Source organism: Dipteris shenzhenensis, chromosome 20 (assembly GCF_047967505.1).
Source record: "Dipteris shenzhenensis isolate YYH24624 ecotype China chromosome 20, Dip_SZ_1.0, whole genome shotgun sequence".
In the NCBI taxonomy this organism is placed as follows: domain Eukaryota; kingdom Viridiplantae; phylum Streptophyta; class Polypodiopsida; order Gleicheniales; family Dipteridaceae; genus Dipteris; species Dipteris shenzhenensis.
The window spans coordinates 3,176,103-3,320,281 of record NC_141615.1 but is presented as its reverse complement, the minus strand read 5'-3'; the positions used below and the strand labels follow the sequence as shown (position 1 = coordinate 3,320,281).

Here is a 144,179-nt window from a genome sequence, read left to right as displayed (position 1 = left end):
TAAGACATCAACGTGGAGTCGTGGACAAATCTAAGGGCCGAGGATTGGCAATTACTTCCACCATGAGCTCGATATCACCACATGACAGGAATAAAGTCACGAATTACAGGATGGGGGATGACCTGATTTGGGATTTTGCTAGCCAGAAAAGCATTGCGCTTACGAAGGAAGTGAAGCGTACAAAAGGATCAAATGTGCGTTTGCACGTTTCCTGGAGTGAATGAGAAGTGGGCAATTTGATCCTCACTCTCACATTCAGGCCTATTTTTCAGAAATTTCCTAGAATCAGAATGTCAATTGGCCACTCATCTCTATTGTTGTTATTGTATTGGTAAATAGATTTGAAAGTCCCCTAATCTCCCCCTTCTGTCCCTTGCAGTTTTATATCTTAGTTAAGGCACTCAGTTTAACGAAGAGATTCTATAGAGCATCTTGATGGCAACTTCCACTTGAAAGCTGAGAACATGTATGTTCATTTTTGTATGGAGTCGTTCTTTTGTCAGGTTAAGTTTCGTTTGATGCCCTCTCTCTCTTCTTGTCCCTTAGCTTGATGTGAGCAACAGGCTCTGCAATGCTAGTCACTGGCCTTCGAACGAGTGCTCCAACAGGCTGGAGTATCGGCCTCAAAATCCACTCATTCAGAAGTTGTAACACAGGCTTCTAGTCATCCAAGGCCTTGTTTGTCACCCCTCATCATCTCCATGTTCGACGTATTGAATTGGAACGCACATGGGTCCGCAACGCCAAGACCTTACGACAGGATTTGAGCGAGCCTTGCCTTGTTGGACGATCAATAGAGGTTTGGATGCTACGTGAGCGTATGTTCGCGGGAAGTAATCAACTGTTCCTTGGGAGGAGCATGGAGACGTGTCCCTGGTTATGGAATAGAGTACGAGAGTATGCATCTGTCCCTTGGTCAACAAATTATTCTGAATTTGTACGATTGGATTTACAAAGCTATATCTATGTGCATCTGTCCCTTGCTTGGGAGGTTCTTGACCAGCAAGAGCTCATTGTGGGTCAGGCAATATGGTTAGGATTACGGATTGGGGATGCGTTTATGTGCATGCATACCGGCAGTAGAGAGCACCCTTTTGGCAACATCTTATAGAGGATTTACCAGATTTGGTCCCTTGGATTATTGAAGACTTAAACAATTTGGAGTTTGTAGAGGCCTAGCTTGGTGTCGTCTTCTTCTTCTGAACGGGCCACGTGGGAGTAGTTCATTTTGTCCATTAGGGGTTGAGATCCTTGGTGAGAAGGTAGAGTTTACTAGGGTTTAGGGCACCGGTACTCTTTTGGCCAGCGTCGAACTCCTAGGAAGAGTGGATAGATTTTGCATTGGTGACCACTGACTATGCCAGGCATATGTATTGATAGGCACGATGATGTGCAACTATTCCCCCAATTGTTTTATATTTGGAAGAGCCACAAGGGGGTTCTCGTGAATTTCAAATGTGCTTTATGGGAGGAGGAGACGATGGTACAGGTATGGACAGTGGAGGAAGCTCCCCACAGGATGGGTGGTCTCGGTGGACAGAAGCTGCTATTCAGAGGAGCAGTGTACAGCTCCAAGTTTCATGGGGTAGGCAGACCCTCCAAGAGAGAGAATATGTTGTGAGACTGGATTTGGGCTCCATGAGGCGGCTCAGAGAGCAGCAGCTAGGCTCCCAGTCTTTTGCAGGCAGCAGAGATTTGAGACGGGACTACTATTTTCACTTCTCTAGGAGGTTCCAGATCAGTATCGGGAAGGGAATGAAACCCTTTCAGAGCCCTTTAGTGGGAGGAGTCATAGATTTCAGACGATTTTCAAAAACCTTTTTGGAAAAGGCTCTAGATGTTTCTCAGGAATGAAGGCGGCAGTCCTTGATTTGGGCATCGAGAGGTGTAAGATCAAGAGGGTCCTATGCTGGGGCAACATACTCACATCAGATTATGACATCAATGGGGAACTATGCTTCTGACCAGATGTACAAAATTGTGTACTATTATTTGTGAGACTTATTTCCTGAGTGAGTACATCTCAAGAGAGTCAATTGATTATCTTAGAAATGAGCAGAAGCGTATGATCAAGACGAGGAAAATAGGATTCAAGTAGAAATGGCAAGGTCAATGATGCATGAATTCCTAGGGGTCATCATTCAAGTACGAGGGAGAGGCGAGAATACTTCAGAAATGGCAAGGTCGACATCTGCCATGCTACAGATTTCTCGTTAGCATATATAGAGCAGGGCGGGGCGGGAAAGTAAGAGGCTACTTAGGGTCTTAGCACAGGAGGATGGGAATGGATCCATCCGTTTCCTCTCCTAAACTTGGTTTCTTTAAACCGTAGGATAAAAATAGCCACTTTTCATCCCATATTCATAAAGTTCTGGAACCCTGGTTAGGGATGGGAAGAATCGTGGCTTATCCCAATCTATTCCCGTTCTAGCCATCTTGCAAACCCATCCTAAAAAATCAGTCCATGTCCTAGGGCCCTTAGACTCTGAGTGGGCAGACGGTCAGGACAATATAAGATCAATGGGTGGGTTTGCATATCTTGTCAATGGGATTAGTGTGAGCTTGGGGAGCTGGCATAATGGACTGAGAAACATTTGATAGTCAGTTCTGCTCGGCTTAGAAACTCCTTTCGTCTCCATTTCACTGAATGCATTATTCAAATCCATTTCTGTCACAGCAGTATTAATGCAGGTATGTTACATTCTCTTCGGGACCATAGGTGGTTGCAGAAAGCAATGTCAGCACCTCAACATGTGTCTCCAAGAGTGGAACGGACCTGATTATAACCAGAGCTGCTGCAAAAAGATAAGGACTGGTGTGAGAGTAGATTGTTTGGACCTCGTTAGCTCCGTTCAGTGAAGTCTTAGATATTAGAATTGTTTAGGTGGGCAATTAGAATTTAAGCTTTGTCCTCTTGTGGAGCCCTGCGAATCGACAGGGTGAGATATTATAAATCTACAGTGCGTGTCCTTTGCATGCGTTCCTGTGTTGCAAAAACTCTTGGATGCTGTCGGGCTCTTTCATTTTCTCCGGTGAGAACAGATCAATAATGTGACTAACAAACAGCTATCATGTCGGTTATTTGCAGGCTGGCTGCTGCAGTCCTCCTATACGTTGCGGTTACGGGTACGTTAGTCCAACCTACTGGACCAATCCTACGGACTTACTCGCGGATCCAGACTGCGGCCTATGGAACGACAACCAGTCACAGCTATGTTACGATTGCCAGTCGTGCAAAGCAGGGGTGCTGGCGAACGTGAAGCAAGAATGGAGGAAGGTGGCAGTGCTGAGTGTGGTGGTGTTGATTGCATTGGTAATTGTGTACATTATCGGGTGTTGCGCGTTCCGCAACGCTCAAACGGAGAGCTTGTTCAAGCACCATGAGGAACAGTACAGATCTAGGAGTTGGAGGCGGAGGAACTGGTTCTCCAGCTCCTAGCTCCTAGCTGGGGCTGCTCTCAACTTTCACCCCATCTGTACTTAACCATTTTGTATGGGTTTTTTCAGTTGATATAATACGGTATTGGTACATATGAATTTTCTAACACATTTTGTGGAAATATGATGTGGACGAGAGTGAGACTTTAGAAATTGGTGGTTGCAAAGCGAAATGTACGTGGTCTCGTGTTGTCCATATTTCGTGAAGTTCACTGTATTGTACTTGTTGAAGTGACGCCTAATATCTCTCATGGACTCGAGCACCGGTCGGTTAATGGAGTTCAGGGTGGTGCCTATGAATGCATGGGTTGGTCGTTCAGGACCCCGTGTCTTCTCTACTCATATAATAGTGATTGGATTGGAGGTGGCACTGAATGCTTACAATGGCTCTCAATGAGATGTCCGTGGTCGCTTACATACAAACTCTCAAAACAAGACAAAACAAGGAGTATCGAATATCCACAAGTCTACATAGAAATGTTAAAATAGTATGATGTTTGAGGCAATCCAAACTAACATCCATGATAAAATAGTATGACGTTTGAGGCAATCGAAACTAACATCCTAAAAACTAAAAAAAGGAACCATGGAGAAGGATGGAGGGAGGTGGGGGAGCCTAGTACTCTAAAGAGCTACATCAGCAAATCAATTTTAAGAGACTCTTAATGAAAATCCATTTTGAAATTGAAATCATATACAAGCAAACTTGTTTACCTTCAAAAAGAAAGATAGAAGCAAGTACTTTTGTGATCAAGTACTTTTGTGATCTACATGCATGTTTCTCAAGGATGGATTGAAGATCTTTTCGCAAATAGGGATGGAGCTCACTAAGTATTTATCAAAGGTGGAATAGGACAATGATGTTGATTGGAGTCTAAATGTCATATAGAAAAGGTTCGACTTGGTCATTAAATGTAACAAAAGAAAGTTAGAAGCTTTTTCTTTCATTAATTCTTGTTTTATCAATATGTTGGGCTAGCTTGTGCACTAGTCCTAGAATCTTGTTGTCGTGTTTCCAAAAAAAAAAAACTTAGATAACTTCCTAGCTTTGTAGCCCGCTGCTCTAAAATATTTTTTAGGTTGCCTCTATTGTTATCATACCTTTCTCTGATGTGTGCATATGCCTGACATCTTAGGAGTACATGGGGACGACCATTTTTCAGGCAAAATATTCCAAGCGTTCGAGCAAAGGGAAGAAAAAGCTTCCAACTATGTAAGAATATGGCAAAAATAGATCGGAAGAAAACATAGTTTCACTTAGAAATATGGAAAATATTATAGCAATGCCTATTTTATACACAAATATTTATATGAATCTTTGGGAATGGTGAGTAATATAATGGGATGGATTTTGAAGAAACTGACATGTAGAGTAGACTTCTCTATGAAAATTCCCTTATGATCCTTCTTACAACTTTCATTTAATAGGGGGTGAAATTCAAAACCCTCTCTCAACCTATCTTCATGAAAGGGTTTCTCCAAAGAAACCTCATTCAAGCAAGCCATCAAGGTAGTTTTGCTAGCGAAACCCCTTTGAAGTATGTCTTTAAAGGGATGTCTATGTCTTTAAAAATTTATTTTATGTGGTGTGATATCAATCAAATAGAAGAAGTTGCAAGAAAAATTCAATCAAAAGTTCACATGGAGAGATTGTCCAGTTGAGTGTGCAGTAATATTCCATGTCAAAATATAGCAATTCTTATCAAGATATATTATATCTGACAAAGAACTACTAGGTAGAGCCAAGCATCACATAGTGAGATATGAGATCTAGGATCATGGATCAATGCATGCTCATTGTTTACGAGTTCACAAAAACTCCCAAAACTAATACATATACAATGAAGGACAGGAATCTCACAACAAAAAGCCAATTTCATCGATTTAACTTTGAGTGAGGCTTTGATGAATTCACTATGACATTTTGTTGACTTACCCGACTACTGACTTGTCACCAATTCATCTACCACCTCCATTTTCCAAAGTTACATCTTTTTACTTCCTTGTCATCAACAATACAATGTGTGGTTAACAATCTCCAAAGCTTGCTCTAAAAGAGTGTTTACATATTCATCATAACAAAAAAAAAAAATGCATTGTATTCATAAAATATCTTAGATACAGTCATCTCTTGTCACATGAACAAGATGCTTACAACTCTCTCTTCCTCAACCGTAATACCAAAACATAATCCAACTGCAATACGAGTTGAGGTGTGAAGAGATGCACCCGACAAGTGGGGTCTCTTCGTATCTAAATACTTACTAAAGTATAAATCCAAACTATATACTAAATATATGATGTGGATTTTATCTATGCATCACTGGCACATCCACTGGATAGGAATTTTGAAAAAAATCATGACCTGAATTCTCCATTGATTGCTAACAGTTAATTTCTAATGCTTCACAAGCAAACCCGTTTCATGAGGCAACATCTCCTCAATCCAAGACCATGGGGTTAACAAAGTGAAGAGCTTGGTGCAACACCAAGATTCAAACTACTTCCATAGTACAACTATTTACTATTCCCCAATAGAAATTAATGTATCCATTACTTATTTAGCTATAGTATTTTTGAAAATAGGAAAATATATCAAAAGGAAAATGAGTAGCAGTTTGTGTTTAAAAACACAGATGTAGATGGGAAACATGATAAACTTTTCACTCGTCCACATAGGGCTAAAAGTATTTTAAACAACTTCGTCATGATATTTTTTAAGGTTGCAAATCAAGACCTGCAACAACAATGTGGGTATCTGTAGGAGTAGATGTACCAAAAAAAACTATGTTTTTCTTCAACATGGCTACGACAAATGTCTCCAAAGGCACATCTCCCTCTGCTTCTTCCTAATAGAGGACTTGAGGTTCTCTACTGTGCATAAACCCACTAAGAACCCGGATGAGATGATTCGTATACCCTTCCTAGATATTAAGGAATTAGATGATGCAAAAAGGATGCCATAAGTGCTTTGGAAGTGTACAAAGCTCAGCTTAACTCTTCTTTTTCCACATTGTAACAGTTTTATATGCAACAGAAAAGGAAATTATAGCATGAGGAGGAGTTGGTGGATGAGTTGAACATTAAGCAAGCATGTATGAGACTTTCAGGGCTGGCCATAAGAAATTTAAAAATCATATGCATAACAAGGTGACCAGGCTGCAGTCAGAGATACAGACCCTAAGAAAAAGCAAAATGGCTATAGGAAATGGAGGCTCTAATCAAGGAGATAGAGGATGTTAAAAAAGAATCCTAGAAAAAAATTGAGTAGGCCCAGTCCTCAGTGGAAGCCCCGTTGGTTTGAATGGGCCCATAAAATCCAAACTACACTTTTGAAATAGTTCCAATGGAAGTACTGCATTCATCATCATCCAATCAGAATTCTTCGACCGTCCCATTGGCAATACCAACAATGTGTGTCAAAACCATGTGCATCTTTGTTCACAGTCAGCCACCATAACCTTGCCTGAAAAATCTTCTTTGTCATAATCTCTTGAGAAATAACCATCGAATGCTCCCCGATGGCCTTTTGCTCCTGATCCAGTACACAACGCCGTACCACTTGGTCGATACCACGTTGATAGAGCTTTCTTGCAATGAACAAAAAATACTTGCTTCTCAAAGTGATTCGCTTCCTCTGATCCATAGGCATCTCTTTTGGTAACACTCCATCCATAAGGAATTGTACCGTCCAGCCATACTAATATGTGTTGCAGATAAGTTCTATCTCAAACAAAGATGCATCCGGCAAATAATCAAGGATGCCTTCCATGGGAATCTCATCTTGCTCTAGCCTTTCAAATAAGCTACCACCAAATGCTGGCTTCCCAATGTATGGATTATGGTCACATGTTTTTATCGAAGCCATGCTCATTTTTTAAGTTTCACAATATTGATAGAATGAAGTACACTATTATATATTTTCTTTTGGATTTTCAAGAAAAAAATGTAAATCCTGGCAAAACTTTAAATTTTTGTGCATAAAAGTTTCAAATCCTAGGGAATCTATTTTTTAGGGCATACAAACTTTCGAAAACAATATAAAATTTTAGCTTCTTGATGAAACTAATTTGAAAAAATCATCCATGATTATGGTCTCAAATTCTTGCAACAACAATATCCATCTGGCCAACCTGTCCGACAGTTGTACCTTGTTCACTTAAAACAACAATGCCTGGTGATCCATATGGAAGACAATCTTGTTTCCTAACAGATAATGGCGAAACTTTCCCAAGGAAAAGATCATACCGAGACATTCCCCTTCTATGACAGAGTAAGTCCTCTCTACACTAGTCAATGTGCAACTGGCATATTACACAGGTTGATACCAGCCTTTTTCTCTCTTTTGTATCAACATGCTCCAATGGCTATCTCAAAAGCATTCACAAATACATGGAGCTCCAAACTCCAATTTGGAGGTTGCAGCATCGGGATGCTCTTTCCTACTCGACCCCCCAAACAAATGGAACAACCTACCTCATCAACCAAGTGAGTGGCTAGTAGATATGTATGACAGATATCACAAAAACGGAATGAGCCATTTGACTTAACCTACAAAACGTTGTAACTCCTTGATATTCCGAAGAACCTTGGCATTTTGCACAAGTTCTACTTTTTGGGGATCAATGGCCATTTCTTCTTCTAAAAGGATGTTCCCTAATAATACCCCTCGTTTCACCACAAGTGCACACTTGGCCGGATTCAAGCTTAGCCAAGTTGATCGACACTTGTCAAAACATAACAATAACTTATCCAAATGCTCACTCTTTTTTTCAAACACATTGAAATCATCCAAGAACTCCCACATGAAACTAGTGAGGTGTCGTGCAAATACCTTCTGAATCCATGATTAAAAAGTTGGCAATGCATTCTGTTGGGATATGTGTGATCAAGGTTTTGCTAGGTGCATGTGTGCATCCACTAGCAGTCACATGGTTGTGTGTGTGTGTGTGTGTGTGTGTGTGTGTGTATAGAAGAGGCACACTTAGTGCCATAGGCCATGACACAGGTGGTGATGCAGTGCAAGGCCCCCCACATGGGGGTGGTACCTATGATTGTGGAGTTCCTATGATTTAGGAGTTACCTCCTTTGATGTAGGAGAGGTGCCATTGATTTAGGCCACCCTCTCTCCCATTCTATAAAAGAGAGGACTTCCTCTCAACTCAATGGAACATTTTGCCATCTGGTTCCCACACTCTCTTCCATGGTGTCCTCCTTCTCTCGCACCCCCCAACATGTGGTATTAGAGTCTCCTTGAGCCCCTAGCCCATTCAACATGCCACCTCATCTCCACCCTCCACCTTCTTCATTTCTACCCTCTTTTCCATCAAATTTTGCTTAGCTTTGTTCTCTCCATCTGCTATGCCATTGCCAGAGCCCTTTAAACTAAAGTTTCCTCCACCTAGGGGGGACCTATGGCTCCAAGCATTTCTCGACATTTTGCCTCGTTCGCTCGTGCCGACACGTTCTCTCCTCATCGATCTATCACACAATTTTGCCCACAGATGCGACCATTCATCAATTCCTCTAAGCCACTAGTGGGTGACACTATGAGCTTGCTCTTGATTAAATATGAGCTCAAATGCTTGCCGGAGTGAGGAGAAACAAGCAAAAGACCAATCGGAGAAGGCGTTGTTCTCATGAGCGATTCTGCACGTTTTTTGGGCAATCCTCTTAGGTGGACAATCTCTGGTATAAGATCTTCAAATGCACATTAAAAACCCTCTCAGTTATGCTTCATAGAGCTTGAATCAAGCCCTCCAAATTACTCTATTTTTTACTCTACAATTTTGGGCATTTTTTGTTGTTGAATGCTTGATGCAAGCTTAGGGATGATTCATTGACAACATATTCTCAGTTAATGCTGGATTTTTGGTTCAAATAATCTCTTATGGTATTTTATTCCATTGTGAGTATCTTCTTTGATTTGAAGATGATTCATATGCACTATGATTATTGATGAGCATTTGAGTTGTAACCATGACTAGCTCTTGTGGTTCTTCCAATGAGAACTATGTCAAAAAGGCCAAGTCAACAAGAAGGAAAAATATCAAGGTAAAGAAAACTTCTTCCGAGAGACTTTGAGAAAATCCAATTGGATATTTCAGTGCCAAGAATTTGGGATTTTCTGAGTACATAGCAAATAACTTGCATTTGTATGGTGAGGGAGAGTTCTTTGTTTAGAAAGATTGACCATCTGTAAGAGAGTAGATACTGCCTGATTATAAAGGTAAGACCCTCTCAATGGCCACCTTTAAGATAGATAAGTTCACTGGCCAAGGTTTTCACACTTGGCAAATGAAAATCAAATTTGTGCTTATGAAAGGGAAATTGTGGGACTTGGTCAATCCAAGGAACCAATCATCTCAAGAAGGAGAATCCACCACAACCAAAGGTAAAGGGAAGGCAAGCGACTCTTCTTCCACTACACCTGCAGATGCTAAAAGGCTAGAAAAGGCTTATGCACTCATTGCTTTAGGATTGGGAGATGATTATGTGCATCACATTTCTGATTTGGAATCCCCTTTTGAAGCCTAGCATAAGTTAGATGTGTTATTTGGTGCTATCTCTCATACTTCTAAGTTGAATTTGAAAATTAAGATGGATGGAGAAAATGTTGCAGCTCATGTTAATAATTTGAGGAGTCTTATGACACAATTGGCCTCAATCAACTCTCCAGTTACTGAAGATGATCTATGGCTATGCTCTTGAAGAGTATGCCTCAAGACTATGATTATGTTGCGACTACCTTGAAGAATCTTTCCCAACCCACACTGGAGGGCATCATCAGTGCTCTACAAGAGAGAAAGAACACTTCAAGAATGGGTGAAGTGCACACACAAGCACTTGCAGTAAAGTTTACATCAAAGAGAAAGTACAAGGAATACAAGCATTGTGGAAACACCAATCATCTTGAAAAAGATTGCTACAAGATCAATCCTTGCAGTTATTGTGACAAGAACAATCATTCAGAGAAGTTTTGCAATGAGAAGAAGAAAAACATGGCAAATCTGGTTGAAGAGAGAACTCCATCAACAAATGAAGAATCAAACTTTGTGGTAGAAGATAAAGACTTTGCCTTTTGAGCACTTTGTCTTTTGAGCATTATTTATGATCACTTGGTCAAATTTTTGAGGTTCTCTACCTGGAATAGTACTCCAAAAAGAATGTTATGTGTTTTGTCTTTTGTAAATCACCTCTGGTCACCATATGATGTAGGCCATGTGATATGTGCATTGTGTTTGCCCCCATGGTACCTCTTGCAAACATGAGAAACTAGGTCCACACAAAGGCCTAAGATTAATCCTTGTACATGCAAGGGAGATAACCATTTGGGGGAAGTCTATCCCATTTTTGTAAACCTTAACCCTTGGCAACCTTTGCTAGCATGAGATCTTAGCCATAGACTTATCCTTGACCACCATGAGATGGCTCGTGAAACTATGTGCCTAGATGAATCCTTGACATAGCAAGAGAGGCAAACCCTTGAGGGGGTATGTTGGGATATGTGTGATCAAGGGCTTGCTAGGTGCATGTGTGCATCCACTAAGAGTCACATGGTTGTGTGTGTGTGTGTGTGTGTGTGTGTAGAAGAGGCACACTGAGTGCCATAGGCCATGACACAGGTGATGATGTAGTGCAAGGCCCCCCACATGGGGTGGTACCTATGATTGTGGAGTTACCTCCTTTGATGTAGGAGAGGTGCCATTGATTTAGGCCACCCTCTCTCCCATTCTATAAAAGAGAGGACTTCCTCGGAACATTTTTCCATCTGGTTCCCACTTTCTTCCATGGTGTCTTCCTCTCCCACTCCCCAACACATTCTTCAATCCAAAGGTCATCACATTACGGCCAAAAATACCCCGCTGTGTCACAAACATGGTCTTATATTTATCATATTTGGCCATCTGTATGTTGTTGTAGCGGTTGAACCCATCTAGGAAACTATACACCTCATGACTTGCCATAACATCTAGCAAGGTGTCACAAAATGGGAGAGGAAATGGTTTTGTAATTGTTGCGGCATTAAGCTTATGATAATCCACATAGATCTTGAGCTTACCATTGTTTTTAGAAACAATAATAATAGGGGACAAACAGGTTACCTTATCAGTTCGGTAAATGAATGCCATCAACTTATCAATCTCCTTTTTTACCAACTTGGCCTAATTTGGATTCATTCGGTAACGCTGCCGTATTACCGGCTTGGCGTCCTTTAAATTGATCCGATGCACACAGAGATTTGGATTGACTCCTCTCAAATCGATAGAGTCCCATGTGAGGATATCTCGGCACTCCCACAATAGAGCCACCAATTCTTCCTATGCTGCATGGACACTAATCTTCATTGGCTTTGGTCTTCCTCCGTTCCAAGGTTCAATTACTCAAGGTCATCTTCTTTAACTAGAGATATTATTTGCATCTACTTATAAGCCGATTCTGCTTTGATGACCATCTCTTCTCCATATTTTTGATACAGGGAGACTTCCCTATCGTCTACTTTTGGGAGTAGCCCAACAATCTGTAAATTCCAGCAAATTCTTCTGCTCCTCAAGCGTCACATTCTCGACAATCACCCCGCATACAATTGGTGTCACTAGATTGGGCCACTCATACTGTTTGGATAGCTCTGAAACATCCACCTCAAAGATCCGAATCATAGATGGATTGGCATCAAAAAACTTTTGTTTTTTATCGTCATCTAATTCTGTCCCCATGTGTTGATTCCCTGCGCCATCAATGGTTGCTCTTTTTTCTTCAAAGTCATCGTGGGGATCATCTACATCTTCAGCTTCTACTTCCCGCTTCTTACAGTTATTGTTGCAGACCCCTAATCCTATTTGACTCTTGCTGGGGCTATCCAACAGCATTGGGTATCTGGCATTGTCCATAGGTTTTTGCTCTTTAAAATGACGCATACTCATTTTCCCACCTCCCTTGTGGGGTAGATTTTACATATTTTTTCTTCTCTTGGGACCCTAGGTTTTTCCCACCTTCCCTTCTCCACCTTTAGATCATGTGAGATGGTTCTCATTTTGCATATAAGATTCCTTTTAAACATTGATATGTCTCTCCCAAGATATATCCCATAGTTGTCCATTGGATTAATTTCATGTTTGTAAAACTGCATTTTTGCATCTAGGTCTTGCCATAATTTTTCCAACATCTTCTGTGTCACTAACTTTTTGATCTCACATTCGTCCTCTAATATATCAGTAGTTGTTATACCCCATTATTCCATCCACTTCATCCCATCTCGGTGCCATCCAGTGGTTTGTGTAGCTTTCAGTGCCCTGTGTGCCCTGGAAGATATCCTACTGGCATTTATCTTCTCAACTTTGTTGAGGTAAGCCATGTATTGGCTTAATGCCTCCCCTTTAAAAGGTATCATACCCATCTCAACCAATAGGATGGGGTAGCGTGTATGACCCTCTACCTCCAATTCCCCTATGAGATCTTTTATGTAAAGTTTCTATTCTTTTCTTTATGTCCTAGAGAGCCAGGGCGCCCATGTTGGACACCCCTAAAGGATCACTGCTTGTATACGCATAGTGTATAGTAACTTTGCCATTTCTCAATTTGATAGGTGTGCCTTCTTGCTTTTATTTTGGAAGCTATACAAAGCTTTCAAACCCCCTAATATTCTTCTTTTTACACACGCACGCGTGCTTGACGAACCCTATGTCACTACTTATGACATCTTTCCCTTTGGATCATGACCCATCCACAAGTGGTTATGCTAGCTCAACTAATACTTTCCCATATAGATGGTATGTAGCCTCTATGATTGTGAGGGACTTGAAGTGTTTCCAGTCTTTCCATAGTTTCATGCGTGGGAAAATTTCAAAGTCTTTCTTGAGGTCTACAAAGCAACAAAATGCAACCTCTTTTTAATGCTTAGATCCTTTCGATGAAGCCCTTATGGCAACCAAATGGTGTACTATTGAGTGTTTGGGGTGAAACCCTGCCTTGATCGCTTGTGCAGTTTCTTGCCACCATGTTATCTCCTCCCTTGTGGATTGGTACAATTTGATTGAGTTGCCATTCTCAAGGAAACCCTTTCTCTAGGGCCATATTCATAATCCCGGTGAGCGTTTTCTTTGTCTTCTCTCCTCCACATGTGCCATCTTCGCTACTAGCCCTTGTGTGTCTTGAGCCTTCTCATTTGCTAGCTTTTTTAGCCCTTTCCCTATGTTCTCTTCCTTTGTGATAAGGTTTGCTACTTTGATGAAGTCTTGATTTACTTTCTCTTCCCCTTCCCCCCCTCTCTCTCTCTTTCTCTCTACACACACACACATACACACACGTGCGTGCACGCACACGCACACATATATGCACACGCACACGCACATGCACATGCACATGCACACACACACAATCGGTCTTTACTAGTTACCAGGTCTTATATTCGGTCAGTTATAAAAGTTATTATTTGAACGCAAGTCTCATGTGCCCATAGAGGAGTGCACTCACTTACTCTCCCTTGTCCCATCTTACATGTGCTTTTGCGAAATCTACATGAGATTGTTTGTGGCCTATCACCATTATTAAGTCTAATGCAACCAAGTATAGTTAAACTTTCTCATTATTTCACCATGATCTCACCTTGGTTATAGTGTAACTCCTGAGATGTTCCCTCTATCAACATTGGTACGATTTACTATCTATCCAAAAGAAAGACATGTCGTACCTTAGTAATTACATATTCTTCAATAGGAGTAATTGCGGTTGAAGCGATTCGTTGGTAGCCATTTGCATAGTAAATCCCATGGTTATCCATATTCTGGTAGTTTCTTTGAAAGGATGATGTCAAAGAACTTTAACTAGCGATCTTTAAGATGGAATAGTTGGAGTAGTCTCTAAGGCAATTTTAATTTGGGGGTTAGGTCACACGCTAGAGGCCAAAGTTCCTTCCCCACCCTAAAACTCAAGTCGAACGTATGCAGCCCTCTAAGCCTCTAGCAAAATAGTCTGAAATCGTCTCAAGTTTCTCTTCCTCTTGTATACCGTTCACCTCTACCTTCCCTCGCATCTCTTCTCTTTACCCTGATACTCTATCAAGATATCTCATCCCTATTCCTTATTACGAGAATGCTAAGGTCTCAAATAATGTTGTCTGTGGAGCTTTCCCCCGTCGAAGCAACTGAGCAATATAGCGCAGCTGGCAGCGTTCCTTCCTCCTCTTCTCATGTCCGCTCCCTCGATCTCTCTACGCATGCAGATCGCCATAGTCACTATTGATTCATGGTGGTTGCACTGTGGTCTGATTGTGACGTCGTGCTTGAGTCCGTGACTATGCACTGCAATCCTGCTGTGAAACGTTACTTATAGTGTATGACTTCTGTTGGTCGATGCGCTGTGACACCCATAATCGCTAATTTCTCTCTATTAGCTCAAGTGCGTTAGACGAGTTTTCTCTTGAATCAGTCCACGAAGGTGATTTCAAGCGCTTCACATATCAGTAGTAAAAGTTATTTCTTATCGTGAACGCTAGACAAATCTGGTCTTTTAACGTTATAGGCATGGTTGAATGTGATAATTTCCGTCGGTTTAATCATTCAAAGAGAGCCCAAACAGAGGGAAAATCCTCTCTCGATTGATAAGTGCAGCTGATTTTAACGCAATATAATCTAGGTAGACGATGGATACCAATTTTTCTTAAAATGTCCCTTTATTAAAGGAGACCAGCCCCAAGAAAGTTATGGTTGGTGAAGTCCTGGGTTTTCGACCCTGTGTCGTTGTAGATGTAGTCCCACGATTCCCTTTGTATTATGATGCTCGGAATGCATGTGATGGAGCGGTTAGCAATAATTAACCATCTTGTAAATCGAGACCCGCCTGGTTCTTTTGTAGTGTTCTCTTGGCTGCAGATTTGTTTGATCTCATAAACAACCGAAGTAATGGGCTAGTTTGTGAATGATGATTGAATGAATGCTTGTCCAAAAGCGTCCTATGGGGAATAACATCTAAACCTCATGCTTGCAGCTTGAAAGCCTTTCATGTGTGATACGTATGATGACTATGGCTAAAGATTTAATGGGAATGCATTAGTCACCACACTGTGTTTGGTTCTTAACCATGTTGTCTGCTCATTCAAACCCATAATGATGGTTTGTAATGGGCATCTCCTTGGCTTCTTTGGGCTTGGGGTCTTGAGTGTTTGAAGATGTGTTTACTTTGTATTTTCATACTTACCAGAGTCCTAAATAATGGGCTAAGTCCTGGTCTAAGTCTTTGCATTGTAGGAATCCATAGCCAAGTCAAGCTTGCTGTCTCTTTTGATAATGTTTTTAGCTACTCTGATACATGCTTGTAGAAGGTTGTGTCATGCGTACCACTAATTAATGGTGGCTATATGTACCCAACCCTAGCCCAACAATCCACACACATATACTCCACTGTTATCCACAGTTTTTCTCGTTATACTTGTGTTTACCAAGGCAGCTAGTGACTGACTTTAGCTGGTTACTAACGCCTTCTAACATGTCTCATCCTACAAGTCACATAATATATTCTGGGATAAGTTTGATTGGCCAGCTCGGGATGCAGTATGAAAGCAGAGACCTATGTGGTGAAAGTAGATCACAGTCCACTACACTGTGACTTCCCCTAGAGTGACTTGTATATCTGTCTAATCCTAGTTATGCTTGCAAACTTGATACCACTTTGTAGGACATATGTCTAATAAGTTTCTCCCATTCTCTATAACTGGTCCCCTGTGTCTTCCCAATGTGTCTAAAATCCCCTACTACAGTTGGTTTCTTTTGAAGCATGCTGAAAAATCTGGGATCTGTGTCTTACTAGTCCTTGATTTTGGCATTGAAGTCCTTACGTAATAAGACCTCTCCTTGCCATGCGACTTCTCCATGCCATGCATTTCTATGGGTAGCACTGTGCTTGAAATGGTGATATCTGTTCACTTCTTGTAGAAGTCTTGACATATTTATGAATTGCAAGGGAAAGAAACATTTTTCTTTCCTTTGTTCTTACGCATTAGACTTCTCTTTTATATTTCAGATTTTAGCTCTCAATTTGGTTCATGTCTTCAAGATGTTGCATCTCTGAGTGGACTGTGGATGGGTGTTCTTGAAGACTGCTGCGAGAACAAGCAGTCGAGGGTTATGACACCTGCAATCCCAAGATGAAGAAGTTTTGTCTTCACTAACATTTCCTCTCTTGGATGGATGCAAGCAATAGACCTTGACGCTGGAATTCTTCTCATCCCAGTCGTTATGAGATCCATCGTTTTAGAAATATATTTTTTGTATTAATAAAGATTATGTTTCAAATAAATTGCAAATTCAGCTCTCTATTGACCAGGACAGAACCACTACTTGTGTTTCTAGGAGTGCATTCCTAGTGCTAGCATGCGCGCACGCACACACACACACACACATGCAACACTTTGTGAGTATGCAAGAGGTGGCAAGGTGAGGGGGAAGGACTACTACATATTAAAGCCAACATGAACACATCAACTTTATGAGACTTTAAACAAAAATCCATTTTGAAAGGAATAAAAATCAAACTTGTCCCCTATCAAAAGTAAAACTAGTACAAGTAGGTGTTTTGCTTTATTCATCCATTGCTTCAAACTAGATTGAAACTTTTCTTAAGAAGAGAGGATCAACTCCCATTTATGAAAACTTATGTAAGAGATAGCAATATAGGCCCTTCTATCTAAAGCTTTTCTCTAAAATCATAGCCTTAATTTATTGCATGCATGAAGTGCTTAAGCTTGTGGGTCTATGAAAGAAATATGAATCAATCTCTAGTTTGGTAAGTTATAAGGAAAAATGCAAATTTGAATATGTTAGTTGTTGAGAGCCTTCTTTAAGTTGAAGACATGACATCACTCATAATGGTAAGTGTAGGGAGCTTAGAAAGATAAGAAAACCCATCTCATACATTAAAACCCAGATTAAATTGGGCGTCATTTGTAATGATGCGATGTAGTCAAAACATTTGTACAATTGTGAACTCTAAAAGTAGTAAAGTAAACTTATGAGCTCTATAGTATTAAAATAGTTAAGGATTAGGCCATGATAGAATGCTACATTATGCAATGTTGTTTATGTTAGCAGTGAGCTTTCTCTTGGGAGATAGTAGTCTTAATATTAGTCTAAATATCTAAGCACCCCATCTTGCATTCTATTAAAATGGTTGTCTTTATCCTCAACTTGCTTAATATAGGCAATAATAGGATATTAGAAACTCATTAATTATTGCTTTCTTTATAAGTTTCCTTAAGATTCCTCATCTTCCCTAAATGAAGGTTTCTCTTCTACCTTCCTTTTTGAAATTCCTTAAGCTTGTTCTTCACCTATAGGTCACCATTGCCCGTGTCCTCTTTGTTGTAGCTTCCTCTCATTAGGGCACACTTGCACCCCGGAGGAAGTTTGAATGTAGAGCTTCTATAGCACGTGCCGCCATCTTCAATCCATGTCATTTTTTCAAATTTTGCTTGTTGGAGCCATGCCCAGACTAATGCTTTGAGCTATTGTTAGGTGATCTTATGAGCCAATTGTTGGTAAATTTTGAAGGCAAATGGTTAAGTAAGTGAGGTGTATCGATGGAAAAACCAATCAGCTTTGAAGCTTTTGGTAATGGTGACCTAACGCGTTTTTTAGCTCAAGCTTGGTACTGGCTATTGTCCATCAGTAGATCTTTCATTGCGTATTAAATGTCCTCAAAGAGTTGCTCTCATCTAGTTGAAATTCATCCTCCAAGGTTGCTCTATTTTTTGCAAGCATTTTTTACAGTTCTTGAAGTTTAATGCTAAAGAAAATGCTAAGTTGATGCTTGAGATATGAAGTGAGATTAAAGTACAGATCAACGAATACTTTTTCAGTCTAAACTTCAGGTTGCATTGATTGCTTGTTAAAGTGCCAAGTTCTCAATGCTCTTCCAATGTTATGCACTTGAAGAAGACTACAAGAAGGCTAAAGTACAAGGTAAAGAAGACCTCAGTTAAGAGTGATGACAATTTTAACAAGGGTGATGACCCATATGTTTTCTAAGTTATTTGTGTGTGAGGTCAATAATGGTTCTCTGCCATGGATAGTCCATCCTTAAATGATTGTTAGTCTTTTGTTTGAGGTTTTTCCTTGTTGGACTCATGGGGATTTTCATACAGTGTCATTGTCTATCTCCCAGTTGTAAACCAAGAGTCCTAGGAGTCCCATGTACTACTACCGAGGAATGAGGTCATCAATTTGTGGAGGGAATGAAGGAAAATTTGATGTATGTGTGTGCCTATGGGCTAGGAGTGTGTGAGTGTAGGTGTGTTGGTTCTAGTGTGATTGAGAGAATTAGGGAGTGATTATAGGATCTAAGGATTCTATCTTGAGATCATTGATGATGTCATTGTATGCTCTCTTGCCTATATATTGGGCTTTCTCCATGAATAAAGTGTTGAGTTTATTGTTTAAGTTTCATTGATGCTCCAACATTGCATTCTTATGTAAGCAACTCTCTCATATGTTTCACTTTGCTATGTCTTTTAGATAAAGAGTCCATTCATGAATATACTTAAGGAGATACTTTGAAAAGTTCTACAAATGCCTAATGAAATGTCTTGAGAAGAAGAATTGGAGACAAGGAGAATAAGAAGTGGGATCTCTACATCCCAAACAAGGGAGTATCAATACCATGTGAGAAGTTGAGAACATTTCATTTGTGTGAAGTAATTAATAGCTATCTGTTGGTTACCTATAGGGGGGCTACTCCCTTCTTCCAATAGATCATACAAATACATAAGTCCAACCTATTGATCAAATCCACATTTGACAACTAGTCATAGCTATGTTCACTCTACAAGGTATTGGGTTTTTTCAGCTCGAATTTTGACAAAATTTGTGAGGAAGCAAATTGTTTTCTAAGTCTTGAAGTATGGTATAGCCATGATCCAACAGTATATGCATGAGGTATGAGACAAATATCAACGGGATATCAATGTTATGTAATCTTTAAAAAATTTTGTGGGGCAAAATGGGGCTTCAATTCCCCCATTCTACACCACCTTTAGTCAACATAAAAGATTAATTAGATGTGTACAAAAAAAGAACCCTCAAGGGGCATGAATATATATATTGCAAGATGTCTTACAAAATTTTTGTTGAAGGGACATGAATATATAATGTGAGATGCATTACAAAAATTCCCTCAAAGGTGCAGGAATGTGTAAAATTGCAAGATCAATTACAAGAAACCCCAAAAGGATTCATACTTTATTTAAAAAGAGAAACTAGATACAATATATGACCTCGTTGATTTCCTCAATTTGCACCACCCTCTAAGGAAGCATGTCTAGATCCCTAGTCAATTCCTCCTCAATTTGCACTACTTGGGGAGGAAGCGATCTTGTCACTTCTTGCTCCTTTGCCTCCACCCACTCTCGATCTCTCATCCACTCTAGAGCTACTAGATGGGGTAGGCTACAAGCAACATGAATGGAAATTTTTATATTGTATATCAACATAGTATATCAACATAATATAACCTAAAAGAGCTAGTTATCAAAGCAAGAGGTCAAAGAATTTATTCTATACTCACTTGTACTCAAGCTTGTCAAAGAGAGCCTGAATGGTATGCTTATAGGCATAGTTATACTTTTCCTTGGTTGGCATACCACCAACCACAGGTATTTGTAAAATCAAGGCTTGTCCATGAGAAAAGAGAAGGGCAAGAATAGCTATGGAAAGGAACATATATCAAACAAAATGCAATTATTGATAAGATACTTACAAAATATGCTTTGAAGTGACCCTTGTCCCTGTCGCTCCCAAGGTGATAAAAAATTAAACAATACTACGAGTAAAAGAATATTGACATCAGTCAAAAGAGATAATGACACGAGATGAGAATATGCACTTGTCAAAAGAGAGAATATGAAGGGATTTCTTGAAGGGTGACAAGTGAGAAAGAGATTGAGGTACCTCTTCAAAACTAACACAACAATGTCCTTAGGTTGCTATTATACAAAGAAGAAGAAAGAAGGAGAATAGAAGAAAGGTGAGTAAGCAAGACACCATTGAAAGGAAAAAGGTAAGAAATCTCTCTCTTCCACTCCTCTTTCTTAATCTCCTTCTTTTGTTCTCTCTCTTTCTTTCACTCTTGCATGAAAAGAGAAGAGGAGAGGACCTCCAAATGACAAGAGAAGAGGAGATTGAAGATAAGCAAGCTCTCCTTTGTCAAGCTCCAAGCTGCAAGATCCATGCTCCTCCCTTCTCTTTTGTGAACTCACTAGCAAAGGGAAGCGGAAGAGAGTAAGAAAGAGTGCTAGGTGTGAGGGAAGGAAGGCATTTAAAGGTTGGGGAGAGTTGAAGAAATCAAGGGAGGGAGGAGAAATATCAAAGAGCAAAAGAACAACTAAAATGTAGGTTCTCGGCTTGCTCGATTTTGCACCAAATTTCATCACTATGTGCTTCAGTGTTTCCATCGCAGATTGTCAGAATAGCAAAATAAGAATATCGATAAATTTTAAATAACCCATATACTATACTATTGGGTATATCGATACATATTTTGATGGTATCTGGGGAACCAACGCACCACTATTTTTGTCAATGAAACACCTTATTTTCATTTTAAAAAAAATCAATGAATTTAAATGCATTGCAAATAAATGTCAGAAATAGCCTCTTGTGTAGTAGTGGTTACAACTACAATTCCTACAAATCAAGCATGCTTGCAAACATGAAGCAAGAAAATGTGGCAATGTTAAGTGTTGTAGTATTGATTATGTTCATAATCATGAAACTAATCTATGGTTGTACATTTCACAACACCCATATAGAGAGCTTGTTTGAGTGTGTTATGAAGATGATTACATATTTAATGGTGGGTAGAGGTCGTCCTCAACCTCCTACATGATATCTCTCAGCTCCTAAACTCGTCATATTTAGGAAATAGAGGAGGTAGAGTTGGTCCTCAACCTCTTAAGTGGTTCCTCTCAAGTTGTAGGGGGTAGACATAATAATGGACAAGCCATATTTAACTATTCTTGTATCCCACAAACTTTCTCATGATTATCTCTTCATCTTCTTTTCATCAAAATCTCTTCATCAATAAGGTTCTACCAATGTGATGGGGACATGGAATCCTAGAGGCAAATTTGACATTGAGAGAGTAGGTTACTAGAACAATGCTCCAAAGAGAAGTGCTAGAAGTTGCAATCATTGAATTGTAGGTCATTGAAAACTTAAATGCAAAAAGAATCACATAGAAAGATAGTTGGGAGGGGTTCTTGAACAAAGTTAAAGGAAAGATATATAAGTGGACAAGATACTAAGTAGATTTGGTAGGGAGATGGATGATTTTGAACCACTGTATTTTCCTTATGGCCATTTTAAACCTATCCTATTGGTGTCCTTCCAAAGCAAGATTGGGGAAATCCACTAGAATTTGTAGGTCCTTCCTTTAGGGTGGGGACAACACTATTAAAGTTAGATGGGATTTTTGTACAAGGCCCAATGAATGAGGGCTGGGAGTAGTTAACATTCAACAATCAACTTACAAACTATTAGCTACATGGATTGTAAAATCAATTCTAAACCCTAACATTGGATGAGATCAACTCCTTTTTAAGAATTTCTCTTAAGGTGGACTTGTAAGGGCCCCAAAATGGAAGAATTATCCTAGAATCTCTCCTCTTTGCAATCTTGACCCTTATCTTGTTGCCAAAGGAAACCAACTCTAGAAGTCCTTGTGGAATGCCTATGAAGCTCTTAAAAGAAATATTATTTATTGGAAAAGGTGCTTTCATGAGAGTATTGATTCTATTTGGGTGTCTGTAATCTTGAAGGAGAACCCCCTCAATGATAGTGACTTACTCAAAGCTAGCCTGCTATTCAAAAAAGGCCTCCAATGCTAGGGATAGCTCTAGGTAAGAGAAGACTTTAAGTAGACAATTTTTCATGACATCAAAAGATATTTTAGGCTCTATAACCAAGAGTAGGCTCTAATTTGGGGTAACCTATAATGTGTCAGCACGTAATGGAAATGGGAAACCTCATTATGCTATAGAAAAGAGTTTAGTTGGGTGGGAGCTACTCATTTGTACCCCATCCTCTACCCACAAATGATATTGAGGAGGTATACAAGGTCTTGAAGACAAGCTGGAGAATCTCAGACAATTAACTTAAATGGGAAAAAATATTTACTCAAATATGGGACCAAGTAACACCAAAAAAGTTGTCCACTTTGTTATGGTAATCGTACATGAAGTTGTTTGGGCTAATTACAAAGGAGAGGCTATTGGCAAAGGGGATAAAATGTGCAAGAGATGCCTAGGACAAAAGGAGCATAGTTTCCATCTTTTCTTTCTTGTTTCATTGCAAGACATTTTTGGAAAATAATTCATATTCAAATAGGAGAACCTCTAAGTTGGAAGGCTATTCTATTAGGTAATGCAATTGGCTCAAACATCGAGTGTGGTCACAACTTAGAGCACATGCTTTATGGTTTATATATGGTGTGTAGAGACATGTAGTTCAATGGTGTCATCAATAATTTAGAGGATGCATTTTTTATCAGGTTCAATAGAAACAACTCAGCTTTCAATTTACCTTAAAAAGTGATCAGAAGTTTATTAAGCAAACTTTTCTTTGGTTGATCTACCATAGGCACAAAAGCAGTTGGACTAGGATATATTTAATTTTAAAATGCTCACGATCAACTTCAAAAAGAAATGGAAGAACATGATAAGCTATTCGGCTTATGTAACACTATTCAGACATCAACATGAGTAAGACTTAATGCAACAATACGTGATGCTTGATGAATAGTAGGATGCTAATCTTTTGGGATAAGACATGGAGAGAAAAATCCCAAAAAGGATCTATTGGCAATAGATCACAAAAAAAAAGAATAAGGGACTACCCCAAAATTCTTTACATCTAAAGGCAAATCTTTACAAAAATGACAACATGAGTAAGACTTGATATAGAGTCCTGAAGTGCAATAAAAAGACAATGGAGGAAAGACATGGAGATACAGCTCCCAGAAAAGTGGCAAATCTAGTAGCAATAGAACACCATTCTTATATCTTATATGTAGCAAGGGCAATATTATATCAAACAATGATAGAAACTACGAGTGGCAAATCTAGTAGAAATAGATGTTAGAACCATTCTTATATCTTATATGTAGCAAGGGAAAAAGATCCTAAGGAATGACCATAGTTTTGTTAAGGCAATTGCATAGCAACAAGTTCTTTTCAAAGATATTTTGGGTGTAGTAATTATGAATTTATGTTTACAATATCCCTATCTATAGCAAGAGTATGTGTGCCTTAGATGGCATAAATTATTCTTTCCTTTTAACAACAAAATATGGAGTAGATGATGCATCATGTTGGCCTTACATTGGGCTATCTCTTTAGGCAAGAGAAGATTTCACTTGGAACTTTGACAAGTAGGCTAACTAATGAGCAAGAGAAACAATTACAAGAAAAAGCACACCTCTATGCACCTAGTAGTTGGATGATCAAGCTATGTACCTAGTAATTAGATGATCAAGCTATGTGCATAGTAGTTGGATGATCAAGCTGTGTACCTAGAAATTACACGATCAATCTTGGGGCATTAACAAGCTACTATGATTGCCTCTTTTGAGGAAAGGAAAGACTTCTCTTACAATTTTGACTAGCAAGCTATGTAGTCAACTAGAGTAACACAATAGTAGCATAGTTTTTCCAAGAACATGCCTCTATGTATCTAACAACAACTGGATATATTAGTAGCTCTATTTAGCAACAAATTTGACATTAACCAATTTATACATGCATGTGTTGTGTGTACATGTCTTCATTCTATACAAAGGGTCCTCTACACAATTTAAGGTGACTAAAAAATCGTCCCATTGATAGATTCGATTAATATCCTTAAAAAAGGAAGTAATAGAACTTGCAAAAAATATGATATATTTCACAAGCCTTTCAAAATCCCATGTAGCTCTAAGGAGAGTGTTTGCTACCTACATCCATCCAAAACATAAGCCACATTCAACCCTTGGACATGGGTTTATAGGTGTTAATGTACCCTTCCATGCATTATAGCTTTGGGCAAAAAATGTTTTTTCTTTTCTCATCTGGTCATCCTCGTAAAAAGTGATGTGACCAGTAGGCTTAAGGATCCTTTTCATAAATTGGATTTCTTTGTCATCCACCCCAAGAAAGAGATCTGAGTTTTGGTCTCGACAAATATTTTTCAGTCCTTGTTTTATGAAATCTCAGAAGTGCGCAACGACTATCGATGCCTTGATTATTGGTGGAGCATCATTCGCAAACAACATGATTAGCCTTAGCATTTGATTTTTAAGGACTCACACTTCATTAAGGAATCTATGTTATTCAACAAGAACCACGCTACATGGTCAAACCATAGAATGTATGATTTGCATCTCGTTGTTTTTGGGCAAAGGCACTTTATATCTGGACGTAGATAGTTCCAAGTTTGATCCAAATGTTTATTTTCTTTTTGCCCACTTTCTATCTTGCAAGTTTTGACTCGTGATAACACACCATATGGACATTCACATCAATCAACATAGAAATGGCTTAGATTGAGCCTGATGTGAGCTTGTAGTTCTTGTTGATCACATATTCTTGTGCCTTTGCTAAATCTTTCCAGTGCTCTTTAAATTCTTTCCCTTCTTTTTTGCCCATCATTTCCCACATGTTAATAGAAATTGGTGCTAAGTGTGAGTAGTCACTAAATTTCCATGCTTTGTTATTAACCAATGCTAAATCTATTTCCATATGTCTCTTAGGAATATAAGGATTTGCATATGGAATTTTGCTGGACTTTAATGGTGAGCTATCGAGAGGTGGTACAGTATGGTATAATCTCTCTTTCTTCTTGAGTGAGATCATCCACAGCTACTATTAGGCTATGAGTGCCCACTAGGCAAGGAGATGTGTCTCCAAATAATCTGACTTTCCTTGAATATGTAGAAGACACATCCTTTACTCCATGGATTTCAAAAAACCTTTCCATTAATTCTGGAGTTGTAATCATAAAATGTTCTTGTTGTTTCTCATCTTGGATTATAAACTCTTTAAGTTGATTTTGAATTTGCACCAACTTTATGAGTGAAGCTTTTTTATCTATGCGATTCAAGTGCCATAGTTTACACTAATCTTATGCTAGCTAAGCAACAGCAGAGGAGATTTGGGGTCATTTTTAAAAGTATATAAATCAAGTTCTTGGACTTTCTTATGAAACTCTAGGTTTGATATGATGATTAAGAATGCTTGGGCAACTTGGGACAAAAATAGAGACACTGTAAGTTCAGCTGAAATGTCTTGAGAACCAATCTCATGTTTTCCATGTTCTTGTCCTATGCCAAATCCATGGTGCTATTCTATGAAACTCATAGTTCATTATAAATATAGTTCCAAATTCACCCTCTTTCCTAGAAATGCTTCTTTTTCTATTAAGAAAGAATTTAACTTATAAAGCATACATTTTCGTTCCTAAGCTCATGTTAACAATAATTAATCATTTTGCATGAATTTCATCATCAATTTTGATTGTCACTTATGAGGATAATATGTGTATTCATGTTACAAGTTCAATATGTGAATTTCACAATCAATATGATAAAGCAGGTATCCTTCCTACAATATTTCACTTTGTTCATGAGAAGAAGGCTTTGATTCATAAGAAAATACAAAAAGACAACACTTTTTATAATAGCATTTTGAAATTTTAAAAAATACAATGTGCAATGTGTGAAATACAAAATGCAATATCCCAAGGAAGGGCACATTCCTTGGCTTATTATTTTTGGAGAGGAGTGTGGCAACTCTCCCCCCACATGAACATGTGGTTATGTGTACTACCAACTTTCTACCCACCTGAACATATAGTTACATGAACATGCGGTTATTGATATTGCCAACTTTCTATCCACATGAATGTGTGGTTATGTACAAGAGTTGGACTACTATTTGCTAAGCTATTCAATTATAAAGGACAATAAAATTAAGAGTTCTTTTGTAAATTAAATTTAATTCCACTTCATTGTAATTACAACTTCATAAGAAGTCTTCACATTCATATTGTAGGTTCAATATGTGGATTGTGAGCAATTAATATAGCTTGTCATCGACGAGGAAATAATGCAAATAACAAGTGATTGCTATGGCTTGTCATCTACAAAGACATTTTAAAACCAAGTAAATTTTTATAATATTTGAATTTATTTACAAAAATGAAGAGAACACTTATTGAAAAGTGAGTGATTGTTATCACAATACTATTTGGAAAAAGAAAAGATGATTGTACCCTAGTGTTCCATCATCGCTATTCATGAATACATATTTAGAAGCATGGTAAACAATGTGTTTTGAATGTGTTGCAAAATTGCAATATTGTGTGTACTATGGTAGAGTTGAATTTGGCATTAATTGTTTCACAAAGTTACAATCATCAACATTGATACTAGAATCTGAGGTCCTACCATATGACCTATCAAATATTATTCTTAGTGTATTAGAAAAAACTCAACATGATGACTAGTGAGGCTGGTTTAAAGGCTCCCTTTCAAAAACTGTACTCGGTCCCATATGATTAAGACTATATACAAAATATGTTATCTACAGACATATTTAAAATGCAAATGTTGTTGATCCTTGATATATCTTTAAGTATTCCAAAAGCAATTGCATCCTTTGTAACAGGAACATTGCAAAGAAGGTTGATATTAGACAATCCATTGACTCTATTTGGATCAACAATGATGAATTTGTAAAAATCTAATGAAGGTAATGTCAACAACAGAACATTTATTAGCCTTCAACTCAACAACAAACCCTATCTTGAATATATACTTATTGATGTATGAGAGATAAGATCCAAAACTTGGAATCAGTGTACTTTCCTCAAAAGCTATTGTTGATATCCTAGAAAGACAAGATGCAAATTCTCCCTTTGATCTTATGAGGATTGCACATGAGGATAATTACTTGTTGCTACTAGAGCAAGTAGATATGTTGCCTACAACTCATCCATTTTTGAAAGACATGAGTCACATGAGGTTGACACAATAGTACCACGCAATTCATTAAGAATTGTTGAGCACCAATTTGTTACATCCATGGAAGGTTTCTCTGATATCTCATGGATTGACAAGCAAGATTGCATTACTCCCATTCCTCTACCCTTTTGGACTTAGTGCCCATGATGTCTTAATGTATACTTGAAAATGAGAATAGGTTTGTTGTTCTCAATATTCACACTTTTCAAGCCGTACTTTCTACTAATGTAGCGAATTCAATAAGCTATCATCATTGCAAACTCTACTCAAAAAACGATTCTACAAAGAGGCATTGACCAACAAAGATGCCAAGACCCATGAGTATCTGAACATGAGATACTGAAACGAGTGATCAAGTTTCAAATACCAGGGTCGATGCTTGGATCCCCTTCATGGCATCATAGAAACTTGAAAGATCCAATAGAAATGGTTAACGCATGGGCGCTTCCTAACATATTTCTTACACTCACTATAGATGAGGTATCAAACACAAGGCCATCCGAACTTGAAATGACACAGACTCCAAACTAGATAATTCCAATCTTTTGACCATATATTAAGGCAAAATATTGACTCTGAATCCTCCATCGAGCAATACGCCAATCAAACTTTGAGCCTAATACTGAACCTTCAATACGGACACCCTAGAGTCCACATCCTCCGATTCCGCACTTGCTTATCTTTCTTGGACCATGCTTCTACTACTCAGGCACTGACTCGCCCCTTTGATCTTGTGACTACTAGAACGCCAACCTTGTCTGGTTCCTTGCACTGTATCTCTTTTCCATTATAAGATGACCAATCACACTACTGCACCTCATACAGATCTATAGTTGGATGAGTATGACACATCGATGTATCCACCAATTCCTCAATCAACAACACATTCTCATGTGGACGGTTGATGATCCTGAATGGGAGGTTCCCGTCCGTGGATAGTGTATAATCTCCAATCCTCATTTTGTTCAATGCCTACACCATAGTGCACTATCTGATCTTGGTCGCTGTCCATTTTCCTGACAACAGTTAGTCTTATCGACTCCACTATTCTGGCCCTAGGCATTTTGCTACTAGTTCCAATTGCCTCTTTGAATCCATTTTGCTACTAGTTCCAATTGCCTCTTTAAATCCATTTTGCTACTAGCTCCTGTGGTGGCTGGAGATGCCTACTATGTAAGATTCATTCTTGCATTTAAACTGCACCAAGAAACTTCTGTTGGGTGACAAATTTCACAACCAACTTTTGTGGTTTCTTTAGCCACACCCATGCTCTTCATTTTTTCTTCAATTGGTTTCTTCATTTCACTGAACTTATTCTTAGACTTATTTTTGTCCTTGCTCTTTTTTTAAAAAAATCCTTCTTAATGTGCTTTTACTGTCATTTATTCTTTTTGGATTTGTTATTGTCTTCATCCAAGTCATTGTCGAATGTGTCACTATCTAATTCCTCATCCACATTGAATTCCTTCAATTCCACCAATTCCTCCGTATCACAGTCAAATGCACTGTTTGAATCATATTTGTATGTTTTGGATCGACTTCCCACATCTTCTTTTTACTCTTTCAACAGCATCACTTAATTCATTAAACCCATTTGAATCCGAAATCTCTAGTCCACTCACAGCATTACGGATCGCAAGCCGAAGTCCCTTACAAAAATACTCAACAAGTGTCTCGGTTATCAACATGCCAAACTTTTCGATATAGGGATAGAAGTTTAGATTTCTAAAAATTAACATGCAAATCAACAACCAAACCATAAAGGGATAGAGCTCGCATAAGACATAAGAGATCCCTTTCAATTGTAGTGTCAAATCACATGACAAAGACAAAAAACAAAGCAGATGTATACTACACGTAATATCGATAAATTGTGAATTTTATTTTATTTTATTGACATGAATAACAACTAGGGAGATGCGTTCTAAACCTTCTTCCCAATGCAACATATATTGTTCTAACAAAATGTTATGTGGAATGATGGTAGGTTGGTATCTCTCCTTCAATTAATATGACAAATTTTAGTATTTTGGAGTAAGAAAAGAAAATCGTCTGCATATGCCTATGCAATCAAGGATCTGCTACCTGTGTTTGTAGACCATGCAAAGCACCCAAATCTACCAAATAATCCATGTAACGTAGCATGGGATGAGTAGCTATGGCATAGAACAAGACACTAAGAGGAGAACCTTATCTCACCGAACAAAAAATATTCAATTATGAGTAATATCCCCTATAAGACTGGCTACAACTTCACTATCGTTGTAAAGCCAATAAATAAGGTGCTGCATTTTAGCCCCGAAACCCAAAACCTGCATAGTTTGGGAGATAAAATCCCATGTACCGTGTCAAAGGCTTTAGCAATGTCCACCTGTAACAACAATACATTCCTGCTCAATACACTGTGCACATTCTATACCCACATAAGCATTCCAATATTGTCGATAATATGCCTACGAGAAGTAAAATCATATTAGGTAGAATGTAACCAATCATGCAAAAAACCCTTTATTCTTGCCTCGATCCTCTTAGCAATCAACTTATAGAAGACAAGCATAAGAGTAATGGTCTCCAATCCATAAAGGACTCACATAAGTTCTTTTTTGGGATTAAATCCTTTTTTCCAACTGGCTAGCATCTTGCGACATAAGGAAGGAGATTCTACTAAGCTAAAATCACATCTTGTGATGGAGGATCAGCCTGCCCAAAATGTCAAGTGAAACGAGAAACACAAGCATCAAGTACCATCCATATTCTTTACCCGTGAAATTGCCACTTAATCCGAGTTACATAAGAAAGGAGATTCTACTAAGCTAAAATCACATCTTGTGATGGAGGATTCCAATATTGTCGATAATATGCCTACGAGAAGTAAAATCATATTAGGTAGAATGTAACCAATCATGCAAAAAACCCCTTTATTCTTGCCACGATCCTCTTAGCAATCAACTTATAGATGACAAGCATAAGAGTAATGGTCTCCAATCTGTAAAGGACTCATGTAAGTTATTTTTTGGGATTAAATCCTTTTTTCCAACTGGCTAGCATCTTGTGACATAAGGAAGGAGATTCTACTAAGCTAAAATCACGTCTTGTAATGGAGGATCAGCCTGCCCAAAATGTCAAGTGAAACGAGAAACACAAGCATCAAGTACCATCCATATTCTTTACCCGTGAAATTGCCACTTATAATCCGAATTACATAAGAAAGGAGATTCTACTGAGCTAAAATCACATCTTGTGATGGAGGATCAGCCTGCCCAAAATGTTTAGTGAAATGAGAAACACAAGCATCAAGTACCATCCAAATTCTTTACCCACGAAATTGCCACTTATAATAGAGATTTTCGACAAACATGCGCACGCGTGCACACACACAAAATACAATATGTTCAGCGAAATGAATCGAATAGGCTATTATGTTTCCAAGTGCAGACTTTTGCTTTCTATACATTGTTTTTTGAGTATCTAAAACTTAGGTGTGACACAACATGTAGAAGTAGATCTTAGGTATGACTCAACATGTAGAAGTAAGCTTTGACATTTTACTTCTTTCACTTCTTTATTTAGCATTCATTTGTTTATGTTATATCAAGTATCTTTCCTTGACGTAATCCGATGGACTGGCGCTAACATTGGTCCTTTAACTCTAACACACAATACATGTGCCAAGTAAAGTCGGGTTAATGCTTAAAGTATGATTGTCAAAGAAAAAGGAATGCAGACTAAAGTTCGGAGTATGTACCACATGAATCAGTTGAATATAGATTCAAGCAACAACATTTCCAATAGACTAGAGGATCCTCAAGATCCCGTCCTCTAGGAAGAGTTAAGCTGAACAAATAGAGGCAGAGTTCAGCTGAACAAATGAAGCCAACAAACATAAGCACTTTTGCTTTTATTGCCAGGTATGACCTCCACCCCTTATAACTCTAGCCTTAACGATGCTTTCATATACTTGAAGTTTGTCTATTTAAGTTTGCTTCCATAACACCATAGCAATTATGACGCTGCTGTTAGTTTGTCCTTGTGACATAAAGAGTAAAAGACATCAGCTCTATTTATATAAAAGATGGACATATATTCCAAGTATTTAAATCTTAATTTCCAGCCTAGATTTACATTGATAGGAAGCCACCCGGAAATGAAATACATTTGCAGTCTTTAAAAAGCTGCGTCTGCGACCATTCATGTGAATTTAAACATAAGAGGCCACAAGACATGGCCTCAGCATTTGTGCTTTGTAAGAGGCCACAAAACAGAAATAGATATTTCAGGTTTTCAATCATGATATCTGTATTCATGCTGCCTCTTTATGTACATACAACCAAATTTGATGCATGTCACGTTTTGACCGCAAGTCTTTCTAATAAAGGTACAGCTGAAATAGGAAAAGGAAACCCAAAGATCCATCATCTCCTTTTCCCAAAATAATAAATCCTCCAATCTACAGTGTCCATAAAGGTTGCAATATGTACGAAACTTTACAATAAACTTCAACAACACAAAATGAGTATTACCTAGCTCATTTGAACCCAAGCCTACATCTCTGCCACTAATGGAAGTTTATAATGTCTCCACGACTATTACATCAAGATTTCTTCTGTTTGAAACTCGTGTACACTGATGGATTTTCTACTCTAGTACTCCTGGCTTTTTCTTAAAGGGGTACTTTTATGGGATAAGCCTGGTATATATCTTTTTTTGCAACATCATATGCAGAAGTCAGGATGAGTTTACCTTTTTCAATCCACTTTTAGCAAGCTGTGTAAATTGACAACAAGGTACTGTATCATATGCAATGAAGGCTAAAAAAAAAAAGATGCCAACCACCATGGGTTGAACCAAATTTATGAGGATACTGGACCACTTCAATGGTGTTACTTGAGCCAATAGCACGTTTTCTGCTTCTTGTCTATCCTATTATGCAAAAACTGACCTCAAATTTGCACACACAATGGCTGTCATTTAGTCTGCCAGAAAGACAAACATAATCGATCCTTGTGAGATGTTACATAGATAGATGACAACTATAAGGCGTCCAATTGTCAGCGAAGAACATCATACAAACAAATTGTACAATTAATGTCTTACAAACACAAAGTTCAAATCTGAGAGATTTATCATTAAAGCATTAATAGACATGATGTCTGCTCAGATAAAAAAATAATCCAGTTTGTAACGCCAATACAGAAGGCTACCATTCATAAGGAAACAAATCATGAAAGCCATAACCCACTTGAAAGCCTTTTTTAAAGAACCTGCAACCGCTTGATATATTAAATACAATTCCATTGCCTTGTTTGCTATGCAATTTACAATAAGAGTAAGGCATTTCCAGAATGAACGTAATTAAAAGAGGATATCAAGATTTCCACATCATTGTAAAAGTATAGTAGCCGAAGGGGGTAGAATCCCTACAGATAGACAGACTCCCAAATCTAACTCCCTCCATAGATAAATCCAGAATTAGAGCACAAACTGGAGGTCACGAATATGGAACTCCCTGGCAAGCTCATCTGTACATTGCTCTGTTTACAGAAGACATGGTCGGTACCATTTATCCTCTTGAAGTTACGTACTCAATAATCCATTCATAAGATAAGAAAGTACAATGAGACAATCCTCAGGAAGGTTGTGTAGTTGCATGTCATCATTTTTTCTGCAATTGAGTCAGAAACATTTCTCTTGATTTCAAGGCCTTAGCTCTTTTGAGACAACACGCCCGAGCAAGACAAATTCAATTGAAAACACACTTCTAGTGTAATTCCTCAACACGACAGTTGAGTCACAAGAATTCCTGTACTCCGTGTACTGTTTTAGAATTTTCATGGCTCAGTAAATGCAAGGCTTGATAAAATCAGAGAACTAATTGCTCTCTGTGCAATGCATTAGCAAACCATTCAGTCTTTTTTACCTTTTTCCCATTGAAAGCTAAGAGCACACATGCTCAGCATCACAAGTTTTGTGCTGCATGCTGAATTTCCCACAAAATGAAGAAAAAAGAGCAGAGACCTTTCCAATAGAGAAAAATTCAATGGATTACTATGAATGGAGCATCTGCACAAATCTTCTCATTCTTTTATAATGAGCATTACAAACAAGAGAAATACCTCTTCTTGACCTTCCTCCATTTCCATTATGGAGCAAACCTACATGGCAGGCTTTCATGACTGGCAACTCCAGAGAATGATTAGCTGCAAAGTTTCTTCCTTATGATACAGATACGGCTTTCCTTGGGAAAAGCCAACAAATGAGCAGCATCAACTGGCCTCCCAGGAATAATGTGACTACTGAAATCAAAACCTAGCTCCCTTGATATAATGTGTGGTTTTCCAAAAATCATGCAAGTATTTGTTCACAATAGTTTACTTGTCCGCCGCTTTGATGAGCCACTTGGAAAAAGCCTCATGATCCATCCAAGCACGCGCTCCACAACCTGTAAAAGAAAGCAGCAATTTGGTCAAAATTCATGAGCATTTACGAGGTGAGGAGAAGAACAGGGGAAAACTCCTTTCAATTCTTTACATTTCTAGCAGTAAATGAAGCTCAACCCCAAATAAGAATATCATGGAATAGAATAATGACGAACCTCAACATATAGAAAAGGTACTCAACATTACAGGATGACAATAAGTTTAATTTTCCATTGATACTAATCATAAAGCAATATCATGCATAGCTACTTCATTTAACATTATCAAGGTCAATCCTAGAGACGAGGAGTCTGACTTCTGATTTTCTATGAATGGCTTGCCATCTATTCTATTCCATACTTGTCCAAAGGTTATGATGCAAGGAAAAGTCCCATTTGCCAAGATCCTAGGATAACCAAACCTGATCTCAAAAGAGAATCTCAATTGAGCCCAAAATAGATGCAGCACCTGTCACTCCCTTGATGCAGGTGCACCCATCATTGCGTATGGCAGTCTAGGGGCTACAGAGATAAGTAAAAAGACTGAAAGGCACCAAATATCATCAGGATTCACTTTCTGCATGAAGTGGGTCCAGTTTAATGGATTGATGCCACAGTTCTGTACACATTTTACATGTCACCTAAACTAATAAAGCTCACCATCATGATATCCCAAATTACTTGCCATATATAGCGCATTCTAGAACCTCCATTTCTGCAAGCGCTCTCATTTTCTCTCTCTACAAATACACTAGGGCCCAGGACAAACAGTAGGGCTGGACCCCCCTTAAGGTCTTTATTCATTCAAGAAAATCTGAGAACAAAGAGACTTCAGCGTAGAGCTGTTCTTACAAAAATCAAAATGTGAATGAATTTACAAAGAGCTCAAGGCTCATTCATTTGGCAACATGCCACTCGTCAATTCAACAAACTAAAATCTAGTTACATGCCACAAAGAGCAAAGCTCTAGGGTCTTCGTATCCCTTGGTCACATGGACACCTTCTGGCTGCGCATGAGCTTCACAGCACTTGGGTTTTCACCCCCGCTTGGTACTTGCAATAATTAACTAAAGCGCGCAACCATGACACCGTTAATGGTTAGCACTTCGCATGCAAATAAGAATCTGTGGACTAATCCTAGCCACTGTGGGCATCCCCACCAAGCAAACATGTGCACATAACATAGAACAAATTGTTTCGTCGCCCGAGGTCAACCCTCTTAGTCGTAATTAAGGGGCTTGACCATTAATCAAAGCGCCTTAATTATGGCCAAGTATCTCCAACCGAGGATGGCACATATTGGTTAACCAAAGTTAACCCTCTTGGCATAAGCCAAGTCTTGTTGACCGAAATCAACACTCTCTGACTGAAGTCAACGCTTTGGTTCTTTGGTTAACCGTGGTTAACCATCTTGGCCGAAGCCAAAACTTCCTAACCGGGGTTAGACGTACTTAATCGAGGTTAAATATCTTTGACAAAAGTCAATACTTTGACCAAATAAAAATAACTCTTTGAATATAATTAAATAAATGAATAACTCAATGATTATGATCAATAAATGATCAACTAGAACTTTGACTTTGAAGTATTTATAGCTTGGTGACATCCCCTCGGCTTCTATTCAATTGACCTCAACTCTTGTAGATTTCCAAGAGTTGTGGATGATTAGACAGATGATTAGACAACATGTCTTCATCCATCCACTTGGCTCCAATATTGAATAATTCTTGAATTTTACAAGGTACCTATAAAATTTCTTGCCCTGAGGGCCTTTGCCTATAGTAAGATACACAAACTATTATGGCTGAAGAACCTCATCCAGCTCATCCATTTCTAGTGGATCCTCTCTTACTAGCTTTGTAGGCTCCCGTCCTTGAAATTTCTTTAGAAGATTCACATGAAAGGCATTGTGAATCTTGCAATGCTTTGGCGATGCCAACCTGTATGCAACCTCATTAATCTCTTCTGTAACCCTGAAAGAGCCATAGTATTAGGGAGATAATTTTGCATACACTTTTTGCTTGCCCTTTAGCTTGCGGATCCTAGCTTTCTCGAACTTCCAAAGCACCCAATCCCCTTCCTTGAGATCTAACTGTCTCCTATGCTTATCTGGAACTCTATTATGCATTTCTTGAGACCTTTCAATTGCTGTCCAGACTTGGCTGAAAGCTGTCTAGAGGTCTCTGACAAACCGATCAGCTGCAAATATTTCATCTTTCCCTGAGGATAGGTGGTAGAATATCCTTCCCATAGATGACCTTAGAGGGGGCTTTCCCTATGGAGCTGTGGACTGTATTATTATAGGCAAACTCCAACAGTGGTAGGTACTTTTCCTAGTCTAACTTTGGTCAACCACGTAGCATTTCAGCAAATCCAACACTGTAGAATTCACTACCTCACTTGGACCATCTGTTTGGGGATGGAAAGAAGAAGAGAATTTCAGATTCGTCCCCATATTATCAAATAGAGCTCTCCAGAATAGACCGGTCATTCTGGGATCTTGGTCACTGACAATGGACTTGGACATACCATGGTGCTTAAAAATTAGTGCTATGTAAAGCTTAGCCATATGATATGCCTTAGTTTTGCGAACTTAAATGAAATAAGCTTGCTTGCTAAATCTATCAATGATAGTCTAAATGCCATCATTTCCTGACTTTGATCTTGGCAAATCAAAAATGAAGTCCATTGCGATACTTTCCCATGGTGCCTGAGGCACGGGAAGAGGCATAAGTAGGCCAGGTGCCTTCCGTCCGTCATATTTGACCTTCTGACAAGTTAGGCATTCGGTGACAAACTGATGTATATCTTTCCACATCGCTGGCCAAAAGAAATACATCTCTAGCGCTTGAGTTGTTGTTGTAATTCCTCTATGCCCAGCATAGGGAGGTACATGGCATTCCTCCAAAATCTTTTCCCTCATCTCTTGGGTGATGCATAGGCAGTCATCTTTCATTAGATACCCATCTTTCAAGGAATGGTGACTGATGGACTGCCCCTCTTGCACTTGCTGTAAAATCTCACCAAAATCTACATCATTAGCATATTGCTCCCTCATGTCTTCCAGATCCCTATGATAAGCAATAGTCACATTGTTCACATGGGGTCTTCGAGACAAGGCATCTACCACTCTGTTCTGAGCTCCCGGAGTATGGACAATCTGAAAATGATACATTGACAGCATGTTTGCCCATTTCATATGCTTCTCGGAGAGCTTAGTCTGATTCAAAAAATATCTCATACTTTGGTGACCTGTCTTAACTGTAAAGTCTGCACCCAAAAGATAATGCTTCCATGTATGGACGGCATGAATTATAGCCAACAACTCTTTCTCATAGATTCCCAGATATCTCTCTGCATCCCAGAGTATCTTGCTCTTGTAGGCCACTACATGACCATTCTGATGCAATGTAACCCCAACACACTCTTGGTCAACATAACTTTGTAAACATGAAGACGGAGCTTCCCTATCAAGGGAGTGATTGGCACAGGGTTCCCACAAAACATCTAGTCAGCATCCAAAACCCTGTCCAACTCCTCCGTCTTTATTCCCAGCCTCAGGGCTAAATCCTCGGATATAAAGTTATCTGTAGCCCCGGGATCAAACAAAATCAGCACCTGCTGGCCTTTGATCTTACCCCATGATAGTAACAACTCTCTTTCCTCAGGATTTGTCACTCCGCCCAAAATGTCCGGAATTCCTCCTGTCATCGGATTTTGCTGTCCTGGTGGCTTTCTTTTCTCCCTAGAACCCCGAAGGCTTCTCGGGGCATTGGGCAGCCACATGCCCTTCCTTTCCACACCTAAAGCATTTCCCCTCTTTGCGAATCATGGCTATCTGCTCAACGGAAACTAGGGTTTTTCCTTGAAAGATTTTGGCACTTGGTTTCCCCTCGGCTTCTAAGGCTGAAATTCCCTCTTCAGGGCCTTGGGAAACTCCTTTTTCTATACCTGAGGTGTGGCTGGCTTTTACTTGTCTGTCCCAGCATAAAGAGAAGGCACTGTGGTGGGATCCTGGATATTCATTAAACTCGCCACAGTGGCTGCATGGATGATATCTTGTATGCCCTTAAGCTGCTGGGTACTAACCACAGCCAGTATCTTTGGCGTCAGACCAAACCTGTATTCTCTTACCTGGGTCTTCTTCACGGCCTTTTCGAAGGGAGTGATTTGCAAAAATGCATGCCAAAATTTCTGGTTGTAGGTCTCCACTGTATCTCCTGCATCCATATGCAAGCTGTCCCAGGCAATAAGAACATGGTCTTTGAACCGCTGGGGCATAAACTACTTGTAGAAGGCTTTCTTGAAGCCCTTTCACTTTCTTGGAGCAATGCCAGCTGTAGTCTGCGCCCTCCACCATGCACTAGCCGTAGCTGTTAGTTGTAAACTAACCATGTGCAGCTTCAAAGACTCTGAAAATCTCTCCTTGCCAAAAGCTGCATCAAATTGTTTGATGAACTGCATGGCTTTTTTTGTCTGGCCATACTGGCCATTAAAAGTTGCAAACTGGCCATACTGGCTTTCCTCTTTTTGATGTCCTCTTTTCGAGGTCTCTTGCTGTTCCTGGAAACATCATCTACAGGAAAAACAGGAACTGCATCCAAGGATCTCTTTCTAGCTGTCACCCTCTGGGTTGCCCCAAAAGAAACTCTCTGCTGCTCTTCCTCTGCAAGATGATTTACGAGCCTGCGAAATAATGGATCCCTTCTGGCTTCCATGACATGTGCCAGTAAATGTCTGTAACTTGCCTCCGTCTTTTGACTCTGCTCTTGCATAGCTTGATCATTCCTGGCACTCTCCTCATGGGAGGGTATGGCATCCTGCTGCGAAGCCATCACTGCAACTCATCTGAGACTTGCAAATTCTCACACACAGTGTGCATGTAGCTGATGCACTCAGCCTTTGCTTTCAAGAAAGAAATACCTCAACAAGAGGTGTATTGCATTCACTCTTGTGCCAGTAATAGGCTGTCAACTCAAAGCATAAACCAAAAGTATAAACCCCTTTTCTGGCTGCTGCAAGAAGCACTCAGAATGCATCTGTTTCCCTTTTTGTAAGCACAAAGGCATGCATCTCTATACTCGTGAAGAACTTTGATTTTTCTCTGTTTTCTGACAGGAAAATAATTGTAGCTGAAAGACAAAAACTGACATTTGATACCCCCCTTTTTTTTTCCAGGGATAATTGGATAAGTAACTTTCTGGTTACACTAGCCAGAGTGGCTTTCTCTGGTCTGGTTAGGTGAACAGGCCAGTAAGATCTGGACAACTGAACCAGCCTGGTCTGATTAGCTGCATCTGACTAGTTAGACTAAACAAATTGGTTGACTATAAATGTATCCTTAACCAGAGTTAACCAACTATGGTCAAATTACCCAACCAAGCATGGATTAACTGCAGGTTTGCCATCTCAACATGTGATCTCAACATGTGTGTTGGCTCCCACATCAGCTGTGTCAGGTCACCACGTCATCCCACACGTCAGCTGATAAAATATTATTACAGGCCATTGCAGACAATCAAACACATCTTCAACCCATATCCGGGGGCAGTTTTCACAAGGCCAGTTTTCACAATGACTCATGCGGCCAAGGCACACGTTGGGACAGGGTGCTTTGGCTGGGCTAGAGAGGCAATGCTTCCATGCACACTTCCAGGATCTAGCGACAAAGAGCTGACTTTTCGACACCCTAGTGAGGCTGATTGCCATGTATGCAGCACATTTATGGGGAGTGATCTCTCAGCGACAGAGGACGAGATTTGAGCGCGACTCTCCCTCTCTCTCTCTCTCTCTCTTTCTCTCTCTCTCTCTCTCTCAGTTCCTCACCAGATCATATAGGTTGAGTTCACTATGACACCATTGCAGATTGATGCCATCTTCCAGACAATGACATATCTACACATGGCTTCGACCTTACACCGATGGAGATTACCAAGGCTAGCACGAGTGTCATCCAAACGGCTAGCTGAGAACGGGATCAGAACAGCTTGGTATGCACGTATCTCCAAATGGTTTCGGTCTCAGAGTAATCAAATGGACCGTCTCCCCCCCTTGCAATATAGTCTAGACTCCCCATCCCTCCAAATCACACGAGATGAAATCAACCACATCATACGTTCGGATTTACTTCTGCTCTATACATCACGGACTTGGGGAGGGGACCAAGAGTTTCCTACCAAGATCCAATTTACCCGGACCACTTCCTACAGTATCAGATGGACTGATCCTCAGGCCCTAGTATCTGGAGGACAGGCAAGTTACCCATGCGCTGAGGATTGCCATAGGGCAGATGCGAGTCTCGTCTCACCAGTTGAGGATCGAGGCAGGGAGGGCCACAGGCACACCTAGAGAGCAATGGATTTGCTGGTTATGCACACTAGCGGTAATGGAGACATAGGAGCACTTCTTATGCATTTGCCTTGCTCATTATGAGATTTAAGGACGCTACCACTACTTCTACCAGGAGGGGCCCGGATTCGGACCACTCCAGCAATTAATCCACTTCCATGATCAGTGTTGGCCTCTTTCTGATGGAGATGCGGCCGTTCAGGGAGACTCTGCTACACCAGATCAGACAGCAAGGGGAGAAAACAACACGTTACACTGATTGATCACAGAGACACGTCATTGAATTTTATGACTTTGAGTCAACTCCGAGACACATCTAAGTAGAGGATGAGGAGATAGCCGACATGAGGGTAGTTTGGATCAGTGGGGCAGAGATGACACGTGGCAGATGATAGGGCGCAACAGAGGAGGACCAGAGCACGCACGATAGAGGTTCAGCCCATCGCCACTTTACTCAAAGAAGACCGACTGACCCGAGGTGTCACCCTTGATACCACGACCCCAACACGACAAGAGACAGCTCAACAGCTACAGATACGTGACATCTTTGCTTTCTATCACAGAGAGACCACGACTCCTAGATATGTCCTTGGAGCTTTTGCACTACCTACTGGAGTCTCCAAAGAACTCTAAGAGTGTGTTTCAGAGTTTTCGAGATCATTAGCTTAGCTTAGCACTCAGCAAGGTCTTAACAAGCCCTTTGCTTCAGCCCATGGCGGCTTGTATGAGCTATTATGTTGATTGTACTTCGTCTCATATGCCTGTGAGGCCTCCCGAAGACGTTAATATAAGTCTCTCTCTCTCTCTCTCTCTCTCTCTCTCTCTCTCTCTCTCTCTCTCTCTCTCTCTCACGCATCACTCAAGGCGGATACATGAGAGAGGCCATGCATACACATTCAAGGTGTGTTTTCATTTTTTGTTTCAATATAGATTAGACCTTCAGGGATGTGCTAGACACCTCTAGTTCTCATGAGAATGTGTGTGTGAATCTCTCTCTCTCTCTCTCTCTCGCCCGCTAGCCCCTCCGCTCAGCCTCCCTCACCCGCTCAGCCTCCCCGCCTCAGCCTCTCTCTCCCACTAGCCCCTCCACTCAGCCTCTCCGCCTCAGCCTCCCTCACCCGCTCAGCCACCAGCAGCAGCACCGCCACAACAGCAGCCAGCAGTCGCCGCCACCAGAAGTCACCGTCCACCTCAGCAAGGGAAACGTAACCCCAAGGTTTGGATTGAGCCCCAAAACCCAACCCTGGGGGTTAGCAGCAAGGGGCACCTGAATATATGCAGGCCACTATGGATGGGGATGCCAAGACACCTGTGGCCTTCCCCAAGATCAAGACACTTGTCTCAACCCCGACAAAAGCACTATATTCCTCTGTTGCAGCTCTCCCCTCGTCTCCCCCCTATGTGTTTGCAAAGACGCCGTCCCCATATGCAAAGAACTATCTACAGCAGAAGAGAATGGTAAGCATGATAGACCCACAAGAGCATATTTATTACTTACAGCAGGAAATCCGTGAGCTCAAGCTCAGACTTGCAGCTTTTTTTGAGAGGAAAACAGATGTATGGGAAGCAGAAGGAAAACAGGAAATTATTCGTGAGGTACTGCAGATACACGATACAGCAGCACCCACACCAAAGATGGTGACTTAAGTCCGGGACCTGGTCACAAGTCAGCTCCAATCAGTAAAACAGGAAATTACAGCAACACTGGACACTAAAGTTAACACATCGGATGTGTATAAGAAGTAAAAGAACAGGAAAAGAGGGTGGCTAATACACGACTCGTATGCATAGGGGGGCTACCAGAGGGCTGGTTTGAAGGAGCTCAAAAGGAAAAACTGGAAAATATCATGGAAAGAACCCCACAACTAGAATGGGATGCTGAAGACGTAATAGTTGTCTTACAGGAGGGGACACAGCCCAAAGTATGCTTCCAGAACAAAATGAAAAGAAGCAATATTCTTAAGCAAACCAATAAGCTGAAAGGCACTAAAACATGGATAGCGGAGGAGCTCACCCCAACTCAGCTCAAAATGAAGGCCACTGAATTGGCTAAAGTGAAGGATGCTCGAAAGGAAGGAAAATGGGCTGTTTACAGAGATGGAAAAGCACTTATAAGAGACTTCACATCCAAGCCTAAACACTCTCAGTCTTAAACTGATGTAATGCAGGCCGATTATCGTTGGTAGTAGACTGTAGTAGACTGTTGTTAACCTATAATAACTTTGTGAGTGCTATATACACTCACAAGAGACTCTCAGTCTATAACTGATGTTTTGGTGTGTGTTTGTCCCATAGGCCTGTGAGGTCTCCCGAGGATGTTAATATTTCTTTCTTTCTTTCTTTCTCCTATCATAGACATTTTTGGCCTTCTAAAAAGGAAGTGATTTCACTGATCCTCTTTGGGCTCTATATCGATGAGATCACTTCCTTTGTAGACCACCTAGGTGGAGAGGGTTCACTCCTGGCTGACTTAATGGTGCAGATACTGTTGTACGGAGATGACATGGTCCTCATATCATCCTCAGTAGAGCGATTGCAGAGACATTTAGAGGCTCTGGAGATGTTCTACACAGAGAGAGACTTGATAGTTAACCTTGGGAAAACCAAGGTTATGATCTTCAACACCTCCCAAGCAGTAGCCCGTGGCCATAGTTTCACATACCGAGATGAGCCAGTTGAGATAGTGCAGTCTTACAAATACTTGGGGGTTGTATTCACTGGACCAAGTTTCACGATGACCCATGCAGGTACGGCACAACTCACACGAGGGCGAGATGCTCTGGCCCGGACTAGAGAGGCAATGCTTCCAGGCACACTTTCAAAACCCTCAGACGAAGGGTTGGCTTTTCGACATCTTGGTGAGACCGACTGCCATGTATGCAGCACCTTACTGTGGGAGTGATATTTCAGCGACAGAGTGGAAGAGATTTGAGAAGCTACATGTGATTATGGGATCCACAATGATTCGTAGCAAGCCCTAGGTCCCCCTTCAGATCATACACACAGAGTTTGCCATGACCCATGCTATCTTCCAGACAGTGACTTTCTTCCACCCCAGTGGAGATTACCAAGATTAGCATTAGAGTCTTCCAAGCGGCTAGCAGGGAGCGGTGTTGATACAGCATGGTATGCACGGGTATCTACATGGTTTGGTAGTCACGACATTCAGATGGACAGACTTCCCCCCTTTCAGTACATCACAGATGCACCACCCGAGATGATCCCACGAGATGAGATCAACTGTATCATACGATTGGACCTCCTCCAGCTACATACATCTAGGGCTTGGGGGGGGGGGGGGGGGGGAGTTCCCCACCAAGATCCAGTTCTACCATGACCACTTCTTGAGGATTTCGGAGCATGGTCTTGTCATCATACCTCAGTACCTGAAGGATAGGAGAGTCTCACATGCATTGAGGATCGCCATCGGTCAGTTGCAAGTCTCGTCACATCAACTGCGGATCGATGCAGGGAGAGCTGCAGGCATACCCAGAGAGTAGAGGATCTGCACACTGTGCCGAATGGGGGGAGATCGAGACAGAGGAGCACTTTCTCTCTGTCTGCCCAGTCTACTATGAGATCCAGAGCGATATCACTGCCTCTTTCAGAAGGGGCATGGCTTTGGTCCACTTACGCGACTGATTTTTCCTGATCAGGTTTCTATCTGATTGAGACGCGACGATAGAGAGATATACTAATGCAATAGACCCGAGAGCAGCAGGGATTGATGCCACAGGCCAACGAGATTGACAAAGCACAGGCACATGTTACAGATTTCTATGCATCTGAGTCAGCTGCCAATGAGGTTGAGGGAGAGGAGCTTGATGAGACGAGAGCATCATGGACTAGCAGTAGGAGTCCCCGCCACGATGCTACCAAACAAGAGGCACGCACCCCACGTGCAACACGCGGAGAGGGACCAGAGCACACACGATCGTAGTTCGGCCTATTTCAGCCCTCTTCAGAGGTGACCACCAGAGAAGAGGCATCACCCTTGACGTAGCCCACCGGATCTCGAGATCGAGGAGACCATGCCCTCCACCGCATCGAGAGACAACTCGACAGACACAGATATGAGAGCTCCTCGCATCTCATCAGAGAACCACTAGGTTACCTGAATATATGGAACCTGGGCATGTACTAGGGCTGTGAGCATCTGATACTCTTCTAAGATATTTTGCTTTTGCTACTCTACTACTTTACTAGCTTAGCAATTTAGCACTCAGCAAGGGCCTTAGTGAGCCCTTTGCTTCAGCCCCTAGTGGCTTGTATGAGTTACCTTTTTTGTTTTGCACTTTGTCTCATAGGCCCGCGAGGCCTCCTGCAAACGTTAATCTCTCTCTCTCTCTCTCTCTCTCCCCCCCCCCTCCCCAACACAACCAACATGCCCCACTCACTCTTTTATACATAGACCACTTTGTACAAAGAAAAGACAGCCTTGTATAAAGCCTACACAGCTTCTCATGTCATTGCACATGTGCTTCTGCCTAGGATAGTCTACCTTGGTTTCTGTTGATGGCACAGTGACTGACGCCATGATCAATCAAGAGTTTCAATACAGCAAAAAGGTTAATATGTGTATTTATCGGACGCTGCAATGATTTTGCATTTTTTTGGATTTGGCAATAAGCAAGCCCTACACTTGCCAAATTGATGCCTAGAGAAGATAATTAATATTTAAGAGAGCTTTAAAACAAAAATGTCCATAATATAGAGGCATTAAGGAGCCACCTACAACATCCAGCAGGAAAGTAATATACGGGGAAGGAAAAGGGGTGTCTTTCTTGTTGAAGCGCCAGCAGAAAGAAGGGGCAACAGAAATTTCAGAGCACAGCAGGTTGAAGATTTAGTTTATGCACTTCAAAGCTAAAAGGATATCTATACCTCATCCCCTTCATCGACAAATTCATTGTCTTGATGCTCATCATTGGGATTTGTAACCATAGCAACTCTTCCATTAGCCATATTCTGAGCAAAGACAAGCTCAAGTCGCTGTGTTTGCACTTCAAGTTTCTTCGACAGGTCTGCATTGAATGCCTGAACAAAACAACCATGGAGATTTTAGACCCACAAAAAAACATCCCAACTGAGGTCGTTTTTATAAATCTCCATTCCATACACATCTGGAAATAGATCAATGAAAGGCATGGGTCTGGAAATTAGATCAATGAATGGCATGGATTTACTCCCAAACTTAGCATTATGAAAGAACCAGACACGTATGGACTTCAGTTCAAGAGACTAAACTCACAAAGCTTATAATCAGCACTTCACTATCAACTACAACCTCTGACACACCGACTCATGTCATCAGCGACCAAAAGCAGTCATGAGTCACACACACATCCACCTTTGTATACCTTACACTCGTGCCAAGATGCTGAGTTTGAATCCATTCTCTAGAGGGGACCTACTCAGCCATGACAAAGGCTACCAATTGCAGTTAGGGCTTACCATTGTAACCTATCCAATCACACCACTGTAGGGATTACCATATGCAGTCCGTGTAATGTCTCCAATACAAACATTTCAGAGAGAAGTAATTTCAGGACCTGCATATGCTGACTACAAGAAATTTGCCGCCAAAAAAAAAAGGGGGGGGGGATTTGTTTGAGAGAAAGCATTACTGAGCATTCAGAAGATAGCATAACCAGTGTCTGCAAGATGTAGAGGAATATCAAAAAAGTGTGTCAACTACCATGGACGAAGACAGACCCATGATCATTTTTAAAAAGAATGCCATTATGATTTCCATAGGCAAAGAGAAACTCAGCTATGACGAAAGCTAGCACTAGAAAGAAGAGCTAATCAGAACCAGACAAATAAACAAACACGCACTCACACAAAGAATTGTTGGTCAGAATTTTTTCTTAATGGTTAATCAAACATTCACCTCCAAGTCAGCAGCTTTGGAGGACTCTTTTTTGAGTGCTTTCAGCAAATTCTGCTTCTCAGTTACCAGCTGCACAGTAAGAAAAAGTGTGGAAATAATTTAACACAATGATGAGAATATGCCAAGCAACATAAATCACAAAGACAAATGACAATCGATCTTCTAGACTACAACAGATAAAAAGCAGACTGGAGGGTGCACCATGGTCCATAATGAAATAAATGTCCACAATGTATTCCCAGGAGAAGTGGCAAGTAACACAAACTCATATCAGAAGCAGAGACAGAAAGAGATTGACCAGTTTTCTAATAACAGCCATAGACTGTTCACTCCTTAAAAGATCAAGGAAATCAAAAAATCGAGCAAACTGGACCCAGCGATAATACCTCTGTAATCAAAAAATCAATGTTGTTGACTGTTCGGAAGTGGTCTGCAGGTAATGTTGCATGTGCAGGCAACATATTCAAGCCTGTTAGATTCAATGGCAGGGTTGTCTTGTTTAACAAGGTTGAGGTTGATGATGAAGCAGCTTCAAATCTGTTATCCATTCTCTCTGAAAATAGATCACTACTTTGCTTCCTTTCCAATGAAAGCTGTTCGTTCTGGCCAATGAAGGTTGTAGCCTGCAAGTCTTCTGGCCAAACGGTGAAAGCAACAGGTTTTGAGCGATAAAAAAGTAGTTATCTGATGATCCAGCATGTCAAGAGAAAATATTGTGCTTGATATGCTTACAACAGTTTCTGTCATGAAGCATGTTGCCACTAGCTCAATTGACTCAACCAAATGTATATGATGGCAAATACCCAGCAAGGACAGAAATACGTTACAAATGCTGTCAAGAAGCATCTTTTGTTTTACAGTTTAAAGATGCCTAAACATTCTCAATAATCGCTCTAACTGCCAAGATAAGTTGATTACCAAGATCATCTGTGGACGTAGACACGTCTCTTGATTCCTTCACCACTGCCTTTGTATTTGTTATTGAGCTACCATTAACAAGCTTTTTCTGAAACTGTCCTTGCAAAAGCTTCTTCTCTATACAGCAACATTTCAGAAAATGAGTACATCATATAACTCTCTCTCTCTCTCTCTCTCTCTCTCTCTCTCTCTCTCTCTCTCTGTGTGTCCCATGGGTCATTTTTTGGCCCCCCGAGGACGCTAATAAATTCTACTTCTACTTCTACTTCTCTGTCTCTCTCTCTCAACATGGCAAACCAAGGAAAATAGGAAATAATACAAGAAGTATTGCAGATACAAATGAAGCAGCACCTGCGCCACAGTTGGTAACCAAGGCCCAGGACATGGTCACCAATCAGCTCAAGTCAGTGAAACATGAAATTACAGCAACAATGGACAATAAAATTAACACATGGGATGTGTATCGAAGAGTACAAGAACAAGAAAAAAGGGCTGCTAATATCCGAAGTCTACGCATAGGAGGACTACCTGACGGCTGGCATGATGGGAGCATGAAAGAAAAGATTGATCATATTACAGGAGCAAGGCACATGGGCACATAACCCACAACCAAACACTCGAGCAACACTAGGCTTGTGAACATTCCAAGCAAAGAGGTGGCATATTTCTTATTGCCTTGTGGGATTCCCACTGATGATTTAAGCTTTTGTACTTACTGCTTATGCCCAAAACCTGTTTTTCTTTCAGCATGCACCTTGCCATCTCAAGTCCTATCGTTGCTTTCAGCTGTACCATTAAATTGAGGAGAGTAATTTTTTAGGGGTTAGAAACTGCTGTATGCCATACTTGTTACAAAAGCTTCTTACTCTCCCAACATATATGTTAGAATTATAGATATAATTCAGCAGTGACCAATGTAATCTAATAAGCTAGTTAGGGGCACTTTTCCCTCTTTAAGAGGTTTTTCCCCCTAACCGCAGTTAGTCCACTAACTATGGTTAGTGACTACTAAGGTTTTGTCACTAGGACAAAACCTTATCTCACTCCTTCAGTTGTATCTCTTACACTCTTCTATTGCAACTAAGCTTTCAAGCTTTCAAGCTCTCAGCTCACTCTCTTGCTCTCTCTCCACTCACACTCACATTTGGTATCAGAGTAGATCGTGCTCTTGGACCTGCTCCCTGCTCCCGGACTCTAGCTCCCACAAGCTCCCTTTACTGGCCGTACCTTCTGCCTGCTGCAGTCTCGTCATCCCGTACAGTGCCGTACATTCCGTACAGGTCCGTACGGCCCTGCTACTCCAGCACGTACTACACCTGCGTTGATCGTCCGTACCTACCGTACCTGCTGCTTCCGTACATGCCGTACCTGCTCGTACATGCAAACTCGTCTTCCGTACCTTCCGTGCGCCCCTCGTCGACAGCGCCCGTCCGTACAATCCGTACGATTCGTCATCGCCAGCCGTACAGCTCATGCGTCATTTCGTCCGTACTGATCTTTGGTTGCTACCCGTACAAGTACCTGCGAATTCTTCCGTACAGCTCGTTGGCTGTTCTTTGCGTTGCCTTCCGTACAAGACGTACGGACTGTTCCGTACAGTCTTCGTACTTGCTGTACATTCCATACTATTTTGCCGTACAGTCTGCAGCACATAGCTCATCCGTACAGTACGGCCCTTTGTATTCGCGGGCAGACATTGCAAACACTTTGCAGGTGTTGATGAAATTTGGAGCTGCACTTGGAGCAAGCATTGCAGACAGATCCACAGATCTGGTCTGAAATTTGGGGCTTTTGCTCAGAAATTGCAGATTTGGGGTTTTTAGTAAATTTGCCCCTTTCTAGTTCCAATTTCAAGCTCGAAATTTGGGGCTTTCAGTTTTGCAGTACAATTTCTTGCAGAAATTTGGGGATTTTGTGATTACACTGCAATTTCGCAGTGAAATTTGGGGCTTTTGCAGACAGAGCGCAATTTTTACAACATTTGGGGCTTTTGGTCAATTTGCCCCTTTCTGGTTGCAATTTCAAGCCTATTTTGGGGCTTTTGTGTTGGGAGAGCAATTTTGGAGATTTCAGTTCACACTGCCTTTCTGTAAGTGTTTTGCAGCACTTTTGGCAGATTGTGGGAGAGTTTTGATGCTTTGACAGATTTCTGACATAGAAATTGCAGAAATCTGAGTTGCATTTTCAGCCAGTGCTTGGCTGTGTTTTTTGGGAGTTGTGCATTTCATTCCCGGTAAGGGAATTCAGTTGTGTATCTGCTGTAATCTCTATCTCAGACATGGCCCAGCAAAATCAGAATGATTTCCAGTTCGGTGGTCTTTCACAGGAAGACAAGTTGGATGGTACCAACTACTCCCTCTGGAGTTTTATGGTATGCAATATTCTGATTTCTCTGTGGGATTATGTGAATGGGGATGAGATCCGACTAGCAGGTATGGCACCTAATACCCCTCCCCAACAAGGAGGAGGAAGAGGTCGTTCACACGGTGCAACTGCAGGACAGGTTGTTGGTGCAGCTGTAGCCACCACTCCAGAGCAGAAGAGATGGGATTCACCGGATGCCTCAGCTTTGTCATGCATCTCTCTTTCAGTGAAAAGATTTATCATTCCGCATATCCGGTCATGTAAGACCTCGAAGGCAGTGTCTGATATCTTAGAAAGCATGTATGCAGCCCGGAATGATGCAAGGGTATCTTTCTTGAAAAGAGAGTTAAGTGATACACATATGGAAGAGGGTGACTCCATGTCAGTCCACCTCACAAAGCTACAGGATCTCAGAGAGCAATTATTGAACATTGATGAGATTATTCCTGATTCAGAGATGATTACCACCACTCTGAATTCTCTTCCTAAGACTTATCTCAGTTTTCATACCTCGTTGAACTTATCATTGAGGGGGGGGTGCAAATCCTCTCACTTTTCATGAGTTGATAGGACTTTTGCTTCAGGAAGAGCAAACCAGGAAAAACATGGCTTCACGTGCAGGTGAACAAGCTATGCTCTCAAAGTTCAAGTCAAAAACAAAGGGACAGCTAAAGACATCAGTAAATCAACCTTCCAGTGGGTCAGGACAGCCTTCACAAAAGGCTAAGAATGATGCAAGTAAGCCCAAGAAGAAGAGTTTTTGTCATTACTGCAAAAAGCCAGGTCATCACATTGCAGAATGCAGGAAAAGGCTTGCAAAAGAGAAGAAAAACAGCTCCGGTATGGCTGTTTCAGATTCAGCTCCTCATGCATCTGACAGTGGGGATGCTACAGCCAACTTTGTTGGACAAGATTATGCCTTTTTATCTTGCATTTCAGATTCTAGGCTGGCTGCTCCAGATGCTCGGGATAGTACAGCCACTTGTAATGATGATACATATGCCTTTTTGACTTGCAGTTATGATCCTTCCACGGATGCATCAGCTTTCAGTGTCAATGAAACGCTGAATACTTGGTATTTTGACAGCGGTGCCTCCAAGCATATCACTTCTAGGAAGTGTCTCTTCACTTCCTTACATCCACCTCCCGTTGGTAAGAAAGTCACTTGTGCCAACAACTCGTCATATTCAGTACGTGGTACAGGAGAAGTTGAGCTTACCGCCATTGATGGCTCAGTTTTCAGACTTTCAGATGTCTTGTATGTGCCTGGTATCACCAAGAATCTCCTTTCAGTGTCCACTCTTAACAGGGCTGGATTTCGGGTCATCTTTGAGGATGACAAATGTGCTGTCCGAGACAGAGAAAATGATATGCCTTGAGATTATCTGGTACTCTGCTGCGTGGGCTTTTTCAGCTTGATCTTTTTGAGAAAAGAGCAGCCCATGCTCTTGCAGTTTCTACTCCTACTACTAGAATGCAGAGTTATGGCATGCCAGATATGGCCACATGCATTACAACAGCTTGATGACACTTCAGAAGCACTCTATGGTTGATGCATTGCCACCTCTTAAGATACCTCCTCCACATGCCTGTGAAGGGTGCATTTTAGGCAAGATGCATAGATTCCCCTTCAAAAAGGATGGTTGAGTTAAAGCTGTCCGAAGATTACAGCTTATACACAATGATGTCTGTGGTCCCATGAGGACTCCATCATTGGGTGGTCATCTCTACTTTGTTACTTTTATTGATAATTACTCCAATTTCACTTGGGTCTTTGGGCTGAAGCGCAAATCAGAAGTGTTCATGGTGTTTAAACACTTTTCAGCCATGGTTGAAAATGAATCTGGACTCAAGATACAGACATTGCGCACAAATAGAGGCGGGGAATACTTGTCTGCAGATTTTGATGCTTTTTTGAAAGGCAAGGGTATTGTGCATCAGCTTACAGTGAGGCTGACCCCTTAGCAAAATGGCAAAGCTCAGAGGAAAAATAGAACTCTTATGGAGATGGACAGATGTATGCTGAAAAGCAAACACATGCCTCACAAATTCTGGCTTGAAGGTCTAATGTGTGCCAACTACATCTTAAATCGGTCTCCCACTAAGGCTTTGAAAACAAAAACTCCCTATGAAGTTTGGAATAAGAGAAAGCCTTCAGTGGATCATTTCCGTGTCTTTGGATGCCTTGCATATGCTCATGTGCCAGTTGAATTTCGGCATAAGTTGTCAGATAAGGCAATTAAGTGCATATTTGTTGGGTACAGTGCAAAAAGCAAGGGGTACCGTCTCTACAATCTTGCTACACGCAAGATCATTGTCAGTAGAGATGTGATATTTGCAGAAAATTCAGCTCACACTCAGGCTGAATTTCATATGCCTTCTTCTTCAGAGGATGTTTTTGAAGGGTTGCTACCCATTGCCTTGGGTTCCCCTGCTGATATTTCTGATGCAAATCAGAATTTACAGCCATCTCCCAATGCTCCAGTTCAGCCACAGGATGTCTTGCCACCTCCACAGGCAGTGGAATGAATTTACAGCCATCTCCCAATGCTCCAGTTCAGCCACAGGATGTCTTGCCACCTCCACAGGCAGTGGAACAGGTGGTTCAGCAAGAAATTGCAGACATACATGCAGCAAAAACAGTCCCAAACTAGCTGTTACAGACTCTCAGGGAGAGTAAGATTGATGCTCCATTACCTAGCAGGACTCGCAGTGCAGTAAGGCACATGGAAGGTGCTAATTCAGTGGAATCAGCATATGCAGGTACTCTTCTCGATGAGGAGGAGCCTACAACATTCGAAGAAGCAAAGGACAATGTGCATTGGATGAATGCCATGCACAATGAATTGCAGTCCATTAAGAAAAATCAGACTTGGGATGTCGTAGACTTGCCACCAGGTAAACACGCAATTGGTACACGATGGGTTTTCAAGGTGAAACGGAAGCCAGATGGCTCCATTGACAGATACAAGGCAAGGCTGGTTGCCAAAGGCTATGCTTAGAAAAAGGGCATAGATTATGAGGAGACTTTTGCTCCTACATCCCGGATGACCACCATCCGATCTGTTATTGCAATGGCTGCACATTTTGAGTGGAATGTTCATCAGTTGGACATTAAAACAGCCTTCCTAAATGGAGACTTGTTGTAAGAGGTTTATGTCAAACAACCTCCAGGCTTTGAAATTTCAGAAAATGCACTTCAGGTATGCAAGCTAAATAAAGCTTTGTATGGGCTGAAACAAGGCCCTCGTGCATGGTATGCCAAGATTCATGCCTTTTTGACCAGCAAGGGGCTGCACAATAGTCCTACTGAGAGCACCCTCTACATCAAGAAGGATGGGGGGGAAATTTTAGTCATCATTCTTTATGTTGATGACTTACTGCTCGTAGGGTCCAATGAAGATAATATTGCAGATTTCAAAGCTGATTTGCAGACCAACTTTGGCATGTCACATTTGGGGCTGCTTCACTTTTATTTGGGGATCCAGTTCTCTCAAGAGAGACGTGGCACTGTTATGTCTCAGTCCAAGTATGTGCAGAAACTCTTGGACAGATTTAACATGCATGATTGTAAGCCCATAGCCACTCCCATGGAGCTGGGGCTGAAACTCACAATGCATGATGCAGGAGAATCAGTTGATGCCACATTTTACAGTCAGGCTGTTGGATGCCTCATTTATCTCTGCAACACTAGACCTGATATTCAGTTTGCAGTATCTCAGGTATATGCACAGCCCAAAAACTATGCATTGGCAGGCAATTAAGCGCATCTTCTGTTATTTGCAGGGCACGAAGTCTTTTGGCTTGTTATTTCCCAGGGGGGTGACTTGCAGATGCATGCCTACAGTGATTCAGATTGGGCTGGTGATTATGACACTAGGCAGTCCACTAGTGGCAATTGTTTCTTTTTGGGTAAAGCTTGCATTTCCTGGCTGAGCAAGAAACAATCTACAGTGGCTACCTCATCATGTGAAGCTGAGTATAGGGCAGCTTTCACAGCAACAGTTGAATGTGTCTGGCTGTGTCGTCTATTTGCTGATCTTCATCTGTCATTGGAGGGTCCTTCTCCAATTCTCACTGATAGTCAGAGTGCCATTGCAGTGGCAAAGAATCCAGTGTTTCATGCTCGCACGAAGCACATTGAGGTTCACTATCACTACGTCAGAGAGAAGTTGCATGCAGGAGAGATCAGTATGATCTTTGTGTCCACACATGACAATGTTGCAGATATTTTCACCAAAGCACTTCCACGTGAAAAGTTTGAGGCATTTCGCAGTGCCTTGAACTTATATCCGTTTGGTGATTAATCATCCTTGTACATGACATTGGCACTGCAGGGGGGTGTTAGAATTATAGATATAATTCAGCAGTGACCAATGTAATTTAATAAGCTAGTTAGGGGCCCTTTTCTCTCTTTAAGAGGTTTTTCCCCCTAACCGCAGTTAGTCCACTAACTATGGTTAGTGACTACTAAGGTTTTGTCACTAGGACAAAACCTCATCTCACTCCTTCAGTTGTATCTCTTACACTCTTCTATTGCAACTAAGCTTTCAAGCTTTCAAGCTCTCAGCTCACTCTCTTGCTCTCTCTCCATCTTTATCAGTCCTAAGGTTCTTTTTTGTACATCCTGATTGTCTTTTAGCATTACTTTTTAAGTCTCTTGGTAGTCCTTGCAAAGGGTTTTCTGTGCAGCATTGCAAGCTTCATACATATACTAATGTATGCTGCCAATACACTCAGCTGGTCTATGATAACTATGCTAGCATTATTTTTCACCATTCCCTTCAAGGTGAAAAGGTCATCAAGGCACTCATGCTCTTTAAATACAACTCTGCATTACTGCCTCAGACCCTTTCTAACTGAAATTAGATTTTTGCCTAAGCCTGGAACATAGAATACATCTGACATGGAGCTCATAGAACGTTTGAGGCTTATTATTCCAACATTATTAACATCAGATTATGTGCTATAGGCTATTTCCAAAGTTCCATACGGCCTCTGGTGCAACTTGGAAAACCAATCTTTTCTCCCTGCCATGCGATTAGAAGCACCTGAATCAAAACACCAAGAATTCAAGGAAGCCATCATACCTTGCTGTCTTTTTTAATTCGTGGCAACATATAAGCTCTGCTTTGTGCTTGTATAGGCATATCTGATATGTCCACTAGCATATCCATGCCCTTAACAGACATTGTGTCCTTAAGTATAGGCATCATTGTAGGTATAGCTGCAATTACATCATCACTTTCTTGCACCACAAAAGATCTTTGTGCTCATAACCACGAATGAGATGGGCCTCCTTTACAAGAAGAAGAGGTTTGCGAGGATGATTTTCCTCTACCAAATCATCTTTGCTGGCCTTCGCTGCTTCATTCTTAAGGTATAGAACAACTTATACAAGTCTTTGCAAAAGTATTTGTTGTCACAAAACTGTGTACTTCTCTCAAAAAATAACGAGAAATCTTTCAATATTGGCTTCGGTCAAAGAAAGTTGACTTTGGTTAACTAAAGCAAGTTTTGTTTTGCATTGTTAGTGATCACCGTGGGGATGCCCACAAAGGACTAGGATTATTCCAAGAAAAAGAATGCATGCATTCGTGTTGGACCTTGGAGAGTGCAAAAAGGCCCACGTTTTAAGGGGAAAAGTGCATCAAGGTGGAGGACCAGCTTTTGGAAGGGCCCACTTGGAGAAATTCACCAATTTCTGCTGATGGGAAGAAAAAGCCTTTCAGTCAGCTTTTCCTGGCTGAAAGCTCTAGCTTTCTGGGGCAGGGGGGCTTATTTCTGGCCCCTAATGCTGTGTTTTTCTCTCCCCACCTCTCTCTCACTCTCTCCCTCAATTGTGACTTCAGTTCCAGCCCCCTTGCTTAAGTTTCTTTGCGGTTCTGAATTTCCGGCCACAAATCAGAGTTGTTTTGAAGAGTGAATTGCCTAGAACTGCTGGAAACTAAAGTGTGGAGCTACCAAATGATTAGCAAAGAAGGTTTCCGTGGTGTCAAGCCAGCATCTTCACTTCCCTTGGTGAAGACGACCCAAGATTTCAGAGAAAGTGGAAGCCTGATTGTGATTTGAAGGGAATGTCATCAACAAAACAAGAGGAGCTTCCGATTGCCAACGATCAAATCCAGGAGCTGCCCAAATCGATCGAAATTTACAGGCGCAGCTTGCTCAGCCCATAGAGTTTGTTCCAGTTCAGGATTTCAGCCTGGAGATCAAGTGCTATTCAACCGGCAATCAGTCCCAAAGCTTCACAAATTGATTCAGCCCTGTTTGATGCCCCCTAACAGGGAATTTCCAGGCCAGATCAGTCCTAAATCTTGAAAATTTGATTCATCTCTGTTTGCTGTCACAAAACAGCAAATCGTTTTGCTGATTTAACTGCACGAAAAGTTGATCTTTGTTCAAGTTCTTGGCGCCGTCCAAAGTGCAATCCAGAATTGGTTGCTTCTATCTCCATGATCCAATGTTTTTGGATGAATCTAGCTTTGAAACAGTCCAGCCTTGATCTATCTCAACACTCATGGCTTCAGAGAACGGAAGCTCCGCTACTAGATGACCAAGCAAGAGCGGACCTATAGAGGAGATGATGACCTTGATTAAGAATTGTAGATGCCCTAATCTAAGACTTCTATTTTCTGAAGAAGATCCCTTGATTTCAGCATCTCTTTGAAGTCGATTCCATGGAGCACGTATCCAAACACACAACCGTTTCTTCTCCCAAGGAAGTGAGTCAAAGGCGCTTTGCTATTCCTCCATCGATTGCTTCAAAAGAATCCCCACAAAAGCGCCAAAGTTTGAGAAGGCGTTCTCCTAGTCCATTGCCAGCAATTCTTCCAGGACGAGTTCATTGTTCTCTTCCACAACTCAAGGAGAAGACATCGAGGAAAGCACTCAAAGACCAAGGAGAGAAAGTTCAAAGAGGAGGCAAGTCTGTTTGTTTCGTCCCTTATGATGGAGCCTATGGACGATCGGAGAAACCTATGAAGATGATACGTGGCTTTTGGTACCGAGAAGTATCAAGAATCCTCCAAGCTTCGGATGGTGAGTCTACATCTCAAAGACACGGCCAGAGCCTGGTAGAGTGCACTCCTAAAATATGGGCAGAATTTAAGAAAGTATTCTATCGGGAGTTTCTTCCATAGACGAATAGTACATAATGCATGGGAGGGCATCCACATAGATGAAGACGAGCCTATCGAAGCATACAAACAAGAGATTTTAGGATGCATATTGCAGGTCTCTTCTCTTCAAGAAATCCCAAATGATATTTGCAAAACTCTCCTCTTCAAGAAATCCCAAAAAATGAGCTACAACTTTGAAAGTATCGTGCAAGATTATCACCCAAAGTATGAGCTTTCATAAATCTCTACCAAGTATTGGGATTCAGAACCTCAAACACTCAACTTCAATTGCTCTCATGATGTCCTCCTCCCTTTGAGGAGGGAAGGAAGGGGGATCAAAAAAGAAGAACATTGTACAAGGAGAAATGGGAAAGAAGCCCTCTATGCCACCATGATTTGAAAACAAAGAGTCCCACCAACAGAAGCCAAGGGGCGACGAACCTAAGTCCTGCATAGGAAAGTCCAAGTTCACTCTACAACAAATAAGATCTTCCGAAAGGAAGGCAAGTGTTTCAGATGCGGGGCAACAAGGCACTTGGTTGCCGACTGCCCCTAAAAGCCCAAGGTCTCAAAGTAGTAAAAAAAGCCCAAAGAACCGCCAAAGACTTTGGCTGGAGGAGTCCCTCGTACTCAAGAGAATGGCCAATCCAGAGGCCAAAGAACTTTGTCTAACATGGGGCAAACTAAGAGACCAGAACATATTGATTTTGTTCAACCCCGGAGCGACAGATAACTTCATCTCACATAACCTAGTCTTGACAGAACACTTAGGGCAATCTCTTGATGCTCGGCAGATATTCCAACGACAGTTGGTCACTCCATTGTGTTGGAACCCCCAACTATTGCATCAGTTTAGCATTCAAGAAATTTACCAAAGACACCTCTAATTAGCCAGGATCCATATCCAGGATTATGGGGATCACGAGGACTTTTTTCTCTCACCATTGGATCAGTTCGATGTAGTTTTGGAGATGCCTTGGTGACATAGGAAAGGAGTGCACCTCATGATGCCCGAGAGAACACTGGTTTTACGACAGAGAAACAGAGAGCATTGGATTATTTCTGAACGAAGAAGAGAAACTATTCCAGCTGTATCTATTTCTGTGGAAAAGTCATAAAGTCTTCGATTTCTGCTCACATGACTTTTGTTGGGGAAAAGAGAATGAACCAAAAACTGAATCGGATCCTCAAGATAAAGAAACATTTATGTTTTTAGATGCTTTTAAAGACTGTTTTTCGCATTCACTGCAAGAGAGTTACTGAACCCCTGTTGGGACTTCAAACTCAGCTTCAAAAATCAAATCGTACAGCTTCTAGTTAACTCTCACTTTAATAATCACAACAACAGATGGCTGGAAATCCGATCGCAGCATCGCAGCACTTAGGAGCGCACATCAATATCTAATTCATCTAGTAGCTGGAAACTTCAAGACAGCAGTAGGGAACTTCAACAAGAGTCTGGAAACTTCAAGACAACAGTAGGGAACTTCAACAAGAGTCACACAAGGAGTCAGAGGCCCTGAAGAGCAAGACACCACACTAGGGGCCCCTTAAGAGGAGTGAGAGGCCCTGAAGAGCAAGACACCGCATGTAAAAGGAAGGCAAGTGTTTCGGATGCGGGGCAGCAAGGCACTCGGTGATTGTCTTGACCATGAAATCAGTCCCCAAAGATAGTCAAAGAATGAATGGCAGCCAGCATCTCTTTCTCATCTGTCCCCATATGCAGCTCTGCATCTCGCAATCTCCGACTTCATAGGCCACCACATGACCATCTTGATGAAAAGCATCTCTTACACACCCTCCACATGCATCGCAGTCCACATCAAAGGGCTTGTGTAAGTTAGGAACAACAAGAATTGGATCTACGGAGAACTTTTCCTTGAGTGTTGTCCTTTGTCACCCCCCCCCCCCCCGTCTAAAAGCAGCAAACTTCTTGGTCAACGGGGCTGCAATATCAGCAAAATGTCAGATGAATCTCTTGTAGTAGGATCAAGCTGCAGTTCCTGGATGACTCTGATCTTTACGGGATCCATCCATACTACATCTTTGCGAATAATATGACAAGATAATGGATTCATCCAAGAAGAATTCCCTTTTCTTTCTGTTGATATACAGCTTGTTGTCTCGTATTTCTTCGAGCACGATGGCTAGATGTCTCTTATGCTCCTCTTCTGGCCTTGAAAACACAAGATGTCATCAAAGAAGGTAACTGTGAAATGTATGTAGGGTCTGACCAGCCCATCATCCTGTTAAGGTGGTGGGAGCACTTGTTAAGCCAAAAGGCATGACCAAGAACTCGTATAATCCAACAAGCCGTCTTATGGATATCCTAGGGATGGATCCTTATTTGATGATAACCAATCTTTTAAATCAATCCTGTTGAAAATAATGGCTCCTTTCAATCTATCCAACACATCATCTATGCATGGAATCGAAAGCATGTTCTTGATAGTCATATTGTTGAGGGCTCCATAGTCAACACACATACGATAAGACACATCCTTCTTTTGAATTAACGATACGAGTGAACAAAAAGGGGAGGAATGCTCCTTGTTCCTATGAGTGAAAACAAGTGTACTCTCGGGAATGATGAGATGTACACCTTTCCTATGGAACCAAGGCATCCCCAAAACTACATCAAATTGATCAAATGGCAAGACGAAGAAGTCCTCGTGATCCACATAATCCTGAATATGGATTCTAACCTTGCCAATAAGAGGCATCACTAGTCATGACTGTCCTTCGAAAATCTGCCCAACATCAAGAGATTGCCCTAACTCTTTTATTTTGATCCCTAGCTGCAAACCTAGGTCATGTGGAATGAAATTTTCCGTCGCTCCTGGATCAAATCAACACGTTCTGATCTCTTACTTTGTCCCATAGGCAATTCTTTGTCCTCTAGATTGCCCACTCTCCCTCGTACGTCAAGGACTCATCCCACCAATGTCTTTGGCAATTCTTTAGGTTTTTTCTAATCCTTCAAATTCTTGATCCTTTCATGTCAGCAAGCAAGTGCGCCTCAGTCCTGCATCTAAAACATTTGCCTTCCTTTCAAAAGGTCTTGATCTACTCTCGAGTGAACTTGGATTTTCTTTTGTAGGGCTTTGATTCAACCCTCAGCTTCTGAGACTGAGACTATTTCTTTTCAAATCGCGGTGGCATATAGGTCTTCTTTCCCGTTCCTCTGGATTGCCCTCTCTCCCTCGTACGTCAAGGACTCATCCCACCAATGTCTTTGGCAGTTCTTTAGGCTTTTTCTAATCCTTCAAATTCTTGATCCTTTCATGTCAGCAAGCAAGTGCGCCTCAGTCCTGCATCTGAAACATTTGCCTTCCTTTCAGAAGGTCTCGATCTACTCTCGAGTGAGCTTGGATTTTCTTTTGTAGGGCTTTGATTCACCCCTCAGCTTCTGAGACCGAGACTATTTCTTTTCAAATCGCGGTGGCGTATAGGTCTTCTTTCCCGTTCCTCTTGGTACAATCTTCCCCCCCCCCCCCCCCCCTTTCTTTACTTTCTTGAAGGAAGGATGATCCTATGTGTGCATGAGAACTCCGAGTTAAGCTGAATGCAAAAGACCCTGAATCTCTTTGTTAGGTAGGATGTTCACAAAAGCTCGTACTTTGGGTGGTAAGCATGTCGAGTACTTCCAAAGCTGAACGCCATCCGAGATTTCTTGAAAGGAATAAACTTGCAAATATGCATCCCAAAACGTCTTTTGTAGGCTTCGATAGGCTCATCCTCGTCCATATGGCGGCCCTTCCATGCGATATGTACTTCGTCCACAAACTGCTTTGCAAGAAACTGCCAATAGAAGGCTTTCTTGAATTCTTCCCATGTTTTCGAAGCTATCCCAGCAACTAACTAGGCACTCCACCAAGCATTGGTCATGTCAGTAAGATGTAAATTTACCATCCGAATCTTGGAAGGGTACCAAAAGCCACATCAAATTGGTGTATAAACTTCATAGCTTTCTCTGTGCATCCATAAGCTCCATCATAAGTGTCGATGCGAACAGACTTGCCCCCCTCTTTTAACTTGTTCTCTTTGGTCTCTGAATGCTTTCCCCGATGTCTTTTGTGTGAAGTGGCCAAGGAGCTTGTACTGCAAGACGTTACGAAACTAGATGACTCTCTCTTGAGCTTCTTGGTTTGAGGGTAGGCAATTGCCTTCGCTTTCCACTTGGGTGAGGACTCCTTCCCGTGAGGATGTTGATGGTCTAGCTTCCTTAGAGACCTCCAGCTTGCTTCCTTAGAGACCGAACCTTGCTTTGACATGTACTTGGTCCTGAAAAGATGCTGAAAATCGAGGTATCTTCTTCAAAGTGTCCAACTCTTGAATTCTAGCTCTTACAAAATCTCCGTCAAGATCCCTCTAGGTCCTCTCTGTCTAGGTCGTCTAGTGGCTGAACTGCCATGTTCTGAAACCAACAGTTAATAGAGATAAAAACAGAGCTGCTTGCAAGCTTAATTGATCCAAAAACAATTGGATCGTTGGAAAAGGAATAATAAAATGTAGATCACATTTTGGGTAGCTAAAAAACTTGATCAGGGTCAACTTTCTGGCAGTGACTGAGCAAAACGATTTGCTGTTTCCGGACACCAAACAGGGCTGAATCAAGTCGTCAAGAATTAGGACTGATCTCGGGTTAAAATACCTTGTTATGAGACAGCAATCAAGGCTGAATTTCCCATACCAAATTTTGCCAAAAGTATGGGGCTGCTTGCAGGTCAAATCACACGTGCTTTGTTCACAAATTTGAGGCGAACTGATCGAGCTGAGCAGGCTGAACTGGATCCCAATCAAACTCGAAGCTTCTTGCTTGGACTTTGCACTAAAATCTCTCTTTCTGACTGGGTAACTGTAGTTTTCTCCAATTCGTTGGTATCCCTCCTCAATCTACTAGTACTATGGATCGTTGTCAACAAGGAAAGTGACAAGGCTAAGCTCTGATACCACTGAAACCTTGTGTTTGGACTTTAAACTCGACTTCAACAATCAAATCATAGACCTTGTAGTTAATTTGCACTTCAATAATCACAACAGATGGCTGGAAATCAGATCGCAGCATTTAAGACCAAATCGCAGCGTGAGATCAACAAATCACAGCCCGTAGGGGCAAATCGCACTTCAGTATCTACTTCATCTAGTGGCTGGAAACTTTGGCACAACAATAGGGAACTTCAACACGGAGCTGCAATTGAATCGCAAGAGTGAGGGGGCCAGAAGAGCAAGACACCACACTAGGGGCCAAAAATAAGGGCTACCCCCCCCCCTCCCAAAGGTCTTTATTGCAATAGAACAAACGAGTCAGCTGAGTACAAATCTCAACATCCTTGACAACAAGGGGACTCTTAGTTTTTAGACTAGGCGAAGTAGCCAAAAAGCATACACTTTCTAAAAGCTGGGGGCTGCTTTCTTAGCCTAGAATAGGCAGCTTCCCCAAAAAGCTGGGCTTTATACTTTCTCGAAAAAGTCAGTTTCTCCAAAAGTAGGCACTGGATTTTGCTTTTGGCTCTAATGGGCCCTCTGATCTTGCTTCTTTTCCCCTTTAAAAGTGGGGAATTTAGCATTATCCCTGGCCCTACACATTCAACCGACAATATCCAACCTTTTTTTTTTGGGGGGGGCAAAAAAGAGACTTCTATTAAGTATTAAAGAAAACCGTTAGAGCATGAAAAGCTCAAGAGCCAAAAAGAAAGGATTGGGGCTGATAGTGCCATCTCAATCCGGTAGCAACCTCCGAGAAAAAAGGAGAACCCCTCCAAACTCGAAGAAATACAATCCTCCTAGAAGAGGCTTCCTGTGAAGGGCCCTGCATGCTAGCCCATATGGCTATCAAAGTGTGAACCGTGTCACTTCCAAATACCCGTGAACACATGTGATGGGTGTATCTGGGTGTCATCCAAGGCCTCTGTGCATCTGGCTCTCCAAATGTGCCAAAAGGAAATGCTAGCCAAAATCTCCCAAGAGGTGTCCACTGAAACATGTGAAGCTCTGAAAGGAATATGTGGTACATCCTAAAGAGAGCAGGGCTCTATCACCTGTCGGCAGCTCGAGAGTGCCCAAGAAGAAGGCTCACCCTCATAAAACACCTGGGGCCCAGTAAGGGATAACCATGCGACCGAGCCCAAAGTCATGAAGAAAGGGTTAGTATGAAAAATGCTGAGTATCCGAGCAACTCCTTTCCAAACAATTATCGGTTGATTGCAGTCCCAAAGGCAATGTCGCACTGACTCCTTTGCAGAATGACAGCGAGGGCAAGTGGGATCAGCCCCAAATCGTGATCTCCACAGGTTCACTGCAATCCCTCCATGAATAGAAAGCCAAAAGAAAATAGTGATCTTTCTATTTCTGAGGGATTTCTAGAGCCTCCTCCAGAAATTCCTACGCAAATCTGTGGTGATGAAGAAGCTATCCCAATGGGGGACTCTAGAGGGAATCCAACCTCTATTGCTCAGCTGAAATCTCCTGGCATTACCAACCGTGAAGTGAAAGAAGGGAATCCCCCTCTCTCGGTGCCCATGATCTATCCACTCCCGCTCTCCTGAGTCCCACTACAAGCACCTGATAGGTGCACCTCCATATAACCACAACCTCCAGGATCCCAGGGCCAAGAGCAGAGGGTCGGGGTCTAAGTACCACTACAAGCCCACTCCATGGTCCACAAAACAAGTAATCCTGACAGGCTGAAAGGCAACCTCTAGAAGAATATCATCCATATAACCACAACCTCCATCCCCAACGTCAAAGACCAGAGCATCTTCATCGGGACCTTGAAGAGCGATCACCTGTAGAGGAACTGCTGTCCTAAAAAAAGCTTACATCCAAGTGGTGGAAGTAATAGGCATCTCAACTGTCCAATCCAACGGGATGGCTGCATCTATCTGCTGAATTCTGCGTGCTACCCCTCTGAGGTGACTCACGGACTGTAGCCTCTGATCCTCAAGTAGCCTAATAAGAGCCTTCCAAGTGCCTATTGTGTAGGCGGGGCCTCTCTCCCACTCAGACCACTGCATATAATGGGGAGTGCCCAGAGGTCTGCCATGCTCATCAAGTATACTATCGTTCCAAATGATCGGCTCTTCAAGGGTAGAGGACGGGAACCCTTCGAAGAGTGTTCCTAAAGCTCCCCCAAGCTTTGAGAATGGCAGTCATGAGAGGAGAGACAGGAGACCTGAGAGAGGTGGAAGTAAAAATCCAGCAAGGGCTGTCCACCCAATCATCTCCTAAGGTAGGTGTGCAAGCCTGAATGCGTCCAAAAAAGAAATCCTTCCAAGGTTCCTGCCCAGGCATGAGTCCCCTCACCACCACCTTACAAAGCAATGCCCTGCACTGCAAGTCCGGATCAATGATATTAAGGCCCCCTTCCCAAGTAGGGAGAATAATGGTCCCCTAGGCCACCCTCGCTGCAACATCTACCATGCCATCAAGTCCACTCCATTAAAAATTCGTGACTAGTCTAATGAGCAAAGTGATGCAATTCCTAGACCGGCACTAGCAAGAACACACAAACCAAGCGGTGGCCAAGAGAACTTGGTTCACTATCACAACTCTAGAGGCAAGGTCGAGTTTGGCTGAGCTCCAAAAAAGGAGCTTTTTCCTTATACTTTCTAGTACTGGGGCAAACTACTGTGCTGGAGATGCCCAATCCTACCTGGCATCCCAAATATCTGACATGAACACCCCTCTGAATCCAAGAAAAACCAATGTCAACTCCCCAGCCTATAGTGTCCTCATCACTGATCCAAAAGCCAAAGGATTTATGCCAATTAATGTGTGCCCCTGCAGTTGAGCAAAAAATAAGTAAGGCTGTCCGGAAAGAATCAAGTGACTGCAAAGAGGCCTCAATAAAAATAGCAGTGTCATCAGCCAACTCATAGTCAAGAAGCTCCTGCTCCTATCTCAAGGGCAATCTCAACCCATAAAGCTCAGCCTGAGATCTAAGGAAGATACTCATAGCTTATGCCACAAAGAGGAAGGGGGCTAAAGGACATCCCTGACGAACTGATCTGAAAATCTGAAACCTATCACCTCTTACCCCTCCAATCAAAACCTGGCTGTGGGCTGATCTGCAAAGGGAGGCCACCCCTCTAATCCATGCATCTGAAAATCCAAACTGTAGAAGAGTGCCCTCAAGAAAACCCCAATCTACTATGTCATAGGCTTTCTCAAAGTCCACGAGTAGAACTGCCAGCCTCTGCCCGCTCTGCATAGCCCACTCTGTGGCTTCCCAAAAGGAAAATATATTATAAAAAATGCTCCTGCCATGCACAAAGCCTGTCTGAGTATCATGGATGAGGTCTGGAAGAAGGGGCTGCAACCGGACGCTGATCGCCTTGGCCAAGATTTTGCACAGAGTGTCCAAAAGAGTGATGGGTCTCCAATGGGATACAAAATTCATGTTGCCACCTTTCGGGATAAGGTGTATGAGTCCCTCACTCAATGAGTCAGGCATCTCACCCGAGTCCCAAATGCCCTGCAAGGCTGAAGTAATATGATCACCTATCAATCCCAAAAGGCTGTAAAAAAAGGAGTAAGACCATCGGAACCAGGGCATTTGCCCTTATGAAGGACGGAGAGAGCACTCTTTAACTCTGCGTTGGTAAAGTGTGCATCAAGTGAGCATATCATCTCTAGTGTGACCAACACAGGTAAACTCTGCCGGATCTCATCTCTAGCCACATCTCTGGCCTATGTGTCACGATCCGGATGAGACTGTAAAACGCCGTCAAAGTCAATAAGCTGCCTAACACTCTCTCTACTATGTTTGGGACCAAGTGTAGAGAACAATGTTTGCAAGTGAACCCTTGCCGTAGCAAGGCGCTCCTGTACCCAAGCATCTGATGGTCATTTTTGCTCCTCCCTCTGCAAGGCTGCCAACTGTCGGCGGATACCAATCTCCCGCTTGAGTACCTCACCTCGCCGAGCACTAGCAACAGAGTGAGAAAAGTCGCTGATACTGGCAAGTGCTGTGGCCACATGTGAAGGACCGCCCCCCCTGCATGTGAGAAACCCAGATCTCCAAGACTGCCTCTGTGAGGGTCTCATCCGTGTATAAGGCATCGGGCATCCTGATACTGTGAGACCGTCCTCTCAGATGGGACTCTGAGATGGACAAAACTACCGGAAAATAGTCGGAAGTGAAAACACTACGTGCAATGCAAACTGTCCCCCCTCTATCAACACCCCAATCATCCACATAGAATCTGTCAATCCGGGCATGGATAGGCATGTGCACCCTATGGTTCGACCATGAAAACAAAAGTGACTAAGACTAAACATGAAATGCATCATCTGACCAAACATCTCTGCCACTGAATCTGAACAAGAAGGCATCCCAAGCTGCTCTCTCGAGGGAATGAATACCACCTTCTCTGCTCCCTTGCTTATCAGAAGGTGCCTCAACCATGTTGAAGTCACCTCCAATAATCCACGAATCTGCAATGTCAGCCCACGAGAGCAACTCTTTCCAAAACAGAACATGGTCCCCTCTATTGTTCGAAGCATAGAGGTTGAGGAAGCCAAACTTACATCCGTCAATTAGAAGTAGAACCCACTAGGCCTTGGAGGGGGTTATGGTACAGTGTCCAATGATCAGAGGGAGAATAGAATCTGAAACTGATATGCATTTACCTCCTCTGGTTCCCAAGACAAGAAGCCAAAAAGTCCGGCCTGAAAGCAGCTTACCTGACTTGAAGCAATCTCTGACATCCAGTTTGTGTTCCTAAAGAAGAAGCATGTCTAGGAAACCACCTGAAACACCTGGATGGAGCTGATTCCTGATTAGCTGTCTACGACGGCGATGAGGGATGCCGCGCAATCCCTGTATATTGCAAGTGGCTATCCTCATCGGTGGGAGGAAGCGGGTTGGAATACCTTACCCGACCTGGTGGCAAAAAAAGAACCCTCCACCGGAGTTGACCTCCTGCCATACACACAAGGTCCAAGGGGAGGAAAGTCCACAGGTGAGAGAGAGTGAGAGAGAGAGAGAGAGAGAGAGAGAGAGAGAGAGATCTCAAAAGGGATGCCGATAACTAGCTCTCCAAAAGTGGAAGGTACAAAATCATCATCTGGGAGGTCAGAGGGATCCTCCAGATCGAAAAAGGAGTTCCGCTGAGCCAATCCTGGGGAGGGGGTACGAAGGATTCCTACTGAAGCAGGGAGAGAATGTAAGACACCCTTCCCTCTATCCACAGAAGGAGGCACCTGTACTGAGTCCTGATCAAGAAGTGCTGCGGATGAGGTACCAACAACCTGGGCTACTGAGGAAGGTACAGCCTGATCCTAGGGTGGAGTCGAACAAGGCTCCTGAACACTAGTCTCCTCCCGAGGCTACAAAGAGGTAGCCTCCGAAGCGGTGAATATGTGATCTGAAGTAGAGGGCCTCAAAACCCACCGTGGGCTAGAGGTGGTGCGGGGTGCAGGAGGGACTCGTGTAGCCCTAGGAGGAGGGGAGCCCGTGTTTGAGGCGATGCCTGTGGAGCGATAGGTCCTACTCTTGCTCTCTGTCGTAAGCTAGTACGAGCTGGTTGCTTTCTAAGCCTCTTTTCTTCTTTGGGCAATCTCTAGCGAAGTGCCCCGAGGATTTGCAAATCCTGCACTGGTCCTGCCGACTTGCAACCTCAAATCTCTGGCGGAAGAAGGACCCATCGGGTCGCTGTAGCATGATGTGGTCATCTGAAATATTAGGGTCCTGGACAATGACCCTAACCCTGGATACACCATCCATCCTGACTGCCTCAGTAACCGAAGAGGGCTCGCCAGGAAGAGAGGGGATCTCTGCTACTACACCAAACCTCTCGCCAATAACTGAAAGAAGCCGGTGATAAACTAAGGGGAGACTAGGGAACTTGATGAAAATAGAAACTCCCTACTTGTCCTCTTCAATTGGGTCCAAGCCCAGTTAAAGGAAACAAAAAAATCCTCCTGTAGCCTAGAAATAGAAACCCGGTCTGTAGCAGGTCTCTCGTGACGTCCGAGGAATCTAGGCACACCTGAAAGAAACCTCGTCCCAACAAATGAACATCCTTAAGGTGGGGGGCGAGCTCCTGAGGAAGCACCGCAAGCATCCAATCTCTAGCTTGTGACCTGGAGGGGTGGGAGCCATGGATGCGTGCGAAGAGTCGTGGAACACTCATGCTCCAAATCCTTTTGCAACTGCTGTAGCTCGTCTTTTGAGAAAGTCACGGTTCTCACGGCCAATGTGGGCGGTAACGGATTGACTGAGTGAAAACCCATTCGTCAATCGAGGTGGAAAAGGCTGATTCAAACGCAAGGAAGAACTCCGTCCACTTTCCTAAGCCCAGGAGACCCCTAAAGGAGAATAGGGTACTCCAAATGAGGGGAGAGGGTGAAAGAAAGGAGGAAGAGAGGATGAGCAGAGGAGGAGTCAGCAAAGGGATAGGGGGGGCAGCAAGAGGAGAGGAGGGGGGGATAGAGGAGAGGAGTGGAGGAGAGGGGGGGGGGGAGCAAAGAAAGAGCGGTGGGGGTTGGGGAAGGCGGGGGGAGCAGCAGGTAGGGGGGAGGGGAGGGAGGAGGCAGCGCACGGGGGGAGGCTGCAGCAGTGAGGGAGGGGAGGCGGGGGGGGAGGCGGGGGGAGGGGAGGGAGGAGAAGCAAGGAGGGGAGGGAGGAGGCGGGGGGAGCAGCAGGTAGGAGGGAGGGGAGGGAAGAGGCAGCACGCGGGGGAGGAGGCAGCGCGCAGGGGGGGGCTGCAGCAGCGAGGGAAGGGAGTCGGGGGGGGAGGGGAGGGAGGGGGCTGCAAGGAGGGGAGCAGGAAAGAGGGCAGCAGGAGCAGCAGGGAGCAGCAGCATATCCAACAATTTAACCCATTAAAGGTAAGCAAATGCATGCATTCTAGTTCTTGGACTAATGAGCTACTAAACGAGCATCCATACCAATGCAAAATGCAAAAATGCAGAATCACAATACTAAGTCCTAAGTACAACATAGTCATGTCGATGGTCGACTATATATCAGTCTCAACATCGTCATAAATATCATCATCATCATCGGCAGCAGCAAGATATCAAGATGGATGGGGCAATGGAGGCATGAAGTGCTGTCGGCCACTTAGAGGTGCGGTCCTGGCACGTCTCTTGGTCGTAGCTCTGCATCTGACCACGGCTACTGTGACCACCGTCGGTCAAGCTCCGACTCTAAAGGAGGGGATGTCCCTAAGTGTGATCTGTGTGTCGACCCGCTGTCTCAGCTGTCGTGTCACTGCCTCCGGGTCACAGTCATGTCGAGGCCTCGTCTCGTGGGGGTCCATGTGATCTAGCTGAAAGCACTCCGTGATAGAGCTCTCAGAGGGATCAGCCGAGGAAGAAGTCTGCTCCTGTCTTCGTGCTCAATGTATCCTCTCCCGGTGTCTAAGTGCCTCATGAATCAAACCTGCCAAACACCGCTCGTCTGAGTAGGAGAGGAAACAGGCCAAAATCCTGTAACTATCCCTAAAGAGGGCATGGAAACGTCCTCGGATCTCATAGTACACAGGACACCTGAAGATGAAATGCTCCTCTATCTCAACCTCCTGCATGTCACACAGTGTGCATATGCGCCTCTCCCTGGGTAGTCGCTCTGCTCTGCCGCTCTCGATGCGGAGTCTGTGTGAAGAGACCTGGAACTGCCCAAGAGAGATCCTCAGCGAGTGGGCTAGGTGAATCTGTGTGTATCCTGGTGGGTCAATGAAACCCTCCGCTATGATATGTAAGAAGTAATCTCTGTAGAAGCTTAGCTTCACTGGGAGTTCACTCGGTCCCAATCAGGTCCGAAATGTGTGTAGCTGTAGTAGATCCTCACGCATAACCTGGTTGACCTCATGTCATAAGAGGGGAGGAAACGGAGCATCCATGCTGTACTGGAAGGGAGGTAGTCTATCCATGTGGAGCCCCAGTCGTTCAAACCATCTCTCTGTACATGCATACCAGCACCTCTGGTCTCCTCCTGCTGCAAGTGCCATAGAACTGGATAGAGCTATCCATGGTAGCCTGCTACGCCCCGAGGTATAATCCCCATATTCCCTAACTCGGTACAGCTATGTGATGACCTGAAATGTAGCATCTAGCTGTAAAGGAGGTGACCCAAACTCAGCCATTATGAACTTTCATTACGGCAATCTTTACCCCTCCTCTAGTGAAGAGGGTGCAGGATGTGGGACGAGGCATGTGTGTGAGGTTAGGGACTGGCTGATTTGGGATGTCATAAAGTGTGTGTGCATAATCAAACCAGATCTGAGTGTCAGTGAGTGGCGGAGGGGACCATCCTAGAAATCTCCGCCAGAAGTCCTTAGAGTTGTTACTAAACAAAATGTTCAGTAGCTCCTCCTCGTTCCGACGAATGAAGTCTAGTTTCTTCCTCCGTACCAGTCTACAGTATTCATATAGCGTATCTGGTGCGCTTGGAAGACTTTTTTTTGTTTTGAATTTGAGTTGACGGCGTAAAGCCTTACACTCATCATCGTACAAACTATTATAGGGTACGGTTCCAACGGGTGGTGGGTGGGTGGAGTGGGTGGTGTGGGGGAAAGCGTGAATGGCAGCCTCGTGTAGTGAGCGAGTAACAAGGGCAGCACGATCCTCTAAAAGGGGTATGAAGTCAATATAAGTGAGAAGTATGTACAGACGGCTAGAGTAAGAAGGTGAATGATCCCGATCAAAGCGTATATCGTGGTAGGTGCAGTAAGCACTGAGTGGGGTGGAAGGTGCTGTGCGAAGGGAGATAGAGATGCTAAAGAAAAGGTATGTATGATCAACCCCTGGGGGGAGAGGTGCTACAGTGAAGTGAGTAATGCGAGATGTGAAGACAAGGGATCCCATGATGTAATCAACACTGGAGCCTCCCCCATGTGGAAAGCATGTGAAACGACCCGAAGCGGGCCATCTGTCAAGACCATTATAGATAATGAGACCATGTATCCTGCCGAGGTCTAATAGGGCCTGCCCATAAGATGAGAATGGACCTCGCCTGTCAGCCGAAACCCGTAGCATACCTGCCTCCTCAAGGTCAATATCTGGCAGTAGGGTGGAATCGTCTCTGAAGTCAAGAAGTGGTACCCGATGGGCCGTTGTCCTCGCATTGAAGTCCCCCATTAGAAGGACTTCTCCGCGGCTAGAAAAGTCAATAATGGACTCATAAAGAACAGCAAATGGGAATGTCTCATCATCACCTCGGACATCTCTAGCAAAGTGGGAGGTCTCAGGGGGGAAGTAGCAAACTACGACAAACAGATCCCGGCTGTCCATGTGTCGAATCCGGATCCAAAGAAATCTGGAATGTATATCTCTCTGCTCTACTGAAACGATCCCCCGAAGTGTGGATATAAAAAGGACTGCAACTCCACCTGAACCTCGAACTCCTACTGTACCCCTCGTCTCATCTCTGTCTTCCGACTATCCATGTGTCGAATCCGGATCCAAAGAAATCTGGAATGTGTATCTCTCTGCTCTACTGAAATGATCCCCCGAAGTGTGGATATGAAAAGGACTGCAACTCCACCTGAACCTCGAACTCCTCCTGTACCAAGACTCCCATGTATATCCGCTATTGGAAGAGGGCGCTCTCGACTCTGATGAGTCTTTGTATAAAAGACTATGTCGTGGCTTGTATAGGATTCCGAGAAGTTCCCTGGTCTTGACCATGAAGTACCATTACAGTTCCAAATGGTACAAGACAGGGTCTCGGATATCTGAGTCTCATAGACCCCGCTTCCATAGACCCCGCTTCCCTGTGTAGGAGGGGACAGGTGCCCTACGGGGGCCTGTAAGAAGTCGTCCCTCTCATACCACTGCCCACTTCCCCTCCTTCCGGACGTGATCCCACTACTGCAACAAAGAGCGCCTCTCCTCAACCTGTAGAGATGTGAGGTCCTCATACATAGAGATCGCTGGCCGATCTCGAAGGACTGACCTGCGTCGTAGAGCTGAAAGTCGTGCCTGAGTGTCATGGAACCGTATGATCAAGGATTTGCTCTCGGTTATTTCTCCCCACCCGCCATGCCCTCTCTATCCTGTGCTTAGCCACACCCAGGGTAGCGGCCACGAACGCAGTCGCATCTACCATCGGTGTAGCCTCAGTGCGTGGGATCCCGCGTACTCTGATGTTGAGAGCCTTACTGGCTCTCTGTTGCTGCTCCATGAGGGTAGCCGAAATGGTTACCCTTGCGGGTTCCCGTTTGGCCACGTCAACCCATCTGGAAGTCTCCTCAATAGCAAATTGCATGCTCGCAATCTGTGCCTCGACCACCGGGGTACTCCCTGGGACAGTGTGTATGGCTGTGACCTCCTGTCGGAGCTGCATGATATCCTGTCCGAGTCCCTAAATAAGACCCGCCTGCTCCCAAATGGCCCTAGCTTGCTCCTGTATGATGCGGCTCTGTTCCTAGTTGAAGCGGACCTGCTCTCGTGTGAAGCGAGTCAGCTCCATCTCACACTCACGGAAACTATGTATCTTCATGAGCAAGGTCTCACAGGCCTCTGGTGTATCAGCCCACCCATGTCCATGCTGAAACTGTGGTGACTGTGGCATGAAAGTGTGGGATTGAGTCCGAAAACTGGACGGTGACTGAGTGAGGAACAGAGATGACAGTGGAATGGATGAGGCATGCCCAGCGGGATGTGGGAGCGTGGGCTGACTGAAAGGGAGAGGGGAGAGTGAAGCGTAATGTGGAACAGTGTATAACACCTCTGAAGTAGGGCTCATAAGCTGTGCGAGAGCTGTAACAGGAGAGAAGGGGAAGGGAACAACAACCGGCGCCATGGGCATGAGTATGTCACTGATCGTAGATGTAGAGAGAGCTGACACTGGAACTAGAGCTGAGCCTGAAGCGGGGACTGAAGTCGAAGTAGAGGTAGAGATAGAGGGAGCTGAGGCTGGAGCTGAAAACGAAACTGAAACTGTAGCGGGAGTTGAGGTTGAGGTAGAGATAAAGGCTGAAGAAGCTGAGGCGCGGGTCCTACCTTTGCCTTGCTGTATACCCCAAGTCCACTTCGGTTATAACGTGTTCACATCCTCCACTTTCAGTTGTGTCGTTTGCCAGCCACAAATCGAAGTTCTTTTGAAGTGTGAATTGCCTAGAACTGCTGTGAATTAAAGTGTGCAACCTGATTAGCAAAAAAGTTTCATTTGCCTTTCAAAACACATCAATACAAGGTATAGAACAACTAGCATGTCTTCGCTGTAGAGTCAACTTGTCCTAGGAGAGATTGCAGAAATAACTTGTTGCAAACGAAGACAAATGTATTTGAACACTTAATACCTACTTTTGTATATTGAATTCAAATATTACTTTCCCAAGCACCATCCAAACACTCTCGTACACACACTATGCTTACAGACTCAAGCGAGAGCTTCACAATGCAGCCACTTCGCTTTCTTTGCACCTAGGTCCCTGACTTTTTAGTTTTAAAAATTTGAATATGTTGAAGACTCGTGCCTTGTGAAACCATTCAGTAACCAAAACCTTCTTCGTTTGGATTAAATACGTATGAATTGCAGAACTCTGAATCTATCATGAATATTCTAGAGGCTGGGGTTTGAATATTGTCTTCAGGAGGTTGGGCCACTAAATCTTCAGTTTCTATAAAATGCCATGAAGATTCGTCACTTCTCTTGGATCTCTTTGTCTCAAAATTTCCTCTAAATTTTCATTTTCTCTCTCACAAATCTGTAAATTCTCATGTCTCTCATTAATTGCTAAATCTCTAAATGTATCTGAATCTCTTGCTGTCGTTATGTCTAAGTCTTCTTTCAACCTCTGTCACCTAAATCTCCTCTCAGGTATATTGTGCCTCAACCTCCTCAAATTCTTTACATTCCTTTGTCTGTATACATCTCTGCATTGTTGCATAACCTTGCACATCGTCCTTATCGAACAGTTCATTCACATTGCTCAAAGTTGCCTATGCATCATTGAAGCCATTCACAATCAAATTTTGAGGCTTCGTCATGGCGACCTCAAATATACAATTTCAAGATGGTCAATACATCTTTTCTACCCAGCCTTCATCTTTTCCAGACAAACAGATCATCAAAACCAGCAATTTTAGGCAGATTGGGCTACTTCTGCCCAATAAGACCAACATATTTATCACCTCTAAGCTGAAGTCTGCATGCCAATCTCACTACGATGTGATAATCATAACATAATTCTTGTGAGAAGCATGAGAAGTGTCTTTAGAGAGACAATATGAGCATCCTTCCATTCTAAAAACAATGCAACAGAGAACACTTTCCTACCACTGCCATACACTATTAAAGTTTCTTTAAACAAAGACAATTGCAATTGCAACATTTAAGCTTCAGGATATTCTAAAACAGTTAAAAACTATTTGAATCTAGCCAAGAATTGACTCCATTAAGAATGTCCTCCTACACTGAATCCCAAAGCATGCAAAGACCTCCCTCATCCTAAACTATAACAAACCTTCTTGCAAAGCCTCGACCACAGATCGCAGGTTCTGTCTATCCTTTTCCAAGGTTGCTAAATGTGCCCTGAAGAAAAATCAGCATCAGAGATAGATATCAGCCACCAAAGCACAAAGAATAATCTGTCGTTTATTGTCAAGAGCATCTTTCACTTTCAAAACGAGTTACATCTCCATTCAAGCATTACTATCTCATAAAGGACAAAAGTTCCAAATGCAGAGGGAAAAAGTATCCCTTCATCATCCATCCTTACCTGATGCCCATTAGAAGAATGTGTGTATGAAGCACATGCATGCATGCAAGCGTGTGTACATGCATGTATACACTTGTGTAGGTTGGTATCATGCATGTGTGTTCTGTGCACACATTCATACCTAACGTCGTGTGAAAAACGCTAAGCATGAATCAAAATCATGCAGATTATCTCAACGATATTTTACTGAGCAAAGGTTCTATAACTGCACCTAGATCAGCAATTGTCAAATATAGCCCTCACTATAACATCACCATGAGGACAAAATGCAGAATGAGCTGATAATAGGAGCTGAGTTTGCATTGAGCAGGTTGCTTTCATACTTGAAAAGCAATTGCTTTTAAAGGCTGAAAGACTACAATGTCATTGGGAAGACAAATTTGTGCTAATTAATGCAGGACAAAATAAAAGGCACAAAGAAACTATTTATATCTAAATATTTACTTTGCTGGGCATGCAAAGACGAAAAAACCTATACAATTGGGAAGCAATCACTCCATCTTTAGCCATATCAGAGATGTTTGAATCAATGTGAGGCATTTGTAAGACATTGAGGATAGCATGCTCAGATGGTTATCATTTATCATAAATCTCACTTTCTAACCTAAAGAAGATTGAGTAATGTAAAGATCCAAGAAACTACAATACCTTCCACTGCCTGTAAATTAAGTTAACAAAATTCTCCAAGATAAATTCCTCCACCAAAAGAGTTGGACCTTTGTACGTCTTGAAAGTTTGGAATGTTTGGGACAAATCAGTCATCTATCAATTTCCTAACCTGATAATTTGATTAATAACGATTAGACGAGTCTCACAAGAGATAAATCGTTGCATAAGCTCATATTCATGAGTATAAAGGTAGAAGTTGGCTAAGAAAACAGCACAACTAGTGCTCATCATAATAGTCTCCTAAAGTTATATGGATGAATTATCTGGAAGGAAGTTTCGTCAACAAGGGACATCTTCAGCATCTATAAGTTTTGTGCACCATTCTATTTTCAAATCACGGTCTTGCTTTTAGACTTATAAAAGATCAAAATGCAAGGCTGATTTCCAAATCTTGAAACTTTGCATCTACCTTTTTCATATGTATAATTAAAAACTCGTCAAACAATCTTTTCTATTCATGACTTCAAATCTTCCAAATCTATCTCAGTATAGAGCGTAGTAAAATCAAAGGTTTCAAGCAAGATTGGAGTGGACTTCTCTTCTATGCTCCGAGAGAAGCCTAAAACCTTTATCACTAGTATAACTCCCACCGAATCATTCAAAATCTAACTTAAATCTGAAGAAACATCAGTCTCCAACTTAAATCTACTGGAACATCAGCCAATCTCGATTAGTTACACCAAAGTTCATGTTTGTCTACATAAGAAATCACAAACTTTTCCTGGAATTTAGGCAAGTGTACCTCATCCTCTAAAGAGAGAGAGCTACCACTATCAGAGGTGCAAATTGAAGGAATTCCTCTTAGTTTCAACGTAGCTAGCTTCAAAATTGTCAATTTCACATGTGATAAGAGAACTTGGAGCCCTAAAGATTCTACTGCTTGGATAGAAAAATTTGAGACTCCTTTCTCTATGGCCTTTAATAGGCATGAACCCTTTGTTAGAAATGACCCAACAGAGGGTACGCACAGCGGAAGACTGATAGTAATGCCCAGGAGCTCACACAGTGTGCGTGTGTGGGATGTGGAATCACAAACTTCTTAACTTAATGTGCATAGAATAGATGTGCAGACTCATCAATAGACAATGAACCAGCCAGATAGAGAAACCACCAAAATAATATATTTCCGTCCAAAACTATGGACACAATACAAAAGAGATAGATCCAGAGTCCCACCAATGGTGTGGTCCTCTGATCTTACCACAAGGTACTTCTCCTATCTGCCAGTTATCTCTAGACTCGAGCCCGCGTGCTCCACCTCGAGCGTCTGTAGACTTTCCGTCTAGTGTGTTCTTCTCCACCTTACTGCTTGTGAATCAGCCTAGGTGGGCAGCCCCTGCCAAGCTTTGTCTGCAGCACACATGTCCCCTTGGTCCTCCTGAATGTAGGCCCCAAGACAGCTGTTCCACTGCTCCACCCTGCTTGTGAATGGCTGCTCCAGAAGATGATGATCTCAGAAGACAGTCTAGGTTCAGCCTCTTCCTGGATCTAAGTCTGCAGCACACCTTCCACTCTCCTTCACCCCCAGTGTGAGGCCCAAGGGAGTGGCTTCTGCTGCTCCTTTCTGCTCCTCCCAAAGCTGCTTGGCTGGATTTGAAATGAGGCCCAGAGCCTCTCCTTTTATAGGGCTCAAGGCCCCCTTGAACCAACCGACCAGCCAGCCCTAAATGGGCCAACTGGCTGGTCTGCTAGGTCGGTTGGCCAGCCCAACCAGCCCTACAAGGGCCCTCTTGCTGGCCCATCTGTACCCGCCTTGTCACATGGCACTGCGCCACAGGCCCAGGCCATATGCGCCCTATTGCGGGCCTTCTTGCAGGCTCCAGCCTGCCCTGTTTGCAGCGCCATGGTTGCGCCTCTCTGCTGCAGCATCCTTGCCTCCTGCCAGGTCTATACCAATGGTTATCATCTAGTGGGCTCACTTGTTTCCCACATGGCAGGGGGAGAAGTATTGTGGACTACCTGCTCCGTCCACTAGCCTTTGCCCCACGGATACATGATTTTATTGTGCCGCCTCCTCCACTGGGGGCCGACCAGTCATACCTTGCCTTTTGTATATCGGTCGCCATGCTAGCCATGAGGAGGGCCCCACCACCACCCACTCACATTCAGATCCATTTTGACCATGCTCTTGACCCGGTAGACGTGAGTCACCTGGCTTCTGAGCTTCCAGTATTACTTGGAGAGGGGATGAACCTCACACATGCATCAGATACCCTTGTCTCAATGATACAGGATGTTGCCACCAGATCCTTTCTCACGACATGATCTTCACGTGTTCCGGATGGGAAGATGCCCCAAAACCCCTGGTTCGACGATGAGTACAGAGAGATGAGAGCCCTTACAGGTGAGCGAGCACTTGACACTTGACTTCACAAGAGGCACAGTGGATTTCACGCCTAGTGACACAGCGTTAGAAGCAGGCTTTCCTCATACACAGGATGGATGAGGTGATTAGATCCTTTCATGGAGAAGACCCTACTATGGGATGGGGGCTCTTGTTGGAGGGGTAGTCGCTCATCCCCATCATAGATCCAGCAATCTCGCATACAGATGCATGCTCTCTATATGATGACCCAGGTCAGGCACCACCTGATATGTCCTCCATACCCAGACCCACTACATGTCATTTGTTTACTGCGCAGAATGTACAGGCTGCTCTTCTCCGGCTTCATAACCTGAGATCACTAGATCATGAGAGACTACACACTGAGCACTTTGCACATGGACAGGAGAACTTGACCCCAATCCTAGCATAGCTGTTCAACCATGCTGTATGCCATGGCTTCCCGTCTACCTGGAGCACCACCACCATAGTACCGATACACAAGGCAAGTGATCCCATGGACGCTAAGAACTACCGCACTCTTGTGATTGGCCACACTTTGGCTAAGATATATGGGTCGGTACTCAAGAGGGAGATCAACAGCCATACTGAGGGTCACGGGCAGCAGGCTCTTGGGCAGGCAAGTTTTCAGAGATAGCACTCCACCCTGGACCACATTTTCACGGTTCACCTTGAGGGCTATTATTGAAGAGGCGAAGTTGAGGCATAAAAAAATCTACACCTACTTCGTAGACTTTTGTAAGGCATTTGATATTGTCCCACGTTCTCCCCTGATCGAGAGCTTACACAAGTTGCAGCTCCCAGAGATCATGATTATGAGGGTCATGAGTCCATATATGATATGAGTCCGTCAAAGGGAAGTTACATGTTGCAAGAGGCTTATCAGACTAGGTTGAGAGCACTATCGGAGTGAAACAAGTATGCCCACTCTCACCGACTCTTTTGGGCTCTATATCGACAAGATCACTTCTTTTGTCGATCGCTTAGGTGGAGAGGGTTCGCTTCTGGCTAACCTGATGGTGCAGATATTGTTGTATGCAAATGACATAGTCCTCATATCATCCTCAACAGAGGGACTGCAGAAACATCTAGAGGCTTTGGGCATGTTCTGCAGAGAGAAAGACTTAGCAATTAACCTTGGGAAAACCAATGTTATGATCTTCAACACCTCGCGAGCAGTGTCTCGTCGCCATAGCTTCAGATACCACGACGAGCCTATGGAGATAGTGCAGTCATACACATATTTGAGGGTAGTGTTCACCGGACCAGGTTTCACGATGACCCATGCAAGTACGGCACAACTCACACGAGGACGAGGTGCTCTAACCCAACCAAAGAGGTGATGCTTCCAGGCACACTTCTAGGACCCTCCGATGAAGGGTTGGCTCTTTGACACGCTGATGAGACCAACTGCCATGCATGGAGCACCTTTCTGGCGGAGTGATATTTCTGCAACAAAGTGGAGGAGATCTAGGCCCTCATTCCCCCATCAGATTATACATGCTGAATTCGCCATGACCCCTCTCCAGGTTGATGCCATCTTTCAGACAGTGACGTTCCTCCACAGAGTCTGGGCCTTACCCCGAGGTTAGCATTGGAGTCCTCCAAGCGACTAGCAGAGATCGGTGTCGATACAACATGGTATGCACGGGTATCCACATGGTTTGGTAGTCACGACATTCAAATGGACAGACTTCCCCCCTTTCAGTACAGCTTGGATGCACCACCCCATGTGATCCCACGAGATGAGATCAATCGTATCATACAGTCGGACCTCCTCTAGCTCCATACATCTAGGGCTTGGGCGGGAGAGGATTTCCCCACCAAGATCCAGTTCTGCCATGACCACTTCTTGAGAGTCTCGGAGCATGGTCTTGTCTTCAAACCTTAGTATCTCGAAGACAGGAGAGACTCACATGCATTGAAAATCACCATCAGTCAATTGCAAGTCTCGACACATCAGTTGAGGACTAAGGCAGGGAGAGTTGCAAGTATACCGAGAGAGAAGAGGACTTGCACACTATGCCAGATGGAGGAGATTGAGATAGAGGAGCATTTTCTATGTGTCTGCCCAATCTATTATAAGATCCAAGGACAATATCACTGCCTCTTCTAGGAGGGGCATGGCTTTGGTCCACTTACACGGTTGATCCATTTTCCCGATCAAGTCTGTGTTGGGCTCTATGTGATTGAGATGCGACGACAGAGAGATATACTGATGCGACAGACCACAGAGAAGCAGGGATTGAGGTCACAGGCCAAGAACGACAGAGCACAGACACTTGTTACAAATTTCTATGCATCTTGAGTCAGTTGCCGGCGAGGCTAAGGGAGAGGAGCTTGATGAGATGAGAACATCATGGACTAGCAGTGGCAGTCTCCACTACGATACTGTCAGACAAGCGACACAGAGAGGGCCACGCACGATCGAGGTCCAGTCCATCTCAGCCATCCTCAGACGAGACGAGGAGTCACCATTGATATAGCCCTTCAGATACAAAGATTGAGGAGACCACGCCCTCTACCGCATCCAGAGACAGCTCGACATGGACACAGACACAGATATGAGAGCTTCTCACATCTCATCAGAGGGCCACTAGGTAACCTGGATATATGGAACCTGGGCATGTACTAGGAGTGTTAGCTCTAAGCACCTGACACTCTCTTGATATTTTGCTACTGCTACTACTTTGTTCACTAGCTTAGCACTTTAGCTTTCGGCAAAAGCCTTAGTGAGCCCTTTGCTTCAGCCCTTAGTGGCTTGTATGGGTTACCTTTTTGGCTTTGCATTTGTCTCATAGGCCTGCGAGGCCTCCCACAGATGTTGATACATCTTTCTTTGTTTCTCTCTCTCTCTCTCTCATGTAGGAATGAAAGAAAAAATTTACAGAAGGAATGAATTAATTAAAACATAGAAAGCTAAATGAACCCCTTACACTTACTTGGTGAAGCGCGTTGCCTCGTGCAAAGATAGGCATAGTTGTCACGTCAGGATCACCAGCAAACAGCAGACGGTGGTGGTCATGAACTGCAGAGAATCCGGATTGGTGTGCTGCGGGAAAGGTGCCAGGATCGAAGCTCTGATACCAACGTAGAAAAGGGGGTACGGCCAGATTAGAAAGAGGATAGAAGAGCAGAAGGAAGAGAGAGGGGGGGAGAAAAGGGAGACCGGGTAGGAGAGAGGGAGAGGAGGAGAGGTGGGAAAGATTGAACTAAAGTCTGCGTGAGACCCTTCAGGATCTATGGGACAGGCAATTACTATCAACTAATAGTGATCCCTTACAACCTGTAAAAAAAATTTTACAACTTTATGTAGTGAGTACTTGTTGGGCTAGCTTGCGTGCTAGACCCACTACCTTGTTTCAATGTTCCAATACCTCTTTCAAGTAGCTCCCCAGCTTTTTGGAAGTACGTAGGAGGAAGAAAGAGAGAGAGAGAGAGAGGGGGGGGGGGGGGGGGGCGGAGAGAGTGCAAGCAAGTAGGAGGAAGGAAGGAAGGAAAGTAGATAGATAGAGGATGCATCCAAAAGCAGTACAATGAGAGGTGGATCGTGACTCATAACATATCCCACCAACTAGCCCTTTTTCCCCCTTCATTACATTATCCAAGTATGAAATCCATAGAAATGCTTTCCCATCTCTCATCTGGAATTTCCAATGGATGCAGCAAGCCACCTTGTCTTAGGCATTCCACCTTATTGACTTGGCATTGTGGGCACTCTGGAGCATATCGTTCAACATCAATCCGCATCTTAGGCCAATAGAAATTATGTTTGAACATTACCAACGTTCATTAGATACCAAGATGTCTAGCACAAGAGATGTCATGACACTACGAAAGGACTTTTTCCCTTATGTCTTGGACATCTGGTACATAGGGGGAGAGTATATGTCAGATGCCTTCAAAGATTTCATGAAGGAGAGAGGTATTAAGCATCAATGTACAGCCCCATATACACCTTAGCAAAATGGTATTGCTAAGAGACAAAATAGCTCTCTAATGGAAATGGCCAATTTTGGATGGAGGCAATAATGTGTGCCCAACCAAGGCCTTAAAATCATTACTCCCTTTGAGGCTTCATATAGCAGAAAACCCAACGTTCACTACCTCGGAGTGTTTGGCTGCACAGGTTATGCACATGTGATTAGTCAATTGAGAAGGAGCTCGATGATAAGGCCATTAAGTTTGTTTTGTTGGCTACAGTAGTAAGAGCAAAGCTCACCGACTCTACAATCCTCAAACCAGTAGGAATTTTGCCAAAAGAGATGTGGCTTTTGCAGAAAACACAGATCAGTCCATGGTTGAGTTTGATAGAATGTTGCATATAGGCTCTCAAAGTGTGTTTGAAGGGTTACTTCCACTGGCAATATGCTCCCGATTGGGTCCAAGATCTACCTATCACACAAGTTCATGTGGAGGAGGTTGTCAGAGAGGAGAAAGCTACTTCACAGGCAGCTAGAACAGGCCCCAGATGGAGTTAAAAACTCTACAGGACAGAAGACTTTCAGCCCCTCTCTCCAATAGGACAAGGGCTGGTTCAAGAGGAAGAGGAGGAGCAAACTATGCTGATACAGCTAGGATGAGTCCACAGTGTGATACAAATGAACCTAACAGTTTTGGGAAGGCTCAAGATACTGAGCATTGGATGAAAGCCATGAAGTCAGAATTGGATTCTATCCAGAAGAACAATACATGTAAACTGGTGGATTTTCCCTTAGGAGAGAAGCTATTGGAACAAAGTGGGTGTACGAAATCAAGAGAAAATATGATGGTACCATTGATAGGTACAAGGCAAGGTTGGTTGCCAAAGACTATTCATTTTGGGTGGAAAATACATCAATTGGATAGCAAAACAGCCTTCCTCAAAACTTGCATGAAGAAGTGTATGTGCATCAGCCTATTGGTTTTCACATGTATGGTTAGGAAGACGAAGTACGCAAGCTGCATAAAGCACTTTAGGGGCTGAAACAAGCCCCACGAGCTTGGTAAGAGAAGATTCATACATATTTGACCAGTCAAGGTCTAAAGAATAGTCCAACTAAGAGTACCCTGTATGTCAAAAAGGAAGAAGAATTTATTGATTGTCATGCTGTTCTCTAAAGATGTAAAGAGTATTCTTCAGGCCACAAAGTGCGCAACAATTAACACTGAGATAGTCGCCATTCCAAAAAGACTTTCAATGTTAAATTATTCACCAATGGCGGACCTTAATTGATTCATTCTGGAATAGCAAAGCTTCAAGTGAATATCGAGATTAGCGTGGTTTCTAACATTATAAACATCAGCCCATGTCTCAATAGCGCTTTGGGTATCATGCAAAGGAAAAATACAACTCCTGCAATTAGATGGGGCAATTGAGCAGACTCACATCGGAGAAATAAACTCCTATTTTTGTTAAAGCATAGAAATCAAAGATTAAGAACTAACGCACGCAATCGCACCTGCAAGAATCATTATCTGATTTCAAAGATTCCAAATCTCTCTCCAACTTTAACTCATTTGAACGCAGTTTCAGTACCTATTACCATCCAAAATAAAAAAATTCAATGAACAAATACTGGCACTATGAGATAAAAGCACATGTCTGCAATAGTTTTCATCTCTCCCTCGGGTGTATACAAGATGCAAATAGCGAACCAAGATTTGGCCTGAAACCACAGTAGAAGATTGTTGCATTAATATTTTTAATCAGCTTACAAAGATACTTTAATCCTAATATCAATGACTAGTATTTCTTTACATCAAGTGGCTTGTTTGACAAGTTGCCTCATCACTCCTCAATAGTTTTACACAAGACCAACACACCATTCTGAATTGATAACTACTACCTAGGATTATGATGAAACACATTGATTTTACTGTAGAAGCAAAGAGACAATGATGTCTGCCTCGTAATTTTCATAAACAGGCCTGTATAACGAAGGAACTACATTAGCTTCCTCCCTGTTATCTATCTTAACCACACACATAAGCAATCTCTAAAGTACCTGCCCTGACAGTCTTCAGCCAGGAAGAAGATGCTAGCCGATAACCACACTCAAAAAAAAAACAAGGAATGCAAACGTGTGTGCATATCCTCAAGACCTACTAGCCAAGCTAACCAAAGTCCAACCAAGTAAGCCAAAGAAGTTGGGCTAAAGATGCAATGTGAATTCCAAGGGCTATCAAAGTTCGATCAAACATTGCCTCTTAAATGCTTGAGCTGTAGATGAAATACAAGGTAGACTTAAACTAAGTTAAATGTCAATGTCTCGAACTTGTGAAAAGCAGTGTATCTCGGTTTCTCATAACTCTTGGAAGAAGACCTCCATCTTATTCTCTCCTCTTTTATTCAAATTCTAACACTGGTGGCGAATTGCAAGATGAAAAAACATACGCATGAATGCATTTTGAGCAATATGAACATAATGCAAGCAGCCACAAGCAAATAACGGTGGCAATCATGGTATGCTCCAGCCCATGGATTACTGCCTATGTGGCAGACAAAGCAATCAACAGGTGGACGGGAGCCACAGGGCTTCCATAGCAGGCACCAGCAACACATATGTAGACATGGCAGCCCGCAGGCAGTGTATCACCCCGTGGGACAGATCTGCAGCACAACAGGAAGATTAAACAGTTGTACTAACACATAGGCAGACATAATACTAGCAGCTACATGTAGGACCCATTCCATTGTGATCCCTTAGGATTTGCACATTGTGAGGTTCATTGGATAATGTTTCGCAACAGTTCATATCCGCTCATAACGTGTGTGGATTGCATGAACACACTCTTCTTCTTCCCGCTCTTCCTCTCATGTCAAAGTTCTCTTTCTTATTCTTCTGGCTCTGTCATCATGAGGTGGTTCGTCTCCTGATATCTCCAACAGTGATGTGTGAAGGTTCAAGAAAAAGATGGTGCACGCAAGGTATTATGAGATATTCTACATGCACTAATTCATGCAAGTTTTCACACATACGATTCTACGAATGTACATAAGATACACGCAAATTTTAACACTTAAAAAAGTAACATGTAATGCATGTAACATGATGTTGAATGCATGCATGCAACACGATAAACGATGCATCATGCATATTGATTGCAATGCAAGAATGCAATATGATACATATTGCATGCATGCTTTCTTTTTACAGTTGAACTACATGCATGCAATATGTATCCTATATGTATCCTATTGCATTGCAAAAGTATGCTATCTAAAAATTAAAAACCCACAAACAACCACCTCCCTCTTTGAGAGAGCCCAGGCAGCCCAATCTAGCTCTCGTGCTTTGTGAGCACAAGGGGTAAGGACTACCCTCAAGGCCAGGCTTTGGCGTGGGGCTTAAGATAGGAGAGGAAAATTACATCTCAAATAAAAAGCGATAAAAATAAATCAATGGCATCCTTACATTGTCATGGGGATACATCTACCGCTAGTCAAAGGCCTAATACTACCGGTAAATAATATTTACTGACAGTAAGAGTCATTAAACTGATGAAATCATGCCTAAAATTTTCTAAGTATTGAAAGGGGCTAGATATTGTCAGTATCCTTAAACACAATCATGAGATTGCAGGCCAAAGCCTTTTATAGAGAACTCCCAAAAGGGACAAGGCTAGTGTATTACATCCCGGAGAGGCAACTAAATCTGCATGAGTAAATACAACGGGTGCTACTAAAATTGGAAAGGGACACGATAAGAAGTTCATACACAATGTCTACCAAGACCCAATGAAAATCGGGGTGACATTCTTGAATGTGATATATGGGCCAAGCAAAGCAAGAGCTAGGATGAGGATCGCTTTAAGCGTTCGTTGAGGAGCATGATTACAATCGCTTCTCCCTCACTGCAGTTCATACTTGTGGTGTTCTTGATAGTGGACCATGTATCATATTTGAAGAACACATTCCGTAAGACATGTGAACAGTTAAAAAAACACATCAGATGCCTTAGTTTTCAAACTGCGAATGTATTTGTGACAAGGTCTATGGATGACCTATCTGCTTGCCTACATGTAAGCAAGGATATAGATTTTAAAACCTTGAGCATTATATTAATCAAGCAATATATGTTGCAGATGAGAATGACAAATCAAGTAACAAAGATTAATTAAGTGATGAATATCATTCATTCAACATGGAAATATTATTGAAAAGAAAACTCTGATGTATCATGAAAGATATATGAATCATCTTTTTCACTTAATTCTTCTTTGTTACTTGACTTTTCATCATCATTTGCAGCATATATTGATGACTTAGATACTGCTATAGTGTAGTGCTCAATGTCATTGAAATTTTTTTCCTTGCTTACCAACACGCTAGTGATTAGACCATCCCTCGATTCCTATCGCAAATATAGCTGTAGTTTCAAAATTAAGATACATTGGGCCTTGATACACATTGTTTATAACTTCCATGCCCTCCATGTTTAAAACAGCTATGTAAAACTTCAAAGTTGTGTGGATTATAGTCCATATATTGCACCTTCTCTTTGTCCTATGATCCAGCTCACGTAACCCTTTGTAGCATCAAGCAATGGTGGATTTTTCTTGCCCTGTTAAAACTTTATCTTCAACAATGAATCACAGCACCCACAAATTCGATGGTAATTCTGGACTAATGTCAAAATGTGATTTTCACTCATCCCAATTTTTGAATGGTCTTCCTCTCATAGATTCCAGTCGGCTAGGGTTTTAATCAGAACAATACAGGGGGCCTCAACCTATACAAGGAAGCCCTTGGCACATTCTAGAGCACAGAAGCAACAAGGAGCGAGGAAGATCAGCAAAGCAGTCCCAAGGGGAGCAGCAGCCTGCCCCTCTCCACTCCACCGTTACAAGAAAGCCTCAGCCTTCACTATAATTGTAATCATCAGGCATTTGGCATTATCAATGTGACAAATATGCTACAACAGGGTGCCGGTTGCACCTATTGATCCTCTCTTGCACCTTTATTCACATGCATGCAAGCACCTATGACTCGGTCTCTTTTAGTTCAGGTATGCTTCCGCTCTATTGAGATAGTCCTGCCGGCAAGCACGAGAGTAGTTTAGCTCAAATGCCTAACACATTGGTATCACAGCTTCAAATAAACTCATAAGCTTGTGACGCGCACAAGTTAGGGGGGGGGTTTCGAACGTACAGTAACAACACACAGCACAAGTTACGGAGGGTTTTGTAGAGTGCCATTACAACGCTCTTCAGCAAATCAACCATGACCACCAAGATATTTCAAAAAGGTTGAGCAGATGGTGTGGACACCCATAGGTAAATCTGCACCAAAAAGGCCTATCACACTATTCCCCATGTTGGCATGGTAGGGATGCAAGCATGTGGGTCTTATAGCTCTAGGGTGCATGTGCTGCAAAGGGCGAGAGGCATGAGAAACAAGGGATCATGTTTCCCAAATAGCGACCGAACAGCGAAACTGCATAGACAAGAAACAAGACCAGGCTGCTCATGAGGCCCACAAAGCATGAAACTGTGAGGCTCTAGAAGCAAAGGACAGATCCAACATTGCTCAAAGCATCCAAGATGACAAAGGCCGTCTGACAGTCAGCCAAATCCTTCTTTCTTGGGACTCTCCACGTTTAGAGGTACGACAAGGCAATCGATCATTTAGTTCATATTTGATAGCTCCATCGATTGCAGCTACTAGCAAGGAGGACAATAAAGAAGTGCATTTTTGCATCCACGCGTTTCTCAAGTAAAGCCGTCCCTTGGTGGCAGAAGGCTGAGTTCCTCAACGATATTTTTGCCACAATAATATTTGGACCATTATAAAATGAAGTTATTCGACCTATCCTAAGGATCCCATGAGATAATCAATACACCAATAGTTCATGCAAGTGGCCAAATAATTATAGGAGGATGAACGGACATAGTCATGAAGTTTCTCCACACCCTATAATTGAAAGCCATTGATATGTTCGCCACTTTAGGCCGAAAGATAACAACACCACTTATGAGCTCACTCCACATTTTGAGCTCATGAGCAAGGGTCAAGGACCACAAGGCTACATCAGCGAGAGGTACAAAAACTTCAATTTTTTCAGAGACAATAGCTCCAACAATGGGAAGAAACCTAGCAATGGCAATATGGCAAAGCATTTAAACAAGAAGAGTTGGACAATGAGAAATAGCAATCCCTATGGTGAATACCTGATAACATGTGTGACATGGAGAAGAATCATTGTCATATTCAGGGCCACAAGAATTAAGATTTTCCTCATTGTACGAAGCTCCGCGAAGAGATGGCCACCCCAACTCGTTAAGCAAGATTGTCATTTCACAAGCATTGTTGGAATAAGTGATGAGCTAGACCCAGTTCACAGTTGGAAAAAGTGATGAGCTAGAGTTAGTTCACTGGATCACTCTTGGGGTAATTTTGGGTTCAAAGGTCAAAGAGTCATAGGTAGACCTTACGTCCTAGCCTAAGACATCGATGAAGTATGAAAAGAAAAAGAGTAGAGCTTTTTATAACAAGGACAGCCTTGCTTCTTGTGCCTAAAAGATAACAGATGGAGACCTTCTATACTGAAGTGCCCTCCACACAAAAACACATGTAGGATAGATGCACGCGTGCAATGGAAATGCCAGTACTGGCTAGAATGAAAGCATACAATTGGAAAGGAAACCACTTTTTGCAAACACATAATGAACCCCATACATAGCAAATACTACCTGAGAATGTGAGTAGGTGAGGAGGGAGTAGGCCAGGGAGATCGCCACCCTAGTTGTCAAGCCACAACTGGTACAGCATCAGTCCCACCTTCAATCACATGCATGCAAGCACATGTGATTCGGTGTCTCTCATTTCCACTCTAGTGAGATAAGAGAGTACTTTAGCTCACATGCCTATTACACCCCCCCAGTATAGCGCTCAGCAAGGGCCTTAGCAATCCCTTGCACTAGCCCATGGCAGCTTGTATGAGGAACTATTTTGTTGTACTTTGTCTCATATGCCCATGAGGCCTCCTCGAAGACGTTAATATTTTTTCCTTTCTTTCTCTACCTCCATAGACATACATATGCATGTTTGTAAGGATAGATGGATGGATGGATTGATGCATGCCTTCATGCATGCATGCATTTTAAATTTCTCTATTTATTTGCATTTACATGTAACTTTAACCAAAGTATGGAGATATTAACTTTTTTTCCAAGCCAATTACCTTTAGATTCCTTTATTTATTTGTAATTATATTTGCACTTATATGCATACCAAAATATGGGAATGTTACCTTTTCCTCTAGGCCAATCACCTCTCCTGCAAGAATTTGTGAGCGCTCTATTGCCGAGTTGCTTTCTTGTTGAGCTTTTTCTCTCTCCACCATAAAACCACTTAGAACCAACTGCTTCAACAACAAACAATATGATTTCAAATGTATGTACCCAAAGGTTGCTAGCATGCAAATCAAGTCAACTGAGTTCATTGCATGAAATTGCCTAAAAGAAAAACCAGAAAGTACCATAAAGTTGATTTGATGTGTAAAGGATATCCAAAATTATAAACTAAGATACAATGATTAGTGGCAGTGCACATGAAAGAGAGACCAAAGTCTCAAAAGTTTAAGCAAACATCTTGTCAAATATCCCAAGTGGTCCAAACTAAATTAACATAGAAATCAAAAGTTAAGTTTCAAGATGGAAATATAGGTAGACTAGATTGCATCCTTGCTCCTCACACATCAAGCACAAAGTATTTATATAGAAAGACCTATGAATATTAGTATGTCATGGAATGAAATGATGATCTATTTATCATAAGAAGGTGTATTAACATATAACAAAAATCAAGGCTTAGTGAATTGGGGCTGCGTGCTCAGTTGCAGGGAAGGTCTCCCAGATGCAACTTGTAATCATTTCACTATGAAATATAAAGAAATACCAAAGGGGCGCCACGGTGTTTGGGGCCAATCGGGTGCACTTGTCTATGTTTGTTGAGCAGGGGCATTCTAGCCTCCATCCCTTTTTCAGTGGTTTTGTTTGTGAACAAATGGGTAAATGCCAAATGGTGATTATGCAATGGTTAATGGTTGTGATATATGCTTTGTGAGCTGTAAATAAGTGCTGAAGTGATTAAAGGTTTAGTTCCACTGCCCTCTGAGTGATTAGAGGCCGGTTTCACCCCCTCCCCCAATCAGGGGAGAATTTGCTTTATACTTGGAAAACTAAGAAATACAAAGAACACTCTTCAAGATAGTACGGAACACGCTTGTGAAGAGCTCACTATGCACACGTATAAAAGACCCAAAGACCTGAGAGGCAACCCCGACCAATACTGAGACCTTGATGCTGTCCACACTGACGATGTAGGACGCTTCTGCAAGGCAAGGAAGAGGCTTGTGCTGTCTACCGGAATGCAAGGTTACTGCGTGAGTGAGAGAGTGAAAACTAGAAGTGAAAGATCCTATGAGAAAACTGAGAGATGATTGAAATATAGAGCTGAGAGTGAGCTGTGTAAACTGTAAAAGAGAGCTGAGAAAGCTGAGGAAACAGTGTCCAAACCTCTCTCCGTTTGCTGGTCCAAACCTCCGACTGTTGTGCTACGTGGTCACCTTCAGATCAGGCTGAACTGATGGCTCAGGCACTGAGGATAGAGCAGAGCCAGATCTGAGGATCTCAGGGGCTGCACAGGAGGCTGAAGTGGAGCTGTAGGAGGACTGAAGGTAGGAGCAAACTGGATGAGAAAAGAGGGCAGCCAAGGGGCCCTTATATAGGGCTGGACTGAGCCAACCCAGTCTGTAAACAGACCGACTCAGTCTGTTTTACAGACTGGTTGGCCTACAACCAGCCTATAAAAAGCCCTCCCTAGCTCATTTGCCAAGGGAGTTTTTGGGCAGCCTTTGCAGAAGGCAAAGGCTGCCTTCCCTGCTTACTTGTCCAGCCTTTGGGGACCCTAAAGGGACTCCTAACCTAGGCTAAGACCTAAACTATAAGATGAAAACACTTAACCTACTGTTCTCCAATGGGTACTAGTGAGCAAGAACTGACTACTGACTTGACCTAAGGCTGACCTAAGGCTGAGAGACTTACCTACGTAGCTTGTGCTTGACTGTCCCTGGACAAGGGCTCACAAAGGGGTCACAACATACGACAAAATCTCTTATCTGGGAACTATAATGCACTTGTCGATGTAGCCAATGTGTCACCTTGCACCCAAGTGCAGGGGTGCATGTGACATTCCCTCCTCCTTAACTTGGCAGTGGGTTCATTGCTTCCAAGTAGTCTGCCAATATCTAGGGAAACTCCTGGAAAAAATCTTCGTCCAAACACACTGCTTCATGGGTACCTCGATCACGGAACTTGGTGTAAAACTCCCGGATCCTGCGTCCTGACCCATGCTTGAATTTATGAAGAAGGATCTATTCTGGCTGCAAAACTTCGGCTTCATCAAGAACTTCAGGTTGTTGCTCGTCGGAAATCTTTGAAAGAGGAGGTCCAAAATATGGCTTCAACCAAGCTACATGGAACACGTTGTGCATGGTCCAACTGTCTGGTAGGCGTAACTTCATTGAGACATCGTTGATCTTTTGAATAATAGGAAATGGTCTGAAGCTCCTGAAGGACAGCTTAGGGCATTGCTTGCCCACCTGCTTCAATCGTTGCTTGATAATGCGTAAATACACCCATTGACCCTCTTTATACTAGACATCTCGTCTGGATTTATTAGCTTGGCGTGTATACGATGCTTGAGCTTTGGCGATGCGACTTTTCACGGACTCCGTAATCTCTGCCATGGATTCGGTGGTTTTGTTGGCCTCGAGATAGAGACACCTTCCGGGTGCGGAGTGAGGTAAATCGCCGTCCAAACGCCGCTTCATAAGGTGTGAGACCAATACTCGAAGAATAGGTATTGCTTAGAATGGCCTGCACAAGCGGAAGAAACTGCTCCCACTTTCCCTGAGCATCATGACAATATGATTTCAAAATATCAAATGCCATACCATTATACTTTTCCGTCTCGCCGTTCGATTGCGGATGGAAAGCGCTGGACATCTGCAACTTAGTACCAAAGTTATCAAACAAGGTGCGCCAAAAGTTAGACGTAAACTTAGAGTCCCTGGCCTTTGGCAACCCACCAATGAGATACCCTCCGATGAGATACCAATACTTGATAAACAAACGAGCTACATCTTCAGCACTAGCCATTTGTTTGCAAGGAATGAGCATACAATATTTACTAAAGCGACAAACAATAGTAAGACATTGAGTATTACGCGTAACTGCTGATGCTGGAAGTAGTCCCACAAAATCCATACCTATGTCTTGGAAAGGACCGTCGGGGATTGGCAATGGCATAAGTAAGCCTACCGCTTTCTTGTGGGAAGCCTTGACCTTTTGGCATATTTGACAATTCTGCACATAGCCGTATACGTCCTTCCGCATCTTTGGCCAATAGAAATAGCGCTCTAACTTCTCTAAAGTCTCGTTGATACCTCTGTGACCACCGGTAAAGGCGTCATGGGCATCATGAAGAAGCAACTGTCGTTTGTCTTTGAGTACACATAACCTTTTCTTATAGAAAAGCCAATCGTCCTCTAATGAGTAATGGCCTGGAGCAAGTGTCGTGGCTAACTGGAACTTCGTGCCAAACTCTACTGACTCCGTGTACTGTGCCTTCATACTATCAAGATCCTTTCCTTTGATTTCGAGCACAGTGGCCTTCTCAATGGTCTAGATGGAACCTTTCCAACTAAGAGCGTCTGCAATAAGGTTGTTTTTGCCGGGAACGTACTCGATCATTCCCCCAAACTGCTGGAATATCTGACTCCACCGCTGCTGCCGATCACTCCATTGCATACTAGGCATTGTCTGAAGCCACTTAAGGGCTTGGTGGTCTGTCTTCACCGTGAAAGTCCATCCGTATAGGAAAGACTTCCAATGTTTTAATGCCTGGATGACACCGAGGAGCTCTCTATCATACACTAAATAGTTCTTTTCGGCATCGTTAAGCTTTCTGCTGTAGTATGCCACAAGTCTATCTTCTTGCTGTAAAACTGCCCCTATGGCAACATTGCTAGCGTCTGTGATTACCAGAAATGGATCATCCCAAGAGGCGATCTTCATAACTGGTGCTGTCATGGCCAACCGTTGCAAGTCGTGGAAGGCCTACAAAGCTTTGCCTGTGACTTGAACTTTTTGTCTGCGTGTTTTTACCCCCTTGAGTAAATCTGTAAGAGGGACTGCATATGTTGAGAAACCCTCCATGTGCGAGCTGTATGCTTGACACAAACCCACAAAGGATCGGATCTCTTGAGCCGTCATGAAGACAACCCAACTTGTGATAGCTTGGATCTTCTCAAGGTCCAATCGAATCCCTTGAGCACTAATGATGTAGCCCAAATACTGAATTTTCAGCAATCCGAATTCACTTTTCTTTGCGTTGAGATATAGCTGGTTATCACGTAATAACTGTAGGGCACATCGCACATCCTTAATATGCTGCTCGGCTGTCGCGGAAAAGATAAGGATATCATCGAGAAAGATGAACATTCACTTCCCAATATACTCTGCAAATACCCGAGACATCATCTTGTTGAATGTTGGTGGTGCATTCTTCAAACCAAAGGGCATGACGACGAACTCGTAATGAGCTCGCTCAGTTCGGAAAGCTGTCTTTAGGATGTCAGCTTCAAAAATCAAAAATCCGGACTTGATGATAGCCACTCTTGAGGTCAATCTTTGAAAAAAATCTTGCACCATTGAGTCTTTTCAAGATGTACTCGATGCGGGGCATAGGAAACTTGTTGCTTACCGTAAGCTTGTTGAGTGCTTTGTAGCCGACACATAGTCATGCAGAGTTATCCTTCTTTGCCACAAATAGAATGGGTGCAGCAAAAGGCGAAGAAGAAGGTCTAATAAACCCTGCACGCAGTAATTGAGATAATTGCTACTCTAACTCCCCCTCCATAGACTTTGAAAGCCGATAAGGGAACTTACTTGGAGGTGTCGAGTCTGGAAGGAGATCGATGAGATGGTCTTTCGGTCGGTTGGGAGGTAGCTGGGGTGGCAGATCGTCCCGGAGCATGATGTCTTTGAACTCTTGGAGTAAATCCACCATTGCTTGCCCCATCGGAGGAGCGGCTTGAACTGCAGTGATCTGGCACTGGACATAGACAAGTGCATACATGGCATCCTTGCGGACGGCGCGACTTGCTTGAAAATGAGAGATTAATGAAATCCTTGGTATGCTCCGATCACCGTGTATCACGGCGGGCTCAGGTAAACCTTCCACAATCATGAAGGTGTCCTACCGCCAATCAGGCGTCGGAACATGCTCACGAAACCACTGAATCCCAAGGATCATGTCACACCACATCAAAGGAGTCAATATAAAATCCCGCATAAACATGTCCTTATGAACTGAAAAAGTGAACTGGATGGCCTTATGCGTGATGTGTGTGCGCAAGCCAGGCGTGAACCCGTCCACTGCAAGCTCGTGAGGCACCAAGGTGCACCCCACTGTCTTGGCAAGCTGAGGGGAGATGGCATCTTCTGAACTCCCCATATCGAACAGGACAATAAACGGATGTCCGTTAGCTGTGCCGTACGCTCGAATGAGCGCCTTCTTTTAATTTGAGAAGTCGCCCTCCTCCTTACCTTAAAAGACCACCGTGGGAACGACGTTCAAAGCAAGAAAGACGGCATTCGTAGCTGAGGATGGAGGCGGGGCTGAAAAAGCCAATACATTGGCGACGGACGAAGTAGGTGCTTTCGCAACCTTTTCGACGAGCACTTCGGACAATCCTTCTTGCCATGCCTAACAATGTGGTGGCATTGAAAGCAGCGATGTTCTTGGTGGTACCGCTTCTTCTCGTCGGCTGTAGATAGCCTCCCGTAATACCCGCTTTAGCCTTCTCATCCGGAGTCATCTTTGGCTTGGACTCCTTTTGACCAGAAGCCTGGCCGTCTTTCTTTTGGAACTGATTGTCCTTCTTCTAATCCTTACCCGCTGTGTTGTTTGACTACTGCGGGGCTTTGGAATCTTTCTGGACCGGCTTGGGCTTTCCCCCGTTTAGCATCATCTCCTAATTCTGTGCGAGGCAGCGCCCGCTCGTAATCCGACGGGTCAAAGTACCGAATGGTAAAACGTATGTTCGTGTCCAATCCTCGAATGAATTGCTTTATCTTGGCGCTCTCCGTCACGCCCAACTGTTGTGCCAATGTGATGACCTTGTTACTGTATGTCAACACAAGCAAACCATTCTGGGAGAGACGAGCGAACTCATCCTCCAGATTAAGCAGATATTGGGGTGGGAGAAAACGGGCTTTGAGATCTGCCACAAACGTTGCCCAAACGAAATTTGTCTTAAACGTGTTTGGGTCAGTATGCTTACTAGCCCAACGCTGCCACCAAGTCACCGCCTTACCTGTAAGATGAGGGGCTACAAGGTGGACTTTATCTTGCTCATCTTGAATCCGTGCTAACGGAAAATGAGCTACAAACTGATGACTAAACTGATAAATTGCTAAATGGTCACACTTATCATCATACTTAACAAAATTTGGAGTGGACCGAGTGAGTGGTGTTACCTTTGTCGATGGCAAAGCTGTGGCGGAGATGGCTGCTGCGCTCAAACTTGCCTGCACAGCGGCTAACATCTGTTTGTGTTGGAGAAGCATCGCCTCTCGGTCTAGCTTTTGTTACCTCTCTGCCTCGGCGAGCTCTGCGTGTCGCAGTGCCTCCTCATTTTTGCGTTCCTCACGCATCATCAAGAGCAGTTTTTCAAAATCTGTGGTTCCTCTTTCTTCCAACATCTTCCCTGCTTCTTTTTCCTCCAAACGTTATTTTGTCTGGTCCAACTGTCTTCTGCTTTCTTCCAGCTTGGATGAATGTTCTTCGAGTTGCTGCAGCAAACCCGATTCTGCTCTAAAAGATTCGCCATCACTTCTTGAGCATTTGGCAAAAGCGTATCTTGTTGATAGTCTTTAAAGTCTTCACGGTTGAAATCTTTTTCTAACCCTTCCATGGCGCTTGATTGTGTGTCCTTTCCGGATCTCAACACAACCATACACTCGCGGTAGTCAAGCTGGATACAGACCGAAGCTCTGATACCAATGTAACATGCAACGGTTATCTGATCGTGTAATTCACAGCAATAACTTCTTTAAAGCTTTAGCGAGGAATGAGTGTTGTTTACCATAGAGAGAGAAAGGAGATGAGGGTAGAGAGAGAGTAGAGTCAACAACCGATTGGGTCCCTGTACCCACTGAGGGGCCCCTCCCCCAATCAGGGGAGAATTTGCTTTATACTTGGAAAACTGAGAAATACAAAGAACACTCTTCAAGAGAGCATAGAACACGCTTCTGAAGGATGCGTCAATTTTACGAGCAAAAGCCTATGAGCACGTTTATCCGAGCGTGTTTTTCAAGAGATTTTTAAAAATGTTTTTCTTTAGGAAACATGGTTTTTACACTTTTATTTTCACTAGAACTAGATCCCTTTATCATAAAAATATACAGACTATCGCTCATTCATTTTTACACAACATAATTTTCTTATTTAGAGACATCCCTTTGTACCCCTGTTATTACCTTAAAAAAGTGTTGATTCCTTTAAGAAACATTCCTCATAATCACTCTCAATGTAATAATACTATGCATATATAATTACTTATTAACACATTTATATCATATGGCAATATCTTTTTAGTGTTTTTATAGCATATTTATGGACATGTTTCTAAAGAAGTTTAAATTACTATAAATAAGTATTAACTTGGGCTTATATATCACTCTCATAAAATACATGTAATATTTAATACTATATATGGAAGATTTTCCAAGTTATAACTTCATAGATGTGCTCAAATGGGGTGTTCCGATCAATTTGAGTGGTTGAATGACTATATTTGGACATTGGATATGAAAGTTATGTCACTTTTAAAAGTGCTGTCCAAGGTAGTTTCGCTAGCGAAACTACCTTGGGAGACTTGCTTCAAAGGGGTTTCGCTGGCGAAACTACCTGGATGGCTTGCTTCAATGAGTTTTCTTTGAAGAAACTCTTTCATGAAGATAGGTTGAGAGAGGGTTTTCAATGTCACCCCCTATTAAGTAAAAGTTGTAAGAAGGATCATAAGGGAATTTTCATAGAGAAGTCTACTCTACATGTGGGTTTCTTCAAAAGCCATCCCATTATGCTCTCACCATTCCTACAGATTCACCTAAAGATTTTTGTATAAAATAGGCATTGCTATAATACTTTGCATATTTCTAAGTGAAACTATGTTTCTTCTGATCGATTTTTGCCATATTTATGCATAGTTGGAAGCTTTTTTTTTCCTTTGCTCGGACGCTCGGAAGATTTCACTCAGAAAATGCTCGTCCCCGCTTCTGAAGAGCTCACTGTGCACACGTATAGCAGACCCAAAGACCTGAGAGGCAACGCCGACCAATACCGAGACCTTGATGCTGTCCACACTGACGATGTAGGATGCTTCTGCAAGGCAAGGAAGAGGCTTGTGCTGTCTACCGGAATGCAGGGTTACCACGTGAGTGAGAGAGTGAAAACTAGAAGTGATAGATCCTATGAGAGAACTGAGAGATGACTGAAATATAGAGCTGAGAGTGAGCTGTGTAAACTATAAAAGAGAGCTGAGAAAGCTGAGGAAACAATGTCCAAACCTCTCTCCGTTTGCTGGTCCAAACCTCCGACTGTTGTGCTACGTGGTCACCTTCAGATCAGGCTGAACTGATGGCCAAGGGACTGAGGCTAGAGCAGGGCCAGATCTGAGGATCTCAGCGGCTGCACAGGAGACTGAAGTGGAGTTGTAGGAGGACTGAAGGCAGGAGCAAAGTGAATGAGAAAACAGGGCAGCCAAGGGGCCCTTTTATAGGGCTGGACTGAGCCAACCCAGTCTGTAAACAGACCGACTCAGTCTGTTTTACAGACTGGTTGGCCTACAACCAGCCTATAAAAAGCCCTCCCTGGCTCATTTGCCAGGGGAGTTTTTGGGCAGCTTTTGCAGGCTGCCTTCCCTGCTTACCTATCCAGCCTTTGGGGACCCTAAAGGGACTCCTAACCTAGGTTAAGACCTAAACTATAAGATGGAAACACTTAACCTACTGTTCTCCAGTGGGCACTAGTGAACAAGAACTTACTACTGACTTGACCTAAGGCTGAGAGACTGATCTACGTAGCTTGTGCCTGACTGTCCCTAGACAAGGGCTCACAAAGGGGTCACAGCATACGACAAAATCTCCTATCCATGCACTTGTCGATGTAGCCAGTGTGTCACCTTACACCCACGTGCAGGGTTGCATGTGACAAGCAAAGTCATGATGGCAAAGACCTTCATGAAGGTGGGCAGCAGGCTGAGATAAAGAACCACCACAGGTCTCGGGCTTCAAAACACAACAGCAACTCATCATATGCAAAAGGGCGGATATAGATGTTTAGTGGTGCTCCAAATGCCCCGAAATGCAGAACTGAGTGAACCTAAGTCAAAAAGCAGCAAGTAGATGCCCCAAAATGCAAAAATGAGCCCAAGAGGTGAGCGCTTGTGGGCGTGATGACTGCTCAACTGCTGCAACAGATGTATAGGTGTACCAAAATGCAACAGCAGGTCCGAAATTTATCAGGCGGCTCTCTAGAATAGCTCCAAATGTTGTACCAGGCCACCACAATGAAAAGCAGCTGTTGTAGATGAGCTGAAGTCAAGAGCTGCCCCGAAAATACTGCTGTTGTAGGCAGTTCTGCAGCAGCACTCTTAGAACAGCTCGGAGATGCAACAGCAGCCTCAAAACAGGTCAAAAAAGCTTTCAAACGCCACGAAATATTGGAGAGAATACAGTCAGGTGGCCAACTTCACAGCAGCAGCAATAAAAGGGCAGTTTTGGGTGTCGAAAATCTTCACTTCTTGCAGGTACCTCCAAGGAAATGCGTTGACCAGCAGGGAATCAAGTCACCTAGTGCTCCAAGAGAGCTTAAATGGAGGCGGCTGGCTGTGGATGGTGTAGGCAGGCAGAAATGAATGCAAATGGCTGCAAGGAGAGGCGGAAACCTTCTCTTCTCTTTCATTCCTGTCTCTATCTCGAATGATCACTTTGCCATCCCTATAGGCAGCCCATTTCCCTTCCTCTCTTGCTGCCATCGCGCGCACCTACCCTCCCACTGGTGCTCCTGCTGTAGGAGTGTGAGGTCGTCCTCTAAGTAAATCTTAGTACCTTTCACAGTTGTCCTCGTGCTCACGAGGGTGGACCTTTCACTAAGGGTGGGGGCCATGAGGTCATGGGTTCAATTCCTCTAAGGCACATTTAATTTTTGGTGGATTTGATGGGCTTGGTGGGCGTCCAAGGTGGTGGCCTGGCCACTTGGTAGACCGACACGCATAGGCAACAAGCTCTGCCCCTGCAACTGTACTTGCAATCCACTTGACAGCCCCGCTTGCAACCCCCCCTTGTTGACTTTTTGGACATGGCTTAAATGCACCCCCTCTCCACATTTTTAATTTTGGGAAATGGCAGCACATGACGATCTTCCCCATGTTAGGTGGTTTTCTTTCCCAAAACCATGGTATTCCTTCCCCCCTTTTCAAATTGAAACCACCTTTTTCAAAGTGAAACCACCTATGGAGAAGGAGGCAGAAATGTGGTGGCTGAGAAGAGGAGACTGCATAGGCAGATTAGGGTTACGGCTGGAGATGATGATAAGGTGACAAGGCTGATTAGGGCAGGACTGACCAGCTCTCACACCATGTTAGAAACATGGTGTGTGTGTGTGTGTGTGAGAGAGAGAGAGACAGAGAGATAGGCTAGGGAGGAAGGAAATGATACTCAAATGAAGATATAATAGAAAGGCTCATCTTCATTCATCAAGAGTGACATGACCAATGAAGTACAAGCCTTTTATAGGCTACAAACTCACACACTAGCACCAAGTGCACATGGGAGAAGTCCCATAGTGACACGTGGCACTCACACATGAACTAGTACTAGATCTCCTAGTACACATCACATCTCACACACTCTTTGGCTATGATATCTCCCACAATAAACACGCACCAAAAGGTGATGAAAGCAATAGCGCTTCCAACAAGTTAGTAGTACCTACGGTTGGTGAAGCACCTAAAGTTGCAAAAGCACAAAAGTGGAAAAAGTATACCCTATTTAGTCTATATGGGTAAAGTTTGTGCTCTCCATAATAAAGACACTAGGCACCCAGTTTGAGAAGAGTGTCATAACAATCCAAGTGCACAACATTCAAGAATTCTAAAGATTATGTTCTTCTAAAAAGATAGTTCTTCTAGCCTAGCTAGCATAAGGACATCCAAGATTCTGTCAAGTAAACACAAGCAAAGTGTCTTGAGTTAGGTGGCTTGCTTCATCCATCGGAGATCGTATCTCACAAGTCCGAAAGAATCTCTACGGATTTCATTGTTGATTCAACTAAATCTCAAAAGAATCATGACTCTATGTGAGTAATAGTAATTAATCTACCCACAAGGAGAAAATTTGTGAAAACTCCCAAGTTGGCAAGATTGATTGTCAAAAGTGGTTGTATGGGCCAAAATCCCATAGCTATCTCTGAAGAGGCAGTAGAAACGCCCTCGGATCTCTTCTTTTGATAGAAGTCAACTCACTTTAACGAAAGTCAATACTATTTGACCAAAGTCAAAATAGAATACTTCTCTTTATTTTTGGGATCTAAATATCATTGGTCATAGCACAATTGAGAAGTACACGTACACTTGAAGAGAGAGTTATGATTTCAGCTAGACATGACACAAATAAGAATGAAGGAATCTAAATCTATTAATGTGGATGGTGGTTTGGGTTTTCGGGGGAGGATATGGGCATGGAGAAGAGAATCCCTATGTGAATCAATAATACAAAAAATCTTTCAGCTCATTTCTTTGGCAACATGGCAAGTGTCAAATTTTAATCTACTTTCCTAATTACATGCCACCTAAGGGAAAACTCTGGAGTCTTCTAAGCACTTGGTCACACGGGTGACATCCTAGTTGCTTGCTAAGCTCCGTATTGCTTGGGTCTTCAATCCCTCTTGATCCTTGCAGCAATTAACTGAAGCGTACAACCATGGCACCCATTAATGGTCAGCACTTTGCATGCAATAATAATCTGTGGACTAATCCTAGTCACTGTGGACATCCCCACCAAGCAAACAAGTGCACATAACTTCTTTGCTTGACCAAGGTCAACCCTCTTGATCATAATTAAGAGACTTGACCGACACTCGAAGCTCCTTATTATGACCAAGTCTCTCCAACCAAAGTTGGCACATCTTGGCTAACCGAAGTTAACCCTCTTGGCATAAGCCAAGTCTCATTGATCGAAGTCAACACTCTCTAACCGAAGTCAACGCTGTGGTTCTTTCGTTAACCGTAGTTAACCCTCTTGGCCTAAGCCAAGTCTTCCTAACCAAGGTTAGGGTTACATAAACAGAGTTTAGTATACTTTGACCAATAAAGTTAACTCTTTGAACATAATCAAATGAATGAAGAACCCTCTAATTATAATCAAATAAATTATCAACTGGAACTTTGACTTGGAGTATTTACAACTTGGTAACGTTCCCTCCGCTTCTATTCAATTGACCTCAGCAGAAAAGCTTCCTTCTAAATATCCAAGAGATGTGCATGATCAGACAACATGTCTTCATCCATCTCCAATGCCGAATATTTATTGCATTTTACAAGGGACCTGTAAAATTCCTTGCCCTGGGGGCCTTTGCGTACAGTATGATACACAATCTCCTCTAACAAGGACCTCCAGGAAGGCATTGTGAATCTTCCAATGGTCTGGGAGATTAACTTTGCATACACTTTTTCTTTGCCCTTAAACTTACGGAGCCTAGCTTTTTCGAACTTCAAAAGTACCCAATCCCCTCGCTTGAGATCTACCTGTCTCCTGTGTTTATCTGCAGCCTTCTTATGCTTTTCTTGAGACCTTTCTACGGCTGTCCAAACCTCGTTGAAAGCTGTCTGGAGGTCTCTGACATACTGATCAGCTGCAAAAATCTCATCTTTGATCGTGAGGATAGGTCGCAGAATCACCTTTCCATAAATGATCTCAAAGGGGGCTTTCCCTTTGGAGCTAAGAACTGTATTATTATATGCAAACTCCGCTAGTGATACATACTTTTCCCAATCTGATTTTACGTAGCATTTCAATAAATCCAACAATGTTGAATTTGCTACTTCGCTTTGACCATCTGTCCGAGGATGGAAAGAAGAAGAACAATTCAGATTCGTCCCCATATTATCGAAAAGGGCTCTCTAGAATAGACTGGTCATTCTGGGATGTCGGTTACTGACAATGGGCTTAGGCATACCATCGTGCTTAAAAATCTGTGCCATGAAAACCTTAGACATATGATCTGTGTCTACAGTTTTGCGTACTGGAATGAAATGAGCTTGCTTGCTGAATCTATCAATGATATTCCAAAGCCCATCATTCCCTGATTTTGATCTTGGCAAATAAAAACTAAAGTCCATTACGATACTTTCCCATGGTGCTTGGAACACGGGAAGAGGCATAAGTAGGCCAAGTGCCTTCTGCCTGTCATATTTGACCTTTTGACAATTGAGGCATTCTGTAGCAAACTGATGTATATCTTTTCGCATCACTAACCAATAGAAGCACCTCTCTAAAGCCTAAGTGGTAACTGCAATTCCTCTATGCCTAGCATATGGAGGTGCATGGCATACCTCCAGAATCTTTTGCCTCATCTCTCAGATGATGCATAGGCAGTCATCTTTCATGGAATAGTCACTCCTGGATTGCCTCTCTTGAACTTGCTGCAAAATCTCACCAAAATCTGCATCATTGGCATATTACTCCTCCAGATCCCTATGATATCCAATAGTCACATTATTCACCTGGGATCTTTGCCACTCTGCTCTGTGCTCCCAGAAAATGGACAATCTGAAAATGATACATTGACAGCATATTTGCCCATTTCATGTGCTTCTCGGAGAGCTTAGTCTGAGTCAAGAAGTATCTCAGACTTTCGTGATCAGTTTTTACAGTAAAATCTGCACCCAAAAGATAGTGCTTCCAAGTATTGATGGCATGAATCACAGCCAACAACTCTTTCTTGTAGATTCCCAAATATCTCTTGCCATGCCGTAGTCTCTGGCTTTTGTAAGCAACTACATGATTATTCTAGTGCAATGCAACACCAACACTCTCTCCACAGGCATCACAATCCACATCAAAAGGTTGGTCAAGAACTATCAGAATTGGCTATGTGGTCAGCTTCTCCTTGAGTGTAGTGAATGCTTTCTTCTGTGGAGTTGGTTACGTCGTGAAGTGGAGCGGCTATATCCGCAAAAATGCCTGATAAATCTTTTGTAGTATGAACACGGGCCTAGGAAATTATCGACTTCATGCACAATTTTCAGCTCTAGCCATTCCTAGATGGCTTGGATCTTTGCCGGATGCATCTGTGTTCCTTCCTTGGATATTATATGCCCCAAATAGTGGATCTCTTCCAAAAAGAATTCACTTTTCTTGCTGTTTGCATAGAGCTGGTGATTACGGAGAACAGTAGCAAGATGCTCCTTATGCTCTTCTTCGGACTTAAAGAAAACGATTATGTCATCAAAGCAGGTACCTATAAGGTCGGAAGATACAATCCATCTAGCCGGGGCATTCATTAACCCAAAAGGCATCACTAAATATTCATACAGCCCAAATGTAGTGCAAAACGCTATCTTGTGCACATGTATTCTAACTTGATGATATCCACTCTTCAAATCCATCCTGCTGAAAAGTGAGGCTCCATTGAGCTGGTCCAGCACATCATCGATGCGAGGAATTGGCATTCTGTTCTTGATGGTCCTCTAGTTTAGTGCGCGATAGATAGTTAACGCACATATGAAATGAACCATCTTTCTTCTGTACAAGAAGTACAGGGGAGCAAAATGGAGATGAACTGGGCTGAATCAACCCTTTGAACAACAAGTCCTGCAGTTGGGCCATGATTTCTTCTCGCTGAGTTGCACTAACTCTATACGAGGGCTTATTAGCTGGCTCATTGCCAGGAATAAGCTCTATGTAATGATCTTCAAGTCTCTCAGGGGATAATTCCCCTGGCAAAGCATTAGAAAAACAATCTTTAAAGTTTACAAGGAATCTTTATCTGCCTCATTCATTTCAGCATGCATTTCAACATCTCTTTCTTTTATAAAAACCATATACATTGAAACTGCAGACTTTATTGCTCTTCCAACTGAAACTTTAGTAGTACCACCACATAGCACGAAACATCTATAAAGAAAACGCTCACCAACTCCCTCAAGCTCTTATAATGAAGACTATGCCAATTGATAATGCTATGAAGGTCAAAATTTCAACACAAAAGAATAAAGTCTCTAATGCTCTTAGCCGATCAACCAAAAAAGCACCTTTTTTGGCATGACTTGAAAGAGAAACACAACCAACATGAAAGAGAAAGCTTCATGGTGCAAATAAACCTTGCTAGTGGTAAGTTGTAACTAATGCAAATTACCAAATCTTCTATGGCACAAGACTCAAAATGTTCAAAACTTCGACCAAGTAGAAGTTTGATTTTAAGATCGTGCACTATTAGTGAAGCTATTCCAATGTCTTTTGGCACAATTCTATTTTCTCTGATAGATGACATCTTAGAATGCTAAACCACAATTTCAAGATATAAAGTTGATTTTAGTTGATTATAGCTTATGGTTTTCATATGATGAAACAAGAACAATTCACTATCCACATAACAATAGAACTTCAGCAAACAACATAGCCAATACTTCCAACTTACCGATTGAGCATTGATCTCCTCTTCTTGCCTCTTCAAATCTGCTTGTAGTTGGTTGATGACAGCCCCCTGTTACAGCCTTTGAAATAATGAGAAGGTAAAACATCACAAAAATTTTTAGACTTGAGAAGCCATAACATAAACCGATTGGGAAAGCAAAAATAGCAAACAATGCCACTAACAAAAGGAAAAATCAATAAGAATTTCAATAGATTAAGACAACTATCAGCACATAGTATTTTTAGTAAACTACTTGCGCTAATGTGTTTCTAACACAAGGTAATGTTGAGGACTAATTCACACTTTGTAAACTTATTGTCATAACAAAGATGGCTCTTGCTACTTTACTTAACAAGTTTCTATGAAGTTTCAAGAAATAGATGCTTGGGTCACAAAACCAAGCTTTACACTGTTGCATGCAGTCCACCTCACAAATGGGTTCATTTGTGAAGCCTTCAAATAAACTAGATGTCAACTTTGGACAAAGCAAATGGTCATAGGACGGAAACTCCAAAATTGAAGGAGAGAAAACGGAGCAAGCAATACAACTCTTAGCCACGAGTTCGAGGCTCCATTGCATCGTAGACTGAGATCATGTACAAAAAAGCAAGGTTCACCCACCGCCTCAAGGTTGAAAGAGTGAGGGGAGGTTGAACGAGGGGTAACAAGAGGGAGAGGGAAGAGAGGGCGGTGGATGACGGGAGGGAGAGGGGGGGAACAGGGGCTGAGGCGAGGGAGAGAGGGGAGTGGGAGGGGTGGCCGCTCCAAGGAGGGAGAGAGGCTGAGGTGAGGGAGAGCGGAGAGTGAGAGATGGCAAGACAGAAGGATCGGGAGTGGAGGAGAGATGGCAGGGGGTGGGAGGGGAGGACATGCGAGGCAAAGGGGCGATGATTGGGAGGGGAGGCATGGCAAGGCGAGGCAGAGGGGCGAGGATCAGAGGCAAGGCACTTAGGCACTTAGCTTAATTGGTGAATAGGGACCAATAGAGAGTGAAACACGATTAATTAATAGGTGGAGTGAATAGGAGTGAAATAGTTCGCCATAAGGGCTGCATCGGAAGGAGCAAAGCATAGAAAATAGGTTTTATATTGCTGCTTTGTAGATTTCAATAAAGCCTTCGACACGGTTCCACACAAGAAATCATGAGAAAGACCAAAAAAACTCCCCCACACACTTATAGAGGCTACATACCGTTTATATGAGAAAGTATTAGCTGAGCTAGCACAACCACTTGTGGATGGATCGTGCTCCAAAGGGAAAGTGGTCATAAGCAGTGACATAGGGGTCAAACTGTTGCAGGCAACATCTCCTGATATCACCGTAGAGAGGGGGCCGTGTCCCCACGAGCAGGTGGGTGGGTTGGCCACTATGCAGGCTGGTCGGCACAGCCTGCTGTACCCGACTAGGGAGGGGCTGGAGGGCTATTTATAGGCCTCTCCCTCAGCCCTCATTTGATCACTTGCTGGACAGTTCTTCCAGCCCCGTTTGTGCATCTTCTAGAGCAGGTTGTGGAGCAGTTCTTCCACACCAGTGAGCAGCTCCTTGTGGTGGTTGTTGATGCCCAGCTCTTGAGCAGCCTGTTGTGCAGAGGTTTTCCCCCGGGTGTAGCGGGGCTTTTGCCAGAGATCACTTGAAGTTCTCTCGTGTTTCTCTCTATCCCTCTCAGTGTGGTGTGTGTGAGGTGTGCTCTCTCTCTCCATTCCCATTCATTTCCACCAACAAGTATTACCTAAATAGCAGTCTATAGTATTCTATTTCACCGGATGTAAAAGATCACTTATGTTTGATAGTGATCACCAGTCCCACAGGGTCTCAAGAGGACTTTAATACAATCACATCAGTTTTAGCCTCATAGACCTTTTTGGGCTTCCGAAGACTTTTAATAAATTCTCAAGAGGACTTTAATACAATCACATCAGTTTTAGCCTCATAGACCTTTTTGGGCTTCCGAAGAGTTTTAATAAATTCTCTCTCTCTCTCTCTCTCTCTCTCTCTCTCTCTCTCTCTCTCTCTCTCTCTCTCTCTCTCTCTCTCTCTCTCTCTCTATATATATATATATATATATGATGGAGATGCGGCGACACAGGGAGACACTTCTACGACAGATCAAAGAGCAGCAGCAGATGGTCAAACCACTACAGGACCGAGGGTGACCGGGCACAGCGGCATGTCACAGACTTCTATACATTCGAATCAGCCCCTGGGCACAGTGGAGTGGAGGAAGAGGAGCTAGCCGATATGAGAGCAGCCTGGATAAGCAGCCGGCGCAGTACCACCGAGAGAGGGGCGCAGAGGCCACATGTGCGACAAAGAGCCCCCAGAGTACACTCTATTGAGGTCCGACCTATCACAACTTTCCTCAAGGGAGACCGACAGAGACGAGGGGTCATTCTAGACATAGACCAGAGAGTCCAGAAAGCAAGGAGACCGCGTCCCCCACCGCAACGCGAGACAGCTCGACAGATGCAGATACGAGACATCTTCGCAGCCCACTAGAGAGCCATCACTGTACCAGGCTTCGGTTTCGTCCCAGCGCGTGGATAGATTGATTGATATGGCCCACTCTGCAGCCATAGTTGACTTTTTTGGTCTATGATTATGATTATGATTCTGTTAGCCTAGACTAGTACTCAGCAAGGGTCCTAGCGTACCCTGTTGGCTTTTCTGTGCACTTTGTCCCATAGGCCCGTGAGGTCTCCCATGGACGTTAATCTCTCTCTCTCTCTCTCTCTCTCTCTCTCTCTCTCTCTCTCTCTCCGAGACGACTAGCCGAGAGAGGGGTTAGCACGGCCTGATACACATGCATATCCAGATGGTTTGCTAGTCAAGCTATTTAGATGGACCAACTCCCTCAGCTTGATCCCCCATCCCCTTTGCTCCCACGAGATGAGATCAACCACATCATACGGTTGGATCTAGTCCATCTTTGTACATCACGGACTTGTTGGAGGGGAACCAGGAATTCCCCACCAAGGTCTAGTCCTATCGCGGATATCAAGTGATTACCAAACAGGACAGACGGGTCTCAAATGAACAGAGAATGGCCATTGGACACCTGCGTGGGTCTTGTCCCATCAACTAAGGATCAAGGCAAGGAGAGCCACAGGCATACCTAGAGAGTAGTGGATCTAGAGGTTATGAACACTGCAAGAGGTGGAGACGGAGGAGCCTTTCCTATGTACTTGCCTAGTCTATTATGAGATTCGTGGACGATACCATTGTCTCTTTCAAGAGGGAGATGTTTTTGGGCCACCTCTCGACTGATCCACTTTCATAACCAGGTTTGCGTTGGTCTCCAACTGATTGAGATGCGATGACACTAAAAGACCCTACCGAGACAGATCAGACAGCAAGAGATGATTGTGCTGCAGGTGATAGAGACTGATCGAGCACAGAGGCATATCATAGATTTCTATGCATTTGAGTCAGCCACAAGACATTATGGAGTAGAGGAGGACGAGCGACCTGATATGAGGACAGGGTGGATCAGCAGGAAGAGACAAGGTCAGGCTGTGGAGCCAGAGACCCGAAGACCATGCACGATGCAAAGGCTGACCAGAGCACGCACGATGGAGGTTCATGCCATCCTAGCTCTCTACTCAAAGGCGACCGCTAGAGTGGAGGCATCGCTCTCTATACGGGCAGCCCCTTTTCATGCATCTTGTTTGTGAGTGTGCTGCCCACATGACAGCCTGTGTGCTGTCCATGACCAGGTCCACCTCCCCTACACTCACCTCATATTGGGGCTGGGGAGGTGACAAGCTAAACTCCAACAATCTAGAGGGCATTGAGCCCTATAAATAGGCCCCTGTAAGGAGCAGCCATCATTTATGTTGTGCCTCAGTATTGGCTGCACATAGGAGCAGGGAGGCCAGGAATCAGGGTGCCTTGTGCCTCACACAGTGGCTGCAGACAGAAGCAGCAAGGATCTCAAGGATCAGTACTATATCAGTACCTGACCATAGGCTGCATTGCAGAGCAGCAAGGTCTGACAGAGCAGTATCTAAGAAGCCTACTGAAGCTCCATAGGAGCATGCAGGCTCACAAAGTTTTGGAGGTGCCAAGAGTAGAAGATAGATATGTGTCCACATCTCTGCAGTGTCTGCAGTGTACCCTATCTGCTAGATTGTGGCACACTGCGCACACCTCTTCTATAAGGTTCTGTCCATCTTTGGAGCAATACATGTTTACTATTTCTACTCTACTGTGCCTGGTTCATTATCTGTCTCTATATATATCTATCTATTTGCACAAAAGGAAAGGAGTAAGCTTGAATTAAGCATTGTGGGTTTCTTGGGCTACGTTTCTACACAATCGTCCACTGCAGGAGTGTTGACCTCAGCAAGCAACCTCCATCTCTGTTTTCTAACAGATGCACATCATACGTTTGCGTATGAATCTGAATAGCAAAGTAAAAGGCACCCTACGTTGATATCCTAATCTGAATCTACCCAACCGCAAAGTGAAAAACCAATCAACCGGTCCTCCAATCCTCTCCATTTTGGACTTGCCCCCAAGTCCTGGCAATTAAGATCCTGAAATCATGAACTAGAACACAATATCAATCAAATGACCTGAGAGTTGAAATCTTCAGTAAGTGCTGAGTTTTCCTGTGCTAAAGACTCTGCTAGCGCCCTAGCGGCATCAAGAGCCCGCTGCAATGAAAACTTTTCCTGAGTCAAATCTTCAATATGCTGTACCAAAACAACAAGAAAGACAGGCAGGTCAGCTCTATATTTATGAATACAACAAAATGTCTTCCTATATAGCACATCGTATTCTGAGTTCTTTAAAGTAAAATAGTCTCATTTTCCCTTTGTTGTAGGCAAAAGAAACCCTAACTCCACGAAATGAAACAAACAGTTCACACTGTACGAACATCTATAATTGCACTACCTGCTCTAAGGTAGCAAATTGATCTCTTTCTGAATGTCGTTGAATCTCATCAGACCAATTTGGAAGTCTCATATCATGCCCAGTCACTGAGACACCATTGAGCTTTTTGACTGGTGAGTAATCGTTGTCCAATGACAATAGAGTTTCTTTCTCAGAAGTAGCTTTGGACATTGTGAATGTCATGCCTGATGCAGCTACAGTTGACAGTTGAATAGGTATTGGTAACAACGAAGAAGAAGGTTCAAATGATGACAAAAAAGGTGAGCTCTCAGGGGGCCTTGACAAGAAATTTGGCCTTCTCTCTTCAAAATTAAAAGCAGAAATTGCCCGCGAAGGTGCAGATGAAAATGGTTTTTCTGCAGATGGCCCCATTATTCTGTGTGTCATGTCATTTGAGTTTAAATATAAGTCAAGCCTGGAATTAGGCTGTCCTGGCCCAAGCTCTTCTCTGAAAGGACTCAGACTGAAAGCATCTTCATCCTTGGAGAAATGCATCGAACTGAAAGCAGGCATACCCAGGGAAGTTAAGGCACCTGTGAACACATACCCCTCGTTAACAAGGTCCCAGCAGGACATCTTTACAGTGAAAGCCCCTTGTTGCTTCATAACCATCACAGTTAGCAAAGCAATTCATAGGAGTAGTACCTGAAAGCATGTACAGTCAAGAAAATTCAGCACCCTCACGAACAAGCAAAAAGTTAAGGCGGCAGAAATTCTTACCACTTTTTTCCTTTGAAACAACAAGAGCAGTCGAAATTTTGTCTGCCGCCAAGGCAGAAGATAGGGTAGGTGAGGGTCTCTTTTCGCTGATGTCATCGACTCCATTGAGTAAAGCAACATCACATAGAGGTCCAGTCGCATCTCTTTGCTTAACAACAACAGTAGATTCGCCAGTATTTGGAAACCTTTCAACAGAGTCACTTTTGGAAACCTTCACAAAGTTGCTGCCTCCTTGCTCAATTAAGAAATGGTGAGACTCTTTCACTTTTCCCTCTCCATTGCTCGTCTCCCAACGAAGCTCACTCTCAGGCAACTCATGGCCTCCTGCACTCGATCCATTTACAGAAGAATTCAAAAAATCAGTACCCTGTGGGTGTTCCATAGCTCCTTGTATGTTGGCTCCAGGCCCATTGACAAAGACATTGTTTCTGGACTGATTTGAAGGGATTTCATCTGTTTCTAGAACCCTCTCTTCAACTGATGAATTTTGCACTGGCTTGTTTCTCTTCTCTTCCGCCCTTTTCTTCCTAAACTCTTCCAGCTGCACCCAAACAAAAACGAAACTGAGAAATGTAAATCTATATATATATACCTTTGTAAGACTAGAATATATCCAATCGTACAAATTTAGATTTTTTGTTGTTCTAAATGTAGCCTAATTATCGGCAGAGGGATCACGTCCATGGTCAAACAGTAAAAGAGAACATGCCAAGCAAGAGGTTATCATGCACCAGTTCCAAGTAGCGAACCGTTCTACAGCCAAGGATTTCAGACTTATAAAATGTTTATCTATATAAGTCTTAAAAGTTGCCAAATGCATCATATAAAAGCAGAAAATTATGCACAATTTAAACCGTTAATAGCCCTGAGGTCACAATACACATCATGCATAGCAGGGCCAGCTAGCATGATGTCTTCACAGATACCAGCACACAAAGGGGTTCAGGTAGCTTCTTTATCACAGACCCATGCATGTCCAACATGCCCACAGACGCAAGAGCATTCATATAGACTAATGAACGGACTGGTTACGTTTATATTCCAATGGTCCTCTTCTCCACACCAACTCCCAGAAAGAAAGAAAGAAAGAAAGATATATTAACGTCCACAGGAGACATCACGGGCCTATGGGACAAAGTGCACAGAAAAGCGAACTCATACAAGCCTCAGTGGGCTGAAGCAAAGGGTACACTAGGACCCTTGCTGAGTACTAGTCTATGCTAACAGAATCATAATCATAATCATAGACAAAAAAAAAGTCAACTACGGCTGCAGAGTGGGCCATATCAATCAATCTATCCAAGCGCTGGGACAAAACTAAAGCCTGGTACAGTGATGGCTCTCTGGTGGGCTGCGAAGATGTCTCGTACCTGCGTCTATCGAGCTGTCTCGCGCTGCGGTGGGGGATGCGGTCTCCTCGCTCTTTGGACTCTCTGGGCTATGTCTAGAGTGACCCCTCGTCTCTGTCGGTCTCCCCTGAGGAAAGCTGTGATAGGTCGGACCTCAATAGAGTGTACTCTGGGGGCTCTCTATCACACATGTGGCCTCTACGCCCCTCTCTCGGTGGTACTGTGCCAGCTGCTCATCCAGGCTGCTCTCATATCGGCTAGCTCCTCTTCCTCCACTCCACTGTGCCCGAGGACTGACTCAAATGTATAGAAGTCTGTGACGTGCCGCTGTGCCCGGTCACCCTCTATGTTCTGTAGTGGTCTCACCATCCCCTGCTGCTCTCTCATCTGTCGTAGAAGTGTCTCCTTGTGTCGCCGCATCTCCATTAGATAAAGCCCTATACAAACCTGGTCATGGAAATGGATCAGTCGTGACAAAGGACCAAAGCCACTCCCCTCCAGTTAGAGACACCGGCAACGTCCCCAAATCTCGTAGTAGGCTGGGCAAACACAAAGAAAATGCTCCTCTGTCTCAACTACCCCCAGCGTACATAGCGTGCAGACCTGCTGCTCTCTAGGTATACCCGTTGCTCTCCCTGCCTCGATCCTCAGCTGATGGGACGATCCGCATCTGACCAATGGCAATCTTCAATGCATGAGAGACTCCTCTATCCTCGAGATACTGGGGTCTGATAATGAATCCCTCCTCTGATACTCTCAAGAAGTGGTCGCGATAAAATTGGGTCTTGGTGGGGAGCTCCTGGTCCCCCCCCCCCCCAAGTCCGAGATGTGTGAAGCTAGAGGAGGTCTAACCGTATGATACCGTTGATCTTACAACCGGAACTGATCGTGGGAAATCGTGGGAAATATACAATCGAAACTGAATTAAAAACTGTCCACAGCTCTCCCTTCTCCAAAGATCTCCCTCTCTCTCTGGACAAACACTAGGGCCCAGGACAAATTGTCGGGCTGGACCCCCCCGAAGGTCTTTATTACTTTTCAGAAATTCTGTTACAGAAGTTCAGCATAAGCTGTCTCATAAGTCTCTCCCATAAAACATCAAAAGAACTCTCTTTCTTACAAGAGCTTCAAGCCCCATTCAAATTGGCAACATGCCACTTGTCTAAAATCTAGACTAACTCTTATTACAAGCCACATAGGGCCATTCTGGAGTCTTCCAGGCTCTCGGTCACTCGAACCGCTTCCTAGGTGCTTGTCAGGCTCCCATCTCGCTTAGGAAAAATAATCCTTCCTAGTACCTGCAACAATTAATTAAAGCGCACCACCATGGTACCCATTAATTGTTAGCGCTTTGCATGCAAATAACACACTGTGGACTAATCCTAGTCACGGTGGGCATCCCCACTGAACACATGTGCACATCTAAACAAATATATATATAAATAAATATATATATATATTTTCTCTGGTTGACCGGAGTCAACACTCTTGATTATAATTAAAGAGCTTCGACCAAAGGTCAAGGCGCTTTAATTATAGCCAAGTCTCTCCAACCGAGGTTGGCACATCTTGGTTAACCGGGGTTAACCCTCTTGGCGCATGCCAAGTCTTGTTGACCAAAGTCAACATTCTCTGACCGTAGTCAGGTTTACTTGACTGGAGTCAAGTATCTTTGACCGTAGTCAATCCTTTGACCATTAAAATGACTCTTTGACCGTAATTAACACATATAACATTCTTTAATTAAGATCAAATAAATGGTCAACTGTACTTTGACTTAGGATATTTACATTGTGGTGACAGATCTCATCTCGCGGGATCGACTCAAGAGGTGCATCCATTCTATACTGAAAGGGGGAAAGCATGTCCATCTGGATACCGTGCCTGACAAGCCATGTAGATATGGGTGCATACCATGTGTCTGCCCCGCTCTCTGCGAGTCGTCTGGATGACTCTAGGGCCAACCTCGAAAGTCTCCAATGGGGTAAGTCCCAGACTCTGTGGATGAAAGTCACTATCTAAAAGATGGCATCAACCTGGAGAGATGTCATGGCGAACTCTGCCTATACTATCTCATGTGAAATTGAGGGCTTACATCAGATCATCCTGGATCCCATCGTCACCTGTAGCTGCTCAAAGCTCCTCCAGTCTGTCCTCGGAAAATCGCACCCCCAGAAAGGTGCTACATACATGACAGTCGGCCGCACTAGTGTGTCGAAAAGCTGACCCTTCCGAGGTGGATCCTGGAAGTGCGCCTGGAAACACTACTGCTCTAGTCTAGCCAAAGCACTACGCCCTCGTGTGAGCCGTGCCTGGGCTACATGTTTCATCATGAAGATAGGTCCTGTGAAGACAACTCCCAAATATGTGTATGACTGCACTATCTCCACTGGCTCACCCCGATAGGTGAAACTAAGTCGGTAAGTCACTACTCGTGAGGTGTTGAAGATCATGACCTTAGTTTTTCCAAGGTTGACCATCAGATCTCTCTCTCTGCAAAACACCTCTAATGCCTCCAGATCTCTCTACAGCCCCTCCGCTGAAGAGGATATAAGGGCTATAACATCAACATATAACAATATCTATATGAAGAGATCCCCTAGTAGTGAGCCCTCGCCACCTAGATGATCTATGAAAGATGTGATCTCATCAATGTAGAGTCCAAAGAGAGTCGGTGAGAGAGGGCGGCCCTGCTTCATCCCAATGGTACTCTTGACCCAATCCAATAGACCGCCTGGGGCAGGGACCCTACCTCTGACTGACTCATATAAGCTCATCACACCCCAAATCAGCATCTCTAGTATCTGCATCTCCTGTAGTCTCCTGATCATGCAAGATCGTGGAACAATGTCGAAGGCCTTTTGAAAGTCTACGAAGCATGTGTAGACTCTCTGATGTTTGGACCTCGCCTCCTCAATGATAGCCCTCAGAGTGAAATAGAGTAGAGTGATGCCTCCTAAATCCTGCCTACCCTAGTGCTTGCTGCCCCCGTGCCTCTGTATGACTGGTGATCTCTCTCTCTAGTACCGATCCATAGATCTTGGCCAGTGTGTCGCCAATCATGAGGGTGCGATAGTTCCCGATGTCCATGAGGTCTCCTGCCTTGTGTATCAGTACGATAGTAGTGGTGCTCCATGCTGGTGGGAAGCCGTGACAAATTGCAAGGTTAAACATATCTGCAAAGATCGGTACTAGGACCTCCTGCCCATGTGGGAAGTACTCTATCCAAAGGCCTTCGTGATCATGTGCTTTCCGGTTGTGGAGTCGACGAAGTGCAGCCCGCACATTCTGCGTGCTGAATAGATGACGGGTAGTGGGCCTGGGCATAGAGGACATGTCTGGCGGTGTCTACCTCGGGACATCATATAAGGAGCATGCATAAGTGTGCCACACGCCCGGATCAGTGATGGGGATGGGTGGCTTCCCCTCCGACAGAAATCCCCACCCAGTGGTTGGGTCTCCTCCGCGAAATGATCTAATGATCTCATCCATCCTATGTGTGAGGAAGGCTTGTCACTTGCGGCGTGTCAACCGCTGAAAGATCATGTGTGCCCCATGTGACATCAATTGACCCAAGGCTCGCTCTCGTGTGAGGTGGGCTCCCATCTCTCTGCACTCATCATCAAAGCAGGGGTTTTGAGGCATCTTCCCATCTTGTACCCGTGAAGATCGGCTCGTAGAAAAGGATCTAGTGGCAGCATCCTGTATCACTATGACAAGGGTGGCTGAGGCGTGGGCGAGAGCCTCCAATAAGGCTGGAAGCTCTCTGGCTAAGTGACACACATACACTGGATCAAGGGCACGGTCAAAGTGGATCTGGGTACGGGTAGTGGTAGGAACTCTCCTTGTGCCTGGTGTAGTAGCAAGAACATCGAAGGCCAGATATGAGCGATCGGCAAGTTGGGGGTGGGGGTGGGGGGGGGGGTTTATGGTGAGGTCATGTATCCGTGAGAAAAAAGCCAATGGGCCCAGTAGGTAGTCCATTGTGCTAGTTCCACCTCCATGTGGGAAGCATGTGAATCCCTCAGAGGATGGCCATCTCTGAAGACCATTGTAGATGATGAGGTCGTGGACAGCTCCCAACTCAAGCAGGTGTCGCCGTATGCTATCACATGTGAAGTATCTGCAAAGAGTCTCCAAATCCCAAGTTCTGCTCCATCTAACTCAGGCATGATGTGGAGGTCTCTCTCATATGTGAAGTCAATTAAGCGCACTTGCCTATCCCTCGTCCTTGCATTGAAATCCCCCAGAAGGAGGCATGTGAGTACTTCTGTAGTGCCTTTGTGAGCTGTCCCTGTAGAGAGGGCTGCCATGGCTGTCTCCAAAGCTAGTTTGCCCCATGTGTCTTCTACTCCCGCTCTTGTAGGCATGGTCCTCTGTCTCAACTGGCTCACCACTGTGTTTTCTTTCTTTCTTGCCTCTTGTTTTCTGGTCGTGAGCTGTCAATTGTGTAAAAACTGACCCTCTGCTCCATTGTTTTTTTGCAGGCCCGAGATGTGTTGGAAGTGTGTGGAGCCTTGGAGCCTGGAGCAGGTCAAGGGTGTGTGTAGGGCAGTGCGCCTGGTGCGCACTGTTTCGTGGAGACTTGATGGGGCCTAGGCAATGCCTAAGGCTGTAGGGGCTGCGCTGAGCAGCCTTGCTTGACCACGCCAAGCTGGTGACTGCTATCACGTGGCCCAGTTAGCAGCCATGCAATAGGCGTGGCTCATTCCATGGGGCCTAGGAGAGGCCCACAGTGCCAGCGAAAGTGCCCTTGGAGGCGCAGCAGCAGAGTCGGGCAGTGAGTGAAGAGCAGGCCACAGGGGCAGGCCGCACAGCAGAGGCGGGTACCGGGAGCAGGCCACGGGGGTGAGGCAGGCCACGGGTGAGGAGGCAGCCCGCAGAGGTAAGGGAAGCAGCCCGCGGGGGTGAGGGAGCAGGCTAGCGTAGGCTAGCGGGGGTTGGCGGGGCAGGCTGGAGAGGCTGGCGGAGCTGGACGGGCTGAGCAGAGAGGCTAGCTGTGAGAGAGAGAAGAAGAAGAAGAAGAAGAAGAATATATTATCGTCCTCTAAAGACCAAAAAATCGGCCTATGGGACCTGAGCAATACAAAATCCTCGTACACAAAGACTCCTCCCTTGGAGGGGAGGGTATTAAGAGAAACTACCTTTATGTCTTAGGTGAGTTCCTGTGCTTGAAAAGCTTATAGACAAACGTTCCTAAAGCTGGTGGTGACCCGCTATGTAGCTTATCAGCCAGTCTGTTATGTCCCTCGAGAAGAGAGAGAGAGAGAGAGAGAGAGAGAGAGAGAGTTTACTGAATAAGATAGATCTCTTTAAAACTGAAAACATAGATGTTTACTGAATGCAAAAGCATGCTAATAAGCTTAAGTTTGGACCTTGATTCAGTATATTCTGGAATGTTAGGAGCTGATTCCTCAATTGTTCATTGAATTATGCACCCTAGTCTACCTGCGCTATCCAGCATTGATACATGCTGTAGTCCCAAATTTCTTTAATTACCGTGATCTTGCACTGATTCCACTATACATGGCACTCACACTTCCACGATTAAAATCTTAAACACAGGATTTCAGTCAAAGAGCACTACTAAGCTGCAACATACCTACTTACTACCTTCTGTTCCATTAGAAATGTAAGCAACACCCTATCCCTTAGATCCCATATGACCAGGACAGACAGCTAGATTAGTGTGCATTGTGGAAGGAGGAAAAACCTGCCCACGGACTGTGTGTACATGCCCACCATTGACAGGCCAGTAAAGAACAGTTTTGGCTAGCAACTGCCAGCCTTTATATGCCATAGGGCTGACTTACTACTTAGTTGAGCATTTGGACAGCCTGCTGGCTAGACGTACTGGTCATCTATTCTTAAGGGAGAGATAGTTGGAAAGGGGGGGGGGGGGGGGGGGGGAGGGAAGAGCTAAGCAAAAATTAACATCGAAGTTCTATGCTCATGACAACCAATAGCAGGAGATATGAATCAGCACCCAACATTGGCAGTTCACCATAGAGGCACACGAACTAGAAGCCTCTGAGTGCAACAGCCCATTCCCAGTGGTCACTTGCTATACTAGTACTAGTCCACTTGGGACAAGCAAGTACTAACAACTAACCGAATGAGGCACTTCTAGCCCTATGTGTCACCTAAATCCACAAAATAATGAACACTCTCTTGTCTCCTAGTTTCCTAACCCGAGACACCCCCCACACACCACACGATTATCATTGCAACATTTCCTTCTCCTTAAGAAGAGTCAACATCCTCAGCAACCGTATTCAAAAACCGCTCTTGTTTACCCTTTCAGGGTAGCATTCTCTTGTAAACCATCTTTCCCCTTTACTAAATATTCTTGAATGATTTCTTTCACAATCAAGCATTCCTTTTGGCTCATCTGGAAGCATTGAAGGCTCTTCTCTCCTACCAAACTATCACCTGCAAGTTGTTGATCTTTAAATGACTAACATGAAATGCTGGATGCACTCTATATCCTTCTGGTAAGGCTAATTTGTAAGCAAGCTCACCAATCTTTTAAGTAATGTGAATGGTCCACAATACCTCACAGACAACTTAAAGCATTGACTAGTCTTTAGCGTTTTAGAGGCCTCATGTACTTCCTCACCTTCTTCGAATTCAACTTTTCTTCTCTGTGGATTCACATAGCTTTTAGCTCGACCTTGAACCCTTTTATGCTATCTTGGGCATGCTTCAACGTCCAATGTGTGTCCTAGAAAAAGCGGTCATCTGCTTGCAACTACCGTACACCATAGAGACTTGAGGCTCTATACACTTTGTGGCACGAGGCAGAGACAGAGAGGCATGTCCTGTTGTGATGCCCCGGACACTATGAGATTCGAGGGATATATCATACATGACTATCCCAACCAGAGATGTGCTGCACTCTTCATATATGAGGTCACCCAACTTAGGTCTAGACTAATGAAAACCACCATGAAACACGAACATAGACAATAGGTGATCATAGACTTTTTTCCTTTTTTTTTTTTAAGAAAGGAACCTTCTATTAATGCTTGAAAGACTTCATACAAAACAGCAGCCTCGAAGGTGCTGAGTATGGAAAAAAGCCTGAAAAATAATGAAAGAAGAAAACCAACCTGTTCCATAGAAACCCAACGCACTGCCTAGGGGATCTCTGGTATAGGGGCTAACAACCAGGTGGGACCAGCAAATCCCTCGCGGAGTGAATATGTAGAAAACTCCTGCAGGCCAAGCCTTACAGAAACGAGCGCGCCTTGCGACAATCGCCCTAGAGCCCGGGGTCCCATGCTCCCAAGTGGAGCGGGGTGTAGATATCCTGCCAGATGGCGACCAAGGTAGCCGAGGGTGGAGCCGGATGCTCACCCATCACCAGGCTACAACAAGCAAACCAAATGTTTCACACCATGATACCAGCTAGTACCTCCCACACGAGAATGAGGATCCGAGCTATCAAGAGCGACCGCCTCATGGTGCTCTATCATATGAATGCTCTGACCCTGTACCCGATAAGCTGGAGATACCTCATCAATCTCGAACGCGTGTCCTCCCTCAGTCAACGAGGCCACCATCCCCCAAGTGTAGTCCCTCTGAAGGCTCTACAAGTGGGTCATAATCATGAGGGCTCCCATCCAAATCCTCGTTGTGCTACGAAGCTCTAGAGGAGGGATCGTCTCCAGACCTCTAGCAGAGCAACAGTGATACTGCCCCTCCACCCGCATCTGCTCCAACCACGGGCCAATGGGCAAGCCTCCATGAGCTGCCAGCCAGCAAAAGTAGGAAATCTTCCTCGGCTGCAAACTGGACCATAACCGCGTCCAAAACCGGGAACGGATCTCCTGGGGCAATCTCTGGGCCACCCAATGCCTCTCCCTCAAAGGGGTCCGAATCAAAGAGTCCATCTGTAGCCTCCTGCCAATCCGTGTGGTATAGGAAAAGAAGGCCACCTCGTCCACATGCTCGGCAACGCCGATCTTGAAGGGCCGAAACCACTCTCTCGGATCGGTGATCATAAACTTGTTCTTCACATACGAAGAGATGGTTGATAGACGCATAGATCAAGGCCCTTACTTTTAAGCATGCCAAGTCAATAGGAAACTGGACACGTGCCCCGCGAGCACCTATCCCATCAAGGGGACTGTCGTCTTAGCATCTAGGAGAAAGGCAACCTCACGCCATCCCCAAGAACGTCCTACAGAGAGGTGTGCATCTATGTAGGCTTCAATAGCTGCACAAGGTAAGCTCTCTTGCAATGATATGCTCCAGTGTACAAACAGTAAAGAAAGGCAACAAATTTTGACTGCAATCAAGAGCACGAATTTCTGAATGCAATTTTTTCAAAAAGGACTAAATACATAGTTTATTTTCTACACTTAGCTACACATGGATGTTATCTTCAAAATAGAGTCTCCAATTGCTCTCTGGTCATCAGCTTTGGTTGTACATTTGTTAATTTTGATCCCCAATGTCTGCTACTTTTACAGCAACTTCTACTGTATGTACAATTACAGCAACTTTTGGTTATATATTTGCTATAGTTTTAGACAGGTCTCCAAACTCTGATGATAAAACACAGTGGACTCCAGAGTCTAGAGGTCCAAAAGAGTTTGCCAAAGCAAGCACCTAGGAAAGCATGCCTGCAAAAACCGCTTAAGGGACCGTAAAAAGTTGCAAGTATCCGGGCAATGCCAAAAGAGGTGGGCCATGGACCCCCGCAGAGCCATACATCTATGATAGGTAACAGGAGCAATGTATGGAGTGCCAAAGTTTGGCCTACTAGAATAACTCCGAGCATGACCCACCACCATAAGAAACCCGTTGGCGAAGAGGGAGTTTGCAATCCCATAGTTGTTGCAATCTTCTATGCCACCACCATGCAGCACGAGTCATAGACCAAATGCGATTTGTATGACCTGAAATCCAAGGGTACAAATTGGCTACCAGAACATCAGCCAAGAACAACATGTGGCAGCCCATATCAATCAGAGTAGAGGGCCCAATCTTTGAGGCGATTTATGAGCTCTCTTTTTTTTTTAATGCTGAGTATCCAAGCAACCCCTTTCCAAACAGTCCTCGCCTGACTACAGTCCCAAAGGCAATGTTGCACTGACTCCTCTGCAGAATGACAACGAGGGCAAGTAGTGTCAACCCCAAATCATGATCTCCACAGGTTCACTGCAATCCCTCCATGAATAGAAAGCCAAAAGAAAAGAGTGATCTTTCTATTTCTGAGGGATTTCCAGAGCCTCCTCCAGAAGTTCCTACGCAAATCTGCGCCGATGAAGAAGCTGTCCCAATGGGGGGCTCTGGAGGGAATCCAACCCCTACTGCTCAACTGAGATCTCCTGGCATTACCAACCGTGAAACGAAAGAAGGGAATCCCCCTCTCGTGGTGCCCATGATCTATCCACTCCCACTCTCCTGGGTCCCACTATAAGCACCTGATAGGTGCACCTCCATATAACCACAATCTTCAGGATCCCAGGGCCAAGAGCAGAGGGTCGGGGTCTAAATACCACTGCAAGCCCACTCCATGATCCACAAAGCCAACAATCCTGACAGGCTGAAAGGCAACCTCTAGAAGAATATCATTCGTGGATCTAGAAAGTATACCCCCATCCCCAACGTCAAAGACAAGTGCATCCTCCCCAACACCTCGAAGAGCTATCACCTGAAGAGGAACTGCTGTCCTCGAGAAAGCTCCCATCCAAGTGGAAAAAGTAATAGGCATATCAACTGTCCAGTCCACCGGGAGGGCTGCATCTATCTGCTGAATCCTGCGTGCTACCCCTCTGAGGTGACTCAGTGACTATAGTCTCTAATCCTCATGTAGCCTGATAAATGCTTTCCAAGTGCCTATTGTGAAGGCGGGGCCTCTCTCCCATCTAGACCACTGCATTTTCAGCATGACTCAATTCTATTGCCCTAGATGAGGCAGGTATCTCTTGAGTTTCCGCACATTGTTGGTCCCAAGTCAACTAAAATGTGCATACTTTCGTAGACATTGGACAAGATGCATGACCTAATCATCTACAATTTTCTGAAGCGATGGCCCTCTTTCGGTGCGCCCACTTGTTTCCCACGTGGGCGAGGGTCTAGAGTAGTTGACTACCTCATACGATCCCCTGCCTTTGCCCCTCAACTTAAGACTTCTCCATAACCCCATCCCCACCTGAAGCTAACCATATCTACCTGTTTTTTAGCTTATCCATCCCATCCCATCCCATCCTAGATACACCACTTATCAGAAGATTCATTGCCTATACCACCCCCCTCTCTACTTTGCTTGCTGACCTCAACAATATTGCCCTATTAGAGGATAGAGCCACTCTCGTCACCCGCACCCTCCAATCCTTCACACACCTACCACCCATGGCATCAATCCCCTACATTTGCTGGTACAATGATGAGTGTCAGCCATCAGCTCAGATTTGAGACCAAGCATTTCTTCAGACCAAGGCCGAGACCAAAGACAAACATCATCGTTTGGTCCATTGGAAGAAGAGGGAATTCATTCGTCAAAATGAGGAGAAATTTTACTGAACATCCTATTTAGCAATAATGCCAAGGATTTTGGGTGGAAGTTTCTCGAGCAACTTCTATGGCATCCCTAACCAGCCTACAGCAGACCTTCCACAGCTACCTCGGCCTACCTCCTGCTCACTCTTCACTACCAATGATATCAAACACTGGTGATATAAAACATGCAACTCTTAAGCTACACGATGTCCAACCCAAAGATCATGAGAAGTTATGCACTAAGTACATTGCACATGGGCTTAGTACCTTAGCCCCATTCTTGGCAAAGATATGCAACGAGGTTCGCACCAGTTTCCTCCATATTGGAGCAAGGATCCCATGAGCTCAAAAAACTATAGGACAATCATAATTTGGCAATGTTATATCCAAGATTTATGTATCAGCACTTGACACCCTTCTGTGGAGGGTGTGATTCAAAGCTATGGAGCAGGCAGGTTTCCGAGCAAAACATGCTAAGCAAGACCACGTCTTCACACTGAGAGCTGCCATTGAGGACGCTCTAGCATGCAAGTAGAGAGTAACAAGAGCCCGCCTATTCAGATGACTCCTTGATCTAGGGTTTACAATGAGGACATCATTTGGGCTGTCCACACACTATATCAAGCAAAGTCAAGAGTCAATGTCCTCTATAACCAACCTTGTTTGGCCTATACATTCATGAGCTTGAGTCCTTCATCACAGTATTAGAAGGAGTAGGTTCACCCGTAGCTAAGTGCCCTAATCCTGATTCTACTATACACAGATGATGTGGTTCTACTCTCCTCATCAACTAAGGGTCTCGGAGGGCACATAATACAATGATACATGATCTGAAGGTCAACCTTGGTAAAACCAAGGTCATGATTTTCAACAAGAAAGCAATTTACCTTTGATGGAGCACTTGTGGAGATTGTTGCATCATATACATACCTGGGGGCCCTTTTCTCATGTCTAATCTTCACGATGAGACCAACCATGCAAGCTTGTTTGAGCAAAGGATATGCCGCACTAGCCAAACTAGAGCATCAATGCTTTCACTCCCATTTCCGAAAACCCATTACCAAGTCCCTTCTTTTTTACAGCTGGGGATGTACATCATTCCCTTTTGGGAGAAAGATCTATCAATCATAAACTGGTGCCGCATAAAGAGACTACAAGTTCTACTTGTTGCTTGGATGTGATCCATAGGAAGCCATCGGTCACACATCATATTCTACTAGCAGAGTTTGGGGGGCTACTCCTCTAAAGCTTGACATAGTCTTTCAGGCAATCATTTCCATAGAGTCCAAGACTTCGGCACCACAACATGCAAATGACACAGATTGCCATGGCGGGCCTTGACCTCATCTGTTTCACTAGAGCTAGCAGGGGATCAGAGCAGCCGGGGCCCGGCATGCTCAAACACGCAGATGGTTGTAGTCTTGGGACTCCATACAATATAATCTTGAGGCTCCATCCAATTCATCAAGTGAGCCAAGTCATCATAGAGAATTTATTACAGCTCTCTCGCCGCTCTCCCGCTCAGCCCCTCCCTGCTCTCCCGCTCAGCCCCTCCCGCTAGCCCCTCCGCTCAGCCCCTCCTCCGCTCAGCCTCTCCCTCTCCCTCTCTCGCTCAGCCTCTCCCTCTTTGCCTCCCCTCCGCTCAGCCTCTCCGCTAGCCACCCCTCACCCGCTCTGCCTCCCCTCCGCTCAGCCTCTCCGCCTCAGCCACCCCTCACCCGCTCTGCCTCCCCTCCGATCAGCCTTACCGCCTCAGCCCCCCCCCCCTCACCAGCTCAGCCTTTCCACCTTCCCCCCCCCCCCGCCTCTCTCCCTCACGCTCTGCTCTACATCCTCTCCCTCTCCCTACGCCCAGCCTCTCCCTACGCCCCCTACGCTCAGCCTACCTAGCCACCCCCTCCCTACGCTCAGCTAAGCTCATACCCCGCCCCCTTCTCTGCTCCTCCCACTCCCGCTTCAGCCCCTCGCCACCCCTTTTTTTTTTCCCCGTAACTTCCCCAACCAAAAAAAAAAAACTCCTCGCCATCTTAGCCTCTCCTTCTCCACCTCCTGGCTGCCTCTCCACCTCAGGCCTCCACCCCGCCTCTCCACCACCTCGCACTGGACGTGCCTCCCATTATGGCTCCCGGTGGGACACTAAGGCCTGCACCCACACCAACAAAAAAAAAAGGGTCTAAGACAAATGGGGGACAAAGCCAAGAAAGACGACAACAACAACAACAAAAAGAAGCAAACAACACAACTGAAATTGGAGGATGTGGACACACGTTACAACCGAAGTGGACTCGGGGTAGACAGCAAGGCAAAGGCAGGACCTGCCTCAACTTCTTCAGCCCCTATCTCTACCTCAACCTCAACTCCCGCTACAGTTTCAGTTTCGGTTTCAGCTCCAATCTCAGCTCCCTCTATCTCTATCTCTACTTCGACTTCAGCCCCCGCTTCAGGCTCAGCTCTAGTTCCAGTCTCAGCTCCCTCTACATCTTAGATCAGTGACATGCTCATGCCCATGGCGCCGGTTGTTGTTCCCTTCCCCTCCTCTCCGCTGCTCCCTCCGCTACCCCGCCGCTGCCCCTTCCGCTGCTACCCCCTCCGCTACCCCTCGTTGCTCCCTCCGCTGCCCCCTCCACTGCTACCCCCTCCACTACCCCTCGCTGCTCCCTCCGCTACCCCTCCATACCCCCTCGCTAACCCCTCCGCTACCCCTCGCTGCTCCCTCCGTACCCCTCCGCTACCCCCCGCTACCCCTCTGCTACCCCCGCTACCCCCTCCACTACCCCCCCGCTACCCCTCGGCTATCCCCCTCGCTACCCCTCCGTACCCCCTCACTACCCCTCGCTCAGCCCCACCCCCCCCCCGTGCTACCCCTCGCTCAGCCCCCCCCCCCCTTTTTTTTCAAGGGAGGGGGGGGGGAAAGAAGGGGTCGGAGCTGCGAACGGGGGTTCTCCGATCTCCTGCAACCCCTTCTTTGCCGGCTGCTGCGTCCCCCATAATGAAGGGAACAAGGGGATGAGGACAGGAGACTAGGCGAGAGACCTCCGGCCCAAATTTGCATACGCGTGGAGATGGGGAAGGGGAACGGTGACAAGGCGAAAACACAAAGCAACTCAATCTGGAGGACTTCAACAAACGCAGCAACCGGAGCAGTTTGACAGTGGACAGCACCGCAGCCCAAAAGAAACGGGCCCACCCAAAGCCCATGCTGCTCACCACATCCTCGACCTCTATGGTTACCACCACTATTTCACCACCATTATCCGCCTCATCATCTACGCCACCTCTCTCCTCCCCCTCTCCTGCATCATCATCACAGGTCTCCTCTCCAAAAGCCTCACCACTGGCCCCACCGGCCACGGCTCCACAGTACTTTATCACCTCTACCTCTCAGTCAGCCACCCTTCATCACCTCGTCTAGCCTCGCTACTCCTACATACCACTCAGATCATGCCGTCCCCACCCTCATCATGCTGTCCCCACCCTCAGTACAACCTCAGCAGCCCACCTTTATTCCAACCCCTCTCGACATCCAGTTTCCACATGGACCAGGACATCTTAGGCCCCCACCAGATGCTTGGGACTCCCTATTGGCTGAGATACACAGCATCCAGGCCCGTCACGCAGAGCTGACACATTACACCCACGAGCAGGCCCGATACACCCAGAAGCAGGCCCGCATTATACACGAGCAGGGCACCCTTATCCAGGGACTCAGGCACGACATCACACAGCTTCGAGAGGAGCTCGGGACCCTCAGAGCAACGCCTGGAGGGACCCCAGTCACAAAGATGGAGGCACAAATAGCCACGATATAGTCGGCTATAGCAGAGACAACTAGATGGGTGGACGTGGCGAAACAAGAGCCCGCAAAGGCAACCGTTTCAACCACCATACAGGAGCAGCAGCAGAGGGCTTCGAAGGTCCTCAACATCCGGATACGAGGGATCACGCGAGACAGCACCAGCACCACTACGACGCCCATGGAGGAGGCGAACACCTTTGTGACCACCACCATGGGGGTCCCCAACCATGGCATAGAGGGAGCATGGCGTGTTGGGAGAGATCCCAACCGAGAGCAGCCCCTAGTCATTCGCTTCAGAGATTACATGCTCGACTAGCGACACTCCAATGCCAAGATGCTCTACGAGAGCATCCCACCCTGTCCATGGATGAGGATTTAACACCACTACAGATTGAGGAGCGACAAGTTCTTCTGTAGCAGCGGGATGTTGCCCACAAGGAGGGGAAATGGGCCATGGTCCGAGATGGTAGGTTGTTGACCGGCACCCGTCGGGCTTCCACCAGTACCCCCTAGGGGGACACGGCCTATGAGACTCAAGTTTCCGAGACCCTAGATTGCACCATTTGGAACTATAATGGTACCTTATGGTCAGACCCAGGGAACTTCTCGGAGTCTTATATAGGACGAGACATAGTCTTTTACACGGAGACACACCAGAGCCCACAGCATCCACTACCGATAGTCAGTGGCTACACATGGGAGTCAGCCTTCAAGGATGAGACGAGGGATACAAGAGGCGTCCGAGGATCAGGAGAATCGCAGCATTGTACAGGTCTTCCCTCACTGGAGCCATCTCCATTGAGAGAAAGGACGCACACTCCCGATTCATGTGGATCCGGATCTGACGCACAGACACCTGTGACCTTTTCATAGCAATATGCTACTTCCCGCCAGACACATCCCACTTCGCCAAAGTGGCACGAGAGGAGGGTGATAGCTATATGCACCCTTACATCAGGATATCCCAGACCTTTCAACCCGCGGGGAAGTTCTCCTTGTTGGGGACTTCAACGCCAAGACGAGCACGCACCAGGCACCACTCCTGGACTTCCAAGACGACTCTATCATGCTACCAAACATGGACCTAGACGGAGCAGGTATGACCAGGACCTCATCTGATCAACACGGGCCTATTACACCATTTGGACACGTGCTCCTTGATCTGGGCAGAATGCATGATCTCATCATCTACAACGGGCTTGACCTATGGCCCTCCTCAGGTGGTTTTACTTGCTTCCCACACCGCAGGGGCACTAGTGTAGTAGATTACATCATGGGATCCCCTACCTTCACTTCATGTATCACCGACTTCACCGTAGCACCACTCCCTCCAGGAGCTGATCACACATACCTATTCTTCACTATTGCCACCCCACGCTTAGCCACACCACACACACCACATAGGAAGCACGACACCTACCACGACATACACTTTGATCACAGCCTCTCACCGGCCTACTTTGGATGCCTAAACAGACTTCTAACCTACATCGATCACATACCACTCATAGAGGACCGTGCTGCCCTAATTAGTCGCATGCTCCACGAGGCTGCCCTCCAAATCTTTCCCCACACCACGGTCCACTAGACCACCACCTCTTGGTTCTATACCCCGCAACAATTGGTACAATGCGGAGTGCAAGGCTTATCGCCGACAGCTCCGACTTGAAACCAAATGTCACCTCCCGAACATAGCAGACACGGTACGCAAGTACCGACGTCTCGTACGTCGGAAGAAGCATGCATTTCTTCGTCGAAATGAGGAGAAGCTGTTGCACATCTTGTACAGCAGCAACTCTAAGGATTTTTGGCGGAGATTTCTTGAGCGTAGCTCCATCACCCCTCATCGACACGAGAGTCTGACACACGTATGCACACCATCTTTATGATGTCCCACACCAGCCCACTCCAGGGCTATGCACTGAGTTTATCGCATATGGGATTGACACGTTAGCCCCGATCCTAGCAAAGCTATTCAATGACGTTTGCCTTGGCTTCCCCCGCACCTGGACACTCGACACCATCACCCCCATCCACAAGGCAAGGGATCCCATGGACCCGGGTAACTACAGGACTATCATGATTGGACATGTGATGTCCAAGATCTATGCAGTTGTATTGGATGCGTCGGTCAGCCTGTTCGCAGAGATGAGAGGGCTCAGAGCAGAGGGTCAGGCCGGTTTCAAGCGAGACCATGGGACTATGGATCACATACTCACACTCAGGAGTGTCATTGACGAGGCCAGATCACGAAAGGAGAGAGTATATTGCTGCTTTGTGGATTTTCGCAAAGCCTTTGACACAGTACCTCGAGCTCGTCTCATCACACGCCTACAGACACTGGGATTTGATCACGAGATCCTCTGGGCAGTCATGGCACTGTATGAGAGAGTCTCAGGCCGAGTTCAGACAGGCGCAGGTTGGACAGATGAGATCTTGAGTACCATAGGGGTCAAACAGGGTTGTCCCTTATCACCGACCTTGTTTGGCCTCTACATCGATAAGCTTGAGACTTTCATGGGGGCATTCGGAGGGACCGATTGCTCTCTTGCCGGGATCATCATCAGGATTCTTCTTTATGCAGATGACATGGCACTCTTGTCGTCCACACCCAAGGGGCTCCAGCCACACCTAGATGCACTACAAGCTTTTTGTTTATCCCATGACTTGGAGGTCAACCTTGGCAAGACCAAGGTCATGATCTTTAACACCTCTCGAGCAAGCATGCAATGGAAGCAGTTTACTTTTACTTTCGGTGGGTCACCAGTTGAGATCGTATCCTCATACACTTACTTGGGGGTCATCTCCTCCGGCTCGATCTTCACGATGAGACCAGCGATGCACGCCAGACTGAACATGGGATACGCCTCACTGGCTCGGCTAGAGAGACAATGCTTCCACTCTCACTTCCAGGACCCTCGGACCAAGTCTCTTCTCTTTGACTCCTTGGTCCGACCAGCCGGTATGTATGGCAGCCCTTGTTGGGGGCCTCACATGTCAGAGATAGAGTGGACACGGGTGGAGCGCCTGCAGATCCTCATGCTCTCACGGATGATGTGGGGGAAACCATCTGTACCACATCACATCATTCAGGCCGAGTTTGGTGCTTCTCCACTCCAGCTAGATGCAAATTCTCAGACCATTATATATCTACACCGGGTTAGATCATATGGGGACTGCACATCAGGGAGACAGAGGTTGCCATGGTTGGCTCTCGATTACTCCATGAGGTTGGCAGCAGAGGGAGACGAGCGATGCTGGTATGCACGAACTCACATATGGTTTGTGAGACTAGGCTTCCACATCGATCGGATACCTCCTTTTCAGTACAGTTTAGATGCCCTCCGGTACTCCCACCCACCATCCCGATCGGGCCACACACCAACCAGGTCATTCAAGAGGATCTCCTGCAGCTACACACCTTTAGGACCTGGTTGGAGCCGAGGGAGCTTCTAGTGAAGCTGAGTTTCTACAGAGATTACTGTCTTCGTATTTCGGACATCACACCACCAGGATACACTGAGCTTCATATGCCTCACTCACTACGGATCTCCATCGGACAGTTTCGGGTATCATCACACCGCCTCCGCATAGAGAGCGGCAAAGCAGAGTGGATTCATAGGGAGCATCACTTATGCATATTGTGCGATTGTCAGGAGGTCGAGTCGGAGGAGCATTTTATTTTCAGGTGCCCAGTGTACTACGAGATCCGCGGTCGCTACCACTGCCTCTTCAGAGACAGCTCCGGGCTCCTTTCCAAATTCCTCGCCTACCCAGATCAGAGATGCCTCGCGGCCTTCATTCACGAGGGGGTCCGACACAGAGAGCACTTACTCAAGCGACGGGGCTTGGCCACATCATCAGACACCTCTCAGAGCAGGATCACCGAGTTCTTCCCATCAAGTGACATTGATCGTCCAGTCTCTAGCCGCAGACATGACAGAGACCCCGACCCGACGATCGCAACACGACACACGAGACATCGAGGGCACACACAGATCACTCTGGGGGACCTCCCGTCATTGTTTAGACCCGGGATACGTCCCACGGGAGTCACGGTAGCTTTGGTCTTGCATCGAGTCTCGTCCAGGAGACCGAGACGCACAGCACCCCATGACGGGCACCAACGTCCCTTCACCGGCGACTTGGGATACAGCGTGGGTGATGATGCTCGTTTCAGTAGCTCCACCCTTACTGTGATTTGTATCAAGCGTTCTTTCAGTCTCAAAGACCCATCGGTCTTCCGAAGACTCTAATAAAATTTCTTTCTTTTTCTTTCTCCTGTTAAAGCTCTCGCACAGCTTATGACCCCTACTTCAAAGGTGTTATACATTGTTTCACATTACGCTTCACTCTCCCCTCTCCCTCTCAGTCAGCCCACGCTCCCACACCCCGTTGGGACTGCCTCATCCATTCCACTGTCATCTCCATTCCTCACTCAGTCACCGTCCAATTTCCGGACTCAGTCCCACACTTTCACGCCACAATCACCACAGTTTCAGCATGGACATGGGTGGGCTGATACACCAGAGGCCCGTGAGACCTTGCTCATGGAGATACATAGTTTTCGTAAGCGTGAGATGGAGCTGACTCGCTTCGCACGAGAGCAAGTTTGCTTCAACAAGGAGCAGAGCCGCATCATACATGAGCAAGCTAGGGCCATTCGGGAGCAGGCGGGTCTTATTCATGGACTCAGACAGGATATCATGCAGCTCCGACAGGAGGTCACAGAGATACACACTGTCCCAAGGAGTACCCCGGTGGTCGAGGCACAAATTGCGAGCATGCAACCTACTATTGAGGAGACTTCCAGATGGGTTGACGTGGCCAAATGGGAACCCGCAAGGGTAACCATTTCGGCTACCCTCATGGAGCAGCAGCAGAGAGCCAGTAAGGCTCTCAACATCAGAGTATGCGGGGTCCCACGCACTGAGGCTACACCGATGGTAGATGCGACTGCGTTCATGGCCGCTACCCTGGGTGTAGCTGAGCACACGATAGAGAGGGCATGGCGGGTGGGGAGAGATCCCAACCGAGAGCAACCCCTAATCATACGGTTCCATGACACTCGGGCACAATTTTCAGCTCTACGACGCAGGTCAGTCCTTCGAGATCAACCAGCGATCTCTATGGATGAGAACCTCACACCTTTACAAGTTGAATCAGGCCTGGAAGGAGGGGAAGTGGGCAGTGGTACGAGAAGAACTACTTCTTACAGGCCCCCGTAGGGCACCTGCCCCCTCCCCTACATAGGGAAGCGAGGTCTCTGAGACTCAAAATATCCGAGACCCTGTCCTGCACCATTTGGAACTGTAATGGTACCTTATGGTCAAAACCAAGAAACTTCTCGGAATCCTATACAGGCCACAACATAGTCTTATATACAGAGACACATCAGAGTCCAGAGCGCCCTCTTCCAATAGTCAGCAAGTATACATGGGACTCTGCCTATAGAGATGAGACAAGGGGTACAAGAGGAGTTCGAGGTTCAAGTGGAGTTGCAGTAATTTTCAGATCCACACTTCGGGGGAACATTTCAGTAGAGCAGAGAGATACACATTCCAGATTTCTTTGGATCCGGATTCGACACATGGACAGCCGGGATCTGTTTGTCGTAGTTTGCTACTTCCCCCCTGAGACCTCCCACTTTGCCAGAGATATCTGAGGTGATGATGAGACATCCCCATTTGCTGCCCTTTATCAGTCCATCGTTGACTTCTCTAGCCGCGGAGAAGTCCTTTTCTAGTGGGGGACCTCAACGCGAGGACAAGGGCCCGTCAGGTACCACTTCTTAACTTCAGAGATGATTCCACTCTACTGCCAAATATTGACCTTGAGGAGGCAGGTATGCTATGGGTTTTGGCTGACAGGCGAGGTCCGTTCTCATCTTATGGGCAGGCCCTATTAGACCTCGGCAGGATACATGATCTCATTATCTATAATGGTCTTGACAGATGGCCCACTTCAAGTGGTTTCACATGCTTTCCGCATGGGGGGGGGTCTCCAGTGTTGTTGATTACATCATGGGATCCCCTGTCTTCACATCTCGCATTACTGACTTCACTAAAGCACCTCTCCCTCCAGGGGCTGATCATACATACCTTTTCTTTAGCATCTCCACCTCCCTTCGCACAGCACCTTCCACCCCGCTCAGTGCTTACTCCACTCACCTTCTTACTCCAGCCATCTGTACATACTTCTCGCTTATATTGACTTCATACCCCTTTTAGAGGATCGTGCTGCCCTTGTCACCCGCTCACTACACGAGGCTGCCATTCAGGCTTTCCCCCACACCACCCGCTCCACCCACCCACCACCCGTTGGAACCGTACCCTATAATAGTTGGTACGATGATGAGTGTAAGGCTTTACGCCGTCAACTCAAATTCAAAACCAAAAACAGTCTTCCAAGCGCACCAGATACGCTACGTGAATACCGTAGACTGGTACGGAGGAATAAACTAGACTTCGTTCTATTGGGGGTAAAGGCACATTGCCAACCCTTAATTAAAGAATTAAAGATAGGACACCTATGACTGTCTTAAGACAGTCATAGGGTAAACCTAATCCTAATAAAACATAAGTGAGTTTGTGGTGTGGCTCACTATCACTTCACACCCGCACTAGTTTGTCACTCTCTCTCACTCTCACTCTCTCTCCCTTCCACTACTCTTCCCCTTCTCAACTGGTATCAGAGCTATCAAGCCTTCTCTTCCCCCTCTCAACTGCCTACTTCATCCGTACCGTACGGACGTACGGACAGATCCGTACGGCCGTACGGACGGGCTCGATATCGCAGCGACAGCATGGTCGCGGGTGCGTGCATCGCACGCGGCGCTTTTTTTCGAGGGCATCAGAGAAGGCGTGGTCGCGGGCGCATTTCGTACGGCAGCTGGGCGCATTGTGCAGGCCTTTGAAGCGGGCGTGGGCGTCGTCAACCTGCTGCAGTACAGCAGCATAGCTGCTGTGTTTTTGCAGCAGTTCATACATCAGCTGTACGGACAGTCCGTACAGCCGTACGGACAGTCCGTACAGCCGTACGGACTGCCGTACAACTTTGTACGGGAGCTTTGGCATTTTGTACTGTACGGCAGGTACAGTACGGTTGGCGTCGACATCAGCTGGGTACAGAAGTACAGCTTTTCTTTGCTGCAAAAATCTCGTTTTTTTTTTTTGGAGGGAAGTGTGCACCGATAGTACACAGGTACTCTGCAGGGACAAAAGTACAGCAGGTACTTTGCAGGTACTGAAAAGTACAGCACATTTTCTGATTGGAAGAGGAATATTCCTGAAGCATTCTAGCAGTATACTGTGCATTTGTTGAGGTACATCAGGTACTCTCGTGTCACTCACGCTTGAGGTGACTTGTGCCACAGTGGTGGTGTTTGTGCAGTTACTTGTCATTCAGGAAGGTCGGATGCTTGCAGAAGCTTCTATGCATTTACTGAGTGCAATTCTCAGTTTTGGGTGATCTTATCAAAGGGCTTTTGCCTGGATGTGTTTGCAGTATATGCCTTGAGGCAGTGTGTAGCCAGGGAGCACACATTTGCTTTATTTCCGCAGTGCATTTGGTGACATTTGTTGCAGGTCACATTCTTTGTACGCACTTTGAAAATCTCAGTTGAGCCACGCTTGGTCAGGGCGCATCGAGTTTACTCGGTCCCTAACTGCCCATCGTTGACAGTGCTCAAAAGATTTTCTTCTTGGTGTCTGTACGTTGTGATTTGTGTTGTTACTGAGTACACAGGGGCAGTCTATGCATTGCACATTGTCAGGTACAAGTGTCAGAGAGATTTCATATTGCATGCTACCTCAGTGTTGAGGTGTTCTCCACTTGATTCAGGTGTCAGATCAAAGGGCTTTTGCCCAGACTTTGTTTGATAGCACTCGGTTACCGACAGAGATCTTCAGATGCATTTTCTCCCCTTGGTCTAAGGGTGATTGCTTGGGATTTATCCCATTTACTGTTGCAGGTTTTGTGACAGGCTGAAGGGTCATTTACTGTTTTTGGGGTGTTTGTCAAGTGGTTTCTGCAATTTAACTCAGTGCCATACCTCATCTGAGGTGGGAGAAGTGATCAGTACAGTCAGTACAGCAGTGTTTACAGCAGTGTTGGTGGTTTTGTCAGATGATTGTGCACTGTTAAGCACTTGTTGAGCAGCAACAGCAGTCTGAAATCACTGTTTTTATGCCTTTTGTGTTGGTGGTTTTGTCAGATGATTGTGCACTATTAAGCACTTGTTGAGCAGCAACAGCAGTCTGAAATCACTGTTTTTATGCCTTTTTGAGCTCAGAACAGTTTGTCAGAAGGTACAGTATTTGCAGGGACATTTACTGTTTTGCTGCAGATTTTACTGACAGTAAAAACAGCACCATTGAGAGTGCTTCTGGCTCTTGAATAGAGCAGGCTTTTCTGAGAAATCAGAACTTTTATTCAGTCTTTTTACTTCCAGGGAGTCAGGTACTTTCCTCATCTGATATGGCATCAGGAGGAGGTGATTCTTCAATTCTGAACATAAAGAAACTGGAAGGAGCACATAACTATGCATTATGGGCAGAACAGTGCTTGAATGTACTTCTGTTAAAGAAGATTGCTAAGCCCATAAGGGTAAAGGGTGTCAAGCCATCTGATATGGCAGCTGATGACTGGGAAGAGCTTGATTTGTCCGCGAGGGCAGCTATCATGCTCACTATTTCAGACACTCTTGTGTTCAATGTACAGGCTGAAAAGACCTCTTATGGTCTATGGCAAAGACTAGAAGAATTATATGCCCAAAAGAGCTCAGCCAGTAAGGTTTATTGGCTGAAGAAGCTGGTTGATCTTCGCATGAAGGAAGGCACAGCTATGACCTCACACTTGAGTGAGTTCAATGCTATCTTTACACAGCTGATTGCACAGGGGTTGAACCTTGATGAGGAGTTCAAGGCTACTTTCTTGCTGTGTACCCTCCCTGAGAGTTGGGACACTTTCAAGACCACCCTGTCAAACTCAAATGCCACTCTTATTTATGCTGATGTAGAGAGCTCTCTCCTTATGGAGGAGATGAGCAGGAAGAATAATGCGGGCAGCAAGTCTTCAAGTGCTTTGCAGGTACAGGACAGAGGCAGGACTCAGCAGAAGGGGAGATCTGCTAGTAAGTCCAAATCCCGTAGTCAGTCCCGTGGCAAAAAGGACATTGAATGCTTTTATTGTGGCAAGAAGGGACATGTGAAGTCGAAGTGCTTCAAGTTCATACGGGATCAGAAAGCCAAGAAGGCTGAAACAAAGGATGCAGGAAATGCAAGCAAAGGCAAAGGCAAGGCCAAGGCAGATGACTTGGATGCAGTGAATGTTGCAGCAGAGGACAGTGACAGTGACATACATGATGTTTTATGCTCTTCTGCTGTAATAGCACATGCTTTGGTTATTGATGGCCATGACATGCACACCTGGCTCTTGGATTCAGGTGCCTCTTTTCATGTTACACCTCATAGGGAGTGGTTTACTTCCTACACAGGTACTCATGGAGTTGTTCATCTTGGGAACAACTATGCATGTCAGATTGCAGGGATTGGCAGTATACAGATAGTATTTCCTGATGGACAGTCATTTATGCTTGATGGTGTTCGCCATGTGCCGCAAATCAAGAAAAATCTGATTAGCACTGGCTTATTAGATGACAGTGGTTACCACACCACATTTGGGGATTCCAAATGGGTGATTACTGATGGCCAGACTGTAGTGGCTGAGGGTTTTAAGAGTGATACCTTGTACCCTCTTTATGTTTCCAGTGTGGGTAATCATGTTGTTGCCATTACCGAGCTGCCAAAGGTTTCATTGTGGCATAGCCGGTTGGGACACATGTCTGTTAAAGGAATGCAAGAACTGTCACGTTTGGGTTATCTGCCGCCTCTCTCTTTTTCAGATTTGCCTACTTGTGATCATTGTATTTTTGGCAAGCATTCTGTGACTCCTCATAAGAGGAGATCTCCCCAGAATAGAGCACCACTTGATCTAGTGCACACTGATTTGTGTGAGATGCCACAGTTATCACCAGGGGGTGCAAAATATTTTATTACTTTCATTGATGATGCCACACGTAAGGTGTGGGTCTATTTCTTGAAGCATAAGGGAGATGCCTTAGATGCTTTCAAGAGGTTTGTCGCTCAGGTTGAGAATCGGACAGGTCGTAGGCTGAAATGCCTCAGATCCGATAATGGGGGTGAGTATGTGTCACATGCTTTTGTGCAGTTTTGCCAAGCTAAGGGCATCAAACAGGAACTCACAGCCCCTCATAATGCATCTCAAAATGGTGCAAGTGAGCGGATGAATCGAACTATTCAGGAGAAGGTTCGATGTATGTTGTCTTATGCTGCATTACCCCATGGCTTTTGGGCAGAAGCCGTGCAAACAGCAGTTCACATTATTAACAGGTCACCAAATAAGGCTTTGGAGTTGAAAGTGCCAGAGGAGGTGTGGTCTGGCAAGCCTCCCTCATACAAGCACTTACGTGTATTTGGCTGCAAGTGCTTTGCTCATGTACGCAAAGATCTACGCACCAAACTGGATCCAAAGTCTATCAGATGCATCTTTATGGGTTATGGTGACGAAGGTGAAATGGGGTACAGGTTATGGGATCCCGTTAAACGGAAGATTATACGCAGCAATGATGTCATCTTTAAAGAAGATAGTGTACACAAGGAACCCGTGCAACCTGTGGAATACAGGAGGGTTATTTATGATGATGTTGGACAGCAAAGAATGCCCATTTATATGCAGCAGCAGCCTGCTGCAGATCACCCTGTTCAAGAGGGTATACAGGCTGAAAATCAGCCAGATAACCTTGCCAATGATGCACCACTGGATGTGCCAACAGATGGAGCTGTAGAACAGCCAGATATGGTGGTACAACCACCCGTCATGCATGAAGAACAGGCTGGACAGCAGCCTAATCCGGAACATTTTGTGAGGAGGAGCACCCGTGCACAACGGCCTCCTGCCAGGTTTGTTCCAGGAGCCAATAATGTGGCTGATTTTATCATGCTGACTGATTGTGGTGAGCCTTCCAGCTTCAAGGAAGCTATGGGAAGAACAGAGAAAAAGAAGTGGGAGAAAGCCATGCACTCCCTACTTCAGAATGATACATGGGACTTGGTGCAGTTACCTGCAGGCAGAAAAGTTTTGCCATGCAAGTGGGTTTACAAAGTCAAAGTGGATTCAAATGCTTTACCTCGGTATAAGGCCAGATTGGTTGCCAAGGGATTTAAGCAGGAGAAGGGCATTGACTTTGATGAGATTTTTTCCCCTGTAGTCAAGATGACTACTTTGAGAGCAGTGTTAGCTCTTGTTGCTCATGATGACATGGATTTATGTCAGATGGATGTGAAGACAGCTTTTCTTCACGGAGATCTTCATGATGAGATCTATATGAGTCAGCCAGAGGGATATGTTGTTAAAGGGAAAGAACAGCTTGTGTGTAAGCTCAAGAGGAGCTTGTATGGACTCAAGCAGGCGCCAAGGGAATGGTACAAAAAGTTTGATGCCTTCATGCAGTCCCAAGGGTATCATCGGTGTGAGACCGATCATTGCTTATACACCAAACGGGCAAAGGATGGCAGTTTGATGCTACTCATTCTATATGTGGATGACATGCTTATTGCCAGTAAATCTCAGCATGAGATTAGTGCTTTGAAGAAACAACTGCATAAGTCTTTTGACATGAAAGACTTGGGTGATGCAAATCATATTCTTGGCATGCGTATTACTCGTGACAGGTCCAAGGGACTTTTGTTTCTGTCACAGAAAGAGTACATTGACAAAGTACTGCAGAGGTTTAAAATGGAGGGGGGGAAGTCCATTAGTACCCCGTTGCCTCCACATTTAAAACTCAGCAGTAAGGACAGCCCCAGATCAGATGATGATAAGGCTGAAATGGCCAAGGTTCCGTATGCATCTGCAGTTGGATCTTTGATGTATGCCATGGTTGCCACTCGTCCGGATATTGCTTTTGCGGTGGGAGTCATCAGCAGGTATATGGCAAATCCAGGCAAGCGGCATTGGGAAGCAGTGAAAGGTGTCTTGAGGTATCTCAAAGGTACCAAAGACTTGTGCATATGCTATGGTAGGCAGGATGCATTGGTGCATGGTTTTACAGATTCAGACTATGCAGGGAATGCAGATAACCGGAAGTCTACTACCGGTTATATTTTCACATTTGCAGGAGGTGCTATATCATGGGTGTCTCGGTTGCAGAAATGCGTTGCACTGTCAACCACAGAAGCTGAATATGTTGCAGCCACTGAGGCTTGCAAGGAAGCAATATGGCTTACTCGGCTGGTGGGAGATTTGGGCATTACAGGTGACATGCCAGTTTTGCATTGTGATAGTCAGAGTGCTATCATGTTGGCAAAGAATCCGGTCTTTCATCAGAAGACCAAGCACATAGAAGTGAAATATCATTTCATCAGGGAGGTACTGGAAGACAAGCGTCTTGAGCTTGTGAAAGTACATACTGATGACAATCCTGCAGATTTGCTCACTAAGAGCTTGCCTACAGAGCGGTTTGCACATTGCCGCCACATCATGGGATTAGGATGAGACCATTCTTACTTTATGGTCTTGTATACAGTAACTGTATATTGCTGTAATTTTTTATTCTTTTCTCCTTTAGGCACATTGGCCTTTAGGTGGGAGGTTGTTGGGGGTAAAGGCACATTGCCAACCCTTAATTAAAGAATTAAAGATAGGACACCTATGACTGTCTTAGGGTAAACCTAATCCTAATAAAACATAAGTGAGTTTGTGGTGTGGCTCACTATCACTTCACACCCGCACTAGTTTGTCACTCTCTCTCACTCTCACTCTCTCTCCCTTCCACTACTCTTCCCCTTCTCACGTTCGTCGGAACGAGGAGGAGCTACTGAACATTTTGTTTAGTAACGACTCTAAGGACTTCTGGCGGAGATTTCTAGAAGGACGGTCCCCTCCGCCACTCACTGACACTCAGATCTGGTTTGATTATGCACGCAAACTTTATGACATCCCAAATCAGCCAATCCCTAACCTCTCACACATGCCTCGTCCCACATCCTGCACCCTCTTCACTAGAGGAGGGGTAAAGGATGCCGTAATGAAACTTCATAATGGCCGAGCGAAGGATTATGAGGGGCTATGCACTGAGTTCATTGCATACGGGATTAACCTCCTAGCCCCGATCTTAGCAAAGCTTTTTAATGAAGCTGTCTGTTTGGGATTTCCACACACTTGGACCATTAACACTATCTCACCCATCCACAAGGCAGGGGATCCCATGAGCCCGGAGAACTACAGGACCATTATGATTGGGCATGTCATGTCCAAGATTTATACATCAGTACTTGACTCCGAGGTTAGCAGACTTGCAGAGTGTTGAGGACTTAGAGCAGTAGGACAGGCCGGATTCCGACACGATCATGGAACCATGGACCACATCCTCACGCTCAGATGTATCATCAAGGAGGCGAGGTCATGGAAGCAGAGGATTTATTGTTGCTTTGTGGATTTCCGTAAGGCATTTGACATGGTTCCGAGAGCCCGCATCATACGGCCCCTACAGGACATGGGCTATGACCAAGAGATCATTTGGGCTGTCATGGCACTTTACGAGAGAGTTTCTTGCAGAGTTCGGACAAGATCCGGGTGGACAGACGAGATCATGAGCACCATCAGTGTCAAACAAGGGTGTCCATTGTCGCCTACCTTGTTTGGCCTCTACATTGACGAGCTTGAGACAGTGATGCAAACACAGGGGGGTGTAGGTTGCTCTCTTGCGAGCACACTGATCCAGATTATGCTCTATGCAAATGACCAACGTGAGTGTAGGTGGCAGCAAAAGAGCACACAGCAGCGAGCGAAACAAAGCAGCCTTCAAAGCATCAGATGGCCCTCAATTCTAGGCTGCCATGCCCTCAAAAAGTGTGTTCCCTCCCTTGGTCCCTAGCCGACCTTAGACATCTGATACCATGTGAGAGTGGAGTACAGTATGGAAGCATGCATCAGAGAGAGAAAGAAAGAAAGAAAGATATATTAACGTCTGCAAAAGGCCTGGCAAGCCTATGAGATAAAGTGCGAATCCAAAAGGTACCTCATACAAGCCACTGAGGGCTGAAGCAAAGGGTTCACTAAGACCCTTGTTGAAGACTGAAAACTGAAAGTTAAAGCAAAAAGTGCTAACACGCTAAACTAGTAAGCATAATACTAGAGTAGCAAAGTAACAGAAGAGTGTCAGGTGCTCAAGGCTAGCACTCCTAGTACATGTTCAGGTTCCACGTATCCTGGTAACCTGGTGGCACTCTAATGAGATGTGAGAAGCTTTGGTATCTGTCTGTTGAGTTGTCTCGGGACGTGGGGGAGGGCATGGTCTCCTCGACCTCTGGATCCGGTGGGCTACATCAAGGGTGATGCCTCGTCTCTGGCGGTCGCCTCTGAGAAGGGATGAGATAGACCGGACCTTGATCTTGCGTGATCTAGTCTCCCGTGTCGCACGTGGAGTGTGTGTCCCTCTTCTAGCCGCATCGTGGTGGACACTCCTACTATTGATCCATGATGCTCTCATCTCATCAAGCTCCTCTCCCTCAGCCACACTGGCAACCGAATCCCAGCTCGACCCAGAGGGGACCACCCGAACCGAGGTGTCACTTAATATCGCTCACAGGATATAGAGATCACGAAGACCACACCCCCCGCCAAAGCGAGAGACAACTCCACAGATGTAAAATACAAGATATCTTTACATCTCACAAAAGAGCCACCATGGCACATGGTTATGTATTTTGAGTACTAGTTTTGAGTCGTTTTGACATTTTTAGTTTTTTTGAGCTTCTTAGCATACTAGCAAGCCCTTGCCTCAACCCATAGTGACTTGTATGAGTTACTCTTGGATTGTACTTTGTCTCATAGGCTTGCAAGGCCTACTAAAGACATAAAACTCTCTCTCTCTCTCTCTCTCTCTCTCTCTCTCTCTCTCTCTCACACACACACAAGCCTCAATCCTTCACTAGATAGTACACGCAAAGGTTGCCATGACGGAAGTCCAAATTGAGGCCATTTACATGCCTTCATCTAATTTGGGCTTTGCCCAACTAGAGACTACCGAGGTTGGTACTAGAGTCATCAAGCAACTAGCAAACAAAAGGGGTTAGCATGGCCTAGTATGCACGCATATCTAGATGGTTTGCCAGCCTGGCATTCAAATGAATCAACTCTCGACTTTTCAGTACCGTTTGGATGCCCAACCTTCTTGGATCAAGTATACCATATGGTTGGACCTACTCCATCTCCATACGTCATGGACTTGGGGAGAAACAGGAGTTCACCACCGAGCTCTATTTTTATCAAGATCAATTCTTGACAATATCCAAGTACAAAGTAATTATCAGACCTCGGTACCTAGAGGACAGACAAGTCTCACATGCACTGAGGATTGCCGTCGGACAATCGTCCCACCAACTGAGGGCTACCTGCACACCTAGAGAGCAACGCATATGCAAGCTATGAATGCACACCTAGAGAGCAACGGATATGCAAGCTATGAACACTGGAGGAGGTGGAGACAGTGGTTTCTCCCTACAATTCCTCTCTACATGCCATGTTTACTACAAGGTTCCTGGATACCTTTTCTAGGAGGGACAACAAGTTTGAGCCAATTTCTCGGCTGATCCAATTTCATGATCACGTCTGATCAGCCTTTGCTTTGATGCAATGGCATAGAAAGACTCTCTTGAGCCAGATCTTACAGTGAGAGGTGCGTTGACACAATAGACAGAGCTAGACCGGACCAGCCACATGTCACAAACTTCTAAAGGTTGGAGTTGGCACCAAGTCACAATGGAGAGGAGGAGGTGGAGGAGCTAGCCGAGATGAGAACAGAGTGTATTAGCGGGAAGAGGACATGAGCAGCAGTGAAGCCAGAGCCATAGAGACCATGCAGAACGCAGAGACAGACCACAGCACACACGATGATGAAGGTCCAGTATATCCCGGCTCTATCAAACTCTCCTCACTTATATGAATGTAAGCTATTGAGTCTGGGTTTTGTCCAAACATAGTGCTATGTCTCATAAGGCATTAGTGCGTGGTCTATTGACCAGAATAACCTGGATCGTAGCATGTATGCTTTTATAGTGAAAAAGCTCAAATGGTGAAGCCAATTCTGCATGCAAAGCTACTTACTGACAGTTCAGAGGAGAAAAAGCCGGGCCATGGCTACCGATCGATTATAGGTGCGATCATATCGTTGTGAGAGTGTTGGGGAGGTCCTCATTTCTGGCCATAAGCCTCTTAAGGCATGAAAATCAAGAAACTAGCATACTGTCATGTTAAAAGAAGCTCGCGCTACAGACAGAAACAGTCATTCGATCTATATGCAGCGTGCCATGATGAACTCGTTAACCCGACATGTCCATATGCCTAGCCATAAACCGAAAGAACAAGATGGTACAACGAAATTTCGAGCCGAATGTACCTTACGGCGTCCAGCCGCTGCCAGGTGTCCTTGTTTTTTAGATGTCGAAGAGGCTGCGATCGGGGCAGCTGCAAGGGAACCTGAGGTCGAATTGTGAATAGGTACAGCCATATCTGCGGACGCCATGACGACGGTGCGGCGCTGTTAAAGTGCATTGCACCCCGGATCGAGGCAAATTGAGCATCCTCGCTCCGGTGAAGTGCTTCTCCGGAAATAAACCGGTTCAATCATGTCTACGGAAGCAGGAGCTTGGACGATCGGTGCAGAAATGGGGCAAGCAGATCGGAGGGGAGGGTCGGCCTGCCAAATTTCGATTTGATGATGATGCACTGCACTCTTAACCCCGAACGAGCCCTTAAGTATGGCTGCCTGCCCCGTCAGCAAACGCCACGTCATTCTCACCGACCTCCTCCTTGTCATCCAACTAAGGTGAACAAGGGTGGGTGAGTTGCTGAAACCAAAAGGGGGAAATCTTCGAGGAAAAAACAACTCCTATGGAAAGTACCAATGGACAAAAGGACTAGCAATTGTGGTGCTGGTGCTTAGTGTTACTTATGATTACTTTTAAAGCTCATCATGTGTGAGTCTATATGCTACTTGTGCTACCCACCCTATTGTAAAGAGTTGTCCACCCAACTTAGCAAATGCAAACAAGCTTTGAAAGGAGGCCGAAAGGTAATATTGGAACTATACAATCTAAATCCTAAAGCTCAAATGAGTTCACAACAAACATGTCACAACCTTAGAACAAAGTATTGTGGGCCACAATGCTCTTGTTGTGAAATCAAGGCAAATTTTTAGATAAGTTGCACAAACAAGGTCATGATAAATGTACAAAAAATAAATGTTGCTTGTATGTTTACATATAAATTTCCCAAATTATAAAAGATCATGTTTACAACATTTGTCTTACATCAACCACAACAACAACAACAACTTGCTAATATTTAACACATTTCCTAGGTTTGGTGTATTGTATGACAACGATACATGTAGTTATAGTCACAATGTATACACTTCAATTTGTTTGGTATTGCATTTCCTTTTCAAGGGAGCCCTTGTATACAAAGTGGCCTTTTTGGATGGTAGCATAATGAATGCAAATGGGAAAATAGCACCACAATCATCAACAAATAGGACCACAATCATCAATGAAAACCTCTTTTAGTTGATTGCAAATTCATTTTAAAAGGCACTTTAAATTTATCTTCAACAAAAGGGTTTGATTTCCAAACAACGTAGACATATTCTAATCATCCTATGCAAGCAAGGAGGAAAAGCCATGGTAATAGTATCTCAAATTGCAAAATCTATGCCTTATGTGTATCCATTGTTCTTAGCCCATCCCTGTATTAAATAAAGTTTTGATAACTCGAGGTAAAACCTTGGTGTTAGTGACCAAATAAAGCTTTTTAGTAACAATTCTTAAGATTCTTTTGATGATTTAAAATCAAGAGGAAAAGTTGGAGCATTGGAACAAAAAACCATTTTGTAAGGCCTTTTGACTTTGTAGGTTGGGCCCACTTACTTTGATATTGGTTAAATTCATCTTTATTAACAAAAAAACATAAACCCATCTATAGATTAAGAGTTGTTCAACCCATGGTGATCCATACTATCTGAGAGAGGTGGATTTGTAGGTACCCCATGCTTAGGTCTGCACCATTTCTAGCCTTCTTTTGCTTGAGTTGTGCATGATGTGTACTTGATGTGGTCTATATATGTGTGTAAGGAGTGATGCCATAGAGACAAGGCTAGGTCTATGGTTCAGGTTTCTCCTATAAGCAATGCAAAAGTCCATGAAATACAATTTATGATGAACAATAGAATGTATCATTAGAGAGAGGGGGGTCTAGGGGGAAAGATAGACCAAATATATTAATGTTTCTGTATAGGACGTGGAGGCCCTCTCTTTCAAACTATTTAGTAAAGAGGATTCATTTGGACAATTGGCCTAAGAATGAGCATAAGGAAGAGGAGCATGTCACTAATAGCACACTAACTTTATAAAAGAATAAGAAAGCAATGCAATAAGGGTGACCAACTCTCAAAACTAGGTGTTTGTAATTGTTTGATACCAGTCTTATGGAGCCTATGGCCATGTTAATGATAATATTACAACCCCATTACAGCACTCCTCCATGGTTTTGCCATCTCATCTCAATCATACCTATAAGCTCTTTGAATTGTTTAAATAATTCACGTAGAAAATCTTAATTTAGAGCAGCTTTTTGTTGGGTGCCATAAATATGAAAGTTAAACTGAGGCGTTCCACTCTCCAGATGTCATCGTATAAAGAAATTGGACTATCAACATGACATTATATGGTCCTTCACATGATTTGCAAATGCAACCATGCTCATCTTATCATCAAATATCACCACTACTTCTCCTTTCATGAGACCAAGATCACAAAGCATCCTAATTGACCAACTTGTTCCATATGAAAA

General features: G+C 44.2%; 2 protein-coding genes across 5 annotated transcripts in view; one reads left to right on the top strand and one right to left on the bottom strand.

Moving 5' to 3' along the window:
• LOC147889137 (protein TORNADO 2-like) overlaps positions 1-3,927 on the top strand; it is a 6,741-nt gene extending 2,814 nt beyond the window's left edge. Inside the window, exon 2 of the mRNA XM_087391555.1 lies at positions 3,089-3,927. Coding sequence (XP_087247681.1) covers positions 3,089-3,439 — 351 coding nt within the window. The 3' untranslated portion in view covers positions 3,440-3,927. The remainder of the gene's footprint in view (positions 1-3,088) is intronic.
• A 28,819-nt stretch (positions 3,928-32,746) lies between these two features.
• On the bottom strand, positions 32,747-142,043 carry BLI (protein BLISTER). 4 transcript variants are annotated; one of them, XR_015542931.1, is made up of 14 exons: positions 141,730-142,043; positions 109,593-110,133; positions 108,873-109,405; positions 108,551-108,670; positions 103,980-104,045; positions 88,462-88,572; positions 82,669-82,745; positions 73,960-74,027; positions 47,055-47,171; positions 46,523-46,770; positions 46,137-46,205; positions 45,128-45,280; positions 33,594-33,919; positions 32,747-33,142 (listed from the first exon to the last, which is right to left on the bottom strand). XR_015542931.1 is itself a non-coding variant. In XM_087391860.1 (13 exons), the coding sequence occupies exons 1-13, from the start codon at positions 141,853-141,855 to the stop codon at positions 33,839-33,841; spliced, it is 2,310 nt and encodes a 769-aa protein (XP_087247986.1). In that variant the 5' UTR covers positions 141,856-142,043; the 3' UTR covers positions 32,747-33,838. The 4 variants fall into 4 exon arrangements, 2 of the variants coding, with proteins under 2 accessions (XP_087247986.1, XP_087247987.1); XR_015542932.1 differs by having other exon boundaries at positions 32,747-33,011; XM_087391860.1 differs by having other exon boundaries at positions 32,747-33,919.
• Positions 142,044-144,179: the final 2,136 nt, after the last annotated feature.

Excerpts from the sequence above, each read along its gene's own strand:
- BLI (XM_087391860.1), bottom strand. The coding sequence starts at position 141,855 with ATGGCGTCCGCAGATATGGCTGTACCTATTCACAATTCGACCTCAGGT. Across the intron at positions 88,573-103,979 it reads AGGAGATCAATGCTCAATCG|TTGGTTCTAAGTGGTTTTAT; the intron begins GTAAGTTGGAAG and ends TTGTTGAAGCAG. Across the intron at positions 46,206-46,522 it reads TTGATTTTTTGATTACAGAG|CTGGTAACTGAGAAGCAGAA; the intron begins GTATTATCGCTG and ends CTTACTGTGCAG.